This window comes from Gavia stellata, chromosome 17, assembly GCF_030936135.1.
Source record: "Gavia stellata isolate bGavSte3 chromosome 17, bGavSte3.hap2, whole genome shotgun sequence".
Classification (NCBI taxonomy): Eukaryota; Metazoa; Chordata; class Aves; order Gaviiformes; family Gaviidae; genus Gavia; species Gavia stellata.
In genome coordinates, this window is record NC_082610.1 from 1,267,006 (window position 1) to 1,398,533 (window position 131,528).

The 131,528-nt window shown below is 47.5% G+C and overlaps 3 protein-coding genes across 3 annotated transcripts; 2 read left to right on the forward strand and 1 right to left on the reverse strand.

Annotated features, from left to right (window-relative positions):
* The first annotated feature begins 1,115 nt into the window (after positions 1–1,115).
* On the forward strand, positions 1,116–42,145 carry CCDC9B (coiled-coil domain containing 9B). Its single transcript, XM_059825885.1, has 13 exons — positions 1,116–1,163; positions 6,557–6,670; positions 7,603–7,707; positions 8,455–8,517; positions 8,901–9,065; positions 18,866–19,015; positions 28,479–28,553; positions 31,196–31,380; positions 32,774–32,835; positions 33,349–33,402; positions 33,852–33,957; positions 40,926–40,983; positions 41,340–42,145. The coding sequence occupies exons 1-13, from the start codon at positions 1,143–1,145 to the stop codon at positions 42,117–42,119; spliced, it is 1,938 nt and encodes a 645-aa protein (XP_059681868.1). The 5' UTR covers positions 1,116–1,142; the 3' UTR covers positions 42,120–42,145.
* Positions 42,146–60,566: 18,421 nt separating this feature from the next.
* INAFM2 (InaF motif containing 2) lies at positions 60,567–60,869 on the reverse strand (the record flags this gene model as incomplete). Its single annotated transcript, XM_059825920.1, has 1 exon — positions 60,567–60,869. A coding segment is annotated over exon 1 (258 nt), but the record flags the coding sequence as incomplete, so codon positions are not given.
* Positions 60,870–75,835: 14,966 nt separating this feature from the next.
* On the forward strand, positions 75,836–121,252 carry PLCB2 (phospholipase C beta 2). Its single transcript, XM_009816122.2, has 32 exons — positions 75,836–75,938; positions 79,968–80,045; positions 82,286–82,354; positions 91,524–91,664; positions 92,125–92,204; positions 92,839–92,892; positions 95,465–95,540; positions 96,141–96,241; positions 96,950–97,116; positions 97,315–97,461; positions 97,776–97,933; positions 99,813–99,895; positions 100,293–100,377; positions 101,795–101,966; positions 102,814–102,911; positions 103,653–103,749; positions 104,665–104,749; positions 105,178–105,302; positions 106,357–106,511; positions 106,954–107,118; positions 108,220–108,319; positions 108,592–108,696; positions 109,706–109,791; positions 109,882–109,978; positions 111,670–111,723; positions 113,258–113,468; positions 113,694–113,862; positions 115,615–115,691; positions 117,950–118,045; positions 119,213–119,270; positions 119,932–120,018; positions 120,651–121,252. The coding sequence occupies exons 1-32, from the start codon at positions 75,855–75,857 to the stop codon at positions 120,921–120,923; spliced, it is 3,633 nt and encodes a 1,210-aa protein (XP_009814424.2). The 5' UTR covers positions 75,836–75,854; the 3' UTR covers positions 120,924–121,252.
* The last annotated feature ends 10,276 nt before the right edge of the window (positions 121,253–131,528 follow it).

Genomic DNA, 131,528 nt, shown 5'->3' on the forward strand with positions numbered 1-131,528 from the left:
TTACTAAGCCATGCTTCCAGCTCCTTTAGTGCCTTAGCCCTGATCTCCCATAGTTAGAGTTAAATGCAGAGGAGGGGCCAAATTCAGAGTTCTTCAAAGCCTTTTGAAGGCTTCCCTTGAACCACGCTGGATTTCGGGTTGAACTTCTTGGGTTTTGTGAACGGTTGACCTGCTCAAGGGTCTTAGAGGGGATAGGTACCAGCAGCAGACCTGCTCCTTTTTAATGCTGCAATGTACGAAGGTAGCAGGGCCCTCATTAAGGTTGGGGTGTGCATCAGTCCTTGGGCAACAAAATACTCCCCTGTGTGCTTCCATCGCCTGTTCACCTCTTGCCTGATCTGGGTCCCTCGGAGGTTGAGGGAAAGGGCAGCCATCTGTGTTGAGGGAGGACATAGCGTTTGACTGTGGCAACCTGAGACGGCAGCAGACGAACGCTGCCTGTTTTCTCAAAGCCCCGCTGTTTGTGACTATTCTGGGGGTCATTTTGGCAGCTTTCAGATGAGGACTTACTGGGGGGCCCTCTCCTTTGACTATGGGCTTTCTGCTTGTCGTGGTGCCGGCTGGTAGGTCTGTTCCCTCCCTCCCTGAAAGAAAGGCATGTTTTAAAAGCGGGGAAATAATTCCCAGAGAATACTGAAATTAAACAGAAAAAGGCAAATCTGGCGCTTGTTTTCCCATGAAGGCTCATGCACATACTCACATTCACGAGACATTCAGGACCCCAGATATTTTCCCAATCCCCCGCCAGGCGTGCAACTAGCCATGCATAACAAATAACACGACCCCATGAATGGCCACGAAGTGAAGTCAAGCTGTTTGTCTGATCCATTTTTCATTGTTTGCCTGGCTTTCCCCACTTTGAACAAGGGCTTGTGGCATCAGGAAGTTAAAAGGAGTCAGGAGGGGGGAAAAGGGGGAGTGTTTCTTTTAAAAAGAGAGTGAGATTGGAGAGGAGGACACAGGCACTCAAAACCCTGTCTGTGCTTGGTATATTAGGCAGCCAGTGCTCTTGGCTGGGAGCCCAGACGAGGCTTTTGTAATCAAAACATGATCTTGTATGCTGTGCAACCAGTGCTGAGAAAGGCCGTCTGATGGCTCTCCTCTTTTAGCTCTGCTCTGGAATCTGCCGGGCTTCGCTGCCGATGTCCAACATGCACCGAGCTGTGAGTGCTGCCTTTGTGGGGCCTGGGAGGGGCACGGGGCGGTGGGGTCCCTCACCCAAAAAGGCCACAAAATGATTTGCACTCACTTCCTTCGGGGTGGCCTTTCCATGGTTGTCGCTTTGTGTTTTTTTTTTTCCTTGCCTGGCTGCCAGCAGGCACAGGGAGCCAACAAGCCGTGCCGCATCGGGGCGGGGGGGGGGAGTGTGCCGAGGGGGTGGATTTTGGGTGCTGGGGTTTGCATGTCCATCGCCGGGGCAGGTTGCAGTGGCTGACTCAGGACAACGTGCCTCCCAGGAGGGTGGGAGACCGGGGTAGATGACAAACAGAAACCCAGGCAGTGCTGGATGTTGCCTATCCCGGCAAGGGTTTCAGCTGCAGCTGTCAAGCCGGAGGTTATTTCTTAAAAAGAGCGGATGCATTTGCTTACGCAGGAGAGTGCTAGCTAAGGGCCCTGCTCCTCTCTCCCCTTCCCCCCCCCCCTTCTGTCTTTCTCGCTTTTCCAACCTTCCTGACTCCGAGGTCTCTTGCTGTAGAAGCAGGTGATCGTAGAAGTATGTGGGAATACACTGCATGCAGAGACAGTCTGGAGCGAGGCGTCCCTCCAGCCCCCGATGAGCTGCGTAGCAAGTGTGTGTGCCACTTAGGAGTGGGGGGTATGACAGAACGAGGTGTCGTCATTTAATTGAAGCACGAAGCCGCTCGCTTTCCATTTCTCCTTTTGTGACATTTTTATTTGCAATAGAAAGAGGCTTCTCGTTCTGTGGCTTCGTCACTCTGCCTTGCGATCTAGGAGGCATTGGGCTCAGCTGCTTTCTGATTCAAAGCCATCGCACGTTTGTTCTGCCAAAGCCATTTATAACTCTCCCGTCGCTGTGACATACGGGCACCTTGGCTCCCCGGAAGAGCTTTACTCTGGGGCGGGCACGGTGTCGCCACTTTTCATCCTGAGCATCAGCTTCAGCATGGGCTGGGGTGGCGGATTCGTTCCAGAAGCGGAGGAGAGGGCACGTCCCCCTGTTATCGGCTGGCTCGGAGCGGCGGCTGACGAGCAAATGCTGACTTGGCTTAACCGTACAATGGGTGAGTCCCTGCGAGCCGGTGCGTGGGCTCAAAACGCCGCTCGGCGCTTCTGCACGCAGCGGGGCTGCTCTGTGACCCCGGGGTGTGTGGGCAAGGGACCACCTCTCATCTGTGGCTCCACAGCACTTGCTGAAAGAGATCGTGCAGTGAGAAATACGTTAATGGTTTCATTAATAAAAGGGAGGAGGAGTGCTGAATACCAGCAAAAGTTTCCTTCCAGTGACTTGTTTCCAGCTGGAAATGGGAAGACCCCCCCTCCCCCCTGCACTAGCTGTGTTGCAGCGTAGACAAAATGCTGACAAACGTGCAGTCTCGCGCAGAGAGGGCCAACGGCCTGACAGGTCTTTTCCATCTTTTGACTTTGAAAAGAGAAGAGCACAAACACAATCTCTGCAGGAATTTTTAAATTCTTCCTGAGCTGGCAGCTTTGTCAGTCCTCCTTCAAAGGAATTCGAAGATGAAAGGGGTGTGTTTGAGGGCATGCACCACTTTGATCCCACCCTCAAGCAGCCAACACCCCAGCACTCAGCAAACAGCGAACCTGCCAATTTAGCGCTCACAAAATAGCTTCTGTTCAGGTAAACACTGAATTCAGCTTTAATCAGCCTTGCAAAATGGCCATGAAAGTGTATCCACCCACATACACAATATACTCACCTGTCATGTACCCGGTTGATTGATGGCAATGGAAAAGCTTGTTTCGTTCTCCCGCAGACCTTGACAAAATCCTATTGTCCAGCAGGAGAATGTGTGGAGGCAGTTTAAATGTCCCCGTTGTTCCACCTGAACACAAATGCGTGCCTGTGTCCCGGCAGAGCGGCCCTTGGCGAGGGCTGTGAAGTCAGCACTGATAAAATATCCCTCTGTTGGGATACGAGTGAAGATGCGCTTGTGCAGGATCTGAGCTCTACTTTAGCAAACCGGTTCTCCTGCCTTTCCCCTCTCTGGTTTCTGACATCCAGCACACCTCCTCTGTGATGGTATCACATTTTCAACCTTTAGTCCCTTCTCTCCAAAGAACATTACCTAGGCAGACTTCTCCCCCCATCCGTGGCCCTGTTCTTTGCAGGTGAAGCACAGATCTGCTTGATCAGAGCTGAAATGTGGTTAGCTTGGGTTTTTTTCATGTAAAGCCCGTGAAAGGAAGACCTAACACTGCAAGGTTGTGCAATGATTCAGCAGCTGGATCCCTTCCTTTGAAGGCGAGCGTTGGCCATGCACACAGAGGATGATTTGCAACCCTGGTTCCCGGGAGGCCCATCACACTTCTGTAAGAGCAGTGATGCTAACCCCTGGCTTAATTCCCACACGCTGCCTAGAATGATTTTCTGAAGCACCAGCTGATGAAACGTGCCCACATTCTTACTTGGTGGCCATCTCCCAGGTACCTGAAAACCTTCCCATGTTAAGGAGGTAATTCCTGCAGCTCAGCTAAAATCCTGTGCTTTCAAATGGGCAGGATGTTCCCATCCTGGCAAAATGCTACAACCACACAAGAAATCAAGGGTCAGGTACACAGCCCCTTAATTCTGCCTCATTCAGTGCATTGTCACACTATAAACAAGTACATCTTCAGGAGGCTGGAGGCCCTGTATGGTACTGGATAGAGTTCACAAACGTAGCTGGGAACATGGAGCAGAGTCAAGGGCTTTCCCTCCCCTGGGCTATAGCATCTGTGGTTTTACTCTTTGCCTTCAAGCCTTGGGCTTCTCACTGCATGTTTGCTGAGTTTAAGAAGGGCTGTGTTAGACAGCAGCCCTCCATCCCCTCCTCCGGACCTCCGCTGCTCCAGTGTTTCCTCTGGTGACCTAATTAGAACCAGGCAAAAGGCAGCTGAGGTCTCCAGGAGAAACCCTCCCCTCGCAGGAGAAGGGCTTTGCAAGCCCGTTGGCTACCGCTCGAGGCTGGACCCCAGGGAGCCTGGCTGCGTGACTCACCGCCGGCACGAAGGCACCCAGGGCACGGCAGGCGTCAGACCCAGATCCCGTGTCCCCAGCTGCCGTGGCTGGCCCCTGACATGTCCTTCCCTGCAGGAGGTCACACCTGCTAGGTCATGATTAATGAAGGAAAAGCCCCTCCTGCCCGTGTGCAGAAGCTCTTCCCAGCCTTGAATGCTACAGAGCCTGCAGTGGAGGATGCTTCTGGGGATTTTGCCCTTGGGATGGGCACAGCCAGGAGCTGTCAGCCCTGAAGAAAGGAGGGCAGCAGAAATACTCACTCACAGGGATGCAGCGGCGATTTGCTGCCGTGAAAATGGGGAAACCGACAGTTGTCCTGAGGGTCTTCGTGTTTTTATGAGGAATTTGATAGGCAGCAAACAGGGATGGGCAAAAAACATGCCTTGCCCATGTATCGCGAGCAAAATCACTGTTTTGGGGAATTTTAATCAATTTTATTTGCCAATTAACCATCTATTAATGACTGATTCTGGTTTTAAAGAACAATAAAACCAAACAAACACACCCTTAAGAAAAACAGGCCTGACTCCCCTCCGGCACCACTCCCCCCTGTTTTTTTGTTCTCCGTCCCCCTCAGCACGGGGCACCCCGTCCCTTCGGCGAGGTGAGGGCAGCGTCAGCAATGGGGGTTCGCGCCTAGTGGCTCCCCCGCCAGCAGCAGCCCCTCAAGGGTCCCCACTCAGGTGGAGTGCTCTCCTTTTTTCTTCTTGACCTCCTCCTGCTCTGGCTTCCTTGTCTCTCCTCTCTTAAATACGTTTCCACAGAGGCGCCATTGCCTCCCCTGAAGGGTGCTGAGGCGCCTCACTCCTCTGATGGCTCAGGGGTGCCACAGCCTCCCCTGATTGGCTCAGGGGCCCCACGGACTCCCCCGATTGGTTGAGTTTTGGCGGGAGGCCCATGGGGGAGCCGGCTGGAACCGGCTGCGACCAGCTGGGGGCAGTCCATGGCCTCCTTCCTCACAGGGCACCCTGCAGCCTCCTCCCCACTACTGAAACCTCACCGGTTATGCCCAGTATATCCATGCAACTGGGGTGGCTTTAGGAGCAGGCTTGTAGCGGCCGTCAGGTTAGCACTGGGCTGGGGCTGGGAAAGCCTCCGAGGCTGCGGTTGAAGGTGGGGCACAGCTTTTCTCTGGGCAGGTCCCTCTCCCTGTCCCCAAGGCATGGCTGGGGGCTGCGGTGCCCTGGAGCAGGGTCCGATACCAGCCCCAGAGACCTCGACAGGTCCAGGGCAGGGATGGGGCCAGGATGGTTATGTGCAGCACCAGAGCCGCAGAGAGGCCATGCTGGCCCCAGAGGACATTGGCACACATGAACCTCTTCGCCAGCCCTTGGGGACTGTCAATGTGCCTTTCTTCCACGCACTGGCTGTTTCCGCTTCATAGGGACACAACCCTGAGTGTCACCTGCAGGAGCAACATCTAGTTGCAGTGAGATGTGTGATGGTTTCATTACATTTGCTTCTTGATTCCTCCAAACTTGCCTGGCGCTGTGGGCAGTATGCATTGCGCATGGCAGCTGGATTTGCTGCAGTGCTCCTGCAGCACATTTACTGCAGAGGGCCAAACGGGAAAGGCGGCAGGCTTGGGGTAGCCTGTTGGTGGTTAGAGTTGCAATCCCAGCAAAACAGATATCCAGGTGTGCAATGCCTGCTCAGAGATTTGGGGTTCCTTTCCTCCCCTCCCCAGTCTCACTTTGTCTTACCCAGCTCTCTGTGTGAGCAGAGGAGAGGGAATATGAGATCTCTGCAGCATGCAGATGCCATGCTGATAAGGAGAGCGCAAAAACGCTGTTTAAAAATAAACCTGTAGTTCCTTGGAGATCTCAGCCTTGCCACCTTGCTCTTCATGCAAACACCAGGCAGAGTCTAGACAATATGGATCAGCTTGCTGCAGTGAGTTGATACTCATCAGCATTAATTTTCGCTAGGCGCTGCTGTCACCAGAATTTAAAAAATCCGATTTGTTATCCCCTGTGGTAACCAAGGTATTCTCTGAATGTAAATGGAGGGGAACTGATGTGCCTGAGAACACCTGAACCAACAGTAGGGAGAGGTGTCATCTACAGCATGCCACTAAGCAGTGTGTTAACTCTGGAGCCTACCGACAGCCATCAGAGCGGGACATCAGCTTTTTGCTCTAACTACCTCATTGCTGAAAAAAATTTGTAAGAAAAGAAAAGGTAAATTCTGTCAGGAAAAAGTCAATTTACAAGGTATAGTATTCTTTTGAATGGAGGACCAAGGGAGAAGGGGTGGGGAAAGACTCTTCCATTTCCCACCCTGTCCAAACAGAAGGAGCCGGTTTCGTCCTGTTGGTGTGATGACTGAGAAGATCTTTGCTCCTTCTGTTTTCAGGATGCTGCTGTGGATGATGCAGTGTTAAGGAAGAAAGAGCAGAAAGATGTTGAACTCGATAAGAAAATCTTGGCTTTGCGGAAAAAGAATGAAGCGCTCATACGAAGATACCAGGTGAGTCTGCAGGTTCTGATCTTCCCCAGCTCTGTTTTGGAGTCCTCAACTCGCAGTGTAAAGAAAATGGTCAGCAGTGTAGGAGTGACTTTGTTAGATAACTTTTTTACGTTGGAAAGCATTTGGAGCAGGTGAGCAGAGCTCTGCCTTTAGCTATGGCTCCTGAATTGCACTGGAAAGCAGGCTCGCTGATGCTTGCCTTGCTGCTGCAGCATCGCCTCTTGCCCTACTGTCTTCCTCTATCTGCACCACACCTTTCCCACCCCTTCACCTCATATTCCCCTGACTTTTTCCCCATCTGTCCTTCCCAGTGCCTCATGCTTTTCCCCTTGGACGCACAGGAGGTTGCATCCTCAAGACATTTGATAGGTTATCTTCCCTACCAGGGCAGTGGTGTGGGTTGAAGCTCTTCCCTGGCTGGTCCCATTGTTTCCATGGAGCACAGAAGTGTCCAAAAGAGATTCCATGAAAAAAAAGGAAGATGAAGGCAAATCAAGGCTTTAGCAGCCTGCTGGTTACTGCAGCCTTACCCTCTGAATTAGAAGGAAGTACTCCAGCTACCCCCTGTGTTTCTTTGATCCTGCCTTGGCCAAGAGAGTCTACCCAGCAGCCTGCAGGGAATAGCCAGCCTGGCTTGTATGAGCTGGTTTGCGTGACATTGTGGTAACCCGGAGCTCCCTCTGTGGATTTGCTTACCCTTTTCCATGAGTGTCTGCATATGGCAGTACAGAGTAGGACAGTCTGAGGGTACTCCTGGCAGAAGGGCCCCCCCTTGGCTTGTCTGGGATATTCTCCTGCCTGTGCCCAAGGCGCTTGGCCTTAGGGGCTCTAACATTTGCTGGCTGGGTGGGCAGTCTCGAGTTTGACAGAGCTGTGCTGAAAACCCAAAGACCCAGGGCACGGCTGATAATAAGGATATATATGTGTTTCAGGAAATAGAAGAGGACAAAAAGCGAGCTGAGCAGGAAGGAATGGCTGTTACCTCCAGGAGACCTAAGCAGGACGGACTCACTATTACCATCACCAAAGGTCACAACGTAAGTGCTGCCTCTCCTTCACCACAGGACAGCTGTCACTCCAGTCCTACCTCAGCGAAGTGACATTTCTGAAGGAAATAGCCTCCACAGAAAAGCTCTTTCAGGCATAGGACATAGCTCCTAAGCCCTTGCAAAAGGATGTGCTCTGAGTGATTTTAGCTGATGCACATAAATTTCCAGCCATGCCCAGGCACCTGTACCCAAGCACGCAGAATTAACAGGCAAATGGACGAATGTGTGAACAGGCACGCTTGGACCTGGATGGGTCCCAGGTGTCAACATCGCTACAAACATGTAGGCAGAGTGTATCAGGTGTGTGTGTGTCACTGGAGGCATCAGGAATGCCTCTGAGGATGCCTGTAGGTTGGGCAAAGTCATGGTCTCCTTAGGCTTTGTGAGCAAAGCAAGTAGCCGTTGGTTGCTTTGGGGCTTCCTACAACTGGGGCAAACACTATAAGTCCCAGGCTTCCTTCTTAACTGAACCAAATCTGTGTCTGCCAAGCCCTGTCCACCCCTCCTGGCAGTGTGGGGCTTGGTAAACCACCCGGCCAGTCCTGCTTTAACCCCCTGGTGAAGTCCACTGCCAGCACTAGCACGGAGCTCATTGAGCGAGCCCACCCTCCTTCCGTGCAGTTGGCACTCCTGGGTTGTGAGATCCAGGCTAGTGCGTTGCTCACTTCTCAACCACGCCCCGGCCCTTGCTGTTCTCTGGAGGTGCGCTGTTGCACACATTTTTCTCTCATACAGGACCTGAAAGATGCAATTACCCAGACTGAACACTATGGACAAGATAGCCCAGCCCTCTCGATGGTGAGCACCACCCTCAGGAGCCATCCACTTGGCTTCCAAGGCCATCTCCATCAGGACTTAGCCTTTCCCGATCTAACTCAGAGTGCTGCAGAAAGAGATGAGGATGACATTTGTTTCCTATAACTCTGGCATTTTAGTCTGAAATGTCAGATTTGTAAGTGTAAAGGATTTTCCAGACCCGCTGTAATTGTGGGTTTCGCTGCTGAGCAGACAACGAGCCCCTTGTTCCCTAGGAATGTCACGGCACCGTGACGGGCACAGAAAGCTTCCTTGGGGCAAGGCCTGCCTTTTCTGTAGCTGGCCTCCCTGCTTGTGTGCAGGTGTGTTTTGGGAAGGGAATCACGCTGGCCTGGATTTGCTAACGGAAGTGTTTAATTTTCCAGGACAAAAGGATTGTGAGCGAGAAATGGGGGAGCCCCTGTCCTACGAGCCCTGGGTTCGGCATTGGCAGTGAGGAAGAGGAGGAGGAGGAGGAATCAGATCATATGTTCACGTTCAGGATGGGGAAGAGGATGCAGCTGGCTGTTACCATGGACAACAAAGCCAAGGTGAGCAGGGAAGAGGATTCCTCTTACACTGCAGCCTCTTGACTTACGAAGGGGCTTCTGTTCTGCCTCTCACCCGAGCTTTCTGCTCAGCATGTCCCCCAGTATCTCGCCTCCGAAGGGAGTAGTTCCCTTCCTGCTCCTTTTCTCTCATTTCTCAATGCTTCAGCACAGCCTCAGCCTTCATCTCGAGTTGCCACACACTTTCCTCCCCATGTCTGATTCACAGGAATCGGCCCCCAGGCCTTGCTAAACCTCCCAGCAGCTTCATCCAGCCACGTGTAGCCAGTTCCCATTCTGAGAGATCAGTCACCTCATTGCCCTCCTGGGCCACCGGCGGGTTTGTTAAACTGTGTTGCTGTGCCTGGAAAGGGGATGGAAATAAGTGGGAGCTTGGACAGATTTAGCTACGTTACTCCCCAGCTATGCCCAGGGAGGCAGTGATGTTTGGTGGTAAACCCAGCATAATTTCTCCCTGTTGCTGTACTCCAGAAAGTCCTAAACGCAGAATAAAAAACAGAGGGACATGGATATCTGTTGCAGTTGCCAATGTGACAAGCTGAAAATGTGACACAGTATTTGCAGACTTAATTAAAAATTGTGCAAACCAGCAAAAGTAATTGGAAATGCTACTTCATTTTTTAAACCCCAAAGCATCCCCTCCTGGGTGCTACCCAATCCCTCATGGAATCTGTGCATCTAGATATAATGATCAAAGGACCCTAATGGCAGCTTCGGCATGTCGGGAGTTATTTGCCAAGAAGGGTTTGATAAAACTTTGGCAGTTAGTATTGGCAGCACGTCCAAGGAAGTACGTGCCTGTATGAGCTTCACGCGCCTATTTTCTTCACTTGGAGTATATCTCAGGGGAGTGATCTTGTTCTCACTGGAGTTAGCGAGTTTGACCACAAGATAAATAGGAACAAGAATCAGAAGTGCTACCTTCTTTGGAAAAATATCATGTCTGCGTGCACAGATGCACCTGTATGGGAACTCAGGGAAGCTCTCCAGTTAGTGAGTCTCTGGAGAGAGATTATTGCTGCAGGTGATATTTCTTGCCGTTGAGTATGGTCCAAAAGAATACAAGAGGCAATCTTATCTATTTATTGATTAAGAAGATACTAGTGAGACAATGTTAGACACAACACCCAGGTGAGCACAGCCTCTTTGTGCTGACCATGCTGATGTAAAAGAGACAGAAAGCCTCAGCTGGCCCTGTGCCTTGCTGATACATTGGGGCGGACGAGGTCAGCCCCTGTCTCTGTCACGGCAGCGCTGGGAAAAGGAAGCGGTGGCAGCAAATGGTGCTCCCCTGGGTCCCTGTTTAGGCACAGCAACGTGCTTGGCCCACAAAATGAGAGTGAGCTTTTTTGAACTGAGGTCCAAGCCAAAGACATTCCCCAGGGTAACGAAGCGAAACCCCACCCTTCCTGCTAGCCTGGTGCTTTGGGGTAGGAGTGCTGAAAACCTTGGCTGTAAACAAAAGGCAGAGAGCCATTTCTCCCTCTGAGGCAGCTTGGAAATATTTTTCTGATTTTATGCCTCGAATGCCTTTTCATTTCTATTTCTCCGTGACCTAGTTACCCTTTCTTTCCATGAAGAAATAGGGCACAATCACGGTGCCATTATAAAGTCATTATATGTTACCTTGAAGGAACTGAATCATTTAGGAAATAATGCACTTTTCAGAATGATTTTTCAGGAGAAAGGGACTGAGGCCTCTCATTTCCTTTGTTCCAGATAGATTACCGGTGGCGTGAACATCCCCTTCAAATGAAATCTCATTCCAGCACAGCCAAACCACCTCCTGATGTAAGGGGAAAAATTCTGTTTTTTCTTAGAATAGAGGGTACATACAAATCTAACCGTCCTCATTACTGCCTGAACTTTACCAATGCGCTATTTGAGAGTCTCCTCCGAGGTTTCTCATGGCTATGTAGCTCCACATGGGGGGGCTTATATTTGAAGCAATTACATTTGCAGAGCGAGTGGCTCTCGCAGGCAGGCTGTGTCCCCTGGAGCCGCTTCCATAATCTATAGCTCAGAATTCAAGTCTTAGATGGGGATTTGTATTAGCACAAAGCACTGGCAGCTAAATCACATTGCTGCCTCAAACTCTGTGCCAGGGTTTTTCAGCATGGCCAATTAATAGACCTCTGAGATTTTTCTGCTGGAAGCGCAGACCTCTCTGGAAACTTCCCATAAGTTCCCTGTTGTATGGTATATATGAATTTGTTTGCATTAAGCGCCTTTCACAGGCCTTAGCAGCCCCCCCAAGATCTCCTGAGTGTTGGTGTAAAGCACAACCCATCAGCCTGACTTGATGACAGAGGAAAACTGATTTATTGGTGAACGTTCCAGTGGCATCAATCCAAACTTCCTTTAGTTACTTTAAATATAGTTCTCAAAATGGATGTGCAGGAAGAACATGGGACTGTAATGGGTGAGAGGGAAAAATTATTAGGATTTTGGACAAACCTGTATTTGATATCCTGTGAAGTACTGCTGCTGTCCTGTTAAGGCATCCTCTGGGCAGCTGGAGATTAAAAGAGGGTAGATAACTTGCTTCAGCTTCCCAGTGAACAAAGCTTCTCCAGGTGTCCCTGGAGAGACTTGCTTGGTGGTACTGGCATGACTAAAGGGGCCATCACCATCCTTCCTATGACCATTGCAAGGTTCAAGCAACAGAGTAGCTGGGCTGTGCAGAAAACCATTTACATTCAATCCTAAATATCACAAATCACAAAGCGACAAACCCCAAAGGAAAGGCAGCTGGAAAATTGCATAAACTGGACAGAAGTCCAGGGTTTTCCTCATTCCCCATGTTCTTTTTCCTGACACTCCTCAGACAGGTGTTTTTAGCACTGCCTTTGCAATCTGGGGCATGCCTCAGACATAAGATGGGCACTTGTCAATTTACGGTTTCTCAGTGAATTGCTACAAGGGAAGCAGTGTAGTTTTGTTTGACTGCAGCTGAATAGCTAGTGCCAGAGTCTCGAATCTCCTGCAGGCAGTGAGTGAGCCGGGACAAGCCCTGTGGAGGGGAAGAGGTGGCTCTGCCAGGTACTGCGGGCTGTTCAGGCTCCTCTCTCTGTTCCCATTGGCTCTGCATGGGCACTTTCCTCATTTGACATCCCTCGCTTTGGGATCTAGCGCACCAAGGACCACGATTTCCCAGCGTGAGACAAGCAATCTAGGAACTCACTGATATTCTTAAAATAATAAACAAAAGACACGTGTCGGCACATTAAGCAGAACGTGCCTTCAGGCAACCCATCTTAGCCAGAAGCAATATGTGGAGCACGGGAGGGAGGGAGAGAGGGTATTACATAGAAAAGCTGGTGGTCTGTCAGCCTGTGTCTGTCTAGCTATCACAGCTCTGCTAAGTAGATATTTCCTGTATCAGCCTCTGAGTCTTCCTTGCCATCTGCTCAATAAACTGCAGGGTTTAACGGCTTTGCCAACACGCCAGCCTTCCCACAGTGACTTTTAACATCTAATGGCCCCAGGAAGGTGCTGCCTCCCTGTAAATCCAGTAGCGCACTTTGAGGCTTCCGTCCCCCTCACGGTATTTGGGTACAAGGTCCTCTGCATTGGGTTTCAGGTTTTCAGGTAGTGGCTCTGCTGTCGCTTGCACTCAGGGCCCATGTCCCTCCTCAGGAAGGGCTTTCTCCGATAGTAAGCGATGAAGCCATCTTCCAAATGTACCCACCCAGTGCTGGGCCTCCCTGGCAAGAGTTATTTGTGACCATGTTATTTGTCTAAAGGACAGGCTGTCACCACCTAAACACTGAAGAGCTCCAGGGAACAGCTGTTGACTTAAGCCAGAATTAATGTTTGATGTACAAGTTATGGATTAATAGCTTGCTATTGCCTTGCTAAGCTATCACTGGGCTTACTTTCTCAATAAAAAAAAATTAACTAGAATGCTAAACACCTTGTATCGGTGCTCTGTTTAGGGCAGAGCAAGCCCAGCTCTCCAGTTCATTAACTAACCTCAGCAGTACAACCTAGGATTACTGTGCATGCCTGCTCAGGGCTTAAAGGAGGGAAGATGTGTTGCCTTGAAACTCAGGATTATCCCTGGAGCAAAAATATTTCCTGGGAATAATAACCAAAGCGATGTACAGCTTCAGCACCAAAGTATCTACCAGGCTCGAGCGATTCAGTGGTTCCAAAGCAAAGCCGGACCAGATTTTCAGCCTCTGAATCATGCTACAAACAGAGCAGGGAGGCAGGACAGCAAGCAGTTAGGAGGCTATTCTGCAAGGCGTAATGTGTCCACCTGCCTTCAGAGGATGTCAGCAGATCTCAGCTCTTCCCCAAATATATTACAGTCATGCAGAACTGGACCCTGTACACGAGGGTCTAACTTGAGTCATTCCCAGGATTCCCAAGAGCTTTGCTCTTAGAGCGGGAGAACGCTGTCCTTTGTGGGGTCTGTTTGCACGTTGAGGAAACAGCAGTGCCTTCCTTGGGCTGCAGAGCTCCGTGGTGGCAGCAGGCAGCCTCCTCGGCTGGAGGGTTGCTGCCAGGGAGGCAGGTGCTGGGGAAAAGAAAGAGATTCTTTCACAGAAAACTGCTTTACAGATTGCTTTGTGCAGTTGCCCAGATTGTTTTACACAGCCCGCCTCCCCGAAAGACATGGGCGAGGAACAGGTTTTTAGAAGAGGAGGGGCTAGTGTGGGGAGAGAAACAAGAGAGTAGCAGTCTTCTATACACCAATTCCAAAACAGGGAGGCTGTATTTGTCTCTGTTGTGACTCCACTGACATTTTTGGGGTTAAGTCGCAGATCCATGATGTATAGGGGGCCTCAAAAAACTGCTAAGCGCTTTTCTTCCATGTCTCCAGTCATAAGAAAGGGTTTAGTTTTCCTTATAAAGCGGAACCGTGAAGCACACACAATGATGCTCATCACTTCATCCTTTCTAGCTGTGAGAAAAAGTTTAAATAGGAAAGCTCAGGTTTTCAGAGCGGCTGACAAGATTTTGGTTTTCACTACCTTTTCATCACAAAAAAAGTGTTTGTTCATATATCTGGAAGACACATGATTCAGTTAGCATAACTTTGCGAGCTATCGTATAAGAGGTGTCCATTTATATAGTCTTTAATGGAAGAGTTAAATAAAACTGCATTTTCCTGTGTTTATCACAGGGTAAGAGCACTGGCATGGCCTGTTAGTGCCGATACCCAGTAAATTCCTAAAATGACCAGGTTAATACTATATTTCTGAGCTACTAGATCACCTCAGCAAACTGCCAACATGAATGAGACCAGAGGGTACTCTTGTGGCTGAAGACATTTCCCCATGAACCCAGAGGGGATGGCAGGAGAGATTTGCAGCTTCAAATTATCCAGCCCAGCTCTGTGGTCTGAAATACAAGACCAAGATAGTCTGTTCACAAGGTTAATTTTTCTTCCACCTACGTCCATTAATACAGATTTGCACTGACATAAAGAAAAACCACATTGGTTTCTTTGACTGCAAGCAGGAATCCTATGCTGACTATTCTAATTTGTCTTCTGTTTTAGTGAAATTTAGGAATAAAGTATATGAATCATAGAGCATAAACAGGGTTTGAAATATTCTTTTCATTTTAAAACATCCTGTGTCTGTATTGGCTAATCGTTCTGGCAATGGAAATATGTTACCTTTGGACATGATGTGTTTCAGTCATTCAAAAGCAGGTGCCACTTAAAAGCCAAGACCAAAGTGCTTGTGAGCTTCATGGCTGACTGATCCTGAATTCTGGTCTGTACTACCTAGTTCTAGTTGTATAAAAGCCGGAACTGCAGAAAACAGGCAAAATTACTAAATTCATACCTCATATTAAATTCATTACTTGCATACATCTGCACACATGCATATGTGCATATACACACATACACAGATGTAAAACCTGAAGAAGTTTTACTTCATAATTGAAGCAGGCTATAGACTTGGGCACAATAATAGAATCATAAAATAGCTGAGGTGGGATGGGACCTCTGGAGGTCACCTGGTCTGATCCCCTGATAAAAAGTTATCTTCAAAGTTATCTCAGGTTGCTCAGGGCTGAGTCCAGTCAAGTTCTGAAAGAGTCCAATCAAGTTCAGTGGGGATTTCACAGGCTCTTTGGGCACCTGTTTCCAAGTGTTTGACTACCACCACTGTGACTTTTTTTCCCTTAATTCCAGTTGTACTTTGCCTTGTGGCAGGTTGTGTCCGTTGCCTCTTGCCCTTTTGCTGTGTACCTCTAAGAGGAGTCGGGCTCTCTTCTCTTCATAACACCTTTTCAGACAGAGGAATGCTGCGGTTAGGTTCCCTCTTTGCCTCTTCTCTCTCCAGACCTAACAAATGTAGCCTCACCGTGTGCATCCTGTGCTCCAGCCCTGTAACCGTCTTGGTGATCCTCCACTAGACACTTTCAATTTGTCTATACCTCTCTCATCTTGCGGTGAAGGGAAACTGGACACAATACTTCAAATATGGCCCAAACAGAGGGAAGTAATCACTTCCCTCAACCTGATCGCTATCCTTGTGCTAATGGAACCAAGTGAGCAACTAGCCCTCCTCACTGTTCACTCATGATCAAGTTGTTGCCCACCAGGCTCCCAAAGTACTTCTGCAGAGCTGCTCCCAGCCAGCTGGGCCCCTGCCTGTAGTGATGCATGGGATTCTTTGGGGTTCTTTTGTCCCGGGTGCAGACTTGTCATTTGTTTTTGTTGACCCTCCTCCACCTCGTCAAGATCCCTCTGAATGACAGTACCATTCTCCAGTGTATCAGCTTGGTGTCACCCATGAACTTGATGAAAGTGTAGTCTGTCCTATTATCCAGACCGCTGAAGATGTTAAGCAGTAGAAAGCAGCCTCACAGCGATATCAGCCCACACCCTCAGCACTCTTGGATGCAGCCCACCTAGTCCCACCTTCTTACTTTATTTAAATGGTGCATAACTGAATCTTCCAGGATGCTGAGGGAGTCGAGCATTTCTCTGACTCTGCCACTAGGTTAAGGACTTGGGAGGTAGAGAGCAGACCTTGCCAGTAAAAGACCCAGACAATGAAGGCATAGAGTGACCAGTCTTTTCCATGCCCTGTGTCACTAAGTTGCCCACTCCACTCAGCAGCAGGCCAGCAGCTTTCTTCAGCTTTCTTTGCTGCTAATGTATCTGCAGAAGTCCTTCTTGCTGACCTTCACATCTCTCACTTGTTTCAACTCCAGGTGAGCTTTGGCTTTCCTAACTCCATCCCTGCATGCCCAGGTCCTGCTCCCATAATCTTTCTTGAAAGCCTGTCCCTTTCTACCTCCCACATATTCCCTTTTTGCATTTAAATTCAATCAGGAGCTCCCTGCTCAGCCAAGGCTCTTTCCCCACCCTCTCATTTTCTTGTACAACAGGAAGTCCTTAGTTACGTTCTTGTGCCTTGTCCATGAAAATCAATCATCAGGTTTCCTGGGCTCCTTTCCCCTTCAAGACAGCTTCCTGCAGGATCCTGCCTACCAGTTCCCTCAACAAGTCAACATCCGCTCTCCTGAAGCCCATGGTCTCTAGTCTGCTGCTTGCCTTCCTTACTGCTCTCAGGCTCCTAAAATCCACTGTCTTCTGGTCACTGCTGCTAAAGCTGCCATGGACCTCCACATCTTCAACCAGTTCTGACTTTAGGAATCAGGCAGTCACTTACTGAGCTGCAGTAATGCAATCACTTGTAACATTGTAACTGCAGTGGGATGTGTAATTAAGGACAGGCTAGCATGCCCTATTCACGGAAGGGGAGTAAAGTAGGATTTCGGAGCAGTTTAGATTCTGGTTTGCACTTTCTGGCTCTGCCCGGTCTCTGATAAAATCTTATTCTTAAGACAGATACATAGACTAAAGCCTTTAAAACAGCTCACAGAGTTTATAGGTATGGGGACTTTTCCAGGACGTATATCCTGGCTGCAAATAAAAGTACCCCTAAATGTCTGGCTATGGTAGATGCCAAGACAGTTGTACTCCGTGTTTAGGTGATTGCCTGTTCTCTTGACTATCAGATTTTACTCTCTCAGGAAAAAGGTCTTGACATCTCTAGGGATGGCTCACAGATGTTGGTCCTCGGCAGCAAAGTAGGCGGCTGCATTGACACAAACATAGAGAACATCACGGAAAGTACTAGAATGGCATTGAACAGATTGGCAGCAGATCTTTGCTTTGAACGCAACATGTGGCTTCACTTATTTCAAGAAAAGCAGAAATAGCAAGGGTCCTACTAAGGGCAGCAAAACTTGTTAGGAGCTACAGCTGAAACCTAAAACCAGAGCTGTACATACTCAAGGGAATGTATAGAAGGGTTCCCACCATGTCCACACAGCTCTGTCAGCCAGAACCAATGGCAGTGCAGGGACCCACTCCTCTTCTCATGTGCATCAGACTAACACAAGAACTATCTCTGCTGAGACAGCAAAATTACACAGATGTGAAAGAAGAATAAACAAGAGACTGAAGGTCTGGTGCTGGAAATACTCCAGTACCTCCTGAAACATTTATCATGTGTTAGGAAGCTCAGTGACTGGACAAGTGATAAAAAAAGTCTTGCTGACGGAGGCTGTCTGCAGCAAGGCTCCCTCCATGCTAACATCTGCACTTCTGGCAGAGCCAAGTGAAGATGAGGCTAATGCAAGACATCTTGATATCACATGTCATGGCAAATTCACTGATGCTTGCAAGACTTCCATACAAATCTGAGGTCAGTGTGTGCTCTTTGTTTTTGAAACCAAGTTTGTAGCAACAAAGAGAGCAACAAGTTTCACTGAAGTTTACTTGGAGGTTTTGAGCTCCTTTGAAATCAAAACTCCAATATGTGTGGAAGTCCAGGGAGAAAAACAGAGGAAAATATACCATCCTTTAGAGAGGGAAGCTGCTGAGGTTTGTTCATCCCTGGTAGAGTCAAGCAGAGGAATCATACAGATGAAGAGAAAAGAAAAAGATCAGAGGTAAAGATGGAGATGACTTATTAAGTCTTTCATTTCCCTGTAAGGCAAAAATAAAAAGGCACATGATGGAACTGAAAGATGATACTTTTAAATGAGAAAAAGTATGTATTTTCATACAAAGATGTGCTCATTTTGTGGAAGTGATGGCTGAGGGCGCTGGCAGGAGCTCAGCCAGCAACAAAGATAATTAACAGAATAAGAACCAGATGTAAATCCATGCAGTAAAGTCATGAACTGATACAGACAGCTGGAAATAATATCTGAAAGGGGTAAACTGCCCTTCTTCAAGGAGTTTATATATCAGTTTTCTACACTATTCCACTGCTGAATAAATAATTCCAGAAATATGAACGCACAATGACTATGAAGATGATAAATTATCAAGTGTTAATACACTTCAGGGTAGAAACTGCTTTGTGGTCAAGGTTGGAGAGAACACCACTGTTTCCCTTCTCTTTCACCCTCTAGGCTTCTGCTCCAATGTAGCCTCACATTTTATTGGGACATGTTGTTTGGTGAGAGGACAACTTCACATTTGTTTCAAAGACACAAATGCAAGATGGCTCACCTGTCTAAAATAAAAACAGCAATCAGTGTTCATGCTGCAAAGCATCGGAACAGGGTAAATCCCACCCTACCTAAGTTGTGCTCAGTTAAACCGTGCCTGTGTAATATTACATATCCCTTAAAGTATCTAGGGTGGCAGCTTTATAAACCAAGACGACTGACTATCTGGCTCATGTTTCTGCCAGACCAAAATCCTTTGCAATTTGGGGATGGCCACTCTCCTAGGAAGGGCACTACACAGGGCTAATGGAGGTGTCATTAACTCATCCCGTCCTTTCCAGGGCAAGCGGATCGTCAGTGAGAAACGCACCGAGTGCTTCCCTGGCCCAGGCAGAGTGCCAGACCTGAGTGAAGAAGAGACAGACCATTTGGTGGCTTTCCGCCGGGGGAGGAGGATGCAGATCGCCATCACCATGGATAACAAGGAAAAAGTAAGTACATTGCGAATGACTGGGCTGTAACATATCAGTGGCATCCACTCGTTCTGCTGGCATGAGAAGGGCCATGAAAGCAGATTAGGAGCTAGCCCAGCAACAGGACATTGGGAGAGACTATGTATTAATAGCATGAAGCTTATTACCATAAAACTCTCTGGCTTCCATCACTGTGAGAGAGGAAAGGCTACAATCCTTTCCCTTCACTGAGATCCTACCTAGAGCTAGCAGGCTCTTAAACAAACTGGGTCTGTAAGAAATACCAGGTGCTGTTTTGGGAGGATTGATGAAAGCACTGCCAGATATGAGGCATGAATCTCACCTCTTGTCTCTTACCAACTTCTTTTTGGGGCCATATAGCAGATTGAGTCAGGAGCGCTGTCCTCTTGACTCACTGCATGAATTAAAAGTCAACAAGGCTGGGCAATATCTGCTTCTAAACCCAAGTCCTGCTGTGCCTAGCCATAACCTACTGGGTGAGCTGGCTGAACTTTGTTAATCTTTGAAACATATTTCAAATACTTCTTTGCAAATACCTTCCTCTTTACACACACGGAGGCATGTGATATTTTCCTATTTGAGAGTTTGCACAGATAAGTAAGAATGCCTGCAGCAAACAGGGTCAGCAAAGACTATGAAGGAAAACAACGCTTACTGTAGCTGCCAAACACACCCAGGAACGCTGGGAGACCTATGCAGCACCCTCTCCGGGACAGCAGCCAACCATCTGCTAACTGCCCACGTTAATCTTCAGCTTCTGCTCCTCCCGAGTTTACCTAGGCTCTGAAAGCCCATATGCTCCTTTCTCATGGCTACCAAGAAGTTTTTTGAAGGCCATAAACCTCATACAGGCTGCCTGATTGAGCCACTAGTAACTGCCCATTCGCCAGAGGTTCACGTGGCAGCTGTCTCTCGTTTCAGTCTAGGCATCACAGACACACCTAGACATGATGGTGGGATGAGAGTGACCTGACCATGCCTGTGCTGTAGCTGTCCTTGAGGCTGTCAGTGTATTTCTGTGATGTGCAGGGCAAGTCTCTCCGCTTCTGCTCTTGCTGGGCTTGTTTAAATACTTATCTCTGAGGTCATCAAGGCTGGGACTGTGCTAGGAGGGAGCAGCAGGAGGAGTGCCTAGATTTTGGCTTCAGGTCATGAGCCCTCTTTTAAAAGTGTATGGACAGCCCTGGAAAAGGTAATATCTCATATGCTTTTATACTGGAACATGAAAACTGAGGCTGAGGGTCCACATATGTGGTTTTGGCGATACCTTGCTCATATTGACCCCAAAGCAGTTAGATTCAGAGTGTGTACGAGAGCAGGCCTACAGCTGCGCTAGCTTAAAGCCGTATCTGCCTACACCTTTTTACATGAACCACTGAAGATCTGATGTTTTGAGTTGTAGCTGGCAAAGAGGGTGTGATGGCCCTAATGCCTGGCAGATTTGATTTTGGTCATTCAGCAGAGGTTGGTGTCTTGGGTCTTGCGCCTGCTACTGTCAGCTCCCACAGTGCTACCATTCGTTTAAGCTCATTCATTTAAATTTATTCCCAGTGAACGCAATTACCTCCATATAGCAGTGCAAGGAGCACACGCAGCTCTGTCAGCCCTCCTTTCTTCAGTTGTACACAGCCACAGTGGTCTTCTTCACACAGTTTGGGTGAGAAGGTAATCCTGATAATCCCCAGGAATGCAGCAACTCTATGCTGCTCCTCCTTAGATACCAAAGTTCATTTAAAGTCTTCCCTTTTTTTTCCCCTTAATCCAAACCCAGTCGCTCAGTTGGCAGAGGGTAGGACTGAAGCTCAGGCACTCTTCTAGCAACAGCGGGCTGTGAGGGAGGCCTGCTAGGTGCTGGATGAGAGACTGCTGGTCCTGATGGCCACAGGGAGAAGGTTTGTACAGAGCCATTTGGTGCCTTCACGCCTTGGCTGAACAAGAGAAGGAACTCTGTCAGGAGTACAGGAAAGCCACAGAGGCTTCATATAACTCTAGCTATCAGACAACACTGCTGAGGAGCAGTATATGCCCTCAGCATTACTTAAGACTGAAAAGATAGTTTTGCTTGATCACCTGGTCTTCTGGCTGGAGAGATAGCCTGGCTCAACACCAGCCTTGGACTAACGTTGCTGGCAAGACCCATTTAGCAATAGCATCATGCTTCTTGCTGGCACAGAAAAATTGTCCCCTGCTTTCTGTTACTAAGCTTTGAAGCATACCTCCCCCAGCCTCTTGGAAGCTCACAGAGAGCAAAACAGGAGCTTACGGCTGCCTGGAAGGCAGAGTGCTTTCAGGGACCACGTGCTCTCCCAGCCTGCACAGGAGGCAGGGAGCAAGCACAGGGCTTCCCATGGAGCACACCTCCCACGGCTGGGAAATGGAGAGGCCGGAAGAGCGTGTTAATGAGCTTATTTTTAAAATGGGCTTTCATGGGAGTATTTGTTGTTGTTCTTTGGATTCCTCTTATAATTTAGAAAAAGACATAAAACTGTTTGAAACTCTAGTTTCTGATACCTGTTGCCAGCTGGATATTTTTCAGAGTCCAGCTGAGCTCAGGAGATTTCCTTGTTCCTGGTGAATTCCCTAGGCTGACCAGGCCCTGTTTCATCCCTAGTTAATGAAGATATCTTCATATTGACATTTTAATTGTGTAACTTCAGACAACAGCTACAACAGCCAGGACAAAAACCATCTCTCAGCACGCAGGCACCTTACAACATGACAAAAGGATGTGGCTGTAAGAGAGTTAAATGGTTGGATTTCACAGTCACCTCTGCAAGCTACTTTCTTCCATCCACACTTGGTCAGCCTTTTCCCAGGATCAGTGACAGAAGCAGATGTGGCCTGAAGTGATGGATCACGTGGGCTGGTTGAGTCAAGGGAGATTTGGTCTGGCCCACCCTGTCACTTGAGCTGTTCCTAAGCTATGTTAAGGATTAGTGTTTTAAACAAGTGCTTCCTTTTACTGGTGATGATGGTGCTTGAAAAATTGAAACCAGGCAAGGCTGTCTCACATGCTGTGCCTCAGAGCAATGTGCTTTTCCAAGAGGCACTGGAAGACGGCAGTGCAGAAAGCAGATCGGAGTTAGTAATGCCAAAATGTATAAAATGCTGTATTAAGTAATTTTAGCCTGCAGAACTCAGTGTGTGTCACAGGGATATTGAATACAGCAATTCATTTTGGAAATGGAGGCTGAATCCCACCAGCACTGTTGGAATCACAGCATCCACAAACCCTGCCAGCCCTGGGCTTCAGTTCCCCCCACGTAAACAGGGTTATAGCATGCCTCTGCCATTCTAGCTGTGGTGCCGACAAGCACGTGAGCAATGCTGAGTGGCTCAGCGCTGCATCACTTCAGGAAAGCTGGTAAACAGGGAACCGGCTGGTAAGCAGGGAAACCTGCCCTGGTGGGCTCTGCAACCCAAAGCCACCCCAGCACTGCAGCAGAGCTGGGACCTGCCCAGCGTGGGCTGGGCACTAGCAGGAGTGTTAGTGCAGCAGTGTCTGCACTAGGTGTTTGCAGCAGCAGCCAGCAGCACAGCGTCAAGGAAAGAGCAGAAGACCAGGGAAGCCTGCAGTCATCCCTCCCCTCCTATACTCACCAGCCCCCAAGTTAGGGGCCTCCTCTGCCGAGAACAGCATCTTTCTCCTTGACAGGCTTTTTCTTGCCTGAATTCTAATTTTTTTTATCTTTTTTTTTGAGTCCATCTAAACTTTATCCCCCATGACGTCTCCAGCCAAGAGCTGCAATGTTGAGTGATGTGCAGTGTTGAAACATGCATCCCTTCTTTTTCTTCAAACTTGTTACCTGGTAACTCCATTTGATGTTTCTGTGTCATGGGAAGCAGTGCATAGCTCACCCCCTCACTTTCCCAAAGTACAAACGATTTTATTGGCCTGTTTCACATCTCCCTTCAGCCATTTCTTCTGCAGACTTAAGAGACTGACCCTATTTAGACGTGTCTGGTGAGGAAGTAGTTTATATTTTTGATCACTCTCATTGCCCTCATTTGTGCCTTTGTTATTTTTACTATATTCTTTTAATACAAGGAGACCAGAACTGTACATGGTATTCAAGCTGCGGGCTCTTGTGGATGTACTCAGTGACATAACAATGTTTCTGGCTTGTTCTCTATTCTTCTCCTAACAACTTCCCCTTTTCTTTGCTTTTTTTCTAAATAATTGCGCTAACATTTCCAGAGAACTAGTCACAATAACACCAAAATTTCATTCCTGAGTGTTAATCATAGTTCAGGCTTCATTACTGTGTGTGTATATATAAGAAGGGGCATTTTTCTCCATGTGAGTTATTTTGTACTATTGATATTGAATTTTATCTGTAATTTTATGATGCAGGCACTCAATGTCAAGAGATCTTTTGCAGCTCATTCCTGGCAAATTACATTCTTTTCCCTGGATGATTTAGTATCATCAGCGAACTGTCATCTCTCTGTTCAGCTCCTTTTCCAGACCATTTATGAGCATGTTGAGCAGCGCATGTTCCAGTGGCACACCCTTGCTAATCTTCTACCATGGAAACTGTCATTTTCTTGCCACTTTATTTTTCTATCCTTTAATTAGTTGTTAATCCAAAGGAGAAACTTCATTTTCATCCCCAAATTGATCAGCTACTGGGAGAACCTGATGGGGTATCAGTGTTGTCATCTGAGTAGCTGTGTGTTAGGACCTGAGCTGAGACCCCCAGTTCGAGGACTAGCTTTCAGCCTCCCTTATTACCCCAGCATGGTCCATCCTTTGGGGTTTTTTCCCTCATGCCCCGGCTGGTTCCCTGCTCATTCTGGACTATTTGTGTCCTCCCTTCCACAGAAGCCTGTGGTGCCTAGGAGAGAGGATCACATCCGTCACTCCCCCTTCAGTAACATCCCATAGCCTGGCCACCGTCAAATATCCTTCCTCTTCTCTGCACTTGCCAAATTTATCGTATTAAAACATTTGATGGGCATCCTTGTTATCCCACACTTTTCTCTATTTTTATTCATGATGAAATTCAATTAAAAAAAAAAAAAAAGGATTCCCATTCTTGCTGCCCTTCATGCTTCTAGCTAGCACCATGCCGTCAGTCCCAGACCACATTGCAGCTGGCAGCGCACAGCTGTGGCAGAAGCTGCCAAAGAGAAAATGAAGAAAAAAAAAAGCTGTTCTCATGGTATTCTTTTCCAAAACAGCCCCAGTGCCTTATATTACCCTGCCATCTTGAAGCCTGTTTTTCTTGCCCAGTGAAAGACTCTTTTACCCTCTGTTAGCACAGAGGGCTGGGGGGACCAAACTATCCTGTCTCCTTGCAGAATGAATTAGCCTGAGCACACCAATCTCAGTGTGCATCTACTGATGTAACTTCACGGCCTCCAGTGCTGCTGCTGGCTTGGAGGTGCCACATCTGGGACCTTTCTTCCCACCTCTGCCTGGCTGCCCCTAAATCTGCATCAGGGCTCTCCCTGCAAGCAGGGCTGGGGATGATGCCTAATGTTTTCCTAAAAAGCCACTCCATTCTCTGGCAGTGTTTCAGGATCATTAATACATTAGAGCTTCCAGCCAGCAGCCCAGGACCAGTGGAGCGCAATGGTTAATTAGCAGGTTACAAATCATCTTTTAAATGGACAGTTGATAGGGCTTCAGGGCTTTTAAATTGTGCTTTTATTAACAGAGTTTCCCAGGATGGTATATCAGAAATGACTGTTTGTTATCAAGAGACACAAAAACTGCTTTCAGGGACTTACACAGCTGAGTCTGACTCCCGTGCTTGCATGGGAGAGGAACCAAACCTATGGCAGGAGAAACAGTTGCTTTTACATTGTAGATGGGAGGGGAAGATAGGCAGAAAGGGTGGCTGAAAAGTCTTTAGCTCCCTTCAGGTAGCACAATTAGTAAGCAGATTTTTCAAAAGAGTTAGAAAAAAATATCCTCTCATGTACTAGTTTCAAAAATCCTGCCCAGTGGGGGATCCAAGCACTGGAAAACCAGCTCTAAGCTCTTACAAAAATCTCCTCCTGCAGAAGAAGTGCCAGTTCTGGTGTCGACACGTGCCTGGAGAAGTGGGTACCAAAAGGTTAATGCAACACATTTGTTGGTATTTATTTTTAAAATAAGAAGACAGTGAAGTAGCCCAGAGACGTCGAAGCCTGTCAAAGCTTTTGGTTTGGAGAGCTGTTAGTATAAAACAATGCTTAACAGGGCTGGATAATAGCATCAGCATTGTCACCATTGCACATTAACATTAGCTGGGTATATGTGCGTCAGGAGGTCAGACAAACCCAACATCAGAAAGCATTTGGAATCCCGTGCCGTATCCCAGTTAGGAGCAGGCTCTGCCCCACCCTGGACCATTCTGTGGCTGAGAAATTGAGAAATCCTTGCATAAATCTCAGGATAAATGAACGTAATCTTCTCTGTCTACTTCAGGTTTTTGTTCCCTCCTCACATCTCTTCTCAGGCTGTGCAGGAACAGTTAAATTATGAGATGACAATGTCATTGTCATATTTCATAATTTTGGGGGCGGAGAGGAGGAAGGAGGAGAAAAACATGTTTTGCTTCCCCATGGCCTGGGTGTGTCATAACAGGCTAACAGCAGCTCTGGGGCAGCGCAGAGCAAATGTGAAAATCTGCTCCTGAGCCAGTGCAAAAGCAAAGCTAACCATGTTTTTTTAACTGCAGAGTTCAGACCTGCTTTTCTGGTAGAAGAGAACCAGATTTTTTTGGTCCTCTTTGTTTTCCACAGTGCCCTTTGAGAAGCAAAAATAGAAGCAGACTAAGGAAAAAGGCAGCCTGGCTTTGAGCGAGGGGTGTAAAAGGATGGAGAGTTGTACAGTGGCTCTGTGACAGAGCGATTTGTGGCGAGCACTGAAGAGCTGGTGCCCAAAACAGGACAGCCTCTGATCGCAGGTCTTCAGCGCTGGCCAGCCACGCAGGAGCTGCGTCTTCTCCTGCATCTCGCGAGCTGCAGTACGGTGCCTCAGCTGGGCCGTCCCAGCACATTTCCTGGGCGCAAGCTCGCTCTTCGCTTGGCAGAGGCCGGGCTGAAGTCAAGCTGCGCTGGGCTGCAGACTGGCAGAGGCACACTGCTCCCCCCGCAGCTCCTGCACACCCTGGCTCAGTGCTCCGGCTGTGCGGATGCTCTGGCTTTCCGGTTCCTGTCTTCGGGGACACAATCAGGCATTGTAAAGGGTCCAAACCAAATCATTCTTTGCATGAGCTTGCATGAGAAATATGCAGACTCAGAGGAAACAATAAGCACACCCATGCAGCTCCCTGCCTCAGTTTCCCCATCAGTTGTGACCTGTCTTTGGCATTTCCCAGGCAATCAGTGCTCCTTCTCTCCTGTCCCTCCTCCCACACAAGGTTTCCCCCAGGGACAGAGGGGTCCAGCTCTTCTGCAGCAGCTGGCTCCTTTGTAGTGTTTCTAAAATGGTGAGTTTCTTTTACAGCTGCTTTAAAAGCTAAACATCCATCTGCTCCTTGCTCCCCAGCCAGCCTCCTCAAATAAGCAAGTTCCCAGCTTTCTGCTGGTTTAATCTCTCTATAAATGCAAGGTCTCAGTTTGGGGCTGCAGAGACTTGTTAGATCCCTGGCTACTAGATTTCTCAAATGGGGCTGGACGAGCAGTTGACTTTGAGCCTAGAGGGAGCATTTTTGGTTATGTAAGTTTTCGCAGCAACCTTTTGAAATAAATACCCAGTATTGTCTTTCACCATATCCTGGCCCGTTTAGCAACAGGCCAGGATGTGGTGAGGGGTGGCTTCTCTGAGCACAGACTCCTCTGCATTTTTTCCCAAATCTTTGCTGAAAAACCTTAGGACAATATAGCTAACATCTTCCTCATTATTTTCAAGGATCTGTTTACACAAGCTTCTACCTGTACTGGAGCTACACCAGCTTCACATGAGTCAGACCAGTGAAGCTGTCATGCACTGAGCACAGTGTCCATGAGCACTGGCTACATGGTCACGCTTCCCACCTGCCTCAGATTTAGCACATGTGGACAGTCCCCAGAAAGACTGCCCCCAGCTTGCTCCCTGCATGATCCCACTGGGTACGCGGGGACAGGCTGCAGTGGGGATCAGTTGCCTTAGGAGACTGGGCAGGGCCGGCAGGTATTGAGACTGGTATCCCAAGTTTCCCGCATACAGTCCCATAATGCTGGGCTAAACCTGGGGCTGGCAAATGACTGGAATAAAAGTCCTGTTTCCAGCCTGGGTTGGACCTCACGGCACTGACGCTTTCTCGAACGGCTGACCTGGCAGTTTGTGCTGCAACTTTCCTCTTTGTGTTTCAGCTTTGCTTGGCAATGCAAAACGGCAGCATGATAATGTCAGCCCCGTAGCGGTTCAGCAGGGAGGGGAATTTGGGGATGCCTGGGCTCCTCTGGGCGCAAGGGGGGCCGCTGGGCTGCAGCACGCTGGGGCCTCTCCGCTCGTGGCAGCGTTTGTGCGAGGCGGCCCCAGGGCTGCCATGTACGGTTACAAAATAGGGGGAGGCAGCCGTGATAAATGCTGTGCCACTTGGCAGCCACCATGCTGCAAATCACATGCTATGGCAGCATCCGGGTGGGAGTGGGAGCTGCTCACGGAGGCATGCAGCCACCCCAGGGCAGAGCCCTGAGCAAGCACCAACCCCCTGCCCTGAGGGGCTCAGCAGCGTGGGGGGCAGGCTGGTACCCTGCCCTCATCTGCCTAGCACATGCAACAGCGAGCAGCCCTCCCGGTGGCACCCCGACAATACTATCTAATCAGGGCAGAAAGCCTTTCTTAAAAGATATTTGTGCTCTGCGGACTATTTTGCTAAGACCCACTGTGATCCCACCCTGGCCTCGAACATGGCTGTGTCTGTATTATCAATCCCACGTAGGGGCAGAGAACTGCCTGGCCTGCGGCATGCCTCATGTTTAGTGTCTGTAGTTCATTAAGATAGAGGGGCTAATTTTCACCTCCTACCCAGGCAGGGGGATGTCAGCACTAAAGCAGAGCTTAGCTGCATGGCTAAACCCAGTGGAAGCAGAGATGGACCCCGGTAGAAGGGCACCATGTTTGACAGGGACAAAAATCACTCCCAACTTTACCACGCTGGCTTTTAGCTGCATCTTAGATGGGCTTCCAGCTCTCGTACAGATGAATCGTAAGCTGGGTCTTCGGCCCAAATCTGAAAAGGTACCTGAAACTTGGTCTGCCTTGGAAAGAAATGGGACCATACAGGACACCTTTCTGCCTCTGGCTTGGGAGGAGGAAGGACCTGTGGGAACACATCCCTTTTTCTTGCTTTTCTCATATATCCCTTATTTTCTGACTTTTTTTTTTTCCCACATCAGTGTGATTCAGGGCCCTGGAAACCAATCTTTCCTCTTTTGCTGACCTTTTCTGGGCCTGGTGGGCCCAGAGTCAGGCACTGACTCCCCTGCCAGGAGTCCTTGCTTAATCCTTGAAATAATTCCTGTGTCTGTGCTCTTGCAGGCAGAGGAGAGGAGAACAGCAGAGAAGAGGAGATCAGACAGTGACAGAGGCCCAGAAAGCGAGCATGGCCGGAAGGTGAGTGTGACCCCATGTCCCCTTGGGGGAAGCCTTGTCTTGGAAGAGGAAACCAATAGGATGTGCCTCCCCACCAGTAAGAGTTGCCTCAGTCCTAAAGGAAGCAGCAGTGTGCTGTGATGTGGTCCCCACTGTTCATCCCTCTCGTCATCCCAAGCTTTGCTGAGCAGCTAACACACCTGAAGCAAAGCAGCGCTGGAAAGCTGCCCTTCACATCTCGTCGTGGCTGCTTAAGTCTCTAGCACAGCAGCAGGGATGTTACGAAGGGTAACATGCTCACCCATGTGGCAGCACAGCCCTAGCTGGTTTCTCTCCCCAAACCATTTGCTTGTGGGTTGAAAGGCTCAAGCCGTGTTAGCTACAGCTCCTCACTTCAGCAGAAGCTGAGTAGGATGGAGGTAAATTAAAGCACAGGCCTTCCCACTGACTGTTTAATGCAAACCCCGGAGGACATGCTGGCTCCCCTGAGCCTGCAGATGCTCTTAATTAATGGAGCACAAATTGAATAGCCCCACCTCAGTGTGATTCATTAGGAGGATACAGATGGGCTCTTAAACATTAATTCCAGCTGAGCCCCCCAGAGCAGAAAAGGGGAGCACGATAGCTTTGTTGTCCAGCTAACCACAGCTGTGCTGCAACTGTGGTGAGCCCCTGGTCAGGGACTAGCTCCCCCTGCTCTGCAGGCCACCTCTGCATCTACCCACGAGAGAGCATGGGCACCAGCCTTAGTCTTTCCCGTGCTTTTGGCTTCCCCTTTGCTAAGGGTCAAGGTAATGATATGGGGCACTTCCCTTATCCTCCAGCTCTGGAGGTTGAACCCTGCTCTCACTAGCTTTGTGCTGCTTAGCTCTTGCATGCTTCTCCTCTATGGGCACATCAGGATCCATCGTGGCAGGACCCACTGTCCCTTGCCTTGCCATGGGCCTGGAAGCTGTGGGGAGCATCTCCAGGCCTGTGCCACAACCCAGGGACCAGTGCTTGTGCTTGCTTTGCTCTGGTGTGCCTTGCCTTTCCGTGGACCTCATCTCTCCCTTCTTGGGGATGCAGTCTCAGGTCCCCCAGCTCCTGCCAGCTAATGAATGGGGGAGCAATGACTGCCACCCTATCTCCAGCCCACGGAGGGGGGTGGGTCTCCTTGGTAACAGGGCTTTCAGTCACTCCTTCCCCGCTGCTGTGCTTTTATCAGCAGCACAACGCTAAGGAGTTAATTCCTGTTTGGGGACGGGGTGAGGGTGGCTGGCATGGAAGGGCACGTGTATGAAGCGATGAACTATCCACTGGTAATTAGCACCCCAGGACTCGGCTCTGCACTAAGCTGTTCGCTATGTATTGTTGCTTGACAACACACCATAGCCAGTCAGCTCCTGTTTCCACCATGTCTGTTAACCTGACAGCTGGGTTACCCACCTGCCCCTCTTCACGTGCTCCATCAACTCTGAACTACCTTTCCATTTCACTTTAGATTTTTGAACAGTGGCAGCCCTTAACTAGTCTATCAATAGGAGGAGTGATAAACCAAGAGGCTGAAAGCAATGAAGGTGAAGAGCCCCTCTGCTCCGAGAATGCTGCTCTTGGTACTCGCAGTACTGTGTGTCCTGGGCACAGGGTTGGCCCCAGCCCTGTGACTGTGGGCTCCTATGGATGCCTGGTGGTCACAGAAGGCCATCTTCCTTCTTGGCCCTGTCAGTGTGAAGGATTTCATAGGCATAACTTTAAGTGTCCCAAAGTCTTCAGGTGGGGGGATTCATCAGCCCGGTGCATCTTCTATGAGAGTTCAACCTCTGAAACTCTCTTGGGAGATGTTGCAAGCACTCCAAGAACTAACTATATGCCATAAGTAAACCTTAGCAAAGTGCATCTTCCAGGAAAAATTGAGAACATTTGGTTTTAAAACCTTCAGGTGAGCAGGAACACAGCAGGTGAAAGCCACTGTCTTAATTTATGCCTGCAGTTAAAGTGACTGCAAGTACAAATGGGGCGATGTAATCCTGTGGCCCTTTGCACACAGAATTACAGGGGCATGCTTTAAAAGTTTGTAATCAGGTACTGAATATCTAGAATGAAAAACTACATCTTATGGCAACTGCTTTACAGATCAGGAGGTTGAATATCGCTACAAGAACCAAAGAAACATTGCAGTTCAGGACAGGGAAACAACAGTGAAGCCCCATCTCATTTAGGCAACAGGAATGTAGCCAGATAGCAAAATCCAGGGGTTTAGGTGGTAGCAATTTTAATTTTTCAAAATGTAATGCTATTCATGTAGTCTGGATGAAGTGGAACAACTTTTCAAAAATAACGTTGCCACAAATTATCGTTATCATTGTTGAATATCCCTGGGAGGGAATGCTTCCTTGTTCTGATTTGGCTATGGATTTACAGTGTGACTCCAAGCAAGCCATGTGACTTCTTCCTGCCTTAGTTTCCCGTTCTGTAAAATCAGCCAACCCTGGGACCAGTATTTTTAGGCTATGGGTAAAGCAGAGCCCTCTGTGTGCATATCACTTTTGAGAGAGAAGCTGACCTTGCTCCAAGTTGTTTTCAAATATTACTGAGCATTTCTGGTGGTGGCAGTACAAAGTACACTGAATGCAGCTGTTTCAGATATTTTTATTAACAAGAAGCTCTTTTGCCTCCATTAGGATGGTGGGAAGTCAGTGCAGAAGAGCCCCGGAGACCTGAGTTTCCCCATGACTGGACGGGAACGCTCGGAATACATACGCTGGAAGAGGGAGCGAGATCAGATTGACCTGGAGCGACTGGCACGTCACAAGAACGCGAAGGGCGAGTGGCGACGGGCTTGGGATGTGGAGAAGTCTGAGCACATGTAGGTCTTCCACTGTCCTGGGGCAGTTTGTATGCAGCAGGCCATTTAAAGCCCGTGATGAGATCTTGTGCAGATATTTATTGCTGATCAAATCCCATGCTGTCATGTGCCTCTCCGTGACCAAATCCACATTGCTGTCCCTTTCTCTTCCTGACCATGTCTATCAGTGGGACCAGATATCAGAGTGATTCTTGTATTTTCTTTCTGACACGAGGTCTTCTCCTACCCTGATAGGAGATATTGTGCGCTGACAAAGATTGCCTGCCTTTGGTCTCACCAGGACATGGACTGTGGGAGGGAGGGGAGAGTGAATCACTGCTCAATCTACATCTGGAGCATCGTCTCCATCTCCACATGCACAAATCCAATGGCAGGAGGGTGCAGGTGCTCTTCTAGAAACAGGGGTAGACAAACTCATGTTGCTAGTACACAGGTTTTCTCACTTCCCTGCTTGTTTCTCCTTTTCAATCACAGGACAGGCCAACGTGCCTAAATCCTCCACACCTCATGAACTGAGCTCGTTCAGGCCCTGCGGTGTGAGGGGATCACTTCAAAGGTCCCCCTATATGACAGGGGGAAAATGCTGGGGACAGCAATGTGGGAGAGCTCTTAGTGGGGTCTGACACTTCCCTGCTTTAAACACTGTCCCTCTAACTGTGCTTGTTCACATGGGTCACACCAGCTAGAAAGCTTTGGAGGATGACTTAGCACCTGCAGCAGAATAAGGTTTTGATAGGGTGTGGTGTTAGGGGATCGTACATAGGTTTGCTGATGAGAGAGTTTGTACAGGGCAGATGATAGATGGGACAATCTTTTGGCTGAGGAATGGGACCAAATACACAGATTTTCAGTCACTGAGACCCCAGTAATTAGAGGTGGATTGACTTAAGTGGGTGCTGAGTGTTGCTGGCAAGACAGCCCTGAGCCCTACTATTCTCCTGTATATCAATTTTTAAGAGAAAAGCCGTAATACAAAACAAGCAGGATTAGAAACCAACCAAACGAGTCTGACCCACAGGTCTAATCTGAGATGAGAAGTCCTGAAGCTACATCAGATTGTGTTTAGAAGCTTGGGAGGCTGTGTTTGAACCTTGTACAGCTACACTACAGGCATCTATAGGCTTCATGGATGTTCATAGAACTAAATATATGCATATGGGTACTGATGTAAAGGTTTTAGAGGTTCTCCTTTGGGGTAGAATTGCCTCACAGCCTCATTTCTCCTGGTTAGTGCATGCAGTTTCAGCTCCTGCTGATAAACCTGCACATATTTGCCAGTGGGTAGGTGCAGAAGGGCCGAAGGCTGGAGCCTGCGTTGTGTCGAGGTCTCCTGCCCACGCTTTTGCATCCTGGAGAACGGTCAGGTCTGACAATGCCTGTTTTTAACCTGCAGGTTTGAAGAGGACTTTGTTAAGGATGGGGAGCCAGCCTTGGATAATCCCAGCAATAAGAAAGGTTGGCAAGGGACACCTAGACTCTGTCCTGACGCTAGTGAATGCTGATCGTGCGAAATCCAGTGCCACAGCAGCTCTCGTGGCTGTCAGTTGTGAAACTCTGCTTTCCTGGGCAAACGCCTCTGAGCGCAGTGTTGGGGTCTCGGCCCTCTCTGCTTTGCAGAGTGCTCAGGGGATGGGATTTGAGCATCTGGGTGCTAGTGCTTATTACCTTCCCAGGGAGAGCAGTGGCTTCTGTAACCTTGTACGACACAATACGGAGGCTCAGCACTGCCTCCTTTCCCAAACACTGGTTTGAGAGGCAATCCTATTCCAGAGCACATCATCTCTGATCCCTGTGGCACATGCTGGCTTCTTTACTAGCATAAGTCCATCATGATTCCTGTTTCTCAGGAGATGGACTGGCAGAACAAAGCTTTCCCTTGTGACACCCTACCTGAACGTCAGGCTTTCTGCTCCATGTTCATTACAGAGCCTCACTCACTTTTGTGCATGCTTTGCTTTGTCCTTTCAGGGGGAAGAAACGCAAGGAAATTCCAGCACAGGTCCTTTCCTTCCGACGGGAGAGGTGAGTAAACCACACGACTTAGTGGCGTCACCCCACTAAACATCAGCACCTCTGATATGCCCTCATGGAGAGAGTTCTCTCCAGGCACTCTCGCAGATTTGGAGTGCCTTTTGGGGACATAGCACGTGGCTGCTCTCATAGCTGTGTGATACGGTCTGTGCTGTGTGGCAAGGGAGAACAAGTCTTCCAAGAACAGTGCAAGAGAGACTGTATCCAAAGAATAAGATTAAAAGTTATAATTGGAATTTGGAATAAAAAATGCAGAAGAAACACCCCTAAATTCTCAATTTGTATTTATTACTTTAGAAAATATACATACAGTAGGCATACAGCTTCAGAGGCTTCCCCCTCCAGAGGTACTTTCCAGTGATAGAAGGATGTTGGCCCCTTCAGTGGTCCATCAGCTGGTTCTGCCTGCTCTTGCATGGCATTTCCAATCTGTCTTCCAGGTGGAGGACAGCACGGAGTGAATGTGAGCGATCCTGGTTCGAAAGCAGTATCTGCTGTGAGCAGCCGAGCCAAAGGAAAGGACAGACTGACCGGCAGAGCCAGAAGGTAAGGAGGCTGGCAGCAGTGCTGTGGACTAGTGTTTGTGATACACATGACCAGGTCTCATTCCTTGCCTGATTGTGAAGAGACAGACAAAAAGAGATGTTGTTCCATGACAGCATCTTTTCAGATGAGTTTGCGTTGGCTGGGACCATGTCTGGCAGGACTTCACTTAGTGGAGTTTGTGGTACTTGTGGGGTTTGTGGTACTTGTGGGGTCCGTCATTGCTGTACTGACCCGCTGCAATAACTCTTTGCAGGGTCAGGGTTGCTCTGTTACCAGATTTGGGTAGCACTGGCACATGCCCCAGCAAGCTTTTGAACCCACCTTATCTGACTTCCAGGCACTGCTGATATGGAGGAGCAGCCTCCAAAGATAGTTCCCAACCGAACCAATAGTAATTAGGATTGATACTGTGGTACATATATCTTTTCTTCTTAAGCAACTGTTCTTGAAGACGTGAGGAGGGAAGTGGCCTGCTCCTGCCAGCTGTGGGCAGCACAAAACAATATAGTAATTTGCACAGAAGTAATTTCAGAATATCAGCAAAACTAAGTGCATTTTACAGGTTCGCCCACATCCTCCCAGGGGCCCCCCTCCCCTGCTGCTCTCCATAATTAAATTTCAGTGCAGTTTCCAGTTTCCTGGAGCCACACTGACGGTTTAATAACAGTAATCGTCTTCACAGCACTGCCATGCCCTTTAGCGGGCAACAAAAGGATGAAGAGTTGATTACATACCCCAAGCCTCTTCATTTATCCAGAACACAAAACCATTCCAGTAGCTTTTAATGTTAGCATTCTTCAACCATCGAGGTCAGTTATGACCATGCAGTTAAACAAATGTATAAACAGATACGTGCTTCATAGGGGTACTCGCAGCATTACCCAGAAGAAATTAGTTGGAGGTCAGCTGCTGCTTGCTTTTACTTGGCTGAAATGAGGAGTGTTATGTAGGGTCTGTGTGTGCAGGATTCTGCTGTGTCAGGACAGTAGTGGGTCCAATATGCAGAGCCTGGCACTGTATTAAGCCTGGAGATATTTTATCGTTTCTTTTGTTTCCAGTGGCTGTGCTTTGAGGAAATGCAGCTGAGCAGCCGTAAGTCTCAGCTCGTTAAGCTGTGGCCTGGGAATCTACCTACAGCATAAAGATGGGTTATCTTCTGTCTTCCTAAGCCCTTTTAGTTAATCATACTTGTAAAAATTAAATTTAATTCTGATAAATTCATGAAGAATAGGTTCAACAACATGCAAATAATCAAGTTAGCTTTGTTTGTAAGTTACACTCCACCCCTTTCTATTCTTCAGCTCCATCCTCAATAAAATGTACTTGGGAAAGAAAAGCTGATGAGCTGTGCTCATGCTCGCCCTCCCCCAGCCGCTGACTGCAGCACTGGGGAATTACAGCAGTTCCCAGAGGATGTGCAGGATGGGCATGCCCATAGATTTGCTATATGTTGTTACTTTCTATGAATACCTTAGAAGGCTTCAGACTGCAGGCTGAATGTTGCTGTTCAAAACTATGAAAGATGCAGTGATTGCACACAGTTCTGCCCCGCCTGAAGATGCCAACCCATCAGGGTGAAACCAAACTCCCAGACTTCAACAACTACCCTCAGGAATAAGCGTCGTTCTACTTCTGAGCTTTGCCACTGAAATTTGGTTATTTGTGATAGTAAAAAGAAGGACAGGGAGCTGGCCAGAGAGAGAGGCAGAAATAAAATTTAAAATCGATGGGCTACAGGGCAGAGGGGGAAGAATTAAAAAACAGGGACAGGGGGCTGGACAGAGGGAGATAAGAATAAAATTTAAAAAAGGACAGGCTACAAGGCAGTGAGGGAAGAACTAAGAACTGGGGACAGGGAGGGGGACAGAGAGAGGCACAGAAAGAAAATTTATGTGCAGGAATTACTTCAACAGCTGCACTGGAGAAGAGAAACAGAAGGAAAAAATATATCCGCCTGATACTATATATAAGATGTTAAAGCACAGGTAGCTGTTGGGCAGACACTGCTACCCCCACACTGGTTGTAAGATTTTTAACAGACATAAATGACCTGACTTTAGGTCATCACCCTTTCTAAAAGATAGTACTTCTTACAGAATACAGCTTTCCTAAAACCACACATCTGTTTTGGGCTAAACTGGATTCAGGGGGAAGGCTACTGATGGAGCATTGCTGTCTCTACTTCCCTTTGAACTTAACTGGATCAGTTATTATTAGTTGTCTAGGTCTCCTTCAAGCTAATCAGAGAGCACTGTTTCTTGAAACACCTTTCCTTTGGACTTTGATCCATCTGTTCCGTTAAAATGCACATCTAGTGCCTTCCCCTCTGCTTTGAGAAGGGTTCACGGGACACCTTATTGCTGCAGAGCAGATTGTGTCTCATTGCAGGAGGGATGCTCAGTGCTGCGGAGGGCTGGAAGAAATCGCATGGAACAAGCAACTCATGGTTTCTGTCAGTGTTTGCTCGGAATGTGAGTTATACCCACTGCAAAGATCATTTTCTTCCTTTCTCTCTCCTTCCTACTCAAGTCTTTTATTTCCCTGCACTTCAGGGCCTGGGGAGGTGGGAAGGCACAGAGGAGGTTTCCCTGGCAGCTTCATGTGGTGGTACGTCTGGTTTATTCCGGTCACGTCTTCAGCTGTTGGCCATGCCCACCTTGTCTCACCATGAAAGCTGGGGTGTGTCTCAGGGCCCTTCGGGGAGGATCAGGTGTATAAGGCATAGCATCAGCGACTTAGCTCATCCAGATGTGGCCCAGTCCTGTCCTTCCTCCCAAGCAGCAAAATACAAGGAAAGACTTCAGAAAATAATGATGATGTTCGAAGGACCTGATGACATGATAAACCTCATGCTTTCCAGTGTTTAATCTTAAAGTTTAATCCTAATGTGGTCATTCTTTTCTGTTCTGTGTACATTTTAGCTGTACAATTTAGATGCATATGGCTGGTTAAATGTGTCCTGGGAGTAGACTGTAAATGAAAGAGCAGTGTTGATTTTGAGCGGCTTCTTGGAATGGACAAAGAGTTTCTTGCTTCCCTTTTATAGGCAGAGCAGACAGACTGATCACGCTATGATCTGTTCCCTCCATGCCACAGCCCATGGGTCAAACGCTAGCGCTCAGGTCCTGCCTTGGGCTCCATCTCTGCCCTGTCAGACCCAGGGGAAGGGATGAGAGCCTGCCCACTCCCTTGTATCCATTTCTTTTCCTCCTCCTCGGCAAAGGTTGACTTATGCCCCAAAGTGTGCCTGTGACAGGCAGATGCTGACTAGTTTCCAGAAATCATAACAGGGTCTTGAGCCATTTCTTTTTCCTTCTGCGCTGAGCTCACAGAGCCATGCCCAGAAGGAATGCCTTGGCTAGCTGTCTTATGGCAGAAATTCAAAGAAATAATGTTGGGCTGGGATTTAATGCTTTGTACAGACTGCCTCAGAGCCTCTGACTGGCCAGCTTGGAGCGCTGTTTGACATCTCATTAGTGGCCCTCAGAGTGTCTTCCTGCGGTGGTCTCTGTTTGCCTCTTCTGCTCCAAAGCTTGGAGAGGTCACTGAAGGCAGCCTTCCTTCTGCCAGCGAGTAGGACAGCTAGCATCATTTCAAACTGAGTAGGGCTATCCCTGGGTATCAGCACTTCTACCTGCTGTAATAATATAGTATTAGTCCCTTGCTTTTCTCACCTCCCCCCATTAGCAGGAGGTTTATGCAGTGGGTCCAGCAGGCTTAAGATCCCTTGTGCCCTGGACATGCCTGCTTGAAGCACATCAGAGTCAAAGCACGGCAGCAATGTCAACCAGTTCAAAGTGACAGTTGTTTCTGGGATGCGTTCTTTATCTGGGGAGAGGGGAAGGTCAGCCAGCCAGATTACACAGCGAGGTTTAGCACCTTCAGCTGGGAGGCCCAGAGGATGTATTGCAGGGAGGATGTATGGCAGAGAGGATGCCTGGCTTGTCATGGGCTTCCACAGTTCTTTTCTCACAACAAACTGAGAAGGTGTGTTTTCCAGTACATTTTTGTGCCTCCAGCGCAGAGGCTTGGAGGCTTTTCGGAGCATCTAACTCCTCTAGGGCTGCTGGGTTCAGTCAGGATATTATTCTCATATCCATTTAAAGGCTTTAAGGCCCCAAAATGGCTGGTGCTACAATCCTGTTTAGATGCCTAAGTTCTCTTGCTGATGAAATTATAAAATCTTACATACTATTGTCTCCACAGAGACATTCTTTATTCTTGTTATTTTTTCTCATTTTATCTCACAGTGAAACAATACATTGTACTCCTCCCTGAACATCCTCCATTAGAAATGGGGCTCAAAGGTGTCTCAATTTATTTTTTTTCAATCTTGTTTGGTGTACTTCATATTTATCAGCTACTAGATGGGAAGTCATGGTTCATTTAAAACTACAAAGAAGTATCTTAAACGCTACTGATGTGAGTAGCTGGAACATGGAGTCATGCCATAAAATCCTCGCCTTCACCTGTGGACCTGGGAAAATCAGGGGAAATGAGGAAGGCAGACATTTGTCTGCTGCAGCATGGACACCCCCCTCAGCACCACCCGACTGCTCCATCCTGCCAGAATCACTTTACAATAGCTCTCCTTCTGGCCATCCATCTCACCTCATGGACTTTTATTTTTCTTATCTCCTCTTCATTGCATCTTCTGTGTCCTCCGTTGATCTAGAAGGGATCCTGTGACTCTCTGGTCATGTAATCTTGTCTCTGAAGCTGGAAAAGCATACTTTACTCCACTGCTTCTCTTTGGGAAGAGCCATTCCTGAAGTTTTTCCTATAATTTCAAACCTCAGCTCAGGGAGCCTTTGAGGTGCTGAATATTCCTCACCTTTGCTTGTATCTGCCTTCATCACTTAGAGACTCCTCTCCATTTAAGTCCAAGCAACCCAACAACAGTGGTAAGACCCATCCGGAGCATCTGGTGGTGACTTCCAGGAGCACCTTACCCCATAAAGAATTTGGAGCCAAGTTCCCATATGAGCATCTATTATGGATAGCACTAGCCGTGCTAGGGAATGCGCCGAGTATTTTCATTGCATGTTAGTGATTAATAACGCACTCTGATGCGTTAGCGGTAATGATGGGGAGGAAGAACATGTCAGATGGAGATGCTGAATATTTCAAAACTGCTGTCTAGCTAGTTTGGGCTATCTTTAGACCTGTGGGGGTGGTGTGTTCTGGGCTGGCTCTGCAGGAGCCATGCAGTGGTACAGTAGACAGAGCAGGAAGAGGCAGAAACCTGCAACTAGCAAGTCATTCCTCTGTTTTTAGATATCTATCTGGGGAAAGCAGTCCTCGGTCCCACCAGCATCAGTGCTGAGTGCAGAGGGGAATTGATCATGAGGGCAGTCCATGCTGAAATTGAACATGGTTGACTATGTACGATAAGCTCTACCTGTACAGCCTGACTTTCAGAGCTCTTGCAGGGCACCGCTGAAAATACAACCCCAGTGGTGAGGGCTGCTTCCAAGAAAAGGGGCCCTTCTGCAGTTTGAGCTGGCACAGCCGGTGCCAGGGACCTACCTTGTATTCAGGACAAGACCTCACTGGCTATGGTTTGGGTGCTGGATCTGTCTCTAAGCCCTATAGGACTGCTCCAAACTGCTTTGCCCTCTGGCTTATTAAGGACACTGTACCCAGCTCCACACTCTGAGAGTGCCTTGAGGTGCTTGCAAATGCAATTTGCTCCTGCCCTAAGGACTTTGCTAGATAAAAAGACAGTGTGAAGCAGCTTAACGTGAGTGTATGGTGGAGCTTGTGATGGTAATTCCCACACAATTTTCACAAGAGCACATGGGGTCACTGTAACACATTTGCTTCTGGAAATGCTTGACTCTGCAGTCACCTCAATGTGCATTTTCATTTTTTGTATCTTGGCCCAAATTTGCCAAATGACAGACTCTGCTGAGCTTACTGGCCTCTTCTGGAGAAGAATTAAATCTCACACACATTTGCACATGTTGTGTTTTAAGAGTATGGGGCAGGGAGAAATATATTATATATATGTGTATATATATAAAAAAAGTTTGTGTGTGTGATATAACTCACCAAGCACACATATGAGAAGGTAAGGGTTGCTGAGACCCCTCCCTGCCCAGTAGCACTGCATGGGTAAATTCAGATTTATATTCACCCTAGCAAATTCAAACAAGCGAAAGAAAGCAGTTTGTCATGCAGCCTTTACCTAAGCTGTGGCCCTCTTTGGCACAGGATGTTGTAGCTGCTGCAAATTTATTATGGGGTCAAAATGCACTTACACAAATCCTTGGAAGAGACTGTCTACTAAGCATGACTCAACACAGAGATACCATCTCAGGCTCAGGAAATCCCGGAGCTGCACAGTTCTGGAAGCTGGGTAGGGTACTAGGGAGGTGTTAAACGCATTTGCCCTCTTTCCAAACTCTACCCTAAGCATCTGCTGGTGTTGCTGAGAGGGGAAGAGAGCCTGGGCTAGCTGGACCTTCAGTCTGATCTTTACGGACCTTCTTGCAGTCTGCTTGCACATGTCCACATCTCCAATCTCCCAAGCTACTCCAAAGCAATTTTATTCTTCACTGTCTGCCATTGTGGAGATCTGGGACACTTGGGAACTGTGAGGCAAGCAGGACAAGACTGTGGCAGACATCGCCATAAGCAAACTGTGTATCTTATGAGTCTAACGACAAATGTCTGTTCTGGCAATTGGATTTTATGTTTTCATTACATTTAGAATTATAACAACCAGTTCATTAAGTTTTAGTGGTCTCAGATGAGTGTCTCTGGATGGGCTGAGTGCTTTCCAGGTGCCAAAAGGAACTGGACCACTTATGTCTGCCACCTTTAGCTCTTGTTGCCTGGTCAAGGGGCTCAGACAAGGAATGCATGGCCCTGGTAGATATTCCTACCCAGGTGTCAGGCAGTGATAATGGCTTTGCCATATGAGAACTTGAAGGCCTAAATTCTGATATTTTTTTTCTTGACAGATGGGATGCAAAAGAAGGCGAGGACATGTCTTTTCTGAAGGATGACCTTGATGGCCAGGTGAGTTCATCAGTCAAGGCCGGCTACTGAGTTTTCTCAAAATATGCACTGTCAGGAAAGCTGGAGGCTCTCAGCCAGTGCAGAGCTGGGAGACCTCTATGTTGGGGTAAATGTACCCCTTATTAGCACTCTCTAGATGGCATGATGTGAGAGCAACTTCACAAATGCAAGGCACTGACCGTCTGTCAGCACAACCCCGCTTATTCTGGTCCCTGAACACTTCTCCACCTACATCCTTTTACTTCCCTTAATGGCCTCTGCAAATTTTTCCCCAAGTTTTGGGAACCATCATAGACAAGGAATACCATATACCAGTATTTTAATAAGCTGAACTAAATATCTCCTCCTTTTCTCAGAGGAGCCTTGGCACGGACAAGCGGAAGAGCAGAGGTGAGGAGGGGGTGGAGGAGGATTGCACAGCTGAGCTGGAGGAGAAGGTGAAACAGCCAAGCCTCCAAGATCATGGGGCCTCCTCATCACAAAGGCTACGAAGTGGAAAGGTCCAGTCTGCCCACAATGGCCAGATGGAGGAGCGGAGAGGAGTGAAGGGCTTCAACATGGAGGTGTCTGTGGCCAGCACAGGTGACTCAGAGCCAGGGCCCAAGCCAAGTAAGGAAGACGTTGGGGAAGATGCCAATGGGAAGCCTGGCACTGCTGACATATCTCAGGAGGAGGAGACCACTAACAGCACTGCTTCCCAGAGCAGCCTTCCAAGCACAGTGCAAGCCACCGGGCACGGCAGTGAGGAGACCTTGTCATTGCCCATGGAAGCGAATTTAGATGGAGCTGGCTTAGAGAAAAACACAGCTTCAGAACAGGAGGCCACTGAGGACCCTACAAACGGCCACGGAGTAGAGCTTGACACAGCAACGGGAGACAGACTGGATGCAGGTCAAGGGCAGCTGGTGAGAAAAAGAGGGGAGGAAGTGACCCAAGACACTGCCCTTCAGGGGCAAACACTTGCACTGAAAGGAGGTGAAGATGCTGAAGGCACCGAACACAGAGAAGAGCCTTTGCCCCCATGGAAAGCCAACTCTGACAAGACTGTTGTGTCTGAGCAGGACACAGCAAAATCACAGCCCAGGGAAGGGGACCAGCCTGAGGATTGCAAGGACAAGGACAGTGGGGACAACTAGCAAAGATTGCACCGGCTTGCCTGAGACAGAAGGTGAGTTCCTGACCCCTCTCCCCATGGTGTGTTTGTTATCCCATCAATGCTCTCAGCCATAGTACAGGTCCACAACTCTGTTGTCTGTGGCCATAACGGCATCATACCAGATAACTATCCAGAAGTGTTCATTAACAGTGATATGGATCCCTCAGGTGGTCTAAATCTGTGCATCTCAAAGACCTGCCCTGGAGTGAATGGGGAAACAATGGAAAGTCAGACAGGAAAATTTGGGCAGAAAACTGGACTGCTGAGTCTCATTGGTGACTTGCATTAATTAGGGCACAAAATGAAACTATTGCTGGGAAGGGGTAACCTCAGAAGGGATAGCGGGATGAATTTATTTCTGTCTCTCGGGTGATCACAACTAGAATAACTTGAGGTCAGCATGGTCCCTTTCCCAAAACGCTTGCAAAGCTATAGAGGCCCACATCGTGGACAGTAGTTTGAAGGTTGACTGCACATGGGATTCTCTTCCCAGTACAAGATCTGTGAATGCTACTTTGAATTCTACATGTGATAACACTAATGTGCAAGGCAGTGTATAAATACAAAGGGTGAGATGGTTCCTGTTGAAAAGGCCTATGAACCAAACAGAAAAGAGGAAGAAGAGATCTGGTTACGTAGCAATGCTCCAGGTTTTACTCTAGCAAAGAAGTTTCTTCCAGAAAGTCAAATGCAGAACAAGAAAAGCCAGGAGAAAGAACAAAGTATGATACGCAGAAAAATAAGGTAGAATTTAGAAGGAAGAGGCAAGGACAGAGTGTAGGGGCTTTTTGGCAGTTACTTTTGCAAGACATGGTCCTTCCAGGCAATGTCACACACAGATCAGGTGCTAGATCAGATGGGTAAGTCAGGATGTGATTCTATCACCAGGTTAGGCAGCAAGGTTGCAATTCACTCCACCTAACTCAGGCTGAGCACAAGAGGCACCTAACTTAAGATCTGAGCTTTGTTTCTCTTCAAAGGAGAGACGTGAGCACTTCCAGAGTGCAATCCAGATTGCCTAGCACCTGAATTGCCCTCAGGATACTCCTGCCTCTATCCTTTAAGTAGCGAGGCACTTCAGGCAATTAGCTGCTCAAAGCTAGGTGGGCCTTTCCCTGATTCCAGCAGGCTTTTCTTCAGACCCTGACCCAGCAGCTTGTCACCGGGTATTGCTGAGTATTCATCCCAGAGGCACAAATGAGCTTAGGGATGAAGTGGTTAAGCTGCTAACAAAAAGACTTTCACTATAATCCAATACTATACAAAAGGCATGGAGAAGCGCAAGCGTTATAGCTGTTTAAAAAAGACAAAACACCAAGAACCAGCAGGAGCTGGTTCTGCGCTTGAACTAAAATTCCTTCAAGTGAGGGAAATTAATTCCAACAGCAGTTAGGAAAATGTTAAGAGACACTTGGATGCACATAGCGGGAATTTACTGTCCAGGCCATACCTCTCCAATCTACCAAAAATCCTCCCAAAGTAGAGGATGAAGGCATTAATGACTACTTTTCTCACTCAGGATGACTTTAATTAGACACCAGCTAAGAGGAAACAATAAATTACAGTAGTCCACTTTCATCTCAGCAATGGAGATTCCTATGGTTTGGTCCACTTCAGCATGGCTCTCTATTCCATCATTCCTCACTGAATTCATTATGGCAGGCTTAATTATAAACATAGCCTTATGTCTTGGAGAAGAGAAGGCGACTTAACCTGGTGTTTGCACTTAGGCGCTCACATATCTGCTTGGCTAAGCTGGAACTTGAGACTGGTATTGCTCTCTGAAAATACTTACTGCTTGGGAAACACCAATTGTAGTGATGCTGGGGGAAAATGAAGGGCTAAGTGGTGCCCCAGTTACCCTCTACCATTTCATCTTGCCGGCCTTCCCATCTATCCCCTTCCTATCTGCAAGGCTCATTTTCCCTTGCCTGATCATGCCCCCACAAGAGAGCATGTTCCTGCCTCACTTTCCTCTCTTTCCCAAACAGTTTAAGATGAGTTTCCAAGTGTGCCTGAACTATGCAGTCAGCATCAGACACCACCTTTTGATGTGGACAAATTAAAGCAAGATGCTTTCCTTTCCTGATATTTCCTGGAATTTAGGAGATGCTTCAGATTTCAGGGGAACCCTGTGCAGGATATGGATGGCAGGTCACTTGGGGAGAGTCGGCCTTTAACCAAGAGTGGCAGCGCTGACCTATGTTAGGATCACAGGAATAGGCACAGTCACACCAAATCTTACACTGAGAGAACGCATTTTCATTCTTTTTAGTCCTTAGAGAAATCACCAATCACTAATTCACAGCAAAACCATAATGACTTATCCTCTCTGAGCACACTGGTCTGTGATTGTTTCATCTGAAGGTTTCTAGCACTTTCCTCTGAAGCCTCTGACTTTCTTGCTGGCAGGGCACCCATGGAGATGCCAGGGTGAGCCAGTGCAGCAGTTTCTGTGTCCCCCATCTCAGCAATGGGTTTCTCCTGGTTTGTTGTTTTTTTCATTCCATCAATTGCAAGAGCATTTAGAGAATGAGTGCCTGAGTGCTGCTTGGCTGTTAGTCTTTAATGATGTTCTAGGGCATCATTGTCACCTCCTATCTGCTGAAGTCACCACAAAGCAATTTGACCTCTCCCTTTGCACCAGTGACAGGCCGCTATCAGGGCTGGCTTTCCCAAACAAGATCATTTGCAGACAGAGTGAATTCTGCCATGATTTATTTCTAGTGGGGAGAAGAGCCAAGAGGAAGACAGAGGGACCTGTCTTTAACTGTCTGCTCCCTGTGTCCAATTTGTCAGGAACATCCCTTGGCAGACAAAAAAAATGCAAGACCTGGATTTCTCTAGTACTAGCTCAGCACAACCAGAACGGTTCATCTGTGGGTCTTGACAGCAGGGCTCCTAGGAGCAACAAAATAGCAACAATGACAACAACAACAACCAAAAAAGCAAAAGCTCATTTGGCTCAAGCTGGTTAAGTTGTCAGTGTGTTTGGAGCGAAAAGGTCTCGCGTCTATTCCTGCTGTTGCTTTGAAGTTCCCAAATCAACATGACAGGCTGCATAATGACACAGATGGCAGTCATAAATAACCACCGGCTAGTAACAGTCACTTCCCTTCTCCCTTGGCTTCTGTTTCCTAGTGCTCTACAGAAAGATTAGTTTTAGACCACGGTACATATAAAAAGCTGCAAAGCTCTACTTTATTTTCATTTAATTCTCCCTAAAGTCTTATTTCACAGCAATTCTTTGGAACCAGCTCCCTCAGCATTGCCCCCATTTGAGATGCATTTGAATCCTCGGCAGGGTTTTCTATTTGTTTTTTTGGTTTATTGAGCCTGATGCCTGCAGCTGACTCCTGATGATGCTTTAGAGCAAGGGTTGCCCAAAATGCAACCCGTAGGAAACCTGCATTCAGCAAAGCCATTGCGTATGGCCCACAAAGGGACTTAATAGGTGTGGCCATCCTGGAGGGAAGCATCACTACATCCGCTGGAGTCCCTTCATGACTGTAACCACATGTGGCAGGCTAGTGATTCTGCCTTTTTCAGCCTATCTAATACAAAGTGCAGCGTTATCGGGCAGAGCTAGTTTTAGCAAGAAGGAGGAAAAGAGCATCATTCAGGAAGCTGAAAGCAGTAAGATCAAGCATTAAACAAAGAGCTGCACTTCTTTTGTTAGAATGCAAAATTAAAAGTTTATTTCACAGAATCATTAAGGTTGGAAAAGACCTGTCAGATCATCAAGTCCAACCACCAACCCAACCCCACCACACCCACTAAACCATGTCCCACAGTGCCACGTCCACACGTTCCTTGAACGCCTCCAGGGATGGTGACTCCTCCACCTCCCCGGGCAACCTGTTCCAGTGCTTCACCACTCTCTCAGGAAAGAAATGTTTCCTACTATCCAGCCTAAACTTTCCCTGGTGCAACTTGAGGCCATTTCCTCTTGTCCTGTCACTTGGGAGAAGAGACCAACACCCCCCTCCCCACAACCCTCTTTCAGGTAGTTTTAGAGAGCGATAAGGTCTCCCCTCAGCCTCCTCTTCTCCAGACTGAGGATTTATTCCTTTTGTGTCTAGTACCATGAATTCAGGTGTCCAAACCACCTTAATTATTTGCTTCCTTTCACGGCTTGAGTATAATCTCGAAGGAACAGGTAGTCCTGAGTGAATGGCCAATAATCCAGTTAAGAGGCTGTGGGCTGGTGGCTCATGTATAGTTTTTAAGAGTTGATGCTTACACTGAATTGCAGACGTCCGTGCCTAATTGCATTGATCTGACGTCAGGCCAACACAATTACAAGATTATCCCATTGCAGCAGGGGAAGGAGAGGGTGTTTTTCACCCTGTGATGTGTGAACAACAGTAACACAAGTTCTCTGTAGATGAAGGACTTCATGTGGCAAGGTAAATGGGTTGTCGTTATGCAAGCCTCCAGGAGGTACTGAGCAGCTCTGTTGTGGTAAATCCAGGCCAGCTGGAAACCTTGACTCTGTTCTGTGTCCATGTACCCAGCAGACATTATACCAGGGAATGCCCTGAAGTGCCTGGTAGAAAACATGAGAGAAGTCTGTGCTGAGAATCCAAATTATACAGAGTCTAAATGGCTACTGTTTTGGAGGACAGAGAGTTCATAGCAAAAAAGGAAGACAATTATTGTAGCCAGGACCTACATGAGATGAGACCAGCCTTAAGGAGAAGCATCTAGAGGGATGCACCATTATAGGTTATCAAGACTGCTTAATAATTTCCTGCCAGGAGGTAGCAGGTAACTTCCCAGTGAGATTTTTTTGTGTGTGTGTGAAAAATACATTTGACAAATGCCATGCATGTACCAGAAGTGTGTCTGCTACAACATTTCATATTTCATAAAACCTAAACTGGAGCCCTCGTTAAACCTTTTCAAAACAGAAAATTTTAATGTTATGTTTTTAAATACTGATGATTCAGTTTTGATACAGTGCAATTTTTGGAAAATCTGCCTTGAAACAGATGGTGTGATTTTGCAAAATACAACCTATCAACCCCAAAAGGAAGGTAAAAAAATCATTCCATTAAAAAGTTTATATTGTGGAATTTCCATCAAGTAGAAAATCCTGTACCAGGTCACTTCACCTGATGCTTGGGACATGCCGTCTGTTTACAGATCTCACACGTCCCAAAGCATGGCAGATATCTGTAGCAGCAGTAGACATCAATAATCAGTAATAACAAGATGCTCTCCACCTGCCCTGCTCCTGGGCTTTGTGGGGCCCATGCCCCCCCCCCACATTAATGTGCAGCTTTCACTCCCCACCACAGATGCTGCTCATCCATTTCTGCAGAACAGCAGCTCCTTGCAGCAGGCAGCCACCATGTGGGTTTCACAGCTTCCACTGCTCATGTCTATTTATGGCACTAAAAATCTCCATCACCTTCAAACCAGTTGGAGATACTGTGCAGAGAGTGTGGTGGGGCTTTCATCCTTTGCTTCAAATAACAAGGAATAAATATTTACCCGAAGTGCAGGACTGGAATCCCTGGAGAATGTCCAACAGTCCCAGAGAAGTAAACGATACACAAAAACCACAGAAGCTTTTCTCTGAATTCTCTTGAGAAAATTAATCTTAACATCTTTAGAGAAAATGCAGCTGGGGGTAGATTTCCAGAGCAGCTCCAGGGATTTGACCTTGCAGCTCTGGCTGACGTAAACAGGAGAGGGGCAGGCAGGGCCTGTGTGCTGCAGGATTGAGGAGGTCAGGAGGAGTCAGCTTTCTGATGCAAACCAGTGCTAAAGGTTGGTGCAGGAAGCAGTACAAGCAGAAACAAACACTTCTCACTACAGTTACGGAGCTACCAAAGAACATACCGGTTTCCTCAAGGTTCAAAAGACAAAAATCTGCTGTTGTGTCTTGGAAGTTGGCCTAGGATTGGCAGGCTGAGGTCTCAAGGGCTTGACCTGAATAGCATCGGGCTCGCTAGTCCTTCCTGCAGCCCACACCACCTTCTGGAGCCCACCATCGTGCTATGGGCATTTCAAATTCCCAGAGCACATCTTAGCACCACATACCACCAGCGCGGAGAGTTTAGTCCTCATGCAGAATTAGGGAGCGGCATGGCTTAACACAGGACTTGATGGAGTTACCTTCATACTCCTGGAGTGACAGAAAGCCTGGCACAACATGGGAAAATACTATTAACATTGGGCAACACAGGGATTATGTGAGAATGGTTCAAGAGAAATGTACTTGGGCTGAAGAAACAGAGGGAAGGACTCTAGGCATGTTCAGGGAATGGTTGTTTAGTCTAGCAAAACGCAGGCATAAAGTGATGGAGTTGTGATCTCTATAAATACAGTGGGGTAGTAAACACCAGTGAAAGAGGAGAAACATTCAAGCCAGAAAACAATGCTGGTGCAAGAATCAATGTATCGAAGAAGCCTGTGAATAAATATGGGAAAATGAGAAAAAGGCTACTACCTGTCAGAGGACGGATGACTTGGAAGCATGCCATGGTTGAAGGAGGAACTCTTGCCACCTTCGAGGCTGGCCTGAGCAGCATGCTTTGGCAGGGATTAGGTAATGTGGTGCTTGTAACAGCAACAGGATGAATTTGATGACAAAGTTGTGTATGCTCCTGTCAAAGCTGGTGACCACCGTCAAAGCAGATGCTTTCACTGACACCCAGAAGAATTAGCGTACACATCTGTCTGGAGATGTAGGTTCTTTACTCCTAAATCTCTCGGGCACTTTGCAAGAGCTTCTGTGTCGTCTTTGGTTTGTCAGGGTGACTTGAGGAGAGGAGGAACTATTAGAAGCTGTTAAGGGTCACAGACCAAAGCTAGTCATTGGAGCTCCTATACTTCCTTATGGGTACTCATTAAAGCTTAACAAGTCTAAACATATTTAGGGCTCTGACAGGCAAGCTGTTGCCATTCTAAACGTTGAAAACGGAGCTGCTTTTGTAGCCTGCAGTTGTTGCTGTTACTGCAGAGCTGGCAGAAGGGAGCGTGTGCCCATACCTCAGCCAACCTGCGTTAAACCTCTTAATGTAAACCCCAGATGAAAAGGAGTTAGAGATAAATGTACCACACTGTGGTCTGCCACGTAAGGGGCACAGGCACATCGTCCTTTCTGCCAGCTCTGCTGTTGAGAAGGAACAGATAGACTGTAGAGAATGAGAGTATCTTAAACCACTCCAACAGGAATCTCCACCAAAGACTGTCTTTACATATCTAAACTCATCAAGGGTTGCAGTGATAATTTTTCTACCAGTAGCAAATCTAGACAGGATTAGGATTTTTTTTCCTCCTTAAAGAAATCAGTTCTAATTCAAATGGGAATTAATTCAGGGATGTCCAATGGCCTGTGCTAATTAGAAGATATCTCATGATCTTACTGGTCTTTTTTCTGGCCTTACAGTGTATGTTGGAACAGTTGATACATATATCCATTTAAAAAAAGCTAAGTGAGAAAATCTGGTGTAATGATGATGTCTAACAGATGGTCCTTAGATGTCATGTCTGACTTTGTCTTGTGGCATTTCACGAGACTGCCTGAGTGGTCCACTAAGAACAAAATTGTCTCTGGGAACTCTGGACCTGCCCGAGGAGACACCCAACAAAATTACATTTTCCAACCCAAGCAGAGGATGGATAGTGCTAACCTCAGCTGAAGGCAGAAGGGCCGAATTGACAGACTTCATCAGCTACGTTCAGCTGCAGTCTTCAGGGGCTTCATGTACACCCATCCCCGTGACATGAGGTTTAACCAGTAGGTCCTACAATGGACTGTTGTTGGCTCAGCTGTGAAAGTCATCCCAGTGACCTCCCACGTCCAGTCAGGCTCTGTCGGGCTGGGAAATGTGAGGCAGACAGGGCCTTTGAGATGGATCACCACCGATCTGCACTAATCCTCTCGTGTGACAGTGACATGCGAAGTGAAATCTGGCACTGCAGCCCCTTGCTGCTGAAGGCAGAGTCAAAGGCAGCACACTGCCGCATTGCTCGCCCGAGCCCCAACTCACAATAGTCACGCCAGCGCAGAGCTTGCTAAATCTCTGACCAGCCCTTGAGTTATGCATGGAAAAGAGGATACAGTGTGAAATGAGAGAAATGCGAATCACTATGTCTAATTACTAAGAGAAGTAATGACTTTAAAGCCCACCAGTGTCTTGGCTGTAAAGACTCACTCATGCACAGAAAGAAGGTGTCTGTATTGAAAGGATAATATTGCAAAATAGGAAAGGGACTAACGGCACAGCACTAATAGCACAGGGCTGTCAAAGAGACTTTTGAAACCATTAATAATAAAATAGATTAACAATAAACAGAGCTAGCTCTGGAGTCAGTTCAGACTTGTAAAACTGATTATTTTACAATATTTGGACCACCAAGCACAACTCTGAAAATCAGCTTCCCGGCCCTTCCCAATAGCGTTAAATCCCAGAAGTGTGCTGCTGCAGCATTGAGCACCCCCTGGGCTGCAGGATACGGCCAACTCCATCCATTGCACACATACAGGACAATGAAAAATGTCTCCAGCAACAGTCTTAGAATCTCCTCTCAGCTGTACATAGCATCAATTATTTCAGTACCTTGGGTATGATTTCAGTGCAGTTCCTCATTAGATATCTGTGGCTGTGTCCTTAAATGATTCCTTCAGTGGTTTCCTTTTTACGTGAGGCAAGCTCACCATCGCACCTCCTGCCTTCACGGTATTTCATCTGTTTATCTTTTCATATCCCACCTCTGCCCTTTCTTGAGAGCTTTCAGTGCTGAAATCTGCATCAGCAAAAGGCAGATCCGTGGATTTAAACATAGATGCAGGAAAATGCCAGCTCAGCAATTCTGAGCAGCACCCAAGCATCTGGCAATTGCAGAAAAAAGAAAAGTCTGCCGTTCCCAATTAAAAATCAATGTATCTAGGTCTGAAGGCCGCTACAAGACAGCAGGCTCCACTCACGGGTTAGTGTTTTTGCTAGTGAAAAGCTGAAACACCCTCCTGCCCTTGGCGAACACAAGTGCTGCACCCCCAGGCCAGGTTTCACGTGAGAGGGCCACAAAGTCCTACCCAAAATCAGCTCCTCCTCTGTTGCTCCAGGTGCTGTACAAGCACACACAAAAACACGTAAAGATTACTGTTCTCGAGACAAAAAGAGAGAGTAAAATAGTCTTACCTAACCCAGTGGAGGATTGCGTGTTTCATCCAGACTCATACATTCAGTTCATCCCTGGGCTGCGGAGCCCCCCCGTTGCTCCCGCCGGATTTGGCAGGGACGTATCTGGGTTACGCTACAGTGGCACCCCCCACAGCAGCCCCAGCTGTGCAGGAAGGTCAGGCTGAAACTCAGCAGACATTTTTTAATTTACTGCTCAGCGGTTCCCTAAAGACTGATAATCCCGCTGCTGTCTCTGCTCTTGTTTCACAGGATAACGTGCTGAAGGTGGTGGATGAGAAGAGAAGAGGAGCACAAGCTTGTCCTCGCTCTTTGACCTTCTATGAAATCAGCTTTCAGCACCTGCCCTGTGCCCTTCAGCACCCATTCACAGCACATGGGGTGCCCCGTCACCACACCCCACTCCCCGCTCAGTTTTGGCATCCCCCTTTCCTATCCGTATGCCAAAGGACAGGGAAGGCTACACACATTCTCAACCTACAAAGAAAACACCGTCACTTTTCTTTTGTATTTGTTTTGCCTGTATTGCAGCTGTGTGGCAAGCCAACGAAATGTCTACTGAATGCACTTTATTTTATTTAATTACTAATTCTGTTTGTAGTTAAGATTTAGGTTTCTGGGCACCCCACCCATTTCCTCCCCCAGAGGCTGGCAGGGAACTGCCTGTGCCGGGAGGGCGGCAGGGGCTGTGCAAGGTTTCCTTCGCTGTTGGGCAGGGAGCAGGCGACTGACAGAGCATTAGGAGACAGGGTGAGAGGTGTTACGTTGTAGTTCAGTGGGTGGATGAAAAAGTAGTGTTCAGAGCAGCTCTTGTACTAGAGGTTTTGTATGTGGTTGAAGTGTTGGCAGAGATGTACGGTAGTTGCATGGGTCGCAGGGCACAAAGGGGATGGAGCATTCTTGCGTTACGCTGCGGGGCGCAGGTGCTTTTGACAAGCACACATCAACCACAGTGTCTCACCTTTTAAAAGCTTGCTTTCCTCCTCCTGTTAGAGGTAGTAGGGCACAAGCAGCAGAGGCTGAATCAGCACATCAGGAGACTGTGCTTTTTTCTAAGGAAGGTGGCTGCTAGGTTGAGCAGCTATGTATGCAGCTCAGCAAAACACCGTGCCCGCTTCCTAAAGTCCAGTAACTGGAGACGCTTGCAGCTCTATGTGCCACGCAAGGCAAGGAGGAGGACAGCACAAATGCAGTGACCTTCCTTCTCCACCACACTGCACAAAGGAGTCGGCAGCAGAACCCAGGCCAAGTTGGACCTGAAGGTCTAAGGCTTCCTATCAAACGCTTTCACCTGCTTGGTTGCGCCTTTCATAGCCTTGTGCTTGAATAAAAGGGCAGCAGTTCCCCTGGAAGCTGCCATGCAGACATTTTGACCTGGCCTTAAAAAGACACCTTTCAAATCGAGGATCTGGATCAGCATTTACAAGCATAAATGAGCAAGACTGCCAGCTGCTTGGATTTCCAAGCAGCTAAGAGATTGACAGCAAACTAGGACCTAGCTGAAATATGGCTACCAATTAAGGAGAAGGCAGAAAGCAGGCACCAGGAATAATACAACATAATTTCTGACTTCTGAATGACAGACCAAGAGGGTATCGCCCTCATTTTGAAGTGCTGCTCTAAAACGATGCAGTAAATGTACGTGCAGACACATATGCGTGGAGATTTATTGGATTTCATTGCAGGATGCATTCGCTAACCAAAATGGCAGACTGCCTTGGTGATAAGGTTGGCATGTGTGGACTGAAATACTGTACGCTGCTTTAATAAACTAATACTTGCACAGATAAACATTTTGGTTTTCCACGTAATTTAGATCCACAGTACCTATCTCATGAAGGAGAAGCCTCGGAATTTCTTCTACATGCCAAGTTCAGGAGAGTTTATTGGCTTCAGACCAGCCATTAGCCAGAAACAGAGTGTGCAAGCTTTCATGTTTTATTAGTAGAAACATCTTCACCCCACCAAAGCCCAGACCAGGTTTATCTGGACTTATCCAACAGATAAAAGAACAGATAGCTAAAAGCCAGATTGTAAAACTGCTCCAGGTCCTGGAGATTCTCCATCACTGTTAAAAGCTGATTTTCCTTATCTGCCTGGCTCAAAAACTTGCTTACAATTGTTTAAATTTTTAATTTATTATTATTTTTTACATCAGGCCACTGACCTCAATCTTGGTCCGGCCAGACTGAGTCACTACCAGTGCACACCAGGAACTGGCTTTGCCGCAGGGCCCATGCAAAATACAGTCTCTGATCGAGAGCCTGTTGCACCCCAGCAGCAGTCAGGCACACAGCCAGGCAGACAGAAACTTCTACGTTGCCCCTGGTCCAGCATTCACTTGTAGAGATAAAAAACCCAACTGCAATTGTGGCTGTATCTTATCGCCCTAGACACCCTTCTGAAAGGAAAACTGCCACTCTTCCCCCATTTCCCTCTTCTTTTTCTCCTGCAAAGCCAAGTAACTTTGCATTTAATGATGCCTAGGAATGACTGAGTCTGTACCAAGCTCCAGGGATGGGACTGCACAGATAGTGCCTGTTCTAAGGGTAATTTTTTCCTGCTCATTAACACTTTGCTGGAATGCACTTTGGTTGGTGCCTGGATTGCAATTTTGCAGAAGACTGTGGCTGGCTGTTTCTTCTTTACAGTGAGAGAAAAGACTGAAAAGTTGAAAAATCTGATGTAGAGGTATTATTTATATGAAATAAAAGTTGTAACAAGGAAAAAGCTCCAGTTTCTTAGTGTTTCTCAGTCCCACATGTAGAGTTTTCTGAATCGAATCAGTAACGTCTGCTTTTTACAGCACCAGCACCAATTCAGATTGCTTACCCCTTAGGAAAGTGCTTAACTCTCGGGCTAGCTCAGCTAACTCACCCGGAAAGCTCACTGCAGCGATGACAGCCTGTGTCGTAACACAAGGCTCACTTTTTCAGAAAGGCATCAAAGCCTTCTCATTGCCACAGCACTGTTCTTCAAGCAAATGCGATGGCAGCTTGCAGAGTGCCGGTTCATATGCCCGTGGAGGTACCTGTTTCCTCCCAGCAGCAGCTGGTAGCTCAGGGATCTTGTGAAAGTTATTTGAGCTCTTCCAGGCAACAGGAAAGCAGCAGTGACTCTCAGATGGAAAAGCTCTTTCTTTAAACCAAAGGCACAGCGTGCCGTTAGACACTCTTCTAGTTGGCAAAATCTACCATCAGTTTCAACACAGCAACTCCGTAGCTAAAACCGATACCGAAATTGATTTCAGACTAGTGAATCACCTCTTGTGTAGAGAGATCAATTAAAAAAACCTCAAGCCAAGGACAAAAATACATCTGGATAAAGTTGGAGATACTTCAGTTTCCAAAGCTTTACCAAGCCAATTCCTGCAGGAGGCAACAACATAGAATCTTGACAGCAGTTCCAGCTCTCCGTTCCTATCCCAACAAGTCTAATACCTACAGCAGAAGCACACCGCACAGATTACTAACAAGTAAAGCCCTATACAGAGTCCAGAAGTAGAAATAACAAACATTCACTGATTTTCCACACCAGTTCCCCTCCAGATAAATTGGTTGCAAATGGCATAGGAGCCTGAAGCTAAACCGGCATTTAGTCAGAAATTTTTCTTTGAAGTGCATAATACAGTAGCTAGTGCTTTTTAAGTTATGCGGAAAGCTTTTTTAAGTCAATTAGAGGCACAGAGCAGGAGCAGGGTACAGCACTGCTGTGAAGTTCAAAACGCTGCCTGCTGCCTTCCCTTGGAAAGGTTGTTCAACAACAGCTCCACCAGTTCGCAGGCTCACAGGCTCCGCAGCTACTGGCAGGCACAGCTAAAGCGTTGGGAATTCTGCAGCCGTTTCCTGATCACACCAGCTTAGTGCAGCAACGCGACAGCTGACCAGATACAAGGCTCTCCCAAAACTGCCTCCAAACACAGGCGGAATAGCCAGAAGTCAAGCTTCACCTCCTTAGCTTTTTGCTCCAGCTCGGGTGTGACTGTTTCTTACACCATTCCCCTCTCCACAGGCTTGAGCACCTCCAGGACTCCCAGCCAGCCACCAGTAACAGCACACCTGTGCATAACCCTTTCCAGAGCGGCCCGCTGAGATTAGTTTTGCCTTCTCTGAAGGAAATCCCCGATGCCCAGAAGCAGCCACCGATTTTGTTATCAACACTACACCACGGCTACACTTGTGAATTAAGTCAAGATCTGGAGTAAAAATAATACCACCTTCCTTATGGGAAATACAGCCCAGTCCCAGGAACCTGGGATTAAGATGGTATGGACTACATCAGTTGAGACCACGAGAGAACATGCGTGGGGAAAAGGCAGCTTTTAGAAGATGAAAACGTGAGCCAGCTGCTGGAGCATATTACATGCTCCAGCAACTTTTTTCCCAGCTATTTCCCTTCCTTCTGCTCCCTCTGCACGTGAGTTGTATCAATGCACCCTCCTTGAACAAACTGAGCTCAATGGGACAAGACCAGCATGTACAGGCAGTGGGCAAGTATTATATGTCAATAAAAAGGTGTAAGCCCAGAGGCATGTACATGCGAGGAAGGAACCAAGAAGGTTTGAAAAAAACATCCTCTGATCTAGAGGCACCTTTGACTGGACATCATTAATAATTCTTCACTTACTATTACTCCTCCTTTTAGGGAGTGCTTCCATTTGACAGAGCTTGCAGTTCAAACCCTTCTGTAAGGATCTAAGCAGAGGCAGCGTTACACAGCGCTGGAGGGTCACCATTGTCACGTGAGGGTTGGACAAGGCAGCATTAGCATAGATTTTCTCACAGGAAGTCCGATTCCTTCCTCGTGAGACTCTTCTCAGTCAGAAAGGAAAAGCAGAACACAACCTGGTCTTCTCTCCATCCTCTTAAGCGATTACTGTGATTAGGAACTGGAAAATCGAAGCTTCTGTGGTATTTACCTTTCCTTGACACTGGACAACGCTGCATTCCATCACCGCGTTTCAGAACTAAGCTGCACCTGAAGCACAAATGTACAGCAACTTCTGTTCTCTGTGCCACGATTTTTTAAAGGCTCTGGAACTCAGGCCCTAAATGACACAGAGATTCAAAGCTTGGAGGAAAAGTTGGCATTACAGAATTATTAGCATGTGTAATCAATAAAAAACTGAAGTAAAAGAATAGAAGCACGGATGCCACTATTCCAGCCATATTCTTACAGCCATCGCGCTTTTACAGGAGCATCCCACAGTTCGAAGTTTTGAGACTCTTGTTAACTTCTTTACATCAATAAAGCAAAGAGCCTAAGACATGTCACTCGTGGTTGACTATCTTCTTCGTCCAAACTGACTTTCAGACAACTGCCTTTCACACAGATCTACACACACTGGAAATACGACACAGTTCGATTTGCAAGTAACATGCAGGACAGCGTTTGTGTAAGGGGAATAACCCTCACCAGCAATTCCAAGGAAATAACATTACAAATCACGAGGTTACAGCGATTGCTATCTAGGAAGCAACACAAAAGCCTGTGCCTTATCTTGCCTGATACAATTACATTAAGTGAACTGATTTTTTTGAGGAGCAATGAAGGGAAAGACTGAATTGGAGCTGAAGTAATGTAACAGATAACAAGACAGCCTGCCTTTTATACCTCAGGTTTACCTGAGTCTGGTGACTGCACCGTTTTAGGGCACTAAAATATTATGTTCTGATGCAGATGACTGTCTCAGTACAAAGATGGCAACATAACGCAAAAATTCACAGTCCAAGATGACAATCCAGCTGTTACCTGTTGCAGCCAACCTACTTCCCAAGAAATCCCTAGTACCCTGCATTTTAAAAAGTTAGCTTACATCTAGAAACCAGTCCAGAGGAGCCGTTTGTGTTACTAGAAGTATTTGCGGTTTCTTGGACAGACTGCCACAAAGAGAGTAGCAAGCACGGAGACTGGCTCATCACAGGCTGGCAACAGTAGTATCTCAAGGAGTACGTATTTTCCTCCGGAGGACTATGATTCCTGGCTAGGGAAAGGATGTAAAAGAGATGTAAGCTGAAGAATCTAGGTCCAAAAGGGCTTTGGAAAACAAGGCTGCCCAAATCACAAAAGCTCCCTCGCTGTTAGGCCAGCAGTCCGTGATCCTTCTGCATCTTTACAAGCCAGAGCTCCCCCCCCCCCCGCTTAGTAGAAGAGTACTGAAGTAACAGGATGCTCCAAAGCCAGTTTTAACAGGTACAGAAACAGAAGTGTTTCACTTAAATCTCAATCTGTCAGCAGAGGAGAAGAAGCAAAAACACAGTCTGGGAACTCATCAAGCCTGTACTTTCATACAGGAATGAAGACAGCCACAACCATCTTCGTACTGGCTCATCAACTATTTTTAGCACCAGAAAGGGAGGCAACCACCAGCAATGGGTCTATTCCCTTTAATAAAGCGGATCTGAACACTGTCACTGTCCCAAAGATCCTTTGCCACCAAAACCACAAACCAGGTGAAGAGCTGCAAGTTGCTCCTGCTCCTGAATAGAAGGCATCATCTCTCTGCAGTTACATGACGGGTTGGAAGAGGGCCATGCAGCCCATTTAAATCAATTCACTTCCTCCTCCATCTGCTCTACGCAGCCATGCTCTATTAGTCTTCTGAGAGCAATCGTATTTAAAGTGAAAAATGCCAGGAGTCCGTGTACATCCAGCATACATTGGATGTACTGTTCAAAGCCACTATAGATTCACCAGTTCTGAGCTGCAGGCCAGGTCCAGAGAAATCTCAGCTTCTGTGCAATTCCACCCAGTTTTTATTTATCTTCAAAGGTTTTAAAAGTTAAACACAAGCTCCCTCCCAGAGACGCTTCCCAACTGGTTCTGCATTTAGTACCAGAGCCAAGAAACAGACTAAACTCAACTGGCACCCAGCAATGAGCCTGGTTATTTTCTCTTTTACTCATTCCTCCCTTAGAGAGCTGCAGAAAGCATTTCCCTCTACAACCAGAGTTGTATCCCAAGGAGAGCAAACAGCATCACTATCACCAGGACCCAGCGCTACTGCATGTGCGTGGCAGCCCCACAAACAGGTATCGACATGCTGCAGGCAGAACTGCCGAGGGAACAAAATCACCCACTGCTACAGAACGGACACACGCGGGGCTAAACCCAGGCAACCGCCTGGCCGAAGCTCCGATCCGGTGCTGCTGCCGGGACACCATCAGCCCTGCCACTGCAGCGGGTGAACAGGAAGAGTTTAGAAGCAGCTCAGGAGGTAACGGTGGCAGGGCAGCCGCCTGCTAGAGCAGCTCCTTTACCAGCTTTCTTACCTGCCCTGCAGGAAGGTGACAATGATCACATCCACGCTTTTGGCTAAAATGACTAAGCATGATCTTTTTTCCTTCCCAGCAGCTAGCTGCATTTTTTAGCGCATTAACAACATACAGACTTTCCTGCACGCTCTCCAGAAAATGGAAAAGGAGGGTGGAAGATCGCACCCAAACCACTCCCTCCTTTTGCCTAATTTCTTTCTGGAAGCCCTCTGCTCCTGGTTTCTACCTTTAGCAGACACTGTAAAGGAATGCCCAGCTGACGCAGGCTTAACGCAACACCACCAGTCCAGGTATGATACAGCTATTTTCTCCTCCAACTCTAAAATAAAGTCAAGTGCCATGTTACACACTACCTTTGTGATTTGCACAACTGAAATACATACACCACATTAGATCACATCTTTATCCCTCAAGCAGAGGAAAACTGAGCTCCTGGGATCATTTCACAGGGACACGGAGTAGCCTGGCAGCCTCACAGTTAAGGCACTCAACCGAAACCATCAATCTGAAAACCAGCTGCTCAGAACCACAGCGGTCTTAGTTTCCTAGTTGACAGCCCACATCCCGCAGTCATTAAAGACAAGGTTCTTTGCACCGCTTGTCAAAGGGCCACGCAGAACGTTTCTGAAGACTACAGGGCAGGAAACCACCAAGCAGGGAGGAGAGCCTGCCCAGGGCACATCACCAGCCGGCTGGCACAGACCTACCTCCCGGCGGCACCGGCTCCGGGGTGCCACCGAGGTGCCGTGCCAGTCTGTGAGCTCAGCCATCCCACGCAGGCAGGAGCACGGGTGTACCAGCCACGGCGCGCCTCGCAGCACACTGCACCGCACACCGCCGCCGCAGCTGCCCATCGGCGCCCACCGCCAGAGCTCCACCTGCTTCTGTCAGGAAAGATCAAACCTCCTTTCGTCACCAATGCCGAGTTGCCGGGGTTAGCGGGAGTTAGGCACGTACGGAGGTTTCTCCAGCCTCACCTACGGAGACCAACGACAAATGAAGCAACATTATTACATGCCACAGTTGCCCATCGCAGCGGACAAAGCATTTTTGCTACCGAGGGAGTCCTTCCAGTTTGCCATTCCTCCCAAATCCTCCTCCCACCACCGAAGAGAACATACTGTATTACAGAGACATTCATATTGGGAAAATATTTTAATATAGTAAACAAGTCAATTTACCTTTCACATGTTTTTAAATAAGTTTATACTCATTGTTAAACAAAACTGTTTTTACTTAAACAATGGATTACAGCCTCTAAATTCATATTGTTCCCAGCTGATCCTGTAAATAGTGAGGAGTTTTGGACACCGACATCCTTTTATAGGTAACAGACGGGCATAAATAGCGCAGGAATTCAACGCAGGTTCAACGGGAGAAGCTAGCCCTGGTGGGGGGAAAAACCGAAGCCACGAAATTCCCTTCCGAGGAAAAACGGGGGGGAAAAAGATACCGCAGTTCTACCAAGTGGAAGTACTTCCTTCCCCCGCCGGCCCCCGGGCCGGGTCCGTCTCCAGCCCGAGCTCTTCGGGGCCCGTCCGTCGCCGGGGGCCGCGCGGCCGCCTCCCCAGCGCCAAGCGCGGCCGGCGCGCAGGGGCGAGCGAGCGAGCGAGCAATCCCGCCTCGGGCAGCCGCGCCGCCGGCCTCCATCCTCCGCCGAGCCCGGCCGCCGCGTCCCCCTCCTCCCGGCCTCGGCAGAGCCCCCCGCGGCGGCGCCGGCCCCCGGGTGAAGCGCGGCCGCCGCCGTCCCCCGCGGTCCGCCGGGCCCGCCCGCCCGGGGGGGCGCCCGCCTCGGCCGCCTCAGGGGCCGTCGCGCACCCGGCGCAGCGCGGCGGCGCCCGCCTCGGCCCCGGGCGGCGGCGACGCGTCCGGGCGCTCGGTCTCGGCGAGGCGGGGGCCGGGGCCGGGGCCGGGGCCCGTCCGCGGCGGCGCTGGCGGAGCCTCCTGCGTGGGTCCGGCGCGCTGCGGGGCGGCCGGCGGGCTGGCCGCGGGGCCCGGCGGCAGCGCGGCGCGGGGCTGCGAGGTGGCGGCGGCGGCGGCGGGGCCGGGGCCGCCGCCGCCGCGCACCGGCTGCCAGATGAGGCTGTAGTAGACGGCGAGGACGATGGCGGCCAGCGAGACGGAGAGGACGTAGGCCAGCACGGTGGCCAGGCGCACCCACTTCTTGTTGGTCTTGGCCGCCATGCGCGCCTTCTTGTCCCCGGTGTAAGTGGCGGGCTTGCCCCGCTCCGCCCCCGCCTCCTTCTCCTTCATGGGGGCCCGGCCCTTGGCCCGCTGCTCCACCGACCCCTCCGTGGTGGGGCCCGGCTCCGCGCCGCCGCCGCCCGCTCGCCTCAGGACATGCCGCTGCCCGGCTCGCGCCGCCGCCGCCTCGTGCCGCGGCCCGCGCTGCCCCGGCGGCTCCGCCGGCCGCGGGCGGGGGCGAGGGGCGGGGCTTAAAGGGGCAACGCCGCCCGGCGAGGGTTGTGTTTAAAGGGGCGATGCCCCCCGCGCCGCCGGCGGCGGGGTGTGGTCGCTGCGCGTGCGCGGCCGCTCCTGAGGGGGCGCGCGCGGCGGCCGTTGGGTGTGTGCGGGGAGGGGATGGCGGCGGCCGCCGGGCCCCTTCCCCGGGGGCTCTGCCGGGGCCCCTCTGCCGCCGTCGGCTCAGGGCGGGTGGGGGCGTCCGGGGTCTCCGCCTGCTGCGGCGGGCGGACCCGCGGGGCCGGGCCGGGGTGAAGGCTTGTTTCTAGGGCTCCGTGGGCGTGCGGGGGGGGCGTGAGGAGGGCTCCCGGCAGAGGCCTAGTGCGGCAGCGGGAGGAGGTCGGAATTCTCCCCTCGGCGGCAGTTACTGCTCGGGGCCCCCCTGCCCGCAGGTACGTGATGCCGCCTGCAACGTTTGGGGCGCTTGAGGGCCGCCCTGGCTAAGCAGCGGCTTGGGGAGAGAGGCTGGGTTTGTTCCCGGCCCGCTGGGCTGGTCCCAGACCTGCAGAGACAGCCTAAGGCTGCACTGTTGCTGTTAGGGTTTGATTGACTTTACTCCCCAAATGTCAGTCCCCTACAAAAGCATTATAGTGGCTTATTCAGGAGACAGCTCAAACACTCTTCTAGGCTATGGATTACCCTTTTTTTTTTTCTTTATGGTGCAAGATGTTTACTTTTGAGAATGATTTAGTTGCTCCTTTTCCAATCATGTTCTTTTTCTCCCTCCCTTAAATCTTAGGCCAGTCAGGTGCGTTGCAGCAGAGAACCTCTTGTTTACAAGGCGCTGCAGTTCTGAAAGAGGCTAACAGCAGCAGGAGAAATGGATGTCGCTCAGAAAGGCATCAGAGGAAGTGAGTGATTGAGTTTTCAGTAGCATTTTATTTTTTACTTGCAGTAGCAGGAAAAATGTGGAGGGTTGGGAGAGAAAGGGAAAAACCTCTGAGTCTTTGCAGGAAGAAGCATGGAGCTTGCAGCTCTGAGGAACACTGCTGGGGCAGAAGATATGTCAGGGAATAAAACAGAGTAACTTCAAAATAACTGTAATTCTTGGCAAAAGGTGGATTGTGTTGACTAAAAGCTCTGGCTGATTGTTCTTATAAGGGCAAAGGAATTTTGGGGGCTAAACTTTTTGGGAGAGAGCAGCTATGCCAGTGTGGGATGTTCTGTACCCAGACACGGCTCTTGCCTGGAGGGGAGGGCTAAAGGGTGTGACGTTGTGCTGGCAGCTGCCTTTGGAGATCCTCTGCCTTTTGGCCTCAGCACAAATCTCATCTATAGTAACAAAAATCGTGGCTGTGCAGTGGCGGTACAGGAGTGAGTGGATCCCACCGCGGCTGCCTTGCCAGTGCTGGCAAGGGTAGCAGTGATTTCCCTGCCTGTTTGGGGCAGAGGGGGCTTGTTGCCCATGGCAGGGGGATTGGACTAGATGATTTTTAAAGGTCCTTTCCAACCCAAATGATTCTGTGATTCTGAACTACAGCTAATGACATGCTCTATCCTCCTGAAATACGTAATTTTCATGAAATGTTGCTGTAACCTGGTCTGTCTGGGAGACATCCGTTAGTAGGTACTATGACTTTTCTATGGGCCCCCTTATCTCTCTTGCCCTGATTTGTTACACCTGACTACATTCTTCTCATTGAAGTCAAATTTCATACACCTGAATAGCATGAGCTGATGGCATCCTACTGACAAAGCCTTCTGGAGTCAGAGAAGTGCATCTTCTGTGTTGTTCTATAGATTCTGTACACAAATTCCCTTGTACATGTTTAATTTAAGCAGTGCATGTGGATTTACAGCAATCCCAACAAAATGGGTTTTCTACTAATTTTTCAGGCTGTTTTCTCTCGATGATGGATTTGCTCCAGCCCCTTCTCCCCTTGCTTCTCCTATTTCATTCATCAGCTGTCTGCTGCTCCATCTTTGTGTTTAGAAGACAAATCCTGTAACTTGTTTGTGACTTCAGCACACCTTTCCTCTGCTTTATGTATGTCAGTGAGCTATTTATTTTGAGGTCAGAGACTTCTTGGTTTCTGTGCTACAGAGCATTTTAAGATTGAGTTTGGACCTTTTTGTCTAGCGTATTTCTTGGATCTTTCAGCATGTTTTTTAATCCGTCCTCTCAGCTGCCAGTCTGTACTCACGTTCTTGCTGGCCTTCGTCTTCCTGCTGTTGAATGCGCGAAGACGGGCAGAGGTAGAGCCTCACTGAGCTGCTGTCTGCGTCCACTCACAGTTTTTCCTCAAATGATCTGTGCAGAAATGGGTTCATTCCGAACCCTTATGCTGTCTGTGATCTCTGTTGTTGCCACTGACACAATTTATCATTGCCTCTGGTGAAAGGATGATGAATTACTACCTCCCACATGTCCTCTTCTTATGCTCTTCCTTAATTCCAGTTCTGGAATTCTGGGGGAGAGGATTGACATATCCAGGCAGTTCCTCTGGGGCTGAATGAGGCCTTGACAGTTTTTGCCTGATGCTTGTCTAGTCCATGTTGTCTTCCCGCGTTTTAAGTCCATCCTTGGAGATGCTACATCTGCCTTTATTGCTTAACTCGACCCTGTTGCAGTGTCCAGAGGTTGGTAGACAAAAATGAGAGCCCCGGCATTGCTAGGTATTCAAATGTATATTATGTTGAGTTTTACAAGGGATGTTTAAAAGAGTCAGCAGGTTGATACAGGAAATAGACACAGCAGGTAACAGTGAGGTGGTAGGTATCAATGTGATAAAAAGTGGTTATAGCTGCATATCTTAGTCCTATGTCCCCAAAATTAATTTCCCCTCTCCTGGGAAGGAAACCAGTCCTCCTTAATCTCTGTGCAAATGATTGCTGCTCTTTCACTGGTGCTGCTTTTTTTTTTTCCTCTGCTCAGCAAAACCCTGTTTATAAATCCAACAGTTAACAGCACTCCTTTTCTGTCAGTGGAGGTCTCGGCAGGCTGGGTTGGTTAAGGACATGCAGTGGAGTTGTAGAAGCAGTCCTAGCAAAGGCGGTGAGTGTGGTGTGGTTGAGATCCTGCTGCACCTCGTGTCACTTGAATGTAGATTCTAGGAGCAACTAAAGCTAGAAAACGTGGCAGCAGATAATTCAGCATAAGTTACACTCCTTCCTGCCTTCCCAATTTTTAGTGTGAACAAATAAATGGGTGTGAGTTTCTCTCCAGGTCCTTTTGTTCAAGTGCAAGCAGCTGCCAGAAGGCGTGTGCCTTCTGTTCCTAAACTTAGCTCCTTGCCAAGAACGACCCATAAAGCCAAATGAGAGCCAGGAAGCCAGAGCTGCAATAGTGATATTTTCTTTTTTCCTCTGGGTTTTAGCAGAAATACCAAGCAGTGCGTTCAGCAGGCTCCTCTAGTGTAGAAAGAGAGCTCTGGGGTGCAGAGCTCAGAGGTCTTGTAAAGTCAGTGAATGTGTCAGACACTAGACAAAGCTTGCAAATTTGTCTTCTCTGAGATTTTTGCCTAAAGAACACAAAAGAGATCACTCACCCGAGACAAATGGAGTCACGGGCACATGGTGCACCCTGGGACTGGACCAGCCAACAAAGGAGAGCTGTATAGTGCTTGGACACCTAGCCTTTCTCCCATGACAGTCCAAACACCAGACTCTTCAGGGTCCTATTGTTTATAACCTTCTCTAACTTTTTATTTCTCTTGTCTGAGGGTCCAGTAGGAAACGTGCTTACTTACAACCCTGCTACGTACTGCCTTACACCTGTGTTTAGTTGAAAAACCAAGTGCTGAGACAGATTGTTGAAGATTTGGCGTTCTACCTACCTAACCAAACAGTATTGCTTGAATTCTGCTGCTACCTGTTGCAATGGGATGTTTGTTTGCTCTCCCAGGGCCCCTGAAGGCTGTAGCTAAATAAACTTGTATTATTGATTTCCCATGTTCAGAGTCAGTGGATAGTATCTAGTGCTTCAGGACAGAGAGGACTTAATTAAGGGAAGATTATTGGCCTAAGCTATCACCTCTGTACAGACCTTGCTTCTGAGAATAGTGAAACGCTGGATTGGATTGCCTGGGAGGGGGTTGAGTCTCCACTGCTGACAGAGGCCTCCTGAAGCTCTCTGAACTGATGTCTGTCAGAGCTGAGAAATCACACACACAGAATCATTAAGGTTGGAAAAGACCTGTAAGACCATCAAGTCCAACCACCAACCCAACCCCACCATGCCCACTAAACCATCTCCCGCAGTGCCACGTCCACATGTTCCTTGAACACCTCCAGGGATGGTGACTCCACCACCTCCCTGGGCAGCCTCTGCCAGTGCTTCACAGCTCTCTCAGGAAAGACATTTTTCCTAATATCCAGCCTGAACCTCCCCTGGCGCAACTTGAGGCCATTTCCTCTTGTCCTGTCACTTGTCACTTGGGAGAAGAGACCAACACCCACCTCTCTGCAACCCCCTTTCAGGTCGCTGTAGAGAGTGATGAGGTCTCCCCTCAGCCTCCTCTTCTCCAGACTGAACACCCCCAGCTCCCTCAGCCGTTCCTCCTCAGACTTGTACTCCTGATCCTGCCTTGGGACACAGGATGGGCTGGATGGCTTCCCACAGTCCCGCTGCCCCTGTGCTTTTGATTCAGCAAAGGGCAGCTGCTCTGCCTTTCCTTCCTGTGCCCCGTCATTAGGAGGTGGTCTGATGCGACACCCTACAAATGATAGCTTATTCTGCGAGGTGTGCGACTTGATTATGCCACTTAGTTTAGCTTGTGTAACTCTAAAATCATAATTCACTACCATGATGTTATACACTCCCTTGTCTGAACTCTGGCCCTGGTTTTTGTTCTTGGTGTCTGCCTCCGGCAGTGTGACTTCTACAGGCAGATTATAGACTTTGTAAAGAATTGTAACTTTTTTATTGGCTGTGTGTTGCTTTTTAAACTTCATACTGTCTCCTTGGTCACATTTGTGAACTGGGGAGGGGAGAGATGGATGAGGTCTTTCTACCTGCTTCCTAATGTTTGAAGGAGGAAATAGGTATGTTTAAATTCATCTCTCTCTCTTGGCTGGAGTCCTTGAGCAAATACTTTGCTAGGCTTGAGCCTTCTGTCATAGAGAATGTCTCTGCTCTTGACAGGGAACGGTCTCTCAAGCTCTGCTGTCCGCACTTCTAAGGGAAATATGCCTTATTTCACACTGTTGTTCTAGTCTCCCGTTTGGAGCCTGCAGGAAATCAGATTCTGTTCTTCTCTGGCATTTTCCTCTTAGACTTCAAAATCTCCTCTGTCTTGCGTGGGAAGGTGCTGTCTCTCTTGTTAATCCAATAACAGATGGGGGGAGGTTGGGGATGTTCTTTTAATTCCTTCAGCTTCTGGTGTAGCTGTGGCAAGTGAAGTTTGCACAACCCACTGTCTTGCGCTGACTTGGAAAGTGATCTGCAGGGGTTATAGGGTGGGTGGGGAAGATAGTAAAAGTGATGTTGGATTTGAGATAGAACAGCAAGAGGTCTGGTTTTGCTCAGGATAGAGGCCTTGGGCAGAAAGCTGGTAGCTCAGGGTAGTGGTGCATCAGCAGCATCAACCTTGTATCATCAACTTGGTGAGGCCTGTTTTGAGCCATTTTATTATCCTGTAAACCATCTGCACAGTATAAAGAGTATGTCCTGCTTGCAGGAAAGGCTTGGACAGTGACTGTTTCCTTGGTGGGAAAACTCAAGAGTGAAAAAGTATGTCTGAAAAGGATATTTTTTTGTTTTTATGCTTAGAAACTCCTGTAAGTAGGCGATGGTTCAGACTCTGGAGTGGGGAGAGCCACTTGGCTAGCTTTATGGCAGAGGTGTTCACAACATCTCGGAAGCTCTGCTTTTATTTGGTGTAATTTGAAGTTCAGTGTACCGTCGAGTGGAGACAGACCTCTGTCAGCTTTCTGGAGGCAGGGAGTTCTCCCAGATAACATGAATTGTCTTTGGCCTGTTGTTTCCGTGACACATTTCTGAAACTGAGAAAAGGCTGACAAGGGTGGCTTGACAGTGCCCTGGGCATTCACTGAAGTAAGAAACCTTGCCGTTTGCTGGGATGTGAAGCTCTAGTCCCGGGGGTTGCCTGTGCTCTGAGCTGTAGGTTTCACACATCAGTTTGCAGAGAGGAAAGTTGCCCTTGTTTCACTAAGTGCAGGACTCCAAGAGGGTGAATGTTGGGCCTTTTTTAAATAAAAAAAAATTCTCTTTGGGTGTGAACCTGTGCTGTCTGTGCTTGTGACTCTAAACACAATCTGTGTGCAGAAATCTAGAGTCAAAACTCAGTGCTTCATTGTTCATTTTGCAAGGAGGAATTGTGCATATACACACCCCCCCCCCACATAACATCGAACACAGTTCTGAGGGCTGTATTTTGAAAACAACCACCACTTTTCATACAGTAGGACAGTGATGATTAATGGCCACTGTGCATCTTTGCCTCTGGTTTTCATAGTCTGAAGAAGCTGAACTCACCCACCCACCTTTGTGTGGAGAATGAATGTGTATGAGTTGTGCTTCTCTGGTGCACACAGATACACATATATATAGATAGTATTTGCTCACATGTATGCGTGGGAGAGCACTGACATAGCTTGCCTGAAAATACAACCTCTAGTCTTTGCAGAATGACAACACTTTATTCGGAGTTGTACCAACTTGTGATTGCTCTGCAAGCACTGGAGCAGGATTTCCTTGGAAAGCCTTGTCCACAGTCTCGTGAGGCAGCCCTGAAGGTGAAGTGATCCTGGTTTAGCCTGGGTTACTGCTGTTTCAGTCGGGCATAGTTTTTGTTGGTTTTTTCCCCAGGATGGAGAAGGGTGCTTTTTCAGTAGTTCATCTGTGCATGATTGCTCCAGCCCTCTTTGGGGCCAGCTCTTAATGTAGCCAAGCTCTTGGTTAGACCAAAGAGCTTGTCCGTTCTTCAAAGTTAGCTTGACTTAGCTTAAGTTTGGGCCCTTGCTGAGTTACGCTAAGGCAACATGAAGTTTTAACCGCTTTAAAGATCCACATGAATTCTTTTATATGCGGGATCAACATAGGTTTTCATCCTAGTTAAAATAACGTAGCTTTGGCTACGTGATAACGTAGCGTGATAACGCTCCCTGATCTCACGGTAGTTTTTCCTTGCAAAAAAAAATCAAAAGCGGCTGTTACTTTTTGACTTGGCCATTTCTCTGTGTTTGGCTTTGGTAGCTGAATAAGGAGAATGTGCTGGACTCATGTCAGTAACCCTGTGCAAGAGAGGGTTATTTAACTGAATTAAAAGAGCAGCCTGAAACTTCTCCCAGTCCTGCTGGAGCTGATTCTTGTTACGTCTCACTGCTTTCACGCTTCTGCCATCCTGGTTCAGGTCGCGACTGGAAATGGAGCTGTAAAGTCCTAGGAGAGCATGTTCTGATGCTTCCAGGAGCAGAAAGCATGGAAGATGTCAGCAGAAAATTCAGTCCTGCTATGTTGTACACCTGTGACAAGGGGGAAGATTTGTTGGCCATGACTTTAAGTGGGATTCCTTATTAATGCTGTGCTGTCTTCAGATAAATCTTGTATTACAAGCCACTGGCCATTCTGCTCAGGAAAATATTTCTTCCAGATCCAGTAGTTTGATAATCATCCACTCTTCTGGATGTATACATTCCCAGCAGAGGTGTCCAAACACTTTTGGTTATGTAACAGTAGTATTCCCCAATTTTCTGCGGACCACGGTATATGTATGCATCATTGTCAGCTGAGAAATGCTATGGAGGTTGTGTGAGCCTGGGGACCGACTGCGGCTTCTTTACTGGGATCTTAAAGACCACAGATTGTGAACTGCAGAATGGAATCAAACCTGACATCTAACCCAGCTGCGTATGCCCTGACTACTAACAAGGTGGCATGTCTCAGAGCTGGTGTTTGCATCCGGTAAGCTGCACTGCTTTTTGTGAACGTGTCTCATTAGACGAAGCCTCCTCTGATACACCTTGAGCCTTCACGCTTCCCACCAGTACACCCAGCCTTGTGTTTGTCAGTGTAGCTCATGAACATGCTACTGCCTTTGGCCATTCATACATCCTGGATGCCCCAGAATGACCTAGTAAGAGACCTTCCTTATGCTCTAGTAGTGATTTCCATTCCATTTGCTGCTTTTTCCTGTTCCCATGTTTATCTGGCTGTTCCAAAGAAAGCCTGGCTGGAGTTGCACACAGTGTTAAATGTTTCCTAGAGAGCTCTTTTCCAAGAAATCTGTAGTCATTTTGTGTGTTTGCCTGTTGTTTGTACCCTGTTTGATAGTGTGATGAAATAAAAAGTAATTTTCAAGATCTAGTTTTGACGTTTAGAAAGACGGGAGATGATTTAAAATATACTGCACTGATCACACTCTTCAGGGCTAGAAAAGCTATGTAAAAAGCACAAATAACGATAAACAAGGTAAAAAGAGGGCATTTTCCGCTAAGGCAGGGAGATGTCTCTTGGAGAGCAGCGATGGAAAGAAGTGATGGCCACGCCACGTGTGCGTTTTCCTGTGCATTAATGGCACTGGGCTGAGTCGGTACTCTGCCTGTGTACACAGCGGTGTTGCGGGTAGCAGTGATGTGTCCAGAGAGCAAACCTTTCTGCAGAAGTGAACGAAAATGGGTTTCATCTCTTTAGGGCCTGATGTAAAACCCTGGTCCCATCCACAGGTGATTGTTAAAGGACAATGCCTGGATGATACCTTTAGCTTCATCTTTACAGTTGCTGGGGATATCAGCTGGCGTAAATCAGCTTCATTTGATGGCTCCACAGCCCCTGGAAGTCATTGTGCCTTTTGAGATTATTTTTTTTTTCCCTCCAATGGCATAGGTAGAGGTTAGTGAGAAACTTGTGTGGGCTGAAAGTGGTCCTTAGCCTGAAATGCTTGTGAATCTCTGACTTTGCACTACTCGCTTGAAACAGTGGGGACTGTAGACCTACCTGCAAACCTACCTGACTTTTCCTTTGCAGCCTCTGAGGGAAATGGATTCGTTCCTGGTGGACTAAACTTGAATGTGTCATTGCTTCACAAGTGCATTTCACCTTAAGGAGGTGAAGAGGTTGGAATATAGTGTGCAAAGGCCTTTGCAGTGAGGAGGGGAATAGTGGAAGGTTGAGGCTGGATATTATGAAAGCAGATTTTTGGTCTAGCACGCGGAGAACTGAAGTTTATGGAAGGGCCAGGGAAGAACACGGCTGAAACCTACTCAGCTCCATTAGCTGAGTAGGCAGAGTGGCTCTTGGGTAGCAGTCTGAGGCTGCTTTAACTTGGAATCAGCTGGTAGGAGCAGTGCAGAGAAGGTTTATAGCCTTTTTTTATTTTTATTGTTCTTTCATCCCTGACTCTGAATAGTGTTGCACCGGGGAGTAGTCTGGAACGGGAGCCTCTGTCCCTTGAAAGGGATTCATTCATAGGGACACTTTGCCTTTCAAAGTCAGTGGGTTGGGGCTTACACATACGGACACGGTTGTCTAAATCCATGTAGAAAACTTGGTGCATTTGTGCTGACAAAAAGCCATCCGTGGGCTGAAGGCCACATTACCTGCTTAGCTTGGTGCTGGAACCAAGCTGATAGCCTTCGCTTCCCAGCCAAAGAGCTCTCATCTTTCTGGACCCGCACGTGTGGACATGCCTGCTCTCAGCGAAGCAGGGATTCAATCCTGCCCTGAAGACAGAACTGATCTGCTACCTTACCCTGCAAATCCTGTATTAAGAGGCTGCCTCAGAGCTCTCTGAAGGGGAAGAGTCAAAACACGCTCAGTACCTGAGCCTGCGCCCAAGCTCTTGGTTGGGCTCTTCACTGGATGGGGCAAGAAGTGTGCCTCTTTCCAGTGGATCTTGGTTTTTTCCTACACCCTGACTGCTTTGAGCAGAAGCTGCTGTGCATCAGAGCGCTCACTCTTCATTCTTTATTTCACAATGAAGACTGATGCTTCAGGAATAATAGTTTGTTGCAACTGAGAATGAGCATGTTGACCTTAAAAAATACATAATTTCTCCCATTCCTAAAGCTGTTAGGTTTGTGTCTTGCCCCAGGTACTACCTCCCCAGTATGTCAGTTTAAGAAGTTGACCTTGATCTTCAAAGCTGAGCTGCAGCTGAAATAATGTCATGTTCTCTGTGACCTGCCCAAGGGGACTGTGTTCTTCTGGACTTGACTCACGTGGGCAGATGCGGTTGCTGTGGCAGCTGGGTTTGGTGCTTTGGACCTCCCGTAGGAGACTGCACTTGTAAAATGTGCTGTGGGATCTGCCCTGCTCACAAGTGGAAAAAATTATGCTGAACCAAGGGAAGCAGAGTGAGTAAAGTCCAGGTTGTAGAACTAATAGGCTGACTGTGAACAGCAGAAGCAATGAGGATGTGAGTATGGCAGAAGTATTACAGCAATACTAAGGCTTCGACCAGGATTGGGGATCTGCTGTGGCAGGCAGCAAATACATCCACAGAAAGAGGCAGCTTGCAGTTGAAATAAGTTGGGCTGGTAGAGTAGAAAGAAAAAGTTGATGAGGTCAAGAGCAAAATGGGGCTTCTTCCCCCAGTATCCTGATTTCCAGTTCAGTATTTGATACTGTAGGTAAATGAAGTGGGGCAATTAGATGCATTCACCTCCAGATTTGGTAGAACTTGCTTTCCTGTTCTTGCTGCTCCGTTACTGCAAAGTAACATGAGATGGGCTCGTTCTGTCTGGTGTGCTGCTGCTCTTCATCCTCCTTCCTCTTCTGTTAATGACCCATCTTGGAAAGTTTCATTCTTTTGCTAGCAGTTAGGAATTGCATGGTTCAGTCATCCCTGCGCAGTGATTATTTTTGTACTGCAGTAATGTATGGGATGTTTAAATAGCACGTGAGCCTGCTTGCCTCGCTCAGCTGTGCAGTTTGGAAATAGCAGAAAGCCATCAGAGTGCTGTAAGCATAACATACTCCTGCTGCATATTCCTGCCCAGTGAACGCTTAATTATGGACCTAACAATGTCTTGGTGGTTGCTCAGATAGTTTGGGGTTTTTTTTTACACAAGACCTCACTGCTTTTATGGTATTGTGGCATCCGTGGCCACTTATTTTTCTGTGCCGTAGTCCACTGCCCTCTGACTTTTGCAGATCAAGTTGAAGATTCATGCTGTCAGCTGTGAGCTGTCATGAATCCTTGGCCTTTGTGGTTTGGACTCAAAGTAGGACACAAAATATGCCCTGGCACACACACTCAGCAGTTCTGCTCTCCAGGGGTGGTGAGAAAATATTGGCCTTTATGGTCCTAATGGTGTCATTAATCCTTTCAGGATTCCCAGGGCTCGGAGGGCAGAATAGAAAAAGGAGCAGCAGGATGAACTCAGTTTTGCTTAGCTGTGAATTTATTACTGGCGTTTGAGGGCAATGGTAAAGGCTGCATGTGCAGTATCATAGCTGTTCACTAGAGGACAGTATGACACATTGCAAAGTGTAATTATAATGGAACAATGCCGGAAGGGATTTCTTACAGATTTTGTGTGTGCTAGGAATAGATTGGGGTTGAGGTTACAAAGTAGTTTGCTAGACCTTGGGAGCCATCCAGTCGAGGTGGTTTAATAGGCAGTGTGGCTTAAATCACTGTCTACAGACCCTAGCTTGTAAAATCTCCGAAGGGTAATGCTGACTACCTCGCTTCTGCATGTACTTTGTGGGAGGTAGAGGCTGCTGAATAGGTGGGACAGGGAGATAAGGAAGAGTGTCCAGCCAAAAAAAAAAAGTAAAAAAAAGTAAAAGGGAAATTTTTGCATATCAAAACTCTTGTAGTGGATGGTGGGATGCATGGTGGTGAAGGTAAGAGGTGGAAGCAAAGGAGGCACACGGCCCTGAACAGAGGGAGTGTGGGGTGAGTATACACTGGGTGACGGGCCTAGGAGGAGAAGGAAAATAAAGGGCGGTTGGAATAAATACTGCTCAAAGTGCTGCTGCTTCTGCCTGCTCCACTATCAGAACTTTCAGCAGAGGGCAGGGCTGTTGCTTTATTCTATCACTGTTCCATCAGCCGTCTCTTCATGCAAGGGACACAAGCTCCCACATAGAGCAAGGAGGGTGAAATGAAACATGAGGAGGCTGGGTTATGCAAAAGGAAGTGAGCTTCAGCTTTTTGACCCGCATCTTTATGCAAGTGGAGATCTTGGCAGTTGATGTGCAGCGCCATGCAGCCTCTCAGGCCAGCTGCTAGCTTGGTTGCTGCTCTTCGTGTTGTTTTTTAAAAAATTACTGGTTTATGCTTAGGGAAAGCTGACCTTGAGTGACAAGCAAGTAAATCTGTGGCAGGATTCTTGCTTAGTTTAGGTTTGTTGATGAGACAGAGAAAGCTGTTGAATATCCAGGTCTGAGAGAGCGCAGGGCAGAAGCAGCCCTTCCGTGAGGCCCTGGTTCTGGCAGGAAGCAGACATGGCTCAGGAAGCTATGATAACTGCGGTGAATACCAGATGGGCCACTGGAACCAGTAGCTGTGACTGTCTGATCTCACCGGCAGTCCCTCTGCTCCGGGCAGTACCAGGTGCAAAGCTCATCCCACCTTTCACTTCTTCACAGCCGTGACCCCCAGGGCCTGCCTTCAGTGCTTTCTGTCTGGCACAGCACGGGAGGACTGCAGCGCTTCTGAGCAAGATCGATGTTCTTTATCCTCTTCACAGCTGCTCCCTAAGCTTAAGTTAAGCAGCCCTGAAACTGCTCTGGCCTTGCAGAAGGGATCAGGTGAGGGTAGAGAAAACTTTGACTCTTCACTGCAGCCTCCTGTGCTCCCATGGCCTTTCTCTGTATGTACCTAGGCCACAGGGTCTGTTCCCAAGCTGCTTACAAGAGAGCGCAGAGAACAAAACCCACCCAGCAGTGCCTGGTGTTTCTCTGGCATTTTTGCCACGTCCCAGTTGCTGTTGCTGACGTCCCTGAGTGCTTCCAGCTCAGCCTTTGAGATCTGGGCAGACACTGTCACCTGCTGCTTTGCTGCTTGGGAGTAGCAGTGTGCTCTGGTTGGGGGGTCCTGGTGACGCTGTCTTGGCTGGGCCCGGAGCACCCCAGTGCTCTGTCAGCTGGCTGCCTGAGAGGCACACGTCACTTTGACGCACATGCAAAGGAAGCTTAATGCCACGAGTGTGGCTTGGTTCTGAGACCAGAGGATGGATTCCCATGTCCCTAGTCTCGGCGCTGACACCAAGCAGCCACAGCTATGGGTAAGCCATCTCAGTTTGCTGCCCTAATAAAATAGAGCTAACAGCCTTATCTTGGACAGCCAATTCTTGGAAAGTATGATGCCTTGCAAAATACATTAGTAAATGAAGAAAACTCGATGGTAGCTGGAAATGTAGAAGCTCTCTTGTTCCCAGTTTGTCAGGCAGCTAAACCCTTGAAAGAAATGTACAAAGGATGTTAGGTTTGTTCAGGGTTCTCTGTTTCCGCAGCAGGCATCTCTCTAATAATTGCTGCCATCTCTATTTTTCACAGCTAGAGCACTTGCTACAGGTTTGCTTCATCTCTCCTGCCTCATGCCACTAACATTTGAGAATGCCCTTAGGATTCCTTCAGTCGGCCTTCCCCCGACTGTCCAATCTGCTTTAAAGTGCTGGCCTTATCAAGCTGGGTAAGTCAGGGCTGGGAAAGAGGCAGCAAAAGCATGCAGCTGGCTCCCTTTGCACAGTGGGAGTTTCTTTGTCCAGCCTGCTCAGAGAATCTGCACAACTTCTGACAGTCTCTTGTCCCTCTTGAGCAATGGCAAGTGCCACACCTTGACTTTCATAGGAGACAAGAAGGATGAAATCCCACCGTGTGGCTGGGAATCCTATTATAGCAAGTGTAGCACAGTTATCTCCACCTCTAATTAGTTGGGGGGCTCTGCCTTTTTGACTAAGATTAACCTTGCTCACGTCAGTCCTTTCCGCAAGCCACTCTCCTTCTGGTTAGCCAGTGCACATCTGCCACCAGAGCTCCTTTTCTCCTCTGCTGTCCACACGTAATTCCTTCGTTCCAAGGTCAGGAGCAGGGACTCGGTTTTGCCCTGTTTGCCATTAACCTTCTGTTCTGCTTTCTGTCACTTCCCCGCAGCTTCATCGTTATAATCCCCACCTTACACATCTCTCCCAGTCTGTGTTCCCACAGTATCTGCAGTAGACCCAAGTGAATCTGGAGAATATTGCGGTTCCTAGGGACTCTTGTGAATGTTTTATTTCATCTGTCTGTGGAATTTCCATCTGCTCTGCTGGTCTGTCTCACTTTTCAGGTTCACATTGAGAAGAACCCATAAGAGAAAGGGAAAAAGTTAAAGACTGGACAGTGCAGCAAGTGGCCCCAGAAATGGAGTCTGTACAGAGCAAAGAATGAGTTTATTTTACGTGATATTTGGCCCGTCGCATGAAGGGGGCAGTCTGCTTGTAGCCAAAGCCTAGAGCTGTTCTGTAACCACATCTGCTGAAATAGTTTGAGTGTCGGCTGGCAATGCCTGCACTTCGTCAAAGAGAACATTTAAGGAAGTTCGGTTGCGGAAGTGCTGTGAACTGTGTGCTTCACAAGTACAACTCCGAGGAGTAGGTCCCTCCTGGAGAGACGGCGTGCGTGCATGACTGCCCACGCGGGCATCTCAACCATCGCAAGCTTTCCTCTAGGTGACCTTGGGCTGAGCTCCTCGTGCTTGCTTGGAGAGCTGTTGATTTACAATGCAGATCCATCGGTCCTCGCCTGCCTGCCCCTGCCCCTCCTAAATTTGGCTGGGATATAAGAGGCTGCTTGCTTTCTGATGCCAACAGTGGCAATGGCAGAGCGCCCTGCCATGTGAGAGGCAGAGACAGAGGAGAGGGGGCCAAGGAGGAGCAAACTGTGCAGCTGCTGTTGCTTCTGGTGGCTGAGGAGTACATCTGCGGGACAGAATGTCAATGCTTACCCCTGTCCTGCAGCCCCCGGAGGTGAAGGAGTACCTGTCCAAGGGTGAGCGCTTCATCAAGTGGGACGATGTGAGTACCGGGGTTTTTGCTTCGCTAGGTTGTACGCGTGGTGGCAGGGCAGATTCCGTGTTTTGGTCAGGGTTTGCAGGGAGGCTGGGAGCGTGGCTTCAGCGGGGGTATGGGATGCTGCGTGTCGTACCTGAGAGCAGCGATGGCTGGATAGGGAGAGTGAACTGAGAAGAACAGGAGAGCTGAGGGCTAAAAGCAAAGGGCGTATGTGTTAGGGGTTGGTGATGTGGCTTCTGCACCCTTTGTTGTTGTGGAGGATGGAAGTAAACGGAGTGTGCCACTGGGTCTGCGTGCACAGCTTCTCTGGTGTAGGACCCCGGGGTCCTGTCTCCGACGTGAACCAGCCCTCAGGAAGGCAGCCGCTGCTGGGAGCCTCCTTGGGGCGAGCGGCGCACGCTGCGTTCGGACACGTGCGGAGGAGCGTGAGGGGTAGGATTTACTCCAGAGCTGAGCGGACTCTCCGTGCTTTGCAGATAGAGAGGAAATTAGGCTCCAAGTTTCTTCCTCTTATGGCCCTGTTGCTGGAGTGGATCGGGAGTGAGCCATGTCCTCCCACGCCTGCCCGGCTTGTGGGTCTGTGAGCTACCAAGTCCGCAGCGGCCGAGCAGCAAGGGGCCTGGGCTTTAACAGTGCCGGAGCCTCGGAGGGTGCTGCAAAAAGCTGCTTCTCTCTCCCACTCGGTGTCCTCTTGTGTCTTCAAAACACCTGGTTTGCAGTCTCTGCCTTCCGTTGTGAGGGGAAGAAAGTGTGGAACAGCAGAAGAGAGGTTAATTTGAATGTAATAGTCCCTCTCCTCACTTTCTAAGAAGGCAAAAAATTATTTCCCCTAATAATCACATACCCAAGCAAGGGGACAGCAGCTGCCCATCCATTTTGTCTGGAGTATGAATTGTCTGCTGTTGAGCATGAATGTTGATAAAACGGGGGGCAGGCCAGGTTATGATTATTCACCAAGATCTGGGGGAGACATTTGGTGTGGTATTGCAAACGAGACGCATTAGAAGGAGCCTCCAGCAGCAATGCAGGAGGGATTAGTGCTTAGTTTCGTGGGCGTAAAGCTGGAATAGAGTTTTAAGTCCCAAAGCAGTGTGTATGGGGGAGGTAGATCACTCGTGTGCAGCATAAGCAGGAGTGGTCCAGCGGCACTGAGAAATGAGAACACAATGTAATACACAGCCGACAGAAAGGATGGTTGCTGAGGAATGCAGGTTGGAATAACGCTGGGCAGTCACTCCACTAGCTGTACATAAACAGGAGGGTGACACCAGGGTACGGTGGAATGTGCAGCCTTCCCTTTCTTTCCAGTGGGGCCATTGCCTGCAGAATGCTCTTGTGGCTGCTTTGAATTTGAACAGGGATTTGGTTTCTGAGAATAACACTAGCCAAACTTGTCAAAAATTGCTGCTGACTTTCTATGCTCAGTCCTTGCGGACCACTTTCCCAAAAACTTGAGGCTGTTAAGTACTTCACTGGGAATTCCTGGGGTAGTTAGGCTCCCTTGAAACCCAAGGTGAGTCAAGTTGGGCTTCCAAGACCCACCAAGTGTTGATGTGCTGCTGCAACCACAGGAGTTAGGGAGCTGAAGTCCTGTGTGGATTTTTCCCTAAGGTTTACAGATTTGTAAACGATCCTGAAAGTCGCCTCTAACTACTGAGCAGTTTATGGACTTGACCTCCAACAGTAATGAAAGCCCTCTCTACAAGTGGGCTGTTCTGGTCACGTTGCTCCATCTCATCGTGCTTTCCCACCCCACAGTTAGAGCAGGCTGCAAAGGATGATGGCAAGAGCTCCAGCTGCAGGATTGGTAGTGGAGGGTCAGGATAAAAGCAGCTCTTCAGAGGTCATGGGCTTGCGTCTTTTTGTCTCACTCTTTGAATAGAGCTGGCCGTGCTGTTGGTAAGTTTTGAACTCATTCCACAATATTTGAGGCAAAGGAATGAAGGTAGATCAGATTGGCTCCTTACATCACTGTGCAGTTTGGGGCTGGACTGGAGCCTTCACTGTACCCAACAGTTTCTTGAGTAAAGCAAAACCATGCTTTTTCTATAGTGCTACACCTTGTCCAGCATTTGTAATGTATTCTCTAGAGGAAAGTGCAGTAGGATCTCTGACAGGCAGGACTCTTCTCACCTGTCCCACTGAGTTAGTTACATCTTGGGGGAAGGAGCAACCTTCTGCTGTGCTTTGTTTAGCATCCAGCAAGCTGGGGCTGCCAGCCAGACTAAGGAGGTTAAGTCCTACTACATGGATGATAGTTTATTTCAAGAACTGGCTTGGGAACCCTTTCAAAACCTCAGGTAGGGCCCAGTGTAGCAGCTTACCTCTTAAGCCGAGCAGGCGCGTATGGATTTGGCTCTGTGCTGATTCTTAGCCCTCTAAGTACAAGCAAAAATGTTTTCTGTCCCTGAAAGATTATGTATTACAGGATTTTACCAGACAACACTTGCTTTCTGCCCTAGAACTCCACAGTTTGGCTGCCAGACCATCTTCTGTGGAACTCACCATCTCCTTCCTTGCAAGGAGCCACCCCTTAGGAAAGCCTGCCCGCACCCCACGGCCGTCCACGTCCCCGATGAGGAGGCCAGCTGTCAGCGGTCCTTATTGCAGCCTCAGCTAGCTTTCAAGAAAGCTGCTTCGTAGGCGATAAAGTTAATCTAGAAACATGGCACAATACTCAGTAGTAGTACTACAGTGCCTGTTCTGCTCTTTGTGGCTTGTGGCCATGTGTTGAGGGAGCTAACCAAGAGCCCTGGAAACATGGGCATGATGCTGTGCAGATCAGCATTGTCCCTACTGCAGTGTAAGAAAGGCAGTAGTGAGTCAAAGGAGAACATACGATGCACTGTGGCACGGGCAGTTTACTGTAATGAAGAATACTGAACCTGGAAATGGAGGTCCCTGGAAATACAGAGACACTCCGGAGTGAAGTATGAGTTCAATAACAGACTGAAGAACCCAAGGCCAAGTAACAATTACAACTTCCAAATTTCATTACTGGTTTCATCTCAGTAGCTGGGTATTTCAGCTTCCTGAATTGAATGTGAAGCCTTCCTAGAAATGGCTGATAGGCGTTATGATCCTATCTTCTGTGGTATCAGAGGTCAGATGAGGTCAGGAGTCATCTGGACTGAATGAGCAAATGGGCTGGGGCCCAAGCAGAGGCACCAAGCAGTCTTTATCTCTGTCTCCAAAGAGCTCATGCTAATTCATCTCTTAGCACAGGCTTGCGTGTGAGACGGGAATGGATGTTGTCTTGAAAATGTCATTAAGCTGCCCTTAACTGAAAATGCAGCAGCAATGTAATTATTCAGTGGCAAAGTACACAACCTCACAGCAGCCTCTGTGTCTTTGCAGTACATGCTTTGGTTCTGATCTGGAGGGTCCCCCTGTTGTATGGGGTTCAGGATCAGCCCCCCCTCATTTCATCTAACTTTCTGCCTGGGGTGTGGGTGTCTAAATAGCTGCTGCTTTTTATAGTCTGTGTAGAGCTGGTCCATGGAGTTTAAGAATCACCACCTAAAGCAGATTCATCTGCTGTATTAGATGGACCCTTCCTTGAACTCTCTTTGACTAGGCCCCCATTCTCTGTAAAGAGAGCGCAGATAACTAGCATGAGCACCTAGATGGTAGATGCCGTGGATGAATGCTGTCTCTGCTCAACCTAGGCTCTGTCTGGAGCTCATAGAACAAAGTAGGTGCCTTGGAGGGAAGGCAGTACAAATGAAATAATTAGTTGCATCTACAGGTACTTTCTTCTCTGAATTCATTGTACAGAAAGCTCCAAGAGAGTTGTTCTAGCTAAATTTGTAGTGTTAAGTCAGACCCAGGCTTCAGCAGAGATCAGCCTCCATAGCCTCACACTGTTACTCTGGAGATGTACTGAAATCATCTGGTTCATTTCCATAAATCACAGAGGATGATTCACCCGACTGGGTATATATTTGAACTGGGAACCTTATGTCCCGTGATGGGTTCTCAAAGACACGTAAGGTGCCAACCTTCTTTCTTAGTTTTTTTTTTTTTTGTCAGGAAACAGCAAGTGCTTCTCCTGTGATTCTTCGAGTGGATCCAAAGGGCTTTTACTTATACTGGACCTATCAGAGTAAGGTAAGTGCTAAGACTTCACAGCTTGGGCTCCGAATAGCCAGTTCAAGTTTGTGTGAGGTTAAAACACCATAGGTGCTCGAGTTCTGCACTCAGGAGCAAACTACCACACCCATTCCACTCAGCAGGAAACCCCCAACAAAGGACCTGGGAGTCTCATACTTATTCAATGGCAAATTTGTCTTCAGAGTTCCAGAAAAGAGGAGGAAATTCAAGCTGTGAACATACCAGGGAGATGAGCATGACCTTCTTGTGCTTGTCATGCTGGGAGTCTTATACCTGCGAAGTTCATTAGATGTGCTTCAAAGGACTTCACAGAGAACAGTAGTGTTGATATCCCTGTTACCCAGCATGCTAAAAGATTATCCCAACCAGTGCAATGGTGCAGCTGGAAAGAAAACGGCTGAATGTATGCACTTAAATGTATATGCTGGCTGCTGGAGGAGAGAGAGAGGCAACAAATTTAGGAAAGAGAATTCAGTTCCTCGCTGATGAGTAACACTGAGGGGTGGAGGGATCTGGCTGACTGGAGGTGGAAGGCTGGGCTTACTTCTGCTTTCCAGAGCAGAGCTGTGGTTCAGCTCTACTTCCTCCTCGTGACCTACATGCTGAAGAGGCATGGTAGATAACAAGACACAGACAGCAGTCCTGCACAGCACCCTGGCCAAGAGACCTGATGCATTTTGGTGAGCTCTGCCTTCTCAGAAGATTGTGCCCCAGTGCCACAAGGCACTGCCACACAGCCGTATCCTCCGAGAACACAGTGTCGCGAGGCTGGGGACTGTCACATCCCTCTGGAAGATGTGCTCTCCTTTCAGCCGTCTCCGCCACTCTCATTCCCTTTCAAGGTCCGCTCCTGGCGGCAGAATTTTTGCTGTAAGGATTCCAGCCAGACAGCAGGAAGAAGCGGTGGCGCTGGAGGAGGTGCACAAAATGGGGCAAGGGGAGCCGTTGTCACCCATCAGAAGTGAGATATTTCACTGGGTTAGTGGTACAAGGGATTTAATTACCTGGGAAAGGGGCTGGGGTAAGGAAGCGTAGCTGACATGAGGAAACCCAGCCTGGGGGCGGGTCTCATGTTCCTGGAAAATGCCATTGATTAGCACCTGAAATAAACTGTAAACAAACTTGAGAGCTGCAGTGGAGCCAACAGCCTGTTTTACATCCTTGGGGAAGCACTTGTCTGGCATCTTTCCTATTCTCTGAGGGAGTCTGCAGACAGTGTGAGCTAGCAAAAAGAGTGGTGGGCAAATGCTGGCTGTGAGAGGGAGCTGGGGCAGGCTTGTGAAGGTCCCTTGCGGGCTGGCGTGAGCACAGCGACCAGGGACTAGAGATGGGCTGTTACAGGGCATGGTGTGGTATGGTCAATAGCTTGTCTGTTGAATTTGTGTGGCTTATTAATCTTTGGCTGACTCCTCTTAAGATCTGCTCATCATGAGCAGCAAGGAAGAAATACTGCACCGCTTTGGCACTAGGGATTCAGAAAGGAGTGGGATTAGGGGTAAAATTTCCATCCCGCTTGACAATAAAATGGGGGTGCAGCCAGAAGACATGGTATCCACATTGTTCCTTATTGTGGTCTTGGAAAATAATATTATCTGCTGCAACAAGTATAATTTGTTCTCCAGATCCATAGTGAGCAGATAAATTAGTAACAGAGGAAGGAAATTCAGGTTGGATATTAAAAGAACAAACAAAATAAACATGACAACTAGCCAGTAGTGAGGATGTGGAGTGGGCTGCCTAGGGAAGGTTGTGGAATGTCGTCCGTGGGAATTGCTTCAGAACAGATTAGGTGAAGGTCTGCTGGGAGTGACCTGGGAAGAGGTGGTCCTGCCTGCCGTCCAGCTCAGCTGCTCCATGTTGAATGCGTGGAGGCAAAAGGCCAGCTGAGAACATTGGTGGGTTGTATTAACACATGGACTGTAACTGGGGTAGAGTTTCCCCATATAAGCCTGTAGGCATGTCATGCACTCCCTCTCACGGTAATCCACACCGAGCCTCTGGCCTCACCCTGACGAGGACGGTGCTGCAGACCACCGCCGCCTCCGCACTAGCCAGCCGGCCAGCTTGGCGTATCAGCAGCCGATGTTTCCCTGCTGCGTTGTTCCTGGTGGGAGGGCTCTTCCCCAGCGAAGGGCACTGGCTGAGACCTGCTTTGCAGCTTCTGGGGGCTCTGGAATGGATTTCTTTCCTTACTCCTTTGTCTTTCCCTCATCTTCCTTGTCCTTATTCTGTTGTAGGAAATGGAAATTTTGGATATAACCAGCATCCGAGACACCCGAGTTGGACGATTTGCCAAAATCCCCAAGGTGAGTGCATAGCTTCGTTTCTGCCAGCTGTTTATATGGGAAGGGCAGGGCTGCCTAGGGCTCTGGCATAAGCTGAGGCAGTTTACCCTGGCTTTCTGTTACAGGAAGGTGGAAAGGACCTTGTCTCCCTGCATCACAACTATGTAAATATAGAAAAGCCATATTTACTCTTGTCCCTGAACTCCCCAGGGGTGCACCCAAAAGAAAGGCACGTTCAGACTATGGTATTATGCCAGAAAGCCAGGAAAACCTCAATTCCCCTTCCAAGTGCCTTCCAAAAGAGCCGTTTTCTGTTGTGCACAGTGGCTGTGTTCTCCCCCACCACGCATCTGGGCAGCTTTAATCTTGGCCTGGCCTTTACGTTCACTGAGCTACGCTGGGCAGTCCTGCGGGAGACTTGTGATGCTTCTGTACTGAGTCACCAGAGCTTCGCTCTTGTGCAAAGATGCAGAGGCTGGGTCAAGGCAGCTACAAACCTGTAGTTACAGTGAGATTCCAACACTGTGTGTGGTGGGATTTTTTTTTTTTCCCTTTAAAGGGAAGAAAATGTAGTTTCAGAAAAACTAGTGTTTCTTTTTCTTTTTTCCCCAAATAATTTTAAATTGTCTGCTTGCAGGGTGGCAGACTAAGGGAAGCACATGATTACGGCTTTGTTCTTGGTTTCAGTTATAATTTAAGCTTCCTGCAGCAAAGTTGTCCTTGTTAGGACTTTTTTCTGGGTCTGTTTTTTGTTTGTTTTTAACTTTTCCATGTATGGAAAAGGCAAGCAGAAAATTGAAGTAAAGCTAGAATGTGAAAAGGAAACAAAGGAGTAAAGATAATGGCTCCATATGGTAACATAGGTGATTCTCAGTCTAACGCAAAAGGGGAAGATTTTGCAATATATACTGAGAGACTCGAGCAGCCTCTTTACGTAAGTAGTACAGCTGTTTTCTTAATACTGCTCTGAGAATGTCTGTTCAGAGCTCCCCGAGACTGGTGTTTCTCAAAAGACCATAATGAGGTGGGTGCTAAAGGCACAGCAGAGCTCAAGAACAGTACCTGTCTTCCCCAATTCCTAAAAATTGTAACTCCTTCTGAGAAACTGCATTTCTTCTTGGAAATTTGTTAGAATGAAACATATCTGAGTTTTCAACAAGCCTAAAAATTTGTCTGCAACTTGTTCGATGGGAATAATGTTTGAAAAAAAACTCTCAGAAGTTTTTTTGTCATTTGAGAGAATAAAATATTTGGAGCTGGTAGAGCTAGGTGCTACACTCCCGACAGAATGCAGTAAGGAAAAGGCCAGCTTGAAGGAGAGGCATGAGATACTGTTTTCTAGGGTGTTAAACTTCCAGGAATAACCTGTTTACAAAATGAATTCAGCTTTGATATACATTATAAATCCCTGGTGTAAGTACTGAGGCCATAGGTGGATGTCCCTCTGATGGCAGCAGGCAGGCTGGAGAAGAATGTCCTAGACCTTAGCAATGAGTTAAGGAAGACTAGTTGGAGACTACCAGGAGAAACATGCGGCATAAGTGCAGTGTCAGAGTTGCCTCTAGACAGAAAGAGTTTCTACTCAAGCAGCATCTTTCTGTAATGACCCCCTACTCGCAAACAAGGAGTTGCTCTGGAAACAAGACCAACCCCAGTTTTTTAAGAGTAAGTCACAGTACAGTTTTGGGATGACCGCATTCCATATCCAGAGAAAAACTAAAATTGCCTTTTAATAGAGGATGTTAATAAAAGCATAAAGAAGTTTGTGAAAAGAATGAGGAAATTCATGAGCGGTACCAGGGCAGCGAAAAGCAAAAGAGGAGGGGAAGCAGTGGCTGTGTGCCATAGTTAGCTCTAAATCTTTTCAATAAAATTGGAACGTGGCCCGTGTGATTCCCATCATAAGCAAAGGTCCTTAAAGAGCAGAATAAGAGAGGACATCTTTGCATGGAAAAATTACTGCTGGAGAATAAGAAAAAGGTCTCTTGAGAGGAGAGAGAGAACCAGCAGACTCCCAGAAAGATCAGTGCTTGGGCCTGTGACATACTGTGTGTTCATACGGGATCTGCAAAAGAGGTGTCTAGAGACAAGGTGAAGTTTGCCAATGGTTCCAGGTTATGTGGGGCAATAAAATGAGGGCTGATTTGTAGAAAGACCTTGAATTGCTGATTGCCTGGATGATCTAATAAGTGATAAAATTTAGTACGGATAAAAATCAGGCAATGCACACAGAAAAAAAACCCCAATCCTAACCTTCTGTAATAACAGGCTCTGAGTTGACTATTGCTACTCAGGAACCAGATCATGAGGGTGTGGGAAATCCGTCAAAATACCAACTCAGTGTTCAGTAATATTTGCTCAAAAAAGTAAGTTGTATGTCAGGAATTATAAGGAAAGAATTAGGAAATCATGCCACTGTGTGCACCCTGAATGCACTCATATTTCTGTGCATTTCTAGTGTCCTCACCTCAAATGAGACAAAGAACTGGAAAAAGTAGAGAGGAGCAGCAAGATTAATAAAAGAATGAAATGGCTGTTCTAGGAAGAGCATTTGAGTAGGCAGGGGCTGTAGTCTGGAAAAAAAAAAAAAGAAAAAAGACGAGGGGGATGTGGAGGAGTATGGTGGAGTGCTGTAAAATCAGGAGTTGAATGGAGAAGGTGAGCAGGAAGCGGTTGCTCAGTGTTTCTTCCAGTGTGAGAGCTACACATCAAGTGGAATTTTCCAAAGGCAGGTTCGGCACAAGCAGAAGGAGGTGCTGCTGGCTTACGTGTCGTGTCGCTGCGCTGCGGGATGCTTTCCTGCACAAGTCGTGAAAATGTACGCGAGTTTAAAAAGTCAGGACAAGAAGGAAATACCCTTTGAGGGTTATTAAATGCGAGATAACGCCTCTGGTTTAGGAAATTGCTGAATTACAAATTGCTGGAAGCTGCAGAAATGTGTTGGGGAAGTATCATTGCGTTTGCCCTGTTCTTATACTTTTCCCCAGGCATCTGGCTGGATCTGTGATCTGACCTGGTGCAGCTGTTGTATTCTAGCCATTGTAACAGGCCAGAGACAGTGTTTTACTCTCCTGGGAGTTGGCTACAGCTCATTTTTTACAAAGAAAGAAACAGAGGTCAAGCGCCAAGTGACTTATTAAGTATTCTCAACCGGCAGAAGCGATGTACTTGGTGACAACCTCTGCTGTGAAAATCCCAAGTGCTTTTTGAATTCTGCATTTTGCAGAGACTCATTTAAAATGAGTCCCTTTTTTATTTCAGGGAATTGCCTGGCATTTCTATGACAACATGTGGTAAAATACACTAGGCTGGCTGCTTATCCATCCTTCTCTTATGGGATGGTGAGCACTGAAATGGCCATTGAACCAACATGGTGGGAGAGATGTGCTGTCCAGTCCTGGAAATTTCTTATTTACACATGGCTGTACTATCCCCGATGCTTCTGCAGGGCTTGCTTAAAGCCCTCCTTGTGTATTCAGTGGGCTTTCCTGGGAACAGAATTTGCTCAAAGGAATGCAGAAGATGTCTTAGCACAACTCACCACACCCTCCGCATAGGGCAGCTATGTCTGGTGTGTCATTACAGAAAGGTATAAATATGAAAAACTGGTGTGATGAAGCAAACAAAGATCTGTTAGAGGTGAAGGGTGGAAGAATGAAAAAGGGTTCTGTCCCCCCGTTACAAAATAATGGCTTGGATTGGTTGTGGGATGTAACTGCTGAAACTAATACAAACGGTTACTTGTTTCATTGGCTAAAAGTGGAGGAGAAGGGGCTAATGGATGATATTTAAGACAGGGAGAGCAAGATCACAGCTGTTGGAAGAGCTTTGGATACTACCAATAACGACTCAAGCATCCTTTTCCCCTCCTCTCCCCTTCCTTGCAAGTGACACCATGGCAAAGCCACAGCCTCCCTGAAGCAAAGCTTGTGATCTGGTTTTCCTACTGAATTGAGGCCGAAGGAATTTGCAAGGAAGGACAGCGCTTTATTGAGGCCTTCTGCACTGTTGCTTTCCCCTGCAAGGCACTGTGCTCTTTCTGGCTGTGGTTCGAGCTGCATGAGGGTGGAACGCGCCCTGAGCTTTTCAGACTGATGTAGGTGAGATGAGTCTCCCTGCTAACGGGTACTGTGGATGTTGGGAATTACCTGCTTTCAGTAACACTCTCCCGCTGCTGCTAAGCAAGAGGTTTGGGGTTTTTCTTTGTAACTTCTCTGTACACAGCAAGAAGAATAACACCAAAGCGCCCACGCAGAAAACCACTTCTGAACAGGCCTGCCATCACACGCACTCCCTCGCCAGTACAGGTCAGGGCATTGTCCCTGCGAGCTGGGAGGCAGGGACCGGCGGGACCCCCTTCCTGACACTGCAAGGGTTTAGGGAGCAGGGAGTCAGCCTGGCGCGCCCGGCAGAGGAAGTGTGGCATTGACACTGAGGGCTGGCAGCAACAGGAGCCACCTCCAAAGGAGAAGGGCCACTGCTGTTTGCCCCAGAAGAAACGGAGCCTGCCTGAAGGTGAGGGACGGCGGTGCTGTCTTTGAGCAAAGACTCTCCTCTCTTCCTGCGCCCCCCGAGCCCTCGCCTCCCGGCATATTAGCACATAAGCATGCACACAGCCCTCGAGTCCTCCCATGGCCTCTTCTATGCATGTGCAGGTTTCCCCTTCTCACCCCCTTTGGTTTATTTTCTTGAGAGCTACTCAGTGTTCTGCAGTGTTTTTTCTCCATGGAATTTTTTTTGAGAGACAGGGCAGAATGAACTTTGGCGCATGCTCAAGAGTAATAAAGATAAGAATTAGCAGGGACTTTGAACATAAATGAGACAAGATAAAAAGCTATTGAATGTAGTTCAGCAGCATGCCAAAGCAGACCAAGATGTTATTTACGATGCAATTTTCCTTCGAGTAACAAGGAAAAATAACAGCTGCTCCATTTTGGTTTTTTCTGATGCACCAAGACCCCAGAACACGGACAGAGAATGTAATAATTAGGACCAAAATACATGATGTTTTAGGCCAGATGGCTGTTGGCTTCATCTTGGGTTTTGTTTAGACAGTTCAGCAGGCATTGGCTTTGAAACAAGCATAATTTTTCATAAAAACAGAAGTTGTATTTTCTGACTGTCATGATTATAAAACAGTTTCATCCTTCAAACGCATTTTGTTGTTATTGAACCCAGAGATGCAGACTCTGAACTGAACATGTACAAGGGAGAAAATTATACCAAAGTATTGCACATGTCATGTTTTGCAATGATAAAGTAGGAGTGAGTAGGGTTTGGGAGCCACCAATGCAGGGAGCGCTCACATTGCACTCGAGCTGAGCAGAGGGCTGAGCCACGGGCTATAAACACATTGTGGGTGGTCAGTCGTTCTGCTGCATCCCGGGGGAAGGCAGCGGCATCTCAGCGCTATGCTCTGGATTCAGCGATGTGCGTGAGCACAGGATGAAACTAAACAAAGTCTGATGTCCAGGCCTCCAAATAAAAGAGTGATCCCAAGAAGCCATATGGAGACAAACTGATATGTGTGCATGCAAGAGAAAAGCAGGTAGAAGCCTGTGGCTTGCAAAGGGTTTATAAATAGGGGAGCAGGGGCCGAGCAAGGAAACAGTCGCATCTGAATCATGGCCTTTTGCCGGGCTGAGCCCTTTTTCTGCCTCTTCCATCTTTCCGCAGTGTCAGCTCTTAGACCACAGAGACAGAAGTTACTGAGGATGCACAGGCTGCATCAATCCCTCACAGTCTGTTCCTGCTCGATTCCAGAATGCCGCGGGTTATTTTGTGCTTTGTGAATCTGTGTGCTGCTGCATTTTCCGGTTCCTTTAGATAAGACAGCAATGAGAGCCGAGAGTGCTTCATCTGCGTGGTTTTTTTCTGCCTCGTCTCGCTGAGATGCTTGGCGCAGAGACAGGCTGGCCCCCGTGGCGCAGAGGCTGCAGGACAGCCCTCCCCGCTTCACAGCAATCGCTCTCGTTGCTGAATCCCGTGATGGAGCAGTGCTGCTACCAAGGACGTGAGCGTTACCTGCAGAGCCAAAGGCATTTGAATATTCTTGGTGCTCCATTTCCCCTCTGGCAACCAAACAAGACCTTTCTTCTCCAAAAGAGAAGATTTGTTGTCACGTCCTGTCTTCTAATACCACAAGCACTGCATTGTGTGGTGCGGTCCGTGAAGGTACGAAATTGTCAGGGTGCAGTGAGCGTGTGCAGCTGTGGCAAATCCCGGCTATCATTCGGCTGTATCCCGTTTCAGGTGGAGAAGGGACTCTCTCTCTCTCTGTCTCTTGCACTGGGCCTGGCTCTTTGCTTATATTTGCATGAGAATTTGCTTTTCTCTGGACTATGGATCTGGTTTGTACAGATGAGGATTTTAGGGAAATCAGGAGGGTGGGAAGTGAAATGCAAGCTGAATCTGTATTTCAACCACTCTGCCGGTGGGTTGTTTTCTGTTTGTTTGGAGTTTTAAGTGGATTTGCTAAGCATGTTTCCCCTCCTCTGATTTGCATGGCTAATATGCTTGTCCTGCTTTTCATGTAGCAATTCCTATTTTTCCTTGATGGCCACCTGCAACGTGACACTGAGTAATTACAGAACGTGCTAAAGGAGTACAGGTTATGAAAGAGCCAAGACGTGGCATCAGGTTCAGTGCTCTTGGACACAGTCTCTGGACCTCTCTCACCACCTTCGCTCAGTGTTACGCCAACATGGCTGCGTCTGTCCCGCGAGGGAGATGATCCCCATGTAAAGTAGGCAGCACAGAGCAAGCGAGTGACTCGCTTAAGGCCAGGTAGGAAGTCAGTCGCTGGGAAAATAGGACCCAGTTTAGATCCCAAACAAGATCATCCTTTCCTCTCCCTGCTGCAGTCTGCTTCTCGTACAATGAAGCTACCAACTTCCCCGAGGTCTTAGGAGGCGTCGTAAGTTAATGCGGTAAAGGGCATGGCGTACAGAAAGTGGCACAGGCTAAGGCTAACCGTGAGCAACAGCTTCTGAGAAGGTGATCGGATATCGGGCCGTTACCAAACACGGCGTGTGTCAGGCTTGTCTGGCGGGGCACGGCTAGATAAAGGCTGAAGCTCTGCTGCAGCATTCAGCTTGCTAGGGACGCAGCGTGACCAGAAACGTCTGCTGGAGAGCCAAGCGACGCCAGCTCGCAGCGGAGGAAGGGCTGGGAGGAGCCCATTTGTAACAACTACAGGAAATGAGTTCAGCATAAACCACAAGTTCTCTATTGTCTCAGCTTCATGTAATTTACAACACTAGAGGTAAGGAAGCTGAACAAATGCCAGTGGGTTTGCAAGATGAAGTTAAATTTGAAGTTAAAATCCTAACACTTTGCCACTTGTAATGAAAAATTAAGCTCCATCAAGAAGTTGCTATGAGCGCGGAAAGGAGGTGTGGGTTTGTGGGTGCTGCTCACTTCTGTGAAGGAAAATTACTCTCAAAGCAAAAATGAGCCATTCCCTAACTATTAGAAAATAGGCACATCTTCTGGGTGGCGGACTGCTTTCCCCCTTCTTTCCCTCCAAACGCTCTTGCATTATACAGGTTTCAGAGTTACCCCTGCGGAGAGTTGCTTTTATGAAGTGAGAAACAGCAGTTGGGTGATCTTGAGTTACAATCCAGCCCATCCTGTTTTTCCTCAAGATGCCTGTTTGCTGCAGATGTGTCAAAATTGCACATGCTCCAGAAATTTGGAAAAATGCAGTGGAAAAAACCTGCAGAGTTCCTTATAAAATATATATGCCGCTCTGTGTGTGACATGGTGCAGACACAGAAGAATGCCTGAAGCTGAGCTGTTCTGGAGTGTCTGCTATTTACAGTCTAAATGTAAAGAGAAAATTCTGTGGCAGAAGTGGAATTGCTTCCATTTGAATCACAATGGGATGCAAACAGATGGTTGCATACAGGGGTTTTAATTGGTTTGGGCTAAATTGAGGTCCATGGAAGTCTAAGACCGGGGAGTTCGCTTTCTCCAACTTGCAAGGATTCAGACATTGTCCGGTTAGTAGCAGCTTAGCAAGTCACTACCCGTGAGCTGAACTGCAGCGCCTGACTTTGTATGTGCTCGAAGTTTATAGCAAACACAAAGGTAAAGCCATGTAGCTAAAACCTCTTTTGCTGAAGTTAACGTGATGCGTGCTGTGTTAAGGTGTTACTGGTGTTTTAACTTGTTGAAGGGCAGTAACTCAGCCGTGCCTCTAACGGTAGGTTTGTGCACGCAGCGAGAACTCAGATTCCAGCTCCACTTAAACTGCTGAGTCTGACCCGCTCCGCTAACAAACCCAGGTCGTGAATTTTGCCCTTAGTTTCTGAAGGAGCAGGCGCTCTGACAGCCGCCCTCCTTGCTCTGATATGGATTTATCCTCCACTTCATATAATGAATTGCTCTGCTTTATTCTAGGACATGGGAACTTTATCTTTTCATTACAAATAGCGACCGTCAGTACAACTCCAGGATACCTTGGCTTAGTGACGCCTTACATAGGAATGCAGAAAATGCTAAATAATTTAAAGAGATTCTATAAATACTTTCATATGGTGATGAAATCCAAGTATGACTAATCGGATGAGCCTTATACTTAACAAAACAAATCTCTGGTGAGCCATCGCTGTAGGATACTGCAATTGCTATGGAAAAAACCACTTCTAGCAACTGACAACTAGCAGAAAATGTGACTTGGAGGGAGAGAGCCCATCTCTCCAGTGCCCAGCTCTAAAGCTGGTAGAGCTTCTGGGTCCCAAACAACATCTTGCTTGTGGTGGTGGGAGGTTACAGCAAAAGGTATCACACTAATCTAAAAGACTTTCTTAGAGTGTGTTTTGACAAATGGCTGTGTGGTTAATCACCTCTGGTATGAGCAGGCCAAATACTCCTCTTGTCTGCAAATTCAGGCTGAAGCTTCAGAAGGAATTTCTTTAAGAGCAGTCTCCAACTTTTACTTTTTCAGACCAAACCAGCATGTTTGTGCAGTGATGTTAGTCACAATGTTTTGTTTCACGGAGGATCCAGGTAATGCAGACTCCAGAATAAAGATGAAAAATAAGGAAGGCCAAGGAGAGGAAGATCACAGGAAACCCTTGAAAAGCTTGCTGTGAATTTGGGCCAATGTTTGGATTGGGTCCTGTTTTTTTCAGGTACAGTTTGCCTCATTCTCCCTTCATCCCCATCCGTTCTGTTTCTTTTGCAGTGCCAGAAGCTCCGAGAGGTTTTTAACTTGGATTACCCTCACAGCACCTTCCTGCTTAAGACTCTGACTATTGTATCTGGCCCTGACATGGTGGACCTCACTTTCCATAACTTCGTGTCCTACAAGGAGAATGTTGGCAAGGTATCTCGTCCTGAGGGCAAGGAAGTGCTAAGGATTGGGGCATTAAGGGGGGAGCAGGAAAGGAGAGGGGAAGACAGGGAACCTGAACCCTGTCAATGTTACTGGCAAGGTTATAAACAAGCAGGTTTATGTTCCTGTGAAGTGTGATACCTCCACAGTTCTAGAAATTTCTGCCCCTGCATGGAGAAGAACCAGCTGAGGCAATTTAGTATGTCATTTTTGTCCTTCTTGTGCTTTGTATGGATAAACAGACAGCTGGGAAGACTCAGTGGAAAAGTTTCAGCTGCTAGTATATATAGGCAGTAGGAAGGTGATATAGCCGAGCCCGGGGCGCAGTTGTTGGGATTTGTAGCCCAGCAGTATCGGGACAGGTCCATGCCCTTTCAGTGCGTGTTGCTGAGTACTTCTTGGTGCGGTTCCATAACGCCCAACTGCCTCTGCCTTGTGTTTTTGTTCCCAGAGCTGGGCTGAGGATATTATGGCCATCGTTCGGAATCCCCTCACATACAATGCTTCTCGGTACACCTTCCTAGAGAAAATGTAAGTGATTTCTGACAAACGTTGTTCTCTGAAACATTCATGTACTGCCCTTTCTGTCTGTACTAGAAAGAAAAGGCTTCTTAGCATCCAGGCCATTTGGCAGCCTCCAAAACGAGTCCTGTGCCAGCTCAGGAGCCCCAAGGCACAGGGAGGGGGTTAGTAGTTGGGCCATATGTTGCATGACAACGACTGGCACAAAAGTGCTTGATCCAGTCAAACACACAGGTGGTATTAGACAAACCGAAATTCCAAGCCTCAAATGTGTCTCCCACCACAGTCACAACACTGACCCCAACAAAGTGCTGCCTCTTTTTCTTGGCTCAGCAATACTGTTTGGTTGGCTACCTGGGATCACTGAGGAACCCTAAATGATAGGGGATATCCTTATCTCCTATCTATATCATATGTTTCAGAGGAATCTTTCTGATATTTAAGCTTTTATAATTTGCCTGTTTCTCCTTCCCAAGAAACAGGAACAGGTTCTGTCTGAGGTTAAGCTGCCAGTCTGTAGGACCCCTATTTTCAGTTAACTGTTAGACTGCTTTCCCAATTGCTTATTTTTAATTTCTCCTTACTAACTAGGACCTCTAAGATTGTACAAGTGCATTTTCATAATCTTTGGGTTTTTTCACAGCCTGGTGAAGCTGAAGATGCAGCTTAATGCAGAGGGAAAGATTCCGGTCAGGAAGTGAGTATGGATATTTGTTTGATCGTGTGTTCAGTCAGACTGAAGGCAGAGCAGCTGGTAAGAGGATGGTTGCCCAATGGCTTCAGCTGCCTGCTGTTTCTGCACCTAAGAGGTAGAGATCATTCCCTCTGGATTCAGGCCATGAGAGGACTCCTGCTGCACCTAGTTTCCTCCCAGGGAAGGCCCTGGGACGTAATTTGGGTCTGGAAAGGAGACCTTTTGTGGCCTTCATCTACAGCAAGAAATTGCCTTAAACAGCCATGGATTTCACTTCCTGGCTGTTGCCAAGAAATAATCAATGAAACCGAGCAACTTTGGTAAACAAAATTCTGATCACAGATTGTTTTGCAAACCTGAGTTGAAAGGTGGATGAGGTGTGGGACTTGTTTTACCTTTCATAGAAGGAGTTCTGTGTTTGAAGACCTTTTTTGCCTGACTCTCCAGCTAGCCTGAAGCCAGGGTCCGTTGCTTTCGCTTGTCTGCTTGCTTCATGTGGGAGCACTGCAGCAGTTCTCCGCTGGTGTAGTTCCGCTGCCCCCAGTCTTTACTCTGGATGTGCACGAGAGGGCAACAGCCTTTGAGGGCAGACCTCTGGGCCAACGTTACAGCTGGTTCAAGTACAGAACAGCGGAGGTTTGCACTTCACTGTCTCCAGGGTTGGCTTTGTGCATCAGGGTAGGACTGCCATTAGAATAAGCCAAGGCTGCTTTGCTGAAGCAAAGACCAGCCTATTACTTCTCCCCCGCACTGCATGGCATAAATCTAGAAATGATTTTGTGCCACTCAGTGTCTTCCCTAGTACAGTCACTCCATGGCTGATCCTATGGCTCCTCCATGTTGATTCAGCTCGTGAATGAGTGACAAAAGGCTGAACTGCCATGTTGGATTCCCTTTGGGTGCGTAAATTATCTTTTGTCTTAAGAATAAGGACCTGCAGATAGTGCATTTGTGTGTATTCACTGGGAAGTTTTGAACCACTCTGCTTCTAGGTTTACGCTGTGTTACAGCATCGCAAGAGGCAAGCGCTAATCACCTGTAATAAATATGCTACCTACTGCGTGTTACATTGCGTAATGATGCTAGATTAAGTCTATGCTGGCTAAGTGGGCTCCTGGATGGTTGATCATTATTCAACACTAAACATTTTTTATTGTTTGTTTTCAAAACCACCTACCAGCAGAATTTCATTCTGTCAGAAACCAGTGTATTCATCAAAGGGCTTTAAAAAAATGTATAGGTCTTAAATGAATAACTCACGCTAGGGAAGAGTACTTTGAATTGATCTTTAAAATGCAAGCAAGGTAGCATTAGTGCAGAGAGAAAACAGCTTATTCTTCTGAAATAAGCTAGAAAAAATACCTGGTACAGACTGTACCTCTCTCCAATGCCCTGATCTGTCTTTCTTGCAGAGTGGTAAAAATGCTTTACTGTGTAAAGCACTAGACCATTAAATAGTCCAGATTAAGAGCCAGAATTATAAAAATATTCAGTATCTCCAGGTTCAGGTATACGTAAGGCTTTCAAAACGCCATGTTTGAATTCTTCTGAAAATTCCACTGAGCATCTGCCTTTCTCTTTGGACATTTAAATCCCTTTTGAATCATAACAAGGTGCTGCAATTTTTGCCTTGCAAAGGGCAGCTTGGGAACCAATATGCACAGAGTTTGCATAAGCCTGCTGCAGCTCCCACAGAACACCTCTCCACTGTCAACACTTTGGGCACTTTTTGTTCCCCTTTTTGGCTGTGAGCACCTGTGATGCCAGGAGCTTCACAGAGCTGACGTCTGAATTTATCCACGGAGGAGACCTCATTGCTGCTGACTGGGATATTCTGAAAGTAGGGAGGGTTCAGTTATTGTTACTATTCCGTCGTGCAGCAAAGAGGCTGTTTAAGCTGAAGGCTTGACCAAATGAGTTCTGCCCTGCAGACCAGCACCCAGCTTTCTAAATTGGACTTTTGTGCTTCCATCATGTAGTATACCAGCTTCTTTGCCTGTCTAAGGAGTTTGTTCCTTGAATTCACGGAAGACTTTTGGTTCCAGAAAATTTTGCCTTCTTTCAAAGCAGCGAATGTGCACAATGTTTGTTTGCTTTTTTTGAATGTTATCTTGACTACAAAGTTATTCCTTGCTAACGCCAGCTACTGCACGGGATAGTGTCTTGTGGGGGGAAGTGAAGTGTCCTGGGGAATTTGTGGCACGAGGCCTCCTACCACAGAGGGCACCTCCCAGAGGGGCAGGGGCAGGACAGCGAAGAGGGATTTTGGGAGTACGCTGATGTCGTTTGGCAGCAGGGCTCTTACAGAGTCCATAGCAGAAATACAGAACTTCTGTATTCAGGCAGCAGACAGAAAATCCACTGTAGGTTTATAAGACTTGGTACATCAGTTAGTCCCTTGGGGAAGCACTGTCTTGCTTCTCTGGTTCGTGTTTACAGTCTTCTTGTCAGTCTCCTTTGCTCTGCATTTTGAGTGTCTTGCACTCTGGCTGCAGCTCCCTGCCACCCAAACCCAGGCTTTCTGACTTCGCTCCTGTTACACTGTGGTGATTTCGTTTTTCTCCTGTCTCGTCAGTATTTTTCAGATGTTTCCAGCGGACAGGAAGAGGGTGGAAGCGGCGTTAAGCGCTTGTCATCTTCCAAAGGGCAAGGTAAGGGTTTTGCTAGGTAGTCAAAGGTCTCGCTAATTTGAGAATAACCTTTTTGCCTACCCTGACTGTGATGCCCTTGGCTACAAAAAAATCATCGGTCCAGATGCCCTTAGTTGCTGTGAAACCTTTTCCTTACCACTAGCTGCCTTAACTGCAAGCCTGCTAGGATCGATTCTTACTGATAGTATTGCAGTAGCACTTGCGACTCCATCACTTGCACTGTGTGCCACAAGAAGCAGCACATTCCCTTCTGCCTGTTTCACTGCCTGCTCTTTGAAGCAACAGATCTGACGGTTAATCTTGGCACTTCTGCCAACCTGCAGAGTACAATCCAGGCCTCTGGCAGCTCCTGCCACTGCATCGAGCTTTAGCTTTATACCATCTCACAAGAGGCACCGAGGGACAGTTCAAATAACTGTCCGTTCTGGAATAGGGCATTATGGTGCCTCTCCACTCCATCTGTTCCTTCCCAAACACCTTGCCAGATGTTCCAGTCGCTTACTTCCATTGTCACAAACAAGTGCTGGACTGTGGGTGTTAACGGAGAGGTCAAAGCCGTCATGGGTTTGTGATATGGGCGTGTCTTTATTGCATTCTCAGAATGATGCCATCAACCCAGAGGACTTCCCTGAGACCGTGTATAAAACTTTCCTCATGAACCTGTGTCCACGGCCTGAGATTGATGAGATATTTACCTCACAGTAAGTTTCCTTCAAGCCACAGCAGAGAACTCAATCTTTTGTGGCAAAAGATGGGCAAAAAGGAGGGGTGAGGGGATTTTATGCTGTGTGGTTTCTGGTCTCAGGCCTTACGAGGACAGATACCCAGGTCACAAAACAGTGCCAGTGCACTTAACGCTTTCACTCACGGCCTGAATAAAAAGGATGAGACCTCACTCAAGGATGGGACTTGTAACTGTCACCATCAGGAGGGCTGATTCCAGGGCAACACTAGATCACGCTAATGTGTTACTGCTTGTGGCTAGCCCCAAACAAGGCCACGGACAGTGTGGGAGCCACACATCCTCACAAATAGCCAGGGACCTTTTGGGGTTTTTTTTCCCAAGTAACTAAATCTGTGACTACTTAAATGGACTTGATTTCGTAGGGCAAGCAATTCGGCGTGCTCTGAAACTCAAGGCCCTTTAGAGTTTGAGCCAGAGGCTCAAAATATGCTTTGTGCTCCCCTCAGCACAACCTCTTCACAGTATGGAATTGGTGAGGAAGAAGAAAGGCCTCAGTGGGAAGCATCATTTACAGGAAGAAAAGTAGACAAAACAGAAATCTGTGGGCCGAGGGACGCGGATGCCCATTGCTAACCTGAGGAAGGACCAATCTCTCTTTTGTGAAAAGGTTTTCTGGGTAATACACAGGCCTTACCTCTGCTCCTCTGCAATTCTCTCACCTTAGCCATTTAAAAGCAAAGCCCTACATGACCAAAGAGCACTTGGCAAAGTTTATCAACAAGAAGCAGCGAGACTCTCGCCTCAACGACATCCTTTTCCCACCAGCCAAACCTGAGCAGGTGCAGAGCCTGATAGAGAAGTATGAGCCCAGCGGGATTAACATCCAGAGAGGTGAGTCTTGTTCAGCCCAGAAGTCTTCTTATAGAGGGAGTATGAAAATAGCAGAGGATCTCGTGCTTTCTGCTACCCTGGCTTTCCCAGGGGAGCAATCAGCCTGATTCTCACAAGTCCCTGTGTTGCAATGCACGGGCAAGGAGGTGCCAGAAGCATTTTGTTTCAGTACTATTAATGGCTTTGTTTTCCATGTAGGGCAGTTGTCTCCAGAGGGGATGGTCTGGTTTCTCTGTGGCCCTGAGAACAATGTGATAGCACTGGACAAATTGGTGCTGTACCAGGACATGACCCAGCCGCTCTCTCACTACTTCATCAATTCATCACACAACACATATTTAACAGGTATGGGCAGTTCCATGCCTGCCTCAGCTCCGGCACGTTTGTACCACCACCGGGGATGGATGAATGATACTGACAATCAGGCGGGCAGTATCTGCCCTGAAGCTTGGAGGGCTGAGGGCTGTAATGCACTCTGAGGGGCTTGGCATTTAAATGCTGTGTAAGAAGAAGAAAGGTCAGCCTGTAACCGAAAACATCTTGTCAGTCTGCCACATACACCTTCTCAAGGATGGCAGAGTTCTGTTGCTCCATTTTATGCAGAAACCGTCCCAGGTGAATAGCTAATGTCGAGCCTCCCTCCTTCTGCTCTCCTCCAGCTGGTCAGTTTTCTGGTATCTCCTCTCCCGAAATGTATCGCCAGACGCTGCTGGCTGGCTGCCGCTGCGTGGAGCTGGATTGCTGGAAGGGCCGTCCCCCGGATGAGGAGCCGATCATCACTCACGGGTTCACCATGACAACTGAGATCCTCTTCAAGGTATGGAAAGAGTTTTCTCCACATGTGCATTCCCCTGCTTGGTTTTAGACTGCTCTCTGTCTGAGGAGGCTGGCTGAGGGAACTGTCAAATGGATGGGCTGAGGGCAAAGATGTTTGAGAGGAAAAGACCGATAGCAAGATGACAAGTGAATGAACGTGTAGATAGAATGAAAGATGAACAAATAGGCAATAGGTTTGCGTACACTTTTGGAGTGGGAGGACCAGAAGAGAGGTTGTTAGCTGGATGAAGATGAATGAATGAGGGAAATGTGGGCAGTCAGGTAGACGCGATGGAGAGATGCTTGAGTAGATGTGCCTGCATACACAGGGCTGGGTAGCAAGATGGGTTGTATGGACAGAAAGTTGCATGAGGGTGGTGGATTTATGGAGAGCTGTACGTCAGAGAAGCAAACAAGATGGCTTTTAGAAAACAGACGGTTAAAACGAATTACGTGAGTGTGTGGAATGTGTTCAGTGGAGCAACTGCCCTCCAGCATGCTGGGCAGGTGGCTTCCCTGAGGATTCAGCTCCCAGGCTTCAGAAGCACAGTGCAAAGCCTACTTCTGCCTCGGGCATTTAACCACAGAAGTTACAAACAGCTTGCAGGTTAAAAATCAATGCATCACACTTATTTTTTCTGCACTCCTTTACACAGCTGCTGCCAACAAGCAGAGGCACTTTAGGTTCTTTTTAAAGCTATTTATTCTTATTCCATATCTTCCCCTCAGTTCCCACACTTCACTATTATTAAAATATTTATGTGGGGGGAAAAAAAACCCCAATCCTTAAGATCCAGGGGTATTATCATATTCAGTGCCAGTGATTTCCCAAATCCTGTAGTACCACTGCTGCTTTTTGCACAGCAGTACACTACAGATAGGAGACATAATGACAGCTGTAGCTGCTGTAATTGCAGGCTTCTGCTAAAGCATGTGACTGTACCTCAAGGAAATTATAACCCGTTAACGCAGCATGTGCCCAGGTTTTAGTTTTACATAATACGTACATCTTTCCCTCCACACCTCTCTCCCTTTTCTACCATTGCCTGTGGCCTTTTAGTAGCTTTTTCTGTAGTTTCCCCTCCTCTGAACCTTGCAGGTTTCTGTGATAGAAAGTCCAAGTGGTCCATGCAGGAGCAGCTGTGGCAGCCTCCCTCAGTGCTAAGATCATGGCTGGACAAGGATGCAGGGGGCGTAGGGGACTGTAATTGCAAAGGAGCAAATGACACTTCTTTACCATGTCAATTAGCAGCACCAGAAAAGAAAATACTGGAAAGTTTGTGGCAGTTTAACAGGGCCTTGGGGCAAATATGATTATTTTTTCTTACATCATTAATACTGAGAACGTTTCCATGGTATTTGCATTTGAAATGTCAGCACTGCTGGTTACTGAATGTACCAGTTTCCTCTGCTGCTAGACAGAAGGATTTTATAAGCAGGTGAAATGATATAAAATTGGACAGGTTCAGAAGTAAGTATAAATAGGGTTTGAAGCAGTTTAATCTGGTGCTGCATACGCCTTTCTCTACCAATGCAAAGTGCATGTGGCAGTGGGTTGCCTCTCTGGCAAGATGCTTTCACATTCGTTTATGTGGACACTGAACTATGTAACAAAAGTAAAAACTCATATTCTTACATCTCCAGCTTCGTTTTTTGTGCAAGCTATTGAGTTTAGCTGCATGTGGTATCCTCTGGAGCTGGAAATGCGGGTGGGTATGAAAAAGATGACACTTCTCACCTTCTTACTGGAAGAAGTTTAGTTACTTTAAAGAGAAGCTCCTGACAGTGATCAGTTTGGAGTCCATTCAGTGGGAGGTCAGCTGCATGTCTCTGTTATTAATGAGTGCTGATCTTTTCTCTGACCATTGCCTCTCATTTAGGATGCCATTGAGGCCATTGCAGAAAGTGCATTTAAAACATCTCTCTACCCTGTCATCCTGTCCTTTGAGAACCATGTGGACTCGTGAGTATCTAGTGATTGGGAGGATTGTGTTCTCTGTTGTCCAGAGCAGAAAGTATACAGGCAAGGGCTCTGGGTTTTACGTGAGTGCCTGAGCTGAAATGAAACATCGATTGAGATTTCTGAAGCAACTGGAGGTGGGTCAGAGCTGAAAGATGAGCCGTAAGCTGCAGAGTGAGAGTGACCACAGTTTTGCAGCCTTTTAGCTCAGGATGGCAGAGTATGAACAAATTGGGGTCGGCCTGGGAAGGGACTTCAAGATCTGCATAGCTGTCTGAGTGAAGGCAAGAGATGGTTTTCTGGGTAGAGAACATGGATCTCAAGATGGTTGTTCATGCTAAGCTCTGGATTTGGGCATCTGTTTTCCTGCTCACTCCTGTGTGGTCTCTTTGTCCGTTAGACCCAAGCAGCAGGCGAAGATGGCTGAGTACTGCCGAACCATATTTGGAGACAAGCTGCTGACAGAGCCGCTGGAAAAATACCCAGTAAGTGGAAGCTGGGGAAGGAGGCTAGTGGAGAGGTCTTCCTGAAAAAATTGGTCACTCCTGGTGCTAGGAGATGCCACAACAGCTACAAGAACAGTGAAAGAGAAGACAATGCCTTGGACAGATAAGCCTGGTTCACAGGGGTGAGCAACATAGTAAGTGGATGGAAGCCCTCTCAGTAGCAGAGGCTTTCCTAATCACTTGCCTGACTCTGCTCTTATTTAACACTCTGTGACTTGAGTGACTTTGGAAACTGAGCTCTCGGTAGCCAAATCATACCAGTTGTATCAAGATGAGTCAATGTATTTTTGTACACGGTGCTGTTTCAAATCTGTCTGCCAGCACTTTGGAAAGAAACAGGAACAAGGGCTTAGTAACATTTCAGGCTTTTCCTACCAATGCTTCTCAATTCGTGCTTCCAACCTGGAAATATTCCCTCCAGGCATAGATGGGCGGATCAGTGACATGCATAGCTTTGTGCTCAGAACAGCTGAGTAAAGCTCCCCATCTGCTTGACCCTAGTCATCAGCTTACTTGTACAAGCATGTATTTTTGTGGACACAGTGACATCTTTGGTGATCCCCATGCACATTGCTACTTCAGATGCCTTGTGAATGGACGCTGATTTACAAATAATGGGCAGTTGCCTGTGCTCTGCAAAGCATGAGGCAGTTCCTTGGGATACATAGTGGAGGGCGGAGCTGAGACACCTAGCCCAAGCATCTATTTTAAAGCACTGAGATCAAAAGAAGAGCTGAAAAGAAGCAGTGAGCAAATCAGGAGTTGCCCACTGTCCAGACCCATGTCCTTGTCCAGGCAATAGGGAAAAAGGGGGGGGGGGGAGGGGGGGCGAGAAACAGTTCAGGGTACTAGCTAAATTATTACTAGGCCTGTTGCTATCTATCTGTACAGGGAGTGTAGGTCTAGAAGCACAGTCTGAGTCACACATCCTTGTCTTGAGCCACCTACTCTGGGATCTCTTTTTCAAATCTGTTGCAGGCAGCGTGTTTAAATATGGCCTGAGTGCTGATATAGGACTGAGGCTCTGGGATAATGAGAGAAGTAGGTGGAATGTGAAAGCCAGAGGTGTGTGGATGCCTTCAGGCCATACAGATGGTTTTTTAGCTGTGGTGCAGGATAGGTGGCTGGGAACAGCATGGCATGTGCAGGCAGCAGAACATGAGAGGGCTGAGAGGTGCAAAATGCTGGTCTGAAAGCAAAGGTGAAGTCTTAGAAGAAATCTGCATAGATATAGAGGGATATGCCAGCAGATGGAGAAATTAAAGTATACACTGTGTGAGAGATGTGTCCATGCACCAGTAAATGGCCAGAGGAATGGTACTGGGAGGGACAGGAGAGAGGAGTGTTTGAATTCTGTCTTTGGATGAAAATTCAGTATGAAGTTTATCTGTTGCAGCTGAAGCCAGGAGTTCCTCTGCCAAGTCCTAAGGATCTCTTAGGGAAAATCTTGATTAAGAACAAAAAGAACCAATCTGTATCTGGGAAGAGGCAGAACTCTTTGAAGAAAGGGAGGAATGTGGAACCAGAAATCATCGAGCAGCCAGCCCCTATGGATGCTGAAGATACTGGTATGTCTGAAGGGAAAGGGGGACTAATATAACTAGATGAGCAAGTCTGGCCCACTGGAGACCTTCCAGATCACCCAATACTAGCTTGAGGCAACCCAGTATTAGTCATTGATTCAGTTATCTCAAGAAGCAGCATAAGCTTTGAAGAGAAATTAAATCTTCAGAATATTTTCAAACACTTTTCCAACCAAAAGAGACAACCAACTTATGCCCTGCCCATCTGCCAACTCTTCTGCCTACTCTGAGGCATATCGCTGCATGAGTTGGTTATTCATTGATACACACTGACTGTTGGTTTGATGGAAGGGTGGATAATTTTTTACTGCTTGTAGCTCTCGGACAACCACAAATTCACCATGCTTAGTTCTTCACCCTGAGGTTCTTGAAGGTTTACAGAACCTTCAGCCCTGCTGTCCTCCAGTCTCAAGGCTGTCACCTCCTGGGCTCAGGGAACCTATGGCAGAACAGTGAATTTTCCGTCCCTGTCATTGTAGGAGCACATGAAGTCATATGAAGACAAGGTGAGCACCACTACAGAGCGCCTAGAAATGGATACTTATTCCCATGAATGTGTGCAACCTTGGAGGGGAAAACAGTATTGGGATTGTCACTCTTGGGGTATGAGGGAAGCCTGCAGGAGGAGTGATTCCATCTCTTGAGTGTGCTAGTCCGGGGTGTGCTAGTTCATATTTGGATTTGGCTAATAAAATTGTATGATTCTTCCACTTACTGTTCCTGCATGACTTGATTGTGAGGTTTTGCAGAGCTCTTCATTGCTAGCAATCTGCAACGTCTTGTCTTAGTGTGTTACTAATATGTACTACTGATGTGGGCTGTGTGTGCTTAGTTTGGGCAGGTGATGTGGCTGAAGAGGAACCAGAGGAAGAGGATGAACATCTCGGAAACCTGGATGAAGAGGAAATTAAAAAGATGCAGTCAGATGAGGTACTGTCACTGTTGTTTCTGTTCCTTTTCTGTTTTTTTTCTGGCCTCCAGTTTTCTCTGGGGTGTCACCATATTGAATAGAGATGAACCCAAAATGCAAAGGGGAATGAACTGTGCTATGACCAGTCAGGGGCCTTCCTTCCCCCGTGCAACATGACTTTTGCAGGAGAAACTGAATAAGAGAAATGATGTTGCAAGCATAGAGAATATGGCAGAAGAGTTATTATTTCTGGCTCTGCCTTTGATATTCTGCATGATTTGGAGTTAAGTGTTTGCCTTCAGGGTGTTTGGAGAGGCTTAGCCGTAGTCTGATAAAAGTTATTAATGAAACATGAAGTGATGCTGCTGAAGGGGAAAGGAGGAGATCAGCATTCCCTTGAATAAAAAAAAAATCCATTTCCCATTTCCATCTTCCTAGTATCACTTAGAGAGGAGGGAAAACAATGTCCCTGGTTTGTCCCAGACTCCATGCTTGGAGAGTTTAAAGAGCTCCTGGGCTTCTTGCACACTGATACCTCTCCACATGCCTCAGTCTCAGTTTTTGCCAAGCTGCCTAGAAACTCTGTGCCCCTGATTACGCTTCCCACAATGTAACTGTGGGACCAGGAAGCCAAAGAAACTGGTGCACGCTGGTCAGGGCAGCTACCAGAGTTCTTCGATTGTGAAGCCCAGGTGTGTTTTGTTTCATCTCTAGGAAAGGTCTCTTCATCTCTCTTCTCTTGGATTTTGTTTTCTGCTCAGGGCACTGCTGGTTTGGAAGTGACAGCGTACGAGGAAATGTCCAGCCTAGTTAATTACATACAGCCTATCAAATTTGACTCCTTTGAAGTCTCTGCCCGTAAGTCAAACTCAGTCCTTTCAGGATCCCAAGTGTTTCCATTCGACCAGGAGAGTAGTGCTTTCAGATGCTGCGGTTCTCCACCTGCCTTTGTGACTTGCTTTCATCCATTTGCTGTTGTGTTCTCTCTCTCCCACGTATGCATAGTCTCAAACACTTCCCTTCTGCCCTCCTCCCTGTAGTAAGGAATTGCTAAGAAGACAGGGAGATGTCGGATACTGCTCCCAGTTATCCGAGTGAGGATGAAAAGAAACAGCCTAGAAGCCAGTGACATCTCTGAGGCTTGCTTTGCTGCTTCTGAGGGCAGGCTTGAGCCCAGCTTTTCTTTATGTGATTGACCTTCCTCTTCTGTGGTGACTGGACAGAGAAGCATCTGAAACACTGAAAATGCATGCAATTTCTTTATACACAGTAGGTTCCTCTAAACAGTTCCCACATTTGGGTCTAGCTTTGAGTGAGCTGGTTTGATTGATGAAAGAAAGAAAAAGAAAAAAATAGGGGAGTGAAGAAGGGGAAACTTGGCAAAATAAAGAACTTTGTGCAAGACTTTGAATATTTGGATTTACTTGGAACTGAAACTCCAGGCAAGAGCTATTCTTTAAATGTCACTGAAATCCAGGAACAGATGGGCAAAATTATTGCCCCTTAAGCTTTGCGAGCCAATCCTGTTTGTACTCCATGAAGTTCCTGTCCTGTGGTGCACAACCTGGTAAACATAAATCACCTTTTGTGGGGTATTATTCATCAGTCCCTTGTCAAGGGACCAGAGGAAGGAAAATTGCCTTGATAGAGAATGGTACCTGGTAGAAAGCGGGAGTAAACAGGCCAAGTGCTTCCTGGGTCCATCAGTCCCACACACAGAATGGGGGCTGGGCATGCCTTTCTTCTAAATGCTTTCTTACCTCCTGTTTCTAGAGAAGAACCGGAGTTACGTCATCTCTTCCTTCACGGAGTTGAAGGCTTACGATCTACTAACCAAGTTCCCTGTGCAGTTTGTAGAGTATCCTTTTGGCAACCTTTGTCCAGTGTAGCTGATTGTATGGAGTATGAGAGCTAATCTGAAGCTTGGGTAAGGCTGAGGCATATCCAACTGGCTTCTGGTTTCAGGACCTGGTAAACTCTTCATCAGAGATGTAAAGTGTGCAGGTGGGACATGGGATCTTCCAGGGTGGCTTGGGGGCTGTTCACAGCAATTCTTGACAGGATGCATCCTGCTGTAGCGAATACCAAGGCCGCCAGATGCTTGTCCTTAAGTGGAAAGTGTATGGGAAAGGAGCCTGTTGTTGCCAGGGCCTCTCTTACTTCTTGTCTGGAAGGCTCTGAGCATTTGGTAGCAGAGCTTAAACAATTTTCATAGTCTGAATACATGAGCTAGCCCCAGGGTACACAAGGAGCGCTCCAGACTTGTTTCCAATAGAGCAACTGTAGATATAACAAGCGACAGATGAGCCGGATTTACCCCAAAGGCACCCGGATGGACTCCTCTAATTACATGCCCCAGATGTTCTGGAACGTCGGCTGTCAGATGGTGGCACTCAACTTCCAGACCATGGGTGAGTGTCACATTGTCCTCCAGCTTCTGAGTGAGTGAGGCTGTGTGCTCCTGTTCACCGTATCTTCCTTCACCGCTGTTTCCTACCACTGCTGTTTCCCTGAACGTGTTTATTCCGTGTGCCTTCTCCCAACGTGTTGTTCTTCTTTGACTCTGTCTCCTGTAGACCAAAAGCTCTTTTCTAGTCCCAGCGCAAACCTGGCACATAGTGTCGGGGGTGCCGATCCTACACACATGCGCATACGCACATACATGGACTTGCTGTCATCCAGCATCTGGGTACCGTCTCTGGCTGTCCTGTAACGTGATGTCAGACTAAATAATGTGCACGAATGCATCAGAAGCTTCCACTTCCCCTAAGCTGCTTCCTCTTCTGCGAGGCAGCAGGCAGAGCTCCATCTGCCCGACTGGCCTGTCTGTGTATTACTTCCAGTGTTTTGACCTGAACAGGGAATAAGGGCCTTTCCTTGCTGCACAACCAGCATGAGAAGGAGCCAAAGAAAAGCCTGCAGAGAGAGCTATTCTTTACCCCTCTTCCCTCCTCAGAGGAGTGTCTTATGTATAGAGAGTGTAGGATCAGTAGGAGAAAAAAAGAAGTGACTTTAAAAGGGAGAGAGTGAGAGATTGGTTATGAAGAGGATATCATATTGAAGACGGGTGCAGAAATCACAAGACAGTGTTCTTAAGAGAAGTGGCAGAGGAGAAGATGGACTGAGAGGAGGCCTGAAATGAAATGGGGAAGGAGTAGAGGGGTTCAGACAACTATTTACTTCACACCCAAAAATAGCAGGTACATCTTAAAGTAGGTTTTAATTTAGTTCTACCCATGACTTATGGTGCAATCATAAGCAAACCACTTACCTTTCTCACAACAGCTGCTGTACTATTTTTCCCTGTAGGGTGCCGAGAGGCTTAATTAGTTTTTGAAATGGCTTTGTGAGCCTTTGGCTATCAGGGGCTGTAAAAGTACAGCATCTTTCAGCTCACTCGTAGCACACAAGCCACCTGATGAGGTCCCGCAGAAGTTTTTCTCATTATGTTCCTCTGTATCTCAGATGTCCCCATGCAGCAGAACATGGCTCTGTTTGAGTTCAACGGCCAGTGTGGCTACCTGCTCAAGCATGAATTCATGCGGCGTCCAGACAAGCCGTTTGACCCCTTCTCTGTGGACCGCATTGACGTGGTGGTGGCGAGTACCCTGTCTGTCACGGTAAGTACAAACCATGGTGCTGTTCCTCCCCTGACAGCCAGCTTCTGGCACCACGTATATAACTGGCATCTATGTCCCCGCTATTTATTACCCAGTAGGGTTCTTAGTGGCAAATGAACCCGGAGAGTCCTGTGGGAGCGCGTTACCATGGCAACTCCCAGTCTTTTCACTGTTTTAAATAAATCATAATCGCATGAAAATGGAAAATTAGCATCTGCCACATAGAAGAAGCCAAGGCTGTGATGATGGGGAGGGAGGAGGTTGGAGGAAGTGCTGAAGTGAGTAACACGGGTGGAGGTAAAAGAAAAGCCTATTGTGGATTGGAAGCTGCAGCAGAAAAGATGTTTTGGGGTGGGAGAGTGACTTTGGGGTGAAGGTATGGGTGGGTTCTTCTGTTTTACTCTTTTCAGCAGTTGCTAATTATGTTTCTGCTTGTTTGTAGATACTCTCTGGTCAGTTCCTCTCAGACCGCAGTGTGAAGACATATGTGGAAGTAGAGCTGTTTGGGTTGCCAAGGGACACAAAACGCAAATACAGAACCAAACTGACCTCCACTGCCAATTCCATTAACCCTGTATGGAAAGAGGAGGCTTTTGTTTTTGAAAAGGTAATGACATTTGATAGTAATTTAGACAGAGAATCCTTAAAGATCCTATTGGTCACAAACACTGCCTCTTGAGAGGTCAGTGACAACAGAAGGGACTCCCTTCTGGGGATCTCAGTCAGCTTTAGATGCACGAGGTGTTAGGTGTTGCTCTCTCGGATAATATCCGAACAACAATATCCAAAACAACTCTCCATCAATATTTCCCTGAACAGACGGGGTAGCTGGGAACATTTGTAACGGGCATCAGAAGTCTCCCATTTGTGATGCACTTCAGACTGAATTGACTAATCAGCTTTGAAAACTTCAAGCACCAGGAAGCAGAAAGGAACTGAATGTCTGTGGTTAAACTGTAAATGAGAAACAGGCAAACTGGAGAAGTAATGGGACCAGTGGGAGGTTTTCAGTTGTGCCAGAATACGGAAAGCTGCCCTGTTTGTCCACAAGACTTCAGTGGTCATTAATCCAGCTACAGGGTATGGGGGAGTTAAGTCAAAGGTGATAGTAATGTTTGGCCTTTCTGCAGTAAGTTACAAAGGCAAAATACACGTTACACAATTCATCTCTGTCAAGCACACTGTGAAATAGCAGATATTTTCAGCCTACTTGGGATGTGGTAGGTAAATACTATCCTCATTTCAGAAAACAGTTTTCAGGCTTCAGTTCTGGCGGAATAATTTTTAGTGCATTTTATGGCAGAAGAAAATGGGGGAGGAGGGAAGAAAGAGCCCTTCTGGCAAAGTTTACCATGCTTGCTAAATTATCCTTCCAAGTTCATTCCCTTCTCTGGTGAATTGGTTCATGGACGCTGTGGTTTGGAGGGTTTGTTGCCCCATTTTTCCTTTAGGTAAACTGCCCTCCTGTGATCCTGTGCAGTCTCTCCTCTGAGAAGCCTTTGTTTTGTGGAGTTTCCGTGAATTCAGTTATGTCTGTGCTAAACTGTAGCCTTAAATTACAAGATCCAGAAACGTGCGGTGACTTCCTTGGAGAGGTGGCATTGTTTTTGCTGGAAAGAGGAGAGAGTATAGTTCTACTTAGCAAAGCTAGTATGTTGTTAGGAGTTAGAGGTGAGGACATTGGTGCCTTACTCTGTTTTTTCCTTAGATCATGATGCCCGAGTTGGCGTCTCTCAAAATAGTGGCTTGGGAGGAAGGAGGGAAGTTCATTGGTCATCGTGTCATTCCTGTTATTGCAGTGCACTCAGGTAAATTTTGTGGAATTCCTTCAGCTTTTGTGCCCTTGAGACCTATCCACTGGAAGTTGTAAAGATGATATGAACATCTGCATATTTTGCTACTTCATCTCCATTCCTGTAGGCAGTGGAGCCTTCAAATTCATCCTATTATAGCCTTGGCTTAATTCCATAATATATTCACCATGCCCTCCTGTAAAGAGAGACTTTGTTTTACTGTTGGAGCTACAGACAAGAGGGGACAGAGATTCTGTCAGCTAACCTCTTCTGCTTTCTGTTTTCAGGCTATCACCACGTTTGTCTCCGCAGTGAAAGTAACATGCCGCTCACCATGCCTTCTCTATTTGTGTACCTGGAAATAAAGGACTACGTTCCTGATGCTTGGGCAGGTAGTACACGTTAGAATGCGTGTGGGGGGGTGCTCCGGCTTTGTCCCAGCTGTAATCCTGAAGCATTTTTCCAGCCCGGGGGTGCTTTCCTGCTGCACCCTCGATTCCTTGTCAGGGTGGTATTTGCGTGCGTGCCAGCATCCTGTCACACTCTTGCTTTCATCAGAAGAGGGTGGATGCTCGCACTGTAACTGTGACCGGCTCCCTGTACGGCCGAGGCACACGTGCCTGACGTGCAGTGCAGAGGTAGCCGTCTCTCTGGTTTGGAATGGGTCAGTCTTTTTACTACTTTTATTCCGAGGCAGGGAGAGGTTTCCTTGAGTGAAGAGGGGATAACTACCAGGGATTGGTGAGGGTTTTGGGGAGCACAGGAGCGTTCTTCTTCCCTGTTTGAAGAGCGGGAGGTTCTTGCTGGTACTGGGATACAGTGATCTTCCTTTAAAAGGGGATGGTCAAAGCGAGACATGAATCAGGAAAGAAGCCCCACTGGAGGTATTAACAGCAAAACGTTTTAACAATCATGAACAAAGCCATGCAGAATGTGACAGCATCAGCCGCAGAAGTTCTTGTGAATACTTCTCATGTTTACTCTCTCTTCCCCTGTGTTCATACAAATGAACCTTATTCATGGGGGAAATCCTGCAAAATTGATGGTTTTAACACCTACTTGTAAAAAAGACCAGGTTTATACAGCATTGGACTGGAATTAGAGCAGGGAGCTGTGCAGGTTAGGAAAGTCTTAACCTGGCTTTGGATTCTGGGAGCAGTGTACTCTTTTCAGAGCTGCCTTAAACATCAGTTGTGAGCCATCACCTCGGCATGGGACTGAGGTGAAGACGGTCCCCTCCCTTTGTCCTGTCAGGGAGAAGCTTGTTGCAAGTAGAGAATACAAAATATCCCTTCTCCACAAGTTCCTGTCCTAGGCCAGGAGGGAAACCAGAAGGCAAGGAAAATCAGAGTACAAAGAGTTACTTGATAATCCGAGCAAAGACCTCCTCTTTGTTTCTAGATCTGACTATTGCTCTCTCCAACCCCATTAAGTTCTTCAGTCTGCAAGACAAGAGATCAGTTAAGCTAAAAGATGGCTCGGTGGAGGTAAGTTTTTCCGTCATTGTCTCTAAAACATGTTGCATGGATTCAGCCTGCAATAATAGAGCTTTGATTTACCTCTGATCTTTGTTTTAGAGGCTTGGCACAGAGAGGAACTTCCCATCTGCTGAAACTAACGGGATACCAAACTCCACTGGGAAATTCAGCATTCCTCTTTCTAATGGGCCTGCAGGTAAAGCTGTGGATGTGGGGTGAGCTAAAAGTAGAAGAGAAAGCTTGTATGCTCAAAAGGCTGGAAAGAGACTGTGCTGGAGGGCGAAGATCCTTGGTAATGGGGTCAGAACCTCTCAGGCCGAGTCACCAACTTAAATTCTGGTGCTTGTCATTAATGGCAAAAGTTGTGGGTATCCCCTGACTCTTGGGCTGGAGTGACTGGTGTGCATAGTGCTTTTACGCCACAACAGAAGAGTAATCTCAGGTATCTACTGAGAATACCAGGAAAGAAGCTGAAGGTCCAACTGGCATGAACATCATCTTCCCCCTCCAAGGCAGGGCTAAGGTATTGGGGTAGTACTGCTGCTTCCTGCGCTGTCGACGGGACTCTGGTCTCTGATAGAGGACTCTGATAGAGGACCTCAGTTTTCCAGGTTCAGCACGGAGTTCCCTGGGAGATAACTACATTAAGAGGGAACCACTGTCCAAGGAAGAAGTGGCCTGTGGCAGAGATGTAGCCTCTCATCTTAAGTGTGAAATTGGAGGTTGGATATTGATTTTGAGGGAAGGCATGATAATTCTGGATATTTGTGAGACAAAGGTTTTAAGATCTGGCTTGGTTTTATCCCATAATACCTCACTGCTCTTCACCTCTTTGTTGTTCTTTTCAAGGGTCTCTTTCTGTAGATTACTGTTGATTTCTGACATTTTAAGTATGTTTAGATCCCCCTGAAAACTCTGTATCTTGTGAAACTGCACTTGCACCAGTGTCCAGTTGTGTAATACCTGGGAGTTTTAAAGATTAGTAATTTTTTTCATCAGCTCAGATGAACACCAAACTCTTTATAAGATCCATTACAAGTTCAGAATGAACAGATCTCACATTTGGCATTCGGTAAGAGTGGGAATGGAGCACAGTGCTTGGACCGCTAGATTAAATGGGGATCCATTAACATAACAAGAGCAAAAGCTGCTTAATTCTGACCAGTCAGATGAGTTGAAAAAAAGTTACGTATTTGCTTTAATAGAAATCAAAAGACAAAGTCAGCATTTATTACTAGGTTTAAAGAAGCTCTAGCAGAGAAGGATCTTCCCAACAGTATGTTTGTTCCTTTCATACTGGCACCTTCTTGGCCTTAGAAAACAAGAGAGCCAACAAGCATTAAAGGTGTAGTATTGGTGAAAGTGCCAGAAGGAGTGTTCCTCAAACACACTTCTAATCCAGACTAATTGCAGGTTAGGTAAGAACGTGTCCCCTACCGTACACTTAGATTATCTCATTCTGTTCTATTCTGGTTTATAGTAATTGGCAGCTAATCAGTATTTCTTTCATATTAACTGTATCAACGTGGTTAGTGTCCTTTCAAATACATTGGTATCAAAACAATCAGTTTCCTCAAATTTCAGACCAGAACATCCTTCTCACCTAATCAAAACGAGTTTACGTGTGCCAAATCATCACTAGCAATATTTGGCTAATACAAAACAAATGCCCTTTTTCTCTGGCAAGGCAGAGAATCCCATTCCCTTTCTGCTGTGCTTGTTAACAAAGTTCCCAAGCACTTCAGCATCTCAGCAGCTCAATTAATTCCTTTGTATTCACACCAACATCCTTAATGTGGCCCACGTTCTTGATGAGCTCTCTGCTGTCCGTTTTCAACCCGAAGATCCAAGACAGAACATAAACAGGAGCCTCTTTTGTGATTTCAGGAGCAGCAGCGTTTGCCAAGGACGAAAATGTGAAGGAAGTGACGCAGATTGCAGGTAACTCCTCTCGTGCTGTTCACATGGGCTGAGGCCCTGTCAGCCATCCTACATTCCCTCTCTGCCCAATTTCTGACTGGGATAGAGGTGAGGCCTTTTTCGCAAATTAAAAAAGAGCTGACCCAACCCTGCCAGCTGTAGCCAGCACTAAAGACAAACCACATGAATCTTTGGACTTGGGGACCACGTTTCCCTGCCTGTGGCACCACTGGCCCATTTTGACAACTGCCGTGGTGTGTGGCGAGCTCTCGGGCTGAGAAAAGAGGCTTGGAGTTGCCATGGTCCACGCCTTATGCAAGCTGGGCCACTGTCATCTGCACAGGTAGTCAGAAGAGCGTTGGAGTGCTCCAGCTTTAGCCCTCCGAGGCCACTGGCTGCAGCAACACTGCAGCAAGTCAACTTCACAGCAAGGTGGGAGGCTGGAGCTGGCACACGAGCTGTGCTCTGGCCAGATTCGATGGTTCCTTTACCCTGACTAAACCAGGGGTAATGTGGCCATGGGGAGCCTTCAGCACGCATGCACCCTCTGTGATAATGTATTGTTCACCTGCTTTTCTGTGTCTTAATGCAGCGTGATACAAATCAATACAAAACGCTAGTAACCAGCGTGCCTAATGATGCCACAAAACTGACGTGAAGGCACAAGAGTAAACCTGTTGTACTCAGGATATGTTGCCAAATAAGTTTTGTTTTTAAAAGTTATTCCTGAAGAAAAATGTTCCCCTGGACAGAGCTATGGTTATTTTAAATAGGTACTCTGGTAAAAGACATCACATAATACGGAAGCCTAGCGGGCTCTGGTTTGAGAGTCTAGGCTTGTTGACCGAGAGACTTGCATTTAAGCTGTACCCTTGAGTTTCCTCAGTATGAGCCTTTTGGAAGGAGTGGACCCTGCAGAGCTTGGCACTGTGGTGCAGACACACCCACAAGTTCTGACAATTTTTACACATTCCAAGCCAAAAAAAAAAAGTTACTTCCCCTGAGAAGATAACTCCCTGTGGCCTTTCTGCCGCAGATAACCACATCTGACTGACTTGCCACTGCCAGATAACAAGTTCTCCAGCAGTTCACAGGCATCCTTCCCCTCTCATTTTCATCTGCCTCAAAAGCCCTTTCATTTATTCCTCACGGCTGGAAGGGATGAAAGCACCTGTCCTTGTAACTCAGTTTTGCAAAAAAAAAAAAAGTCAGTAATGAATTAACAAAGCTTTTCCCTTATAATTAGAGGTGCCAACTGGCTTAACAACTGTGCTATCTTTGGGACGCTTAGAATTGTGGAAAAGGGTGCAAGGCGCAAGACAGTCACCACCAGTGTGTTCCTCTGGCCAAAGTACCGAAAGGCAGCGGTTCGCCTGGCCGTCCCCATGGCAGGCACCCACCCGATGGTGAGCTGAGCCGCGTGGAATGCTGAAAAGAGGGAGGAAAAGCTGAATGAAGGCAGTGCTGAAAAAACCTGTCTGACCCCAGAAGGCATCACAGCAGGTTGAGAAATGCTGGGTGAGAGAAAAGAGCCTCTCTTTATTTTGTGTTTTAGAGCCTCAGACAGCCAGCCTCGCAGAACTGCAGCAGATGAAGCTCTTTCTGAAGCTGCTGAAGAAGCAGGAGAAGGAACTGAGGGAGCTGGAGCGGAGAGGAAGTAAACGGAGGGAGGAACTGCTGCAGAAATATTCTGTACTCTTTTCGGAGCCTGTCTGCTATGGAGGCAAGAAAAGGATGATACACACTAGGAAAACCCAGAAGAAGAGGTAAATACAGCAAGGCCTGGCCTGTGGGTCACCTCCCCAAACCAAAGCAGAGGGATCCCTAAGAGAAACACGGGCTCCCCTTGTCTGAAGGAAGCATGGAGTGGTGCGGGCATCCACATCTCCCTGGGTTTATAGTGTCAGATGTTCTCACTGGAGGGTGGGTAGGAAGGTCAGGATTGTGTCGGCGTCTCGAGAAGCAGCACAGCTGCTGTATTTGTTCTGCAGGAGTTTGACAACAGGTGATGTTGGTACATGTGCAAATCCTGTAGAAATGGCAGAACGTGTTGATAGCCGAATTTTGGAACTGAGAGAGAGGCTGGAGATGGACCTCATCCAACTGGGGCAGGAGCACCATGATGGGATTCGAAGAAAGAAAGAGCAGCACGCCACAGAGGTAAGGACTGCAAGTGTCTACAGAAAATGTAGCCTAGGAGAGCCCCTGCAAGGACAGCCTGAAAAACCAGGTTCTTCACTAAACTGTGAGCTTGGAAATGTGGCCACAGGGCAGAAGACACCCCTCAGAGCAATTGTTGGGTCCATGCAAGATAATTGAGAATGTAGACAGTGATGGTTATTTGTTAGAAGGTACAAAAATCCAGCAGTAACATTTTTAAAGGTCTGCAATTTGAAAAAAATTGAGAAGCACTGCCCTGGAGCATGTCAGGCTCCATCTGCTTAAACTCTTCTGGTAGCTTAGCTTGGGGTTAACGTGGCATTTACTGACTTCATACGCTGCCAGGTGCCAGCTCTCTAGGAGCATGGGTACATGAGGCTGTACCACGCTTCTCCCGGCTCCCTGCTTGATGCGGTACCGTCAGAGCTGGGGTGACACACCCTAGGTATGTGGAAACCCTGCAGGTTCACCAGTGGCCACCATCAGAGCGTTACAGACGTGCCATAGGGGCAACCATGCTCACCGCTGTCAGTCAAGCAGGACAGATGACGTGTGGGAACAGAACAGCCCCACCAATACATTCGGTGGTTGCCATTGCCGCATCTGTGCTAATAAAATGGGAGCCTTGCAAGAGACAGTACTCCTAGGACCACCCCTTAGCACTGGCAGCAGGGCTGGATCTCATTCCTCTTGAAATCTGGAAAGCGTTTTGCTGATTGACTTAGTAGAAGTCAAAGTAAGTGTCCATGCAGGGTGTTGCCAGTGAGTCCTGAAGTGCATCAGTGTCTCCCACACCCTCAGACCCCACCACATTAAGGAAACCCCAGCAAGAGACACGGTAATGCCTGGAGACAAAGTGCAGTCCACAAGATGGTGGAGATAAATACGGCATTTGCCATCTGTTCCAATGAAAGGGGGATGATTCCAGGATTTGGAGGCCTTTTCCTATCCTTATTTTCCAAAGCAGTTTGCATCACATGTCTTAAATCTTAGGTTCCCTAGTGCACTTTGGCTTGACAAGCGTCTTGCAAGCTGTCTACAAGACTGGCTGGTCTAGCCTATACCAACCCTGAGGGGAAAAAAACCCTGCCTCTTGAGAACTAGCTTACCTGGAAATCATGCTTATCACCAGAGGGAGAAGCCGAAGGAATAAAACATCCTTGTCTCACAACTCTGTCAAAGACCGTGAGATTTAGTGGGCCAGGCTACAAAAAGGAAATAACCTTGAGCTCTCACTGCACAGCACGTAGCCCAGCAGCCAGGGTTTTTCCTTCCAGGCTCTTGCAGCAGTGCAGGCAGGTCTGACTGCACTGACACTTACTCTGTCAGGAGTTTCCACAGAACCTTGTTTCCACGAGGCAGAAGGCAAATCCCCCGCTAGCCTCTGTCGTTGAGAAGGTAAGCTCTGCTGCTCTGTCCCACCTACCCGCAAGTACAGTGCATCTGGCGCTGCCTCCTGCACCGAGAGGCAGGAAGCTGTCCATACAGATAACCGAGAGGTGTGTGACGGGGCTCACAGAGGAGCCTTTGGAGCTTTGGTGGAGTCAGTCCACTAGCACAGTCCAATCTGTGCGCACGTCTGAGCTCGCTGTCGTGGTGCATGGGTTTCCACAAAGCCTCATGGATTAGCTGGCCCCTGGACTCCAGTGCAGGGAGGGATAGAGCAGAATCTGGTGGTAATCAGATACGGATGGTGTGCTGTGTCTCATCGTGGTTGGTTTGGTGTTGATCTTGTTTTCATTCCTTGAACAGCAAGTTACCAAGATAATAGAGCTAGCCAGAGAGAAGCAGACAGCTGAGCTGAAGGCACTGAAGGAGTCATCAGAAAGGTAAAATTACTATTTGAGTAACAAAGTAATAATGCATAGCTCTTATCTGGGGTAGCATTTTCTGCTAGATCTCAAAGCACTGTGCTACAGACAGTGAGTGAATACAGGGGAAGAGAAGCGTTTCTTTTACTTTGGTGAGAAACTGAGGCACAGCGATGTGACACAGTGTCTCACACAGTTACACAGTGGCAGTGGTGGGAAGACAGCTCTGCCCTTGTGATCTCCAGAACAGTGTTCCTGCCACGAGGCACCAAACAGGGTACTAATGTTCAAGCTGGAGAAAGTAGCCTTGACTGACTAATTCAGGAAGATAGGAAATAAGACTGCTGGTCACTGGATGTCATCTCTATCTGCTCTAGTCAGTACACCCCATAGTCCCTTCCAGGGACTGATCAGCTCGGTCTTCTAAGTGAATTGAGCATCTTGGCTCCAGTACTTAAATAAACTGGCAGAATCAATTCACCAGTTTCTAGCCAGGCATTTATCCATTTGTTCTTGCAATAATATTGTCCTAAAGCTAAAATCCTCACTCATTCCTCCTTCCCATTAAATCCTCTCTCAGCCTTTAGTTGCTAAGTCAGACAAAGCTTCCTCTTTTCGTGTCCTCCATCAAGACAGATCCTCTGTTTCTCTCAGCTATTCAGCATATTCTGACAAGTCTAAGAAAAACAGGTTGAGTAGCTAGGTAATGGTTTGCTAACAATACAATGTCCTTTAGTACAGTCACAACTACAGCTGGCTGCGAGGAGCTCTGGAAAGATTTAAAGATCTTGAGCAACAGGCAATAAAATGACAGTTAAATTCAGTATGAATAAATACAAAAGAATGTGAATGGAAAAAACCTAACTATAGCTCAGCTGTACACAGGGGTGAGCTATTGTCACTCAGGAAAGAGATCTTCAACTGCTGTGGGTACTTCTCTCAAACAGCTCATCATTCACAGCTCTGCAGTGGCCAGAGTGGCAAATAGAATTTTTGGAATTGTATGGAAAAAAATAAGATCCAAAGTCAGCATTATGTCACTAGATCTCTCTCCATAGTGCAGCCACGTTTTCAGTGTGCCATCTTGAACAGAAGCTTTGGAAGAGCAAGAAGGGGGTGGTAAGGATAGTCAGCAGTGAGGAGTAATTTCTGCACAGAAAGAAATTAAATAGGACTCAGCCTGGAGAACAGATGATTGAGGGGGATTTGACAGAAGTGTGTAAAATCATGAATGGTATGGAGAAGAAGAATAGGGAAGTGATTACTCACTGTTTCTCATAAGAGAAGAAATGTGGGGCAGCCAGTGAAGTTCTCGGGGACTTCTTCTGTCACACATGTAAATTGAGTTCTTTCCCTCTCAGGGCAAGGAGCAATAAAGTCCAAAAGTAGAGCTAAACTCCAAGGTATGAGAGACATTCATGGGAGATAAAAGCATAGAAGCTGGAGGATAGACTGGAAACTGGGAAGGTGGAGGAGGGAAAAATTACCCTACACTTGTTCTCTTTCTTACACTTCTGTTAAGCATACGCTTCTTCCAGTGTTGGAGGCAGGACGCCAGACCGCTGGGCCACAATCGACAGCCACTCTGATGTCCGCCTCAGCAGCTGTCCTGCTGTAATCATTTTGTACCTGGATGGCCGGGACGAGGTACTGGTGGTGTGCCAGCAGCCTCTTACGCCCTGACGCTGACACCATCCTCCGTCTGCCTTGTCACGTGCTCTGGCCTGCCGTTAGCATTTTTGATGGCCACCCGTGCCTCAGCCAGGGGCACATAGCTATCTTAGGTCTGGGTTTTGTTCATCTTTCCTACTCGTTGATCAAATGGCTTTTAAGTGTTTATGGTTTCTGCTTTGCAAGTCACGTCCTATAGTTTATGTGCCTTTCTGCTTACTTCAGGTCTTCTTTTTAGCTCTCCTATACAGACATGTAGTTCCTTCTCCTTTTTTTCTTTTCTTTTTTTTTTTTTAATTTAGCAGTGTAAGTACTTTCAGCAAGTCTCCTGCTGCTCCAGAGGAACCCAATGTAGGTATACAATACAACCTAATTATATAACACTGTTTTCTCCTGTCCCTTTGTTATGACTCCGTTAAAAAAAAAAAAAAAAAAAAAGTTACAAGACTTAAAATATTCTTAAGATTTAGGGCTTTCTGCTGCACAACCACTCAAACTTCACTTTTCTGGACAGTAGAGCACGCCAGAGAGCAAGTGCAGAGGGCTGCTTCCGTCTTTGGGGTTTGTAATCAGTCCTGTCTCACAGCACTCTTTTCTCTCCACAGCAATATTAAAGACATTAAGAAGAAGCTGGAGGCAAAGAGAGTGGACCGAATCCAAACCATGATGAGGAATACTAGTGACAAGGCTGCTCAGGAGAGGTACTGGGCTAGGTGTTACTGGGCTTAGTCTATGCAGAATGCTGGCTGTCCTGCTCCAGGCAGGGCACAGCACTGCAGCACAGTCCCTGTCACCATCAGGGAAACTTTTTAAAGCAACCAAGCAGGTAGAGGCAGAGCTGTGGGGTCAGGGAAGGTGTGCTGGCCTGCCCTCGCTCCTGGCTTGGCATTTTTTCTCCATTGCATTCCAGTACACAGGCGTATACACAGTGAAGCCAAACATCTGCTCCCTAGCTGCAGCAGTAACGTCATTCCTGCAGTCACTGCCGATAGTGGCTTCCGGATCTTTCTCCATGGGCTTAATTTTTTTGTGTAAGGCAAGATCGGTTTCACTTACTGGACTTCTGAATAGCCCGAGAGGAGCAGAGCCTTAGAAATGCTCCCCGCCCTGCCGCAGGGAGTAGGAGCTCATGGGAATGCAGGGGGAGGTCATTACAGATGGAGACATTGCACCTTGAAGACAAGCTTCCCGTGCATCCGTCTCTGGCTCTTATGTGGCACGTAAGCTTCTTGCTGACGTGACAGTGCATCTTCCAGTCGCTTCAGCTGGAGCCTAAGAGCACTTCCAAATACTTTGTGCCTACCCTCATGCCTTGGTGGGTATTTATCTCCCTCTAGAATCGAAGGCAGGTCTTCCCCACCCTCTCTAGAATCTGTTTGTAATCAGTTTCAGCAACCAGCTCAGTTAAGAGGTGGTCTTTAGGCATATAATGGCTGCAGCCTTCCTTCCCATTCATTGTTATAAAACTAACACCCTGGTACTAAGCCTGTGTATTCAAGTACGGCAGGATACGAATCAGTTGTAAGAGCTTCACGTGTTCAAGGGTACAGAAGAGGATACGCTACCTCCTTTGCTTCCGGCTCATAGCAAGGTCCTTTTGCTGTCTGTTAAGCGGAAAAAATAGAATTTTGCGTCCAATTGTTTGGCTTCTGTCTCAGTTAAATTTGAATGGTGTTTTATTTGCCTTTCCTAAAATTACAGCAACCTCTCAATGTGGGAGGATGCTATGAGAATATAACCCACCTGTCCTTCTGTGTGGGCACGAGCAGTCCTGTCTTACTGTATGGCACTTTATCAGTATTGCTAAACAGGTTTATATAAAGATCACAGATGGATTATAGGTTTTTGTGCATTTCCTTTCTTTAAAGGTTGAAGAAAGAAATTAATAACGCTCACATTCAGGAGGTGGTACAAACAATAAAACTGGTAAGCTCTCCTGTGACAGTCTGTTTTCTGCAAAGTGGGGGTGTCTCGTGTATGTCATCAGCATGTCTCACAGACAGAGTGCGAGTTCTCTAAGGCGTTTAAATCCCATTAAATTGCTACTGCATCCAGGACTGAGTGTGTAATTCAGACAGCCCAAGTGCAGCTGAAGACAGCTACTACCCTTACTAAAATACCGCAGGTCCGTAAGGGTCTAGTGAGTCCTCCCCCCAGGTCAGAGATGCAGTGCAAACAGAGCTGGCCAGGATATTTTGCATTTCTAATTCAGGGATTTTTTTGGAAGCACAAGTAATTAGCAGTGTAACCCCACATCTGTTTAATAATGTGCAAAATTTTTGCAGAAGGGGAGGAGACCCTAAGGATCTCATCTTCGCCCTTCAGAGACCCATCCCCTTAGAGCAGACCGTGTGTGCTTACGCCTGTGCACGCTCTGGCAGTGCTTCCCTAGCACTGGAACGCAGAGTCTTGAGTACTAGACAAATAACTTGGAGCCAGCAGAAATTGTTCAGAGGAGGAGGGGGATACTGTGGCATGTGCTTTGTAACCCTGTGTCTCGCTGTTACAAGCTTGGGATGGCTAAAGCATTTGTTTGTTTATAAAAACTTAAATTTGAGTAGTTTTTTTTAATTTGTTCTTTTTAAAGGTGACCGAAAAGACAGCCAGGTATCAGCAGAAACTGGAAGAGAAGCAGGCGGATAATCTGAGAACAATCAAGGAGAAAGAAAGGCAGGTAAAGGCAAAGATGAAGCTCAGGGTCAATGCTCTTACTCAGTACAGTAAATCCAAAATACTAGAGGGGATCAGTCTTCCTTGCACATTCTTTAATTAATGCTACACTCATCCTCCACACACACACTTCAGCCACCCGCTCCTCAGTACGGTGAGAAAATGAATGACTTGGATCTACAGGAGCCTACACAGATCTAAGTCAGAGGTGCTGCACTCCTACCCTCCCTGTGCCAGCACTAGCATTCATCTAACCATCCACAAACCCCGAAATTTCAAGTGTGATGGAAATGCATCTTTAGAAGAGATGAGTCTCATCCCTGAGCTCCTCAAACTCTCAAAACACACAAAATGCATTCATGCTCTTTCAAGGTTGATGTGCAGTGAACATGCAGTCTCAATTCATCAAACTGTGGGGCAAATCAGAGTAACGTACATCAGCAATCCTACCCGCTTTCATCTTCAGGGAAGCCAAAGATTGCCTGGGGATGGAGACAAGTCATTCAATATAGGGTTGAGACCAAAACTGTGAAGTGCTAACATCTCATCATATTGGTCTCGCTCAGAGCAGGTTTTTATACCCTTTGTCTGCTTAGCTTCAGTGTTTGGAGAATGATTTGAGGTCTCTGTTTGCAGCTCCAGCAGGAGGCACTGGCAGAGTACGAGGAGAAATTGAGAAGTCTGAATATGGAGGTGCAGGAGATGGTGAAGAACTACGCAAAAGCAGGCTTTCCTGGAGAGCCAGAGACTCAGAAGGAAGCAGTTCAGAGTGTTCCTGTGGGAGAACAAGGCTCTACAGAACAACTGGAAGAAAAGGTGGCAGTGGCAGAGGTGTCAAGGCTTGCAATAGCCACGCCAGAGCCCCCAGGAGCTGAAACAGATGTCGAGATTGAAGAAAGTATATTTTGAGAGATGCTTCCCTTACTGTTCAACTTCAGGAAGGTTTGTGGAGGTATATAGTCCAGTTAAAGACCAGCTTGACAAACTACTCTCCCTTTCCACTCTGGGGAGCTCCTGAAATCCTTCAGGAATTTACTACTTTATTATCCTAGATAGTGGAAGTAGTTTGAAAAGATCACCCTTCAGAGAGTGCTTCGCTCTCTTTGTCTTCCACAGCCTTGGCACTAAGGTATCTAAGCAGCATGGAAGGGCCTGTGGCTGAAGACACGCTAGTTGTTGGCATTCACAGCAGCATCTACATTAATATTTCAGTCTGGATTCAGACTTCAGTTTTTAGAGTAAGTAAGTTCCTCATCATTCATCACATGCATCTCTTCACATCAGAGTGGTCTCAGAGGTAGATCCCTGTGAATGAAATTTAACTGTGAGAGACGCCCTCCAGTAGCCCACCTAATGCGCTCCAACCGGCTGAGAGCCAGCCTCGAGTAAAGCCTCCTGAAATAAATACACGTAAGTGTGGGTGCTGGGTGCTCAGCAAAAACCCTCATCCTCCAAAGCGCCATTCCTTCTGGCAACACTACCTGCTGATGTAGACACAGCCTCTGTTTGGAGGAGGGCTCAGTCTGATAGAACCTCACACCATTTTTTGTCAGCATACCACTTCCTTGCACAGCCAGTGTTGGCTTTTTACTTGGTGTCCCCCCTGCCCCAGTCGGCCGAGGACAGTTTTCAGTACATTGGTATCCACACAACATAAACCGGCTTTTCCTTCTGAGGAAATGTGCATTACCAGCATTGTAGCTTTTCTTCTTTCATTCTTTCTAACCTCCCCTTACTCTCAGGGGCTGGCTCTCACTCCTGATTTGAACTCTGACTCTCGCAGGCCTTCAGGCAAGTTCTCAGATCTGGATCTGTACCTCCTAAAGACCCTGCCAGTCTTCAGCGGGCTCCTTGGGCAGTTACAAGGCATGCTCTGAGGAGCCTCATCATTTGTTCAGCTACCACAAAAACACTTGAAAGTTCTCATCTACAGCAATTTGACTTTTTTTTTTAGAGCTTCTAAGCTTTTTAAAGATTTTTAGAGCTTTAGCTTTCTCATGAAGCTAAATTAGTTCCATATTATGGGCTTAGTATAACAACAGTTAACAAAATTTCTAAACTGTTTGAAAATAATTTTGTTGTTCAAATAAAGAGCCAGCCAGCTATATTGCCTGTAAGATTCCCAGCCACAGAAAGCTGAGTGCGGCTCATAAGAAACCACATTCAATTACCCATTCAAGTAGCAGAAAGCAGTTCTCTGGAGCTTCTTCTACATGCTGCCATCCCAGTTAATGACAACAGAGGGCTCAGCAGCGAGCTGCAGAATCTGTTCCTTGCTGCTGGGAAAACCGCACTCCTCAACTATCCACGTTCTTTAGGACCTCGGCAGGGAGACTACAGGCTACTCCCGCTGTTTGCTCTCCCTTTGCAGGAGTACGGCACACCTCCTCCCTCAAAGCTTTAGTCACATCCCATTTCTTAATGAAGTATGTGCACCTGTAACTAACAGCAGCCCCCGCCCTCGGTGACATAACAGACCAGTCCCATTCCACCTTGCCTGGCCGTATGGCTTTGAAGGGCAAACGGTCCTTGGCCTCTTTTAGCCCTAACGCACGCTTGCAGCTGTCTGTCCTCGCTGACACAAAACCTTCCACCAGCACACACTCGGAGGTGCAGGTTCCCAGCATCTTGGCCTTGTCTTGCAACAGAAAAAGGGTGGGTTCCTCTTAGCCATCTTTACACTTTCACTTTCTAGGACAGCAAAGCCTTATTTTGTGAATGCAGAACTTGCATCAGTGCCCCCCCCCCGCCTCCACACATCCTTTCTCTCACCTGTTTTATGACCTTGTGCACTGAACAGCTTTGACACAGCAAGTTTTCACTCCTCCAGAAGGAAGGAACAGGAAACACATGGTCCCACTCTTTTCCTAGCACCATTTAAGACAGACTTTGCTTATAGATCCTAAAAAAGCAGGAAATAGCAGTAATTCAGTACAGAGAGCCGCATCCTGGCCCTCCTCATATCGCATCCTGAAATAACGTTAGCCCAAGAATTAGAGTTTGGCTTGCCAAAGCGTACTTGCACAGGTCACGGGGACCCTGCGAAATTAGGCACTTGTGGCTGCCAGACGTCACAAGTGGAGGAGCGGGGGAACGGACCTGACACCCCCCTGCTCCCCAAAAACGAGTCAGCCCTCTCCAGTCGTACACCTGGGAATAGCAACCCATAATTAAAAAGCAGAAAAAGATACACTTAGGGATACAAAAGGAAATGGGAACTGCAACTATTTTATTACAAATGCTTATCCGAGAGATAAGATACTGTAGGTCAAATCTTCCAAATTGTTCACAGAAACAACAAAAATCAAAACAACAACAAAAGAAAACCTTAAACACTGCTGAAGAGAAACGGGGGGGGGGTGGGACCCCCAAACCTCAAGCTGCAATGGAGCAGATCTGTGACTATAAGTCTTAGCACCAGCAGCCTAGAGAACCTTGCGCTGATTAAACCCTCAATGTATTTATTCAAGCCCCCTTTTATTGCCACCTTATAGAGCCGCAGAGCGCAGTGTCTTTAAACCTAGAAGAGAAATGGGTGAGACCATGGTCTAAAAAAGGAGCGTCTTCCATCCTCTTGTTATTAAAATTTTTGCCCTTAATTTGAGACAAAACTAGAAGAGATGTGCTCCTGACTGGAGCAACAGTCTCTCTCCTCTCCCCAGAATTTTGGGTGCCACACTGCAGTGGAATCTCATAAAGTCCCCACTCACCCCTCAACTTGTTCCTCAGGTTTCTGTCCTTTCTGGGAAAGTGAGCTCAGTCACGGCAAACCTACACCATGCAGTGGTTGTTACATGAGAACAGTTACACCTGGAAACTGCATTGATAAACGCATTGTGAAGTGCTGCTATTAAAAAAAAAAAAACACACACAAAAAAACCCCAACAAACAGCTCAAGCAGGTATGAGAGACAAGATGTTCCAAGCCTGGTCTGACATCCAAGAGGAGACCACACCTCCCCTGCGGTGTTAACATAATACTGGAATTATGTATTGTAAATTTCTGACTTATTTATTTTCTAAAAAAATAAAACATTGCATTTCTTAAAAAATTGGATTACTTTTTTTTTTTTTATTTGCAGTTAGCGGACATGGGAGCAAGTCCCAAACGTTGCCCAATGTAGGTGCATGTTAATAGAGACATCAAGTGCCCAGAGTTTTCTGCCATCCGTGCCCACAGTTCTCAAATTCAGCTTCTTCAGTTATTAAATATGCAGTGAGGTTATTTTCTTAAACACAATATCCTTCTCACACACATTCTCCTCTGCACTAGTTCATTCCATTCCTTATTGTACTTAATAACCAAATGGAGCAAAGCAACTTACTCACAGTCCAAATACCGCTCCTGATGCCCCTGCCCTTACTGGCAACCTTGCCTCACTCCAATAGAGTGACAACTTCCTCCTCTTCCTCCTCTTCCTCCTCCTCCTCCTCCTCCTCTTCCTCCCAAGCACAGGTCAGAAGAGCACTTCAACGGGAGTCAGCACGGGTCTGGTGAGGTCACACTCCGCGTTGGCTCAGTCCTAGCTCCGAGCGGCAAAGGGACTGCCTAGAGACGGAGAGCTCCGTCACGGACACGCCAGGACAGCAAGACAAAGTCTTGCACCTGGAGCTGGCTCTCTCCCACCCCACAGCATCGCTCGCCCCTCGCGCACTCCCAGCACGACCTGGCTGGCGCTGGCCGCCGGCAGAAGCGTCTCCCGGGACAGAGCGGGCTCCGTGCAGAACCCTTTCTGCTGTGGGAAGCAGCAGATTGACAGAGCTCTGGCCCAGCAGTGCCAGCGTACCACAACGTGGGCTGGGTTCCCTTCCCGGCTCGTCCTGACGGCTGGTTGGGCTCCTTCGTTGGCACGGCGGAGCTCTGGCCTGGGTACGTGTTCTCAGTGGCCGTTTCCTTCTGCTGAGAGCAGTTGCCTTCACTGTTACAGGGCTGAAGCTTTAGCTCAGGAAGTGGTAAAACGTTACTCCGGTTAGTTAGATCAATTTTGTTGGTTTATAGAACAGCCTCCATCCCTGAAGTCTCACTCATGCTGTGAACTTTGAGGGCCTTCAAAAAAAGATGGCAAACATCCCAGCAAGGTAGAACTGCAGCCAGGAAACAGTTTAGTATTCTGACTTCCACCAGCTCGCAGTGTTGGCAGCTCCAAACGGGAGCCCCTGTTCATGAGCCCCCCTGCTTTCGACACCGGGGCTGGCAACGGAGATCAAGGGTGGTGTCAGAAGTGGGATTAGCACAAGGGAGGGGCTGCCTTCCCGGTAAGAGCACAGAGCAGAGCCGCAGCGATGGTAACAGTGAGGAGAGACTGCAAATGGAGCCACACACCGAAAACCCACCCAGAAACACCGGCCCCAAGCGGGGCTCCGCCGGCACTGCTGCGCACCAGCTATCTCCAGGCATTAGCGACAGTCAATCTGCATTTCTCAGCCACGCAGAGGTGCCTGCAGTCACTCCCCGGGATCCAGCCGCACATGGATGCGACCAGGAAAACAAGGAACCGCCCTTAAGTACACGCAAACTTCCCATCAGTGTAAATATAACCCCGCAACGCTCACTGTTTTACAGCCTGAGACCGCTGATCACAAAAGCTGTTCAGAGCTGTTTCTAACTGCATTTTCAGGGGCACAACAGCCGCCCCTGCTCTGTATGTCATCGCACAGCGTATGTGCCTCAACGCAGACCAAATTGTTTGGTGTTTATCCCACCCTTCTGCTGCACACAGAACATCAGCAGAAACGCAGCCCTTGTGCTGGCGAAACAGGGTTTGTCCCCGGCTTCAGCCACCCGGGCCGCACTGGCCATCCAAAACCCTTCCAGAGAGGTTTTTCAGAGGTTATTTTAAAGGACGGTTTATCCTGTCTCTCCCTGGAGGGAGCCCAGACACCCAGCTCAGACCAGAGGTGGCCATGGGGTGCCCCCCTCGCCACGCACACTGCCCAGGCACCAAGGGCTACTTGTTCCCTTCAAACCAGGGAACGAACCCAATAGAATAAACCCACGTTACAGAGACAGACACGTAAAGCCAGGGCAGAACAGCAGGGCCCGAGGTAGTGGCAGTTTCACTCCTCTCTCCCCGACAACACCGCCTAAAGCAGAGCGTGTTTCACAGGGACAGCCCCAACGGCAGCCGCAGTGAAAAGGGGCAGGACGCGCTCTCTTCCCCCATACAGCACACGGCAGGACGAACGCTCTAAGCCGGGTCGGGCAGGCTCAGTCTCACTTCACAGGCTGCTCCGCAGCGCAAGCTGCAGCCGGTGTAACGAGGGATACCACCGCCACAGCCTCCTTCCCTCCAGCCTGCGCCAGCTCACCCAGCGCTGCCTGTCAGAATTCCCCAGTGGCTTCCTTTTCCAGCCTAGAGACTCTCATTCCTGCCCCGTGCCAACTCCTCAGCAACACCCTTCGGTGAGAGCTCTCACGCTGCCTGCGAGCATTCGGAGGTCAATACAGCAGGCTGAAGCCAGTACTCTCTTCTAACCTTTTTAGCTCTTTTTGCCATCATCTCCCAGCAGAGCATCGGGGCTCTGACAGCTTTGGAACAACATCAACTGGTTGGCCGAAGCAGGGGCTGAAACAATGCCAGAGCAAAATGCTCTTCGTGAGGCTTTTTTAAAGGTGTGGACATTTCAAAAAACAATCGTAGCTCAGCTATACTGACACAGACGTAAGAAAACTTAACTTCAGCAGTTTGGATTTATGTTATTAATACCCTCTGCCGTTTGAAGCCTGAGGAAGAACGCACACCATGATGACTTGTACCCTTACACCACATCACAGTTTCTATTGTGCAACCCTTCTGTCACCAAACAAAGCGCTGGCACAGCTTTATCAGGTGATTTATGCAGAATTTCATGAAAAATAGGTGGAATGTTCTACGCAGATCACATCTGAGTGCTAAAAAAAAGTATCTTTGAAACGTACTTTTCAGAGTGTATACAGAAGAATCACTAACTGTAAGCAAAGCCACATCTCAGATGAAGTACAGACCACATTCTGCATCAACACCTTTCCCCACTGAAGCGAAGCAGTCTTCATGCCTCAGAGGCCAGGCGTGCCGATGCTCCTCTAGACAGAACACCGTCTCTACACAAAACGGGATGACACTTCTGGAAGATGAGAAACGGACAAAAGTAAGATAAAGGCACTAAAATAAACGTTACTGTAAAGGTTTCACCCAACACATGATGAATTCTGACCATCCCTCCAGCAGCACAACGGCTCGTGCAGTCACACCAGCATTTGGTTACTTACGTACTCCAGAGGAGAAATGCCACCTTCTGATTTTCCAGCACTGTTTCTTCCCCCAGAATTCGGACATCCTTGAAGATTTCTTCATGCGGCTGTGGAGCCCTGCCTGTGTTTTAGCTTATCATAGGATACTTGCTGACCACGGGGTGGTCTGGCAGCAGGATCAGATAGGTGTCTGTAATGAGGCTGTTATATACAGAAACCAAATTCAATGGTAATTAAGACAACGATAGTGCCTGGTCAGACACCGAACAGCAGCAGATTTAGGCACAAGCTTCGCTTCTTCCCAATTTTCATCTTTTATGTGGCTTATTCTAAATCTCATTCTCTACCACTAAATCCTCTCACCCAAAATCCTTTTTTTCAGGAGCCCAAACTTTGTGCTATATTCTTAAAAAAATAAATAATGGGTATCCCTAAGCAAAGGAGGACTCCAACCACAACAAGGGATACAAACACAAGACACAGTACCTGAAGGATCAGCACAGGGACTCTCTAAAACAAGAGCATTACTAACAAAAACCACAGCAGTCGAACTCATCTCTTGGCCAACACTGTTGCAGGCAGATTCCCTAACGAGAATTCAGCACGGACATTTAGGAAAAAAAGAAAAAAAAACAAACCTAAAAGACTAACACGGCGCACACGTTCAGACGCGAAGCCCAACCCCGCGGAAAGCTTCCCCGTGCTGTCTGCGCTATCCAGCGGGAACTGGTGCTGTTAGCACCCTTGGTATCATCATGCCCTTCACGTTTTCAGAGCACTTTACAGACACGAGTAAAAGCCTGAAGGTCATTGCTAAAGCAAATCACTTTGCTGTGGTGAACAGATGCAGATCCCTATGAATATGATGCTGTCAACCAGACACTGAGAAGTAAATAGCCAGAAAATGCATGTAGCTGGTTGCTTTAGCTTTATTTCTATCATCATTCCCTAGGCAGCCAGGGACCTAGAAGCCTTTGATGTCTCTTTGCAGCCCCAAACAAATGCCTGGCCATCCTCTCCTCCTTTGTAAGCGACAGTAACTCATTTCCTTCCAGTCTGCACAACTACGATGCCCCAATTTTTAATTGAAGAATGGACAGTGTGTACAGGCGGTTCTCTCTGCTCCCTTTCCTGCAATTACAGGAAACTTTACCTTCAAATATTTAGTGGCCACGTTGCATACCGCAAGCTGCTCTAGATATTGCTAGAAACTGTATCCAGTTGAGAGCCACAGTTCAGGCTCAATTTGTACTGAACAACCCATAATTATCTTCTACCTCCGTAATAAAGATATGGTGCTGACGTGACCATTGCTACTACCGAAGGAATTGCTGCACAGTAGCTACAGTATTTCAGAGACACTCTCCCTGCCCCACACATATCCCCACATGGGATTCACCACTTATTATTATCCCCATTTATAGACCAGGACCTCGGGCACAGCAAAATGCTTAAATGCTTTCTCCAGGCTCCAGGGGGAAGCGTAGGATTCTTCTCACCGGACCGAACAATCTTAAAAGTCGGGAGCCTCATTTGATCTAGGGTCCTTCCGTAATCACTGGTTAAAAGATAGGGGTCTCTCGAGAAAGATTTGTCTCGTTCTGAAATAATGGGGTAATAAGCTGCTGCATTCGATAGCACAGAGCCTTGTTTGAGCAGGACAGGCACCATTACATATAAACAAGTGCAACTGGGAGATGACAACACTCACAGACTCCCCGTTTGATTCAGCAAATTGTTCCCATAAACTCAACTTGCCATCTTCAAAGGCCTACTATATGCTGATTGCCAGGGCTGTGGCAGCACGGAAAAGACTCGATACTAGCAAGGCTGACAGGAAGGAAAAAGAAAAGGGAACGATTCAGGTGAAACATGACACAAAACAACAGAAAACCCTGAGACGTAAGCGTAACCTTGTCGAAAGCATGTATGAAAAGATACTCAGAGAAAACAACATCTCAAAGTATAATTACCCACTGAGTAGGCTATGAGCTCTTCAGAGAAGGGGCTGCATTTTGTTATATACTTAGGAGGTATCACTTAGCATACAAGAAATCTCGCTCCTGAATACTACTGCAATGCAAATTACAAACCTGCTCTGCTTATCATAATTCTGCTGACTGGTTGCCTGGTTCTTGGGGACGGAGCTGTTGGCCCTGGAGACAGAGCTTCAGTCTTCTAACTAATCTAGGTTTATCTTAGGATTTATATTTCATTCCACACTCATCTAAGTAACGGAGCAATTAAATTGGTGATATGCCATGCGCAAACTGTAAAGAGAGAAACACAAGAATCAGCTATTTAATTTCTATTGGACAGGAAGATGGATACTTTCTGCATTCTTCACAAATATGGCAATGAGTTTTTAAAATTTTATAAGATACTTGAAGGCAATCTTTCAAGGGCCTTCCGTCACTGTGTTTAGTCAGACTCGGGCCAAAGTATAAAATGGTGTTAAGTGTCAAGCCTGTCATCCCTCTCTCCAAGAAATGTTTGTTTCACGATCCAGGCTTCTGCTATAGTCTCTTCTTGTTTTAAAAGCCACACAGCCACAGCATAGGTAAGTTAGACCAGACTTCAAGGTTCACACTTCCCTTACATCTCTGAGCTACAGACATATTTTAAAGCATCTCAGCACCACAACAGGCTTATGAATAAATCAAGATCTACTTTAATTTAAAACACAAGTGCAAAGGATTCACAACTACAGACGAGCAGGATCGTTTGTTTCAAATTATAAATCTTTTCAAAGCCCTGCTCTTTTGCATAAAAAAAAAGCAGTATATCTGGAATACAGGAACATTTTACATCAAAATTTTTCCAGTGCAGCTAAGGAGGAGCTAAATGAATTCATTTCAACCAACTTCATCAGCCCCAAACTTAGACATCCAGCCTAGGCAAACCACGGGCAGAGTGGTATCGAGAGGCAGCGATTTCATCCTTCAGCAGGTAACCGAGATAACAGAGATGAAGCACCCTCCGGAGGTGTTCCTCTCACCTTGGTCTACAGAGCCAACCTAAATGCTTCGCAGACTGGGTGCCCACCATTTAGATGGCTGGCATCAGTGCAGATGAATTCCATCCCAAATTACTTCAAGTAATCAACTGTGGCTTCAATTTTGAAGCAGGATCTGTAACTAGAGTAAATAGCAGAGGACAGAGAGTATTATTAACATCTTCTGAAGAAAATGCAATTAGGAGGTTAGTTTCTGAGACAGTGGGACTGTCCCAAGAATAACTTAAATTCCAATAAATTTGTATCTGGAGTTTCAAAATAGGATCCCAGTTCCCCATGTAAGATTATATTCTTGAGACCTCACAACAACACACACCATTACTGTACAATGTTACATCCTGACCTAGAGTCCAATTACCTTGACTATCTCACTGATCAGAACGTGGATCATACAAAATATCTAAATCTATTTTAAAATAACTGAAAGAGCTGTTTAGACGAACAGTAACCTTCCAAATGTATCAGCAAAGGGGTGGTGGGGAAGGGCATACCAATAATGAAACATACATCAAAAGTTTCCCTTCTCCCCGTGTTCTGCCGTGGCAAGCAGGGGAGATAGAGGCTCAGCAAACCGCCTTGCATGAACACAAGAATCTCGCCTGGGACACGCGGACAGCTGAAACGTTTTCATTCAGTCTCCTGGAGCACCCCCAAAGTGCTGCCCAACAGTTGCCTCAGGGCTGCATTTCTCAGCCTCTCTTGGGAGAAAGGACTTGGAAAGAAAGGTGCCCGGAAACCAAAGACGGGAACAAGCTTTCACACTCTCCATTCCAACCAGCAATGGAGGCGTTGCATACTGCCAATTTTCAACCGCAAGATCCTGGTGGCAAGAACACCAGTCCTCACCGAGTCTGTTTTGAGGCCTGTATCCAAGGGTTTCCCCCTCCAAAAGTTTAAGATCATGAAATGGATTCAAGACTGACCACTAAACCATACATATTCCTCAGCAAAAGAGAAGCACGTTGATGCAAGAGAGCCATCTAGAAACAAATATATACATATCACATCTGCTCCCTAGGAAAATACGTACAGTTTTCTAGGTCCACATTTAACTGAAGGAAATTAAAATCATCTGTGAAAAAGTCTCAGAGGAAAAAATTGTCAAGTCTTTGTGCATTGTTTGGGAGTTTAAAGGGGTCTGTGCCCCAAAGTGTACATTTGAGTCAGCTCAAGACTCCAGCGTACAACTAAGGAAACAAAGATCACATTTCTCATTGGGAAATACCGTTCCAGTTCAGTAGTCAGCAGCCAAGGTTTGCAGGAACTTG

Excerpts from the sequence above, each read along its gene's own strand:
- PLCB2 (XM_009816122.2), top strand. The coding sequence starts at position 75,855 with ATGTCAATGCTTACCCCTGTCCTGCAGCCCCCGGAGGTGAAGGAGTAC. Across the intron at positions 97,934-99,812 it reads CAACTGAGATCCTCTTCAAG|GATGCCATTGAGGCCATTGC; the intron begins GTATGGAAAGAG and ends CCTCTCATTTAG. Across the intron at positions 119,271-119,931 it reads TGGTACAAACAATAAAACTG|GTGACCGAAAAGACAGCCAG; the intron begins GTAAGCTCTCCT and ends TTCTTTTTAAAG.
- CCDC9B (XM_059825885.1), top strand. The coding sequence starts at position 1,143 with ATGTCCAACATGCACCGAGCT. Across the intron at positions 6,671-7,602 it reads CGCTCATACGAAGATACCAG|GAAATAGAAGAGGACAAAAA; the intron begins GTGAGTCTGCAG and ends TATGTGTTTCAG. Across the intron at positions 19,016-28,478 it reads CCATGGATAACAAGGAAAAA|GCAGAGGAGAGGAGAACAGC; the intron begins GTAAGTACATTG and ends GTGCTCTTGCAG.